The sequence below is a fragment of the Uloborus diversus genome, chromosome 1, assembly GCF_026930045.1.
Source record: "Uloborus diversus isolate 005 chromosome 1, Udiv.v.3.1, whole genome shotgun sequence".
NCBI classification, from domain to species: Eukaryota; Metazoa; Arthropoda; class Arachnida; order Araneae; family Uloboridae; genus Uloborus; species Uloborus diversus.
The window spans coordinates 204,500,562-204,644,740 of record NC_072731.1 but is presented as its reverse complement, the minus strand read 5'-3'; the positions used below and the strand labels follow the sequence as shown (position 1 = coordinate 204,644,740).

At 32.0% G+C, this 144,179-nt stretch overlaps 3 protein-coding genes across 4 annotated transcripts; 2 read left to right on the top strand and 1 right to left on the bottom strand.

Annotated features, from left to right (window-relative positions):
* Positions 1-24,212: 24,212 nt before the first annotated feature.
* Positions 24,213-34,143, top strand: LOC129224467 (heparan-sulfate 6-O-sulfotransferase 2-like). The gene is made up of 2 exons (XM_054858923.1): positions 24,213-24,953; positions 33,234-34,143. Exons 1-2 carry the CDS (start codon positions 24,352-24,354, stop codon positions 33,871-33,873), a joined length of 1,242 nt encoding a protein of 413 aa, XP_054714898.1. The 5' UTR covers positions 24,213-24,351; the 3' UTR covers positions 33,874-34,143.
* A 3,552-nt stretch (positions 34,144-37,695) lies between these two features.
* Positions 37,696-59,182, bottom strand: LOC129224455 (S-formylglutathione hydrolase-like). The gene is made up of 8 exons (XM_054858912.1): positions 59,144-59,182; positions 56,131-56,298; positions 53,989-54,087; positions 51,189-51,313; positions 50,408-50,469; positions 44,433-44,652; positions 42,620-42,718; positions 37,696-37,887 (listed from the first exon to the last, which is right to left on the bottom strand). Exons 1-8 carry the CDS (start codon positions 59,154-59,156, stop codon positions 37,810-37,812), a joined length of 864 nt encoding a protein of 287 aa, XP_054714887.1. The 5' UTR covers positions 59,157-59,182; the 3' UTR covers positions 37,696-37,809.
* Positions 59,183-59,555: 373 nt separating this feature from the next.
* Positions 59,556-137,601, top strand: LOC129234141 (E3 ubiquitin-protein ligase BRE1A-like). 2 transcript variants are annotated; one of them, XM_054868035.1, is made up of 19 exons: positions 59,556-59,736; positions 71,647-71,754; positions 74,378-74,545; positions 74,646-74,715; positions 75,622-75,813; positions 76,309-76,430; positions 77,602-77,814; positions 82,931-83,056; positions 90,825-90,998; positions 94,681-94,816; positions 95,213-95,340; positions 97,109-97,332; positions 101,775-101,859; positions 109,108-109,290; positions 118,178-118,306; positions 124,027-124,199; positions 129,286-129,463; positions 134,244-134,345; positions 136,930-137,601. In XM_054868035.1, the coding sequence occupies exons 2-19, from the start codon at positions 71,656-71,658 to the stop codon at positions 137,104-137,106; spliced, it is 2,679 nt and encodes an 892-aa protein (XP_054724010.1). In that variant the 5' UTR covers positions 59,556-59,736; positions 71,647-71,655; the 3' UTR covers positions 137,107-137,601. The 2 variants fall into 2 exon arrangements, with proteins under 2 accessions (XP_054724010.1, XP_054724009.1); XM_054868034.1 differs by having other exon boundaries at positions 118,154-118,306.
* The last annotated feature ends 6,578 nt before the right edge of the window (positions 137,602-144,179 follow it).

Genomic DNA, 144,179 nt, shown 5'->3' with positions numbered 1-144,179 from the left:
AAGCTTTAACTCTGAACTAAAGCTCTCCTACCCTCAGGGTGCGAAAAGTAGAGTTTCCAAATATTTAAATGACTTTAAACTCATGTTTGCTCCAGAGAAGCCTTGATTCAAAATTTTCATTATGATTACTTATAATATTGCTGTTGTTAGGCAACGAATTTTTGTAACTATGACTTTTATGTTTAATCACATAGAGTAAAGAAAATAAATAGAGAGGCCCTGCTATACTAAGAAATTGAAGCCGGAAGTTGCACCGCTGTATCCAAAGATCCTTAGCTTCTTGCTAAGTATTTTATGATACATCTTGATTCAAAACATTCCATTACTGAATCTCAATTGGTTGTTAATTTAAACTTAGATATTGTTGCAAGTTTATGGAGCACATTTTTGAAATTGCATTAATACATGAATTAAAATGCAAACCAATCCGCCAGCTACTTTATACGGTCTCTTTGTGAGATTGGTGAAAACTATATTCGCGAAGCGATCACGTTATCATAATCCCGCTAATCATTGCACCGCTGTACCCCACAATTCCGGCTTCAATTTCATCTCCTTTTTACCATAGACGGGGCCTCTCTATGTATATTTCTTTACTCTACATATGGTGATGTAACTATCTATGGTGAAAAAATGGTTAAAATCCCTAGAGTAGTTTCACGTTTACCCTGGACATCCGGACAGAGATTAGACCTTTATGTATAAAGATAAGGATGCAACTCCTAAGAAAGCTATAATTGTCATGCTTGCTCCAGAGAGGACTTGATTAGAAATTTACATAGATAGCTACATGACCAGTCTAGCTGGGCCCAGAGCCTGTTGCTGGTCGTCACTTTTGTATTTGTATTTTGTATTTGTATTATGATTAGTTTTAATATTGCTGTTGTTAGGCAACGAATTTTCCTAACAATGGATTTTATATTTAATCATTCAATGGGGAAATTACAGAAATTTGCTGTTTTCCACCATAACTTTTGAAAACTAAGTTTTTAAGGAACAAATTATAGCCTAAGTTGTTTCCCGATTATGTAGCTATCTATGGTGAAAAAATGGCTAAAATCCCTAGAGTAGTTTTGACGTTTACCCCGGACATCCGGACAGAGATTAGACCTTTATGTATAAAGATATATATATATATATATATATATTTACCATTTTTAGTGTTACTTCTTATGGAAAACACGCACTATACTTCGAAGGGGGAAAATATACTTTTTGTGCAAAAAAAGTCTTGTAGGAAATAATGTGCATAAAATCTAAAAACATATTACTTTTACTTGTTCGGAGATGTTTTTTAAAAAATTTCTGCAAAGGGGGGCTATGATTGGCCACATTAACATTTAAATGCTGAACGTTGGTAAAAATTGGCTATTTTTCATAATGTGTTCAAAGAAAATAGAAAATTCATTTGTAAGTCAAGTATTTTTTCTGCAGATTGGGTTTTCATTTTAAAAAATTTATGAATAATCCATTTTACATTAGTACTCAGACAAAGTTTTTTTTTTTTTTTTTTTGCATTATAATGTGGGGAAATCATTTCTTAAATATCTTAATGCTACTCTTAAATCTTCAGTTTTTTTTTTGCAGGTTTTCTTCAGATTACTATCCCTCTAGTTTTTTTTTTTTTTTTTTTTTATTTTGAAATAGCTAGAAGCTAATTTCAAATTTATTTAATGTAATTTTTCAGATCCAATGGATCTCATCTTCAATTTCAGGGAAGAAGTTTCAAAAAAAGTATAAAAAATCTTAATTATTAAAAGCAGGGCCCTTCAGTAAGCCCTATACATCTGCAGGGTTCCCATCAAGGACGTAGCCAAGGGGGGGGGGGTCCATGGGGTCCGGACCCCCCCCCCCCCCCCTTCCCGAAAGACCACTGTCTGCTTTTTCTCGGTTGTTGCACCTCAGGACAACAAAAATTTTCCAAAGAGAGAAATTTTATGAAACCCGGTATTTTCCCCTTAAATATTCCCATTTATCGACAATTTTCCCGCGTCCGAGTCAATTCAGAACACGAGAACCTCGTGAAATAACTGCGGGTTCCCAGTTGTCGCCGGTCTCTTCCTGTGTCGCGAAGAATCCGTCCGAAAACGACGAATTTCCAATTCAACCCAACTGGGTTGTGACCTTGAAATTCGGCCCCTCTCCCTCAGCCCACCAAATTGCTATCGGCAAACTAATTGAAAACAAACATTCCCCAGTCTCATTGGGGTGGTTTTCTTTCTTTCTTCTTTTCGTTTTGACTCTTTTCCCGTTTGGACTCGATTTCCTAGACACATGCTGCACGAAGGACAGCCAGAGTGAGGTGCATCCCTGGTGAATTAGTAATTGAAATTCCTATTATTTTCTGTTTTAACACACAGTTTTTTTCTACCAGGCGCTTATAGGAAACATATCTTGAACAAAATTGTAATCAGAAGAAAATTAAGTGTACATAGGTAAGTTGTAGTGTTTCCTTTTAAAGTTTTCTTAACAATACGAGCAATTTATGTGTTAATATGTTTTCCCATTTAAAAACTAAGTTCCCACAGCAACGAAAAAAAAATTCTACACATTTCGTGTGATTGAGGATGAGAAAAAATAAATATTAATTATTAATTTATTTTTGAACTTTATATTTTTGGTATGATTTATTTCAGATTCATTTTATATTTTGATTAATAATCTTATTTAAACTTTTAGTTTATTTTTAACAATAATAGATTACTTATCTCCCCGGAAGCTTACAACTTTTAAACTGTAATCCTGAAAAGTTAGGTTTTTTTTTTTTTTTTTTTTGAACATAAGTGAATAAATAAATTTGAAGTTGATGCAACGAAATTACTTTTCGCTGTATCAAAATTTTATGAAGCGAAGAATAAAATTGAAAATTACTTGAATATTTTACTGTAATCAGTTTATGAAATTGCAAGTTCGGCCATATTAACACATGTAATTTAAAAGTAATTATTAGAAATTCGTACTTTTAAATCTTACTGAAATGTGAGTCTATGGTCCCAAGAGAAGAGCAGCTAGTCATTTTTAACTGAAGAAAAAAATCTTTCTTCGATGTTGTTCCGTTTTTCAAGAAAAGCATATTTGTATTTCTTTCATTGGAATAAATTTTCTGATTAGTATTTACCGCCTTTTTACTGAGGAATTATTTAATAAGCGTCTATGCATCCATCATTAGTAAATTGCGGAGGTAGTATTAAACGTAACAAAAAACCGATAGGTGCATTTAACTATAAAATTACTAGGTGAAAGTTTCTGCTATTTACTGCGCATATAATTAAAAAAAGGTCAATGCGAGGTACATTTTCTTGTGTTTTTCACGTCTATATTAGATTTTTTTTTAACTCTTAATTTCTTCAAGTTAAAATTATTTGCTATTTCTTGCAATTGAATATCTTTTACTAACATCACATAAAAGAAAGAAAAAAAAAAGTCAATACCTACGTTATAAAATATGATATGCTTTCGAGAATACATGATGATTACAAAATCGCTCCTAGAATGGAAGTTATACCAATTTGAAAATGAAAGAATCAGAAGTGTTATTATTGTTAGATGAATTTTGGAAGGTAGATTTAAATCATTACTGGATTTTTAACCACAATCATTTTAAGATTTTTTTACAAAAGATTGTCTTTAGGCTTTTGAACATCAGATGACTGTTGAGCAAAAAATTTATAAACTGAGGCTATAAGAAACCTATAAGTTTTGATTTCAAAAATTGGCTAGCTTTATGCATATTACATATTGTTGAAAATGTATCTAATTTAATGCTACTGTATTATCGCAATCGCAAACGGGACGAAGATTACCTTAATGATCAAAATTTGACGTTTGACTCCAAATCATGAAATTTTCGAGTCGAACACTTGCTTACTGCTAATAAAGACAGTAAAGTAACCAGGTTATAATCAAATATTGACACGATAATTCGTAATAGAGTATATTGCCATTTTCCCTGTAGTTGTTTACAATTATATTTTTAATTTGAAAAAGACTGATTTGTACAGAAGTTTTTTTTTGTATTGGCAGAATAAACTGAACTCGTGTTTGGTGGTGAGATAGGTGGGTGCGATGCCTTCTCTTGATCTTTTAAATGAAACATCAAATTGAAAACATCAGAGGAAAATCGCCAATAATATTTAAATCATTCATGACCTTATAAAAAACATTTATAAAAAGCAATCATTTGCATTTTTTCCAAAATGTTGTTAAAATAAAAATACGTAGATGCTTAATTTCATTCACCATACATTCCATTACTCGACAGGTAAAAGCAGGTATTCGTTTGGCTTGACAAAATTAAACCCCTAGTGCAGTTTCGAACCGAAGAGAGCTCAAATGTCTCCATCTGGCGGAAACTCGGCATCGAAATTTCCTGTGCAGTCACATCTGCGCCTTAATGGTAGCATTTGAAAGACTAGATGCCATATCGGTGGTTCGCACTAGATCCGAAAAGGCTAAAGCCTCTAACGAAGCCCCATTAGAAAGAAAAAAAAATACCATAATGGATCCTAAGATAGCTTATTTTACCAATTCGTTTTGCAAAAAAATAATAATAACGATTTTAAAAAAAAACGGCAATACGCATTTTTTTTTTTTTTTTATGATTGCAACAAGGAAGTCTCCATCCATCAAAGAGTTAATAGTTTGTTCAAGTTTTTAAATGATGGTTTGAAATGATAATTAGAAAACGGATAAAATTAGAAACTTCATTCAATTTCGTATAATCAAAAGAATGTTGTAAAGTAGATAAATAAAGAACTAGTTCAAGCTTTTTAAATGAAACCTTGCTAATATTTTCGTCGAGAGGGTGGTTGAATTTTGCCAGAAATCTTGTTCAAATCGGACAGGGTGGCGGAATTACGTTATATTGCACTCATAGTTATACATTCGACTCGATAGATATAGATTTCTTTATTTTTTTCAAATAAAATGACTTGTACATATTTTGTTGAAATATATTACAAAGCTTTAATATTTTATTAAACTATTACCTGCGTTTTCCAAGTAATCCATAAAACAGTTTTCGTTTTCCGATTTTCTTTTATTGTGAACTTTTTATTAATAGGAATTATATCACTCATTTTCAAAGCATCAGAAGAGAGGAAGCTTATGTGATGGAATTTTTCTATCCATGTATGAAAACTTAGTATGGGAAAACTTTTAGTTTAATGTTAATTTTATAAACTGACAATAATTTTTTTGCCACTTAATGTAAAATTTTTGTTAAATAATTTTTTAATAAATGCTCTATCAATTTCAATTATTTAATTAATTTTAGTTAATTATCATATTTTAATAATTAGTTTTAATTGGATTTATTTTTTAACGTAAATATGAGCTACTAATTTTGCTTTAGCATGCCTCCTCTTTTGAAGTTCGTGAAACCTTGGACCCCCCCCCCCCCTTAACAAAGTTCTAGCTACGTGCCTGTTCCCATTGAATAGTACAATGGACGAAAGTGCTGAAAATTTAACTATACACTTTCCTCATATGCTACAGTTTAGGGTACACTAAGGGTGTAAACTACTTAAACAAAATGCTAGATCGCAAAAAATCGCTGTTCTGAAGTTAAAAGCAGCATTGCTACGTACACTTAATGTATCGTTCTTGATTTTAAACACCATAACATTCAAATTAAAATCAGATTTTGGTACAATTTTTTATTTTGTCTAATTTTTAGCGCTTCTGAGCTAGGGGGGCCCCTAAGCCAGGCTTCCTGGGGCTAATCATAAATCGGGATCTGATTAAAAGTCGTCCTTTATTGGTTAGGAGCCATGGAGATCTTTTAAGTGACAACACATCAGTCCCGCCAAAAGAATATTCGACCCCAAGGTTTATCTTGGTTTTTAAGCTATCAACCAATGTCCACAGCCCAAACCATGCTGATTTTGACTCACTTGTGGACCACGGCCTCTGGGTCCAGAACCACTGGGTCTAAGTAGTTCATGTATTAAATCAGTGTACCATAAAATATTTTCAGACTTCTCATTTTATTTATTTTCTGTGTTTGTGTAAATGCAAAAATAAAAAAATCTTATCAATGTCTGAAAATACAGCAACAGTCAAACTCACATGCTAATGATAATTATTAAGGAAACTGTAAGAAAGGGGGGGGGGGGGTATCATAGTGTTTGCAGCTTTTTATTCTGCAATAAGTGGAACATCTATAAACTTTTGTACAATAAAAATGGTGGGTCATAAATAGTGATGTAAAATACCCGGGTATTTATTTTTAGGGGTAAATACCCAGGGTATATACCTGGGTAAATACCCAAAATGGGTATTTACCCGGGTATTTATTTCAAAAATTTATATTCAACTAAAATACTTTTCTGTATGTATTCCACTATGTATATATACAGAGTGTTTTGTTTTAACCTTCAAGACCTCTATTTTTGCAACTGTTAGTCCTAGATGCATACTTAAATTGCAAAAATGTTCAAAATCAGATGCAGACTTAAGATATTGAAAATTTGAAGTAAAAATAAAAATGAGTAAAAAAATACAAATTTTAACTTTTTACACGGGTTCCAGACCTTCTGACTTATTGATAGTTAGGGAAATAATCTCCACTGAAAAACAATTACAAAAAAAGTTTGACATTAGTACGACCAATATTCACTGAGATATGAAACGCAGCGTTTTGTAACTTACACCATTTTACACTCGCCGTCAGTAACATCTTTTGGGGGAAAATATAGCAGTTAATGAGTTTTTATATAAAATTATACGTGTGCAGAGTGATTTTTCAAATTGTTCAAGGTTTTGCAGCGTGTTTTGCGTACAGTAAAACCTGTAAAGTTGACCACCCTTGTAAGTTGACCACCTGTCTATGTTGACCACTTTTGTCAGGAACGGAATTTGTCCTATATCATATAATGAAGGAATACCTCTGTAACTTGACCACCTCTCTATCTTGACCACCTGTCTATCTTGACCACTAATGTACGCCGAATTTGGTTTGAAGTATTGTAAAAAACCCTTTGTAAGTTGACCACTTGGTTTATTTTTTTAAACTTTCTTCAGCAAATTATTTTATTTTATTATTTATTAATTACTATTATTATTATTATTTGATAGCTTTCGAAGAATGTTTTTAATGATTTGATGACAGACTAGCATTTTACTAACTAAACAGCAGCATAAAGCTTATGCTGCTCTTTAATCTCTAAACTTGTTTTTCATTTGTTGTTCTATTTGAGATAGCTTTTTGTTCTCTGTTTAATAAAAATAGGTGTCAGTAGAAAAGTTCAAAATCTTTTCTTTCAGTTGCGATATGTTATGGCAACAGAGGAATTGTGCAAAAAGAACTGGCCTGGATCTAGATATTTTGGGCCTCCCTGCAACAAAATATGTTGGGCACCTCCCTAGTGGCCAGCAGTCTCTATTTGTAAAGTGCATAAGTCTTACTGCTAGTTTTTTTCTATTTTATCTTCAATTTCTAAACTCAGTAGCCAATTTAAGGACGCGGGCCCCTCGCACTGCGGGTACACAGATCTGGGCTGCTAATGAGTAAAGTTACATGTTTCTGGTGCAAGGGATTAAGAGATAGGACATTTTAAATTTGCCTTTATGAACTGGGAGAGTCGAGCTGGTTACTCTTTGTGTATACATAAAAAGGCTTCAAAAAGAAAGTTAGTTGAACTTGAGATTAATAAAATGTATGAAATATTAAAATTATTGAAAATGGAGAAATCCAGAGGAAATTAGCTGGCATATATGGAATTTCTAAACCTACAGCGTCTAATATAGTTAAAAACAAGGAAAAAATAACAAAATTATTTTTTGTTTATTATTAAAAATACTAATAGGTGTTTTTAATTATTGTTTCACTTTCAATAATGTTTACACTGAAAGTGAGTTTAACAGAAAGAGCAAGAGTGAACTCCTCAAAAAATGAATACATGATGCAAGAAATGACAAAAAAAAAAAAAAACATTACCGCCCTTTATAAGTTGACCACCTGTCTAAGTTGACCGCCAAAGTGCTGAACCGCAAGTGGTCAACTTACACAGGTTTCACTGTATCACGGCATAACATTTGCATGAATTTTTGAGTAGAAATGAAAAATGTAATACCTTGTGTTTTTTACTTTGCCAACCTGTCATTATTCTGAAAGGGTAATAAGTTCTAATCTCATCTTCTGCATGGTCCCTTAAAACTTTCAAATGGAATATCTCCTTGAGTTTTCATTGCACAAATGTTAAGTTTTTTTGTGTCAGTAAGTTTTAAATTCAGATCATTTCTCTAAATATAAGTTAGGGGACCTAGAGCCGTATAAAAAGTTAAATTTTGTAGTTTTTGACTCATTTTTATTTTTGCTTCAAACTTCCAATATCTTTACTCTGCATCTGAATATTTTTGCAATTGGAAGTAAGCATCTAGGACTAACGGTTGCAAAAATAAAGGTCTTGCAGGTTAAAACAAAACACCTTGTATAACTAACTATATACAAAACAATAAATTTTTCCCTAAAATTTGTATTTTGATCACATATTTAAAGAATTATTGTGTGAAAGCAAATCTAATATGATATTCACATTAAATGTGTTGGATATGCCTAATCAATGCTGATAGCCAAATTTCACATATAAAAAGCAATTCTACAAAAAGTAAAAAGCTTAACTGGTTACAGAAAAAAAAAAAAAAAAGGAAACATCTTTTTCAATTATGGCATTGAAAAGAAAGATTCTTTGGTTCGTGATATGTTTCTTTCATAATTTCATTAAGTCTTTCGATAAAAAATATTAAAAACTGTGTAATACATATGTATGTATCAGTTTTACCAATTATTTCATATTTAGATTTAAAAAAAAAATTCTCATTCACTTTTTGCATTTTTTTGTAAAATACCCAGTTTTTGGGTATTTACCCAGGCCTTGGGTAAATACCCGGGTAAATACCCAAAAAATATTTACCTACCCACTGGGTATTTACCCGATCCACATCACTAGTCATAAATCATAACTCATGAACCTGTAAGACATTCAAAGATAGCCTAAAACTGCTTTAAGCTCTTCAATTTCCTGAAAAGGAAATTAGGGAAAGGGGAAATTGGTTTATACCCAGTTTTGCCAACATTTAAAATTTTCTCTCCCCCTCCCCCTTAAATGTATCAAGAAGTATGATTGAAAGTGAAAAATGGGGGAAGGAAATTTCAGGTTGGCAAAACTGGGGGGGGGGGGGGGATCTCCTCCTATTTATGCCCGAATGTGACATTCATGACCCCTCTCTCCTCCTTCTGAGTTGTGTGCTCAAATTTTAATAATGACCCCTACATATCTAAAAACGGGATTCATGGGCGTCCCAAACTTAAATTTGTTGGAGTGGAAATTATCAATTTGCAAAATGAAACGTTAAATTTTATCGAGTTATAAAATACGAATGTGCTCATATACTTCCATTTAATGTGAAGAGACATTAGGTATTTAAAAAAAAAAAAGTTTCCAAATTTGCCAAACCGTCAGACAAAATTTGCCATATAAAATTTTTTTGGAGGTCACCGTGACTTCCCATTGAGGCACCCTTGTGTAGGACTACATAGAGTTCATGTTTGATGGATGATAAGACACTTACAGGGAAAACATAAAGGCTCGTCTGCCGGTGACATCACACTTTGAGGAGGAAAGGGGGGCTCGTGTAATTTACGAGTTTTGTGATAGGGGAGGGAAGGGATAATAAGTTACATCAAACGTTTTTATAAACATATTTATGAAAACTGATATATGGCAAAGAGAGAGGGTAAAGAAAAGTGTCACACTTAGGGGCAAAGGGGAGGAGTTGGGTCAAATTCTTTGGAGAAATGACATCATTTATGGACAGTCCCTAACATTTATATTTTGGTAGCATACAATTTAATACCCCTTAGTCTTGATTCTTCGTTACACCAGAGATTCAAAGTTAAATATAGCGATATAATACAGTCAAGCGATATAATACAGAAATAAGGGAACTCTAATACTCCAAAACAGTAGAGCCCAACATATGGCCCACAAAACTGAACCATGCGGCCTACTGCTACTTTCAATGTCAGGAATCAAACACTATGTTCTAGAATTTCTGAACCTATTAATTTATGTGCATTTGAAAATGTGCAAATAAGTAAACAAGTACATTTGAATCGGAAGATTTATGCACTTTTTTTTAAATATCTGGTGTAAAAACATGAATTTACTGAAGAATGTGGCTTTACTTTAAGGAATCAAATTATGCTGTCGAGTTATGTGGATGATTAAGTGTACTGTTGACACTAAACGGAAACTTTTAAAGTAAATTTATTGAAACTTAGTAACAATCAATCTTTGTCCCATTCATTATCATTCTGCCTGTAATATATAAATATATATAAAAAAAGACATTTAATCAGCATTATGTTCCATTCATTCACTGCATTTTTACTTTATTTAAATTTATATGATGAATACAAATAAGAGAATTGTATGTGTGCAATATACCAGACAGCATGCGGCCTAGTTATCACATCCAGAAATATTGCGTGTATGTTGGTATATATTGCATGTAGTTCTGCCTTAGCCCTGGCTTAGGGGTGGTAACTTTTTGCTAAGAATAGTTTACTTTTTTTAGGTGTACAATAATATTTTTCAATCACAATTAATTGCTTCGATGAGGTAGTGGCATTCACATAAAAGTTTTGCTAATGTTCCATTTCCAAAAAAATTGGCAAGTTTGATATTAAATAGCACTATTCTCTTCGTGCAACAAGATCACGAAAATTTTTATGAAGTCATGAAAAATCATGGAATTTTTTTATCCAAATAGAGTATGAACCCTGAAAGTAGTATGTGCATTTTTTTATCAAAATTGAGTTACTGTCACAAAGTAGTTCTTTTACCTATATACAAGTTTTTTTTTTTTTGGTCATTTGGGAATGGGAAATATTTTTTAAAAAATTACAAAATACCGGAATTTGAATGAAATATATGGAGGTATAAAATTTTTAAAAGCAGTTTCTCAAACTCAGCTGCAAATACGGATTTTGTACTTAGCACAGCAGTATATGAGGGGACAGCATTCAAAGTAATATTAGCCTTCTATTGTTTTTAGGGGAAAAAGTTTTCCGCAGTTGAATAATGCTTTAGACTCATAGACAGCTAGTGCACTAAGAAAAGGGGGGGGGGGGTCCAAAGAAGTGAAGGGGTTTTGGGCAGTTTCGCCTGAGTGGTTCTTATATTAATTTATTTTCTTTCCAAAATTGGACGTTAGATTTTGATATTATTGACTAAAAGGTCTCTGAAAATATGGAACATGATCTCAAAAAATAGGGTGGACGACCACCTCCCCATTCCAATTGAAATGACATGAGAAAAGTCTATTTGTTGTTTTTGTTTCTTATTTCGAGACATAAATCAATCCACACTGCAAAAAATCACTTTAAAGTTGAACAGTAATTTTTCTTTTTAAAAAAAGAGGGAGAAAAAGATCAAATGACGGAAAACAGCGGCGGTTCGCTGATAAATGTAACCATGGCAACTAAAGCAAAGAAAGTTACAGTTAAAACTTCTGTGAAGTAAATGAAAAGGAAGTGTCTGCTACTCCTCGATTTTTCTAGCAACCTTTGTAGTAACTTGGCGTGGTTTCAGACGTCCTCGATATTTGGCGATCACGTTCGCGTTGTTTTTTCCAGCGAACAACAACTGCGCCTCGTGTTTGCTCAGCATACTTTCCTAAATGGATAGTATTTTAATGATCTAATTATTGTAATTATGGGAGGAATGACTTTTGAAGTAGGGGCGAAGTTTTCCTCATTTGAAAGCTTACAAGACAAATTACGGAAAAAGAGAATTTTGTGCATTTTGATGTGCAAGATTCTGCTAAATTGACGAGTGATGTTCATATTCGACACGTTAAAAACATGGAAATGTCGAATTGGTGTATTACAAATTAAAATACACCAATGTTTTTGGCGGACGAGAGTGCCAAAAAAAGGAAAGAAAGCAAAAATGAAAGGAAATCTATAAGTGAGTATAAGTTTTGTGTGTTGACCAGTACACCGAACTTACATATAAGAAATATAATCTAATTTTCTTACAAGTTGCTTCCTCTTTAAAAAATAATACTACGTTGCATGTATTAGCTGTTTTATAAGGTTATAAATAAATACACTGCTCAAAATGTGCCGCAATTCATTAATGACTCTTAAGTTTGCCGATGATTGGTTTTATGAACGTATTTAGTCACCAAAGAAGATATCTATTGTTTTTGAGACCTCGATTTGGTGTATTTTTAATCAACATTAATGTAGCTTTCTGTTTGATAATACATTTATTGACTGACTGACATTTTTTATACTAAGAACTCCTACAGCTCAACAGGCAATTAAAATAGCAATAGGTAATTATTTTATACTTAATGCCAAATTGCTTCGTGTAATATCTTTTCAATAGTGTTTTACAGCTCTTTTACTGTGTGTTATTCTTGTTGCACTGTAATGTTTGTATTATATTCCTGGCTTCTTTTTTCTTTTAATGGCAATGCATTACTGGGCCAGTTTTTGTGAGGCTACTTTTATCTAAATATGGACAGCATCTTGTCGAGTAGATGTAAATAACAGCTAAATCGTTAGTGATTTTGACCTGGAGTTTATGGCAACTATGACGTTAGGCGACTGCAATGGTTTGATGCGCATGAACGAACGAAAAGTACCCAAGGATAATTTGGTAAGGCGAATTTTAATAATTAAGTTTAATTTATGTTTCACAAAAGAACTAGATAAGTGCCCAAAAAAACAGTATTGAAAACTTCAATTCTTAAAGAATAAAAATATTTATTTAAAAATTGATGCACCTAGTTAATCTATTACAAAATTGTTTCGCTCGACCTTGCATGTCGATAATATGATTTGATACGGGTAAAATGTTACAATGTATTTAATATTTCGCTATTGAGGTGTAAATGATGTTTAATGCACTTTTGAATCCATTGGGAGACCTGGAATCCTATTTTCTCAAATATTAACCTTGAAGTGGCTACTGCTGAAGCACTGATCACAACTGGTGTGTTTATCTTATATGTCTGAGCACTCCAGGTTAAAATGCATCGTGTGCAAAGCATTTCCCCGCTTGACATTTGGTATTCTTGATTTTTTTTCTATGCACAGAAGGCAGAAATTCATATTAATTTATTATAATTGTTCTCCTTTTGGATGCTATTCTATATTGTTCATCTGAGTAAGTAGAAACGTGGTGTAATAGACAACAGAAATATAATAATTTGTTTATGAAAACAGTGAAAACTCATGCATTGCGTACTATTCCATTGTGATGCATTGTAAAATTGTTGCATTTAAGATTTAAATTGAGTTGTTTTTTCCCCCCATAGTTAAAAAAGTATTTTGGGCGTGCAGCTTCAGAAACTGAATTCCTTACTGAATGGTACATGGTAGAGAGATTTGGCTTCATTTACTGTCAGTCATTTCCTCTGCTTGTACTTTTCAGTTTAGCCTGAACCTGAAGAGTAACAACTGAATCAACAGAAGTATGGATCTGTATGATGTTTCAAGGATTTTCATCTGTAAGAGGTAATCGAGTAGAAAATCATACAACTTAAGTTGTATGTAGTATTTTTAAAGTAGATAAAGTAGTATTTTTACTTATTATCTTAGTAATATTTTTAAAAGTTGATAAATGACACAAGTCTACATGAACTTTTTCCCATGTATTTTAACTTGTGATTGTTTATTGATTTGTGTTCAAAAAAAGTTAAGCAGAGTAAGCTATTAAAAACAGCTTGTTAACCTATTAAAACTATTAAATAAATGATTTGATTAGAAATAGATGAGAAATATAATACAGTTGACTCTATCTAACGAATTTCAGGGGACCACAAAAAAATCATACTTAAATAGAATGCTTCTAAAATTGCAGTGGAGTATCTGGGACTATGAAAAGTCATTCAATAGAATGTCGTTAAACAGAACCAACTGCAATTTGATATTTGAAAAAGGAGAAAAAACAATGCATTGTGTATTATTCCAGTATGATTATGATGCATGGCAATATTTGCATTTAAGTTTTAAATTAAGTTGTTTTCCCCCTCAGTCCAAGAAGTATTTCGCATGTGCAGATGCAAAAACTGAAAATTCCTGACTAAATGGCACATAGTAGAGAGATTTGGCTTCATTTGCTGTCATTTCCTCTGCTTATGCTTTTCAATTTAGTCGGAGCCTGAAGAGTAATAACTGATTCAACAGAAGTATGAATGTGTGTGATATTTCATGAGTTTTAATCTGTAATAAGTAATCAAGGAGGAAATTATTCAACTTTAAAATCATCAAATAACAAGTGTACATGAATTTTTTTCTTATGTTCTAACTTTTTATTATTCATTGATTTGTGTTATGCAGTTGACTCTAATTCTAATATTTTTTTATCTCATAGATTTCATTGGGTCCCTAACTCTTGAGAAGGGCTGTGGTTGCTTCCCGTAGCTCAAAGGTTACAGCCGGTTTTTTCAGGACTTTGAGTACAATGATTGAGAGTTAACTGTACTATGTAGTATTTTGTCTACACATCTGAGGAGCAAAAGCTAACTGTGTTAGCTTTTGCTAACTGAGCTGTTAGCGAAAGATAACAGCTCAGGCTCATTGATCTCTTGAATTTACAGTGATTGGCATAGCTAACCTAAATTAATTTTTACTGTGTAATTTTTATACCTTCTGACTCCTCTTTACACACCCCTGATGAAAAAGTGTTACGCAATTTTACTCCATATAGAGATGTTTGAAGCTTCTTTAGATCACCTGTTTCTTTCATGTCTTAATATCTCTTACCGCATCTTTGTTAATAGCACCCATAATTTTTGTAAAATAGTTTAAATGAAAATTCAGAAAGTAAATTTTTAAGCTCAATGGAAGACTAAGTAGGAGCATATTCTTGAAGATTTAAAGCTTGGATCCTCCTTTTTCTAGATATTTGCCTAGAAGCATGTTAAGACATCTTTAAAGACATCCTACGTAGAACATTGAAGGAACAGTGTGAAGCAGGGTAATGGTAGAACTAACGAGACATTGGGGCAAAATATTGAAATTATTCTGTGTAATTTGTCTGCTTGTCATCAAAAAAGGGTGGAAGTATCTGAAGACATAACATGCCTCATAACAATTCATTTAAGAGGAATTGGTTAATTTTAAAAGGTTTTTACCATATTGTTTGGAGGCTTGCTCCATTTCCCTTGATCAAATCCAATTTGTTAAACAGATATATTTCTGTTTCATTCATGAAGAAATAAAGATTTGATCATTTGAATTGGTACCTACTATGCGTATATTTTTGGAAGCTATAAATAAAGTTCTTGTATCAAATCTCTGTGTCTGTATATTTAATGTTTTCTACCAGATTGTTATAAATTTTCTGCAACCTCTCAAATTAGCTACGATATTTTTTAACAGTTACATCTAGCCATTTCATATAAATCTTAGAAGTGTGGTGGAAAAAAAAAAAACATTTTAATCATTTGAAGTTTGGTTGCTAATATTGCAAATAAGTGTTGGTTCAGTTATGTTAGGACAAATGATGAGTAAAAGAAATTGTCTCAGACATGCACTGCTCATGGATCCTTTAAGCTGGGGCGTAGCTAAGGGGGGGTTTCGGGGACACCCCCCCCCCCCCCGAAAAGTTAGTCTCAAAAAAAAAAAGAGAGAAGAGAAAGGAAAAAATTCCAAGCGATTACACACACACACATATATATATATATATATATAGATATATATAAAAGAAGTAACCCCCCCCCCACCGAAAGTCGGGTCTAGCTACACCACTGCCTTCAAGTGTGCATATTAGAGAGGATATGCCTTTCTTTTTCAAATTAATACATGATTTATAATTATTTATCTGTTTTTAGCTGATAGCCCTCACACATTTTCACTTGTTTTAGTTTTAGCCATGATTTCTTAGATTTCAAAATTTTGTTTCTTTCCTCTCTTTTTAAAGATTCTGTCATTTTTTTTTCAAGCATTTGCAGCGTAGCACATTCTAGTCAAGAGACCCCACATTAATACAAAGACCACACACAAACTTTGATTTCACAATTTTACTTCAAAACGTATAAATTGTTGTAACTTGAAAAAAAAAAAAAAAGGCCCTGGCATTCATTTGAATTTTGACGTCTTGATTTCAAATTATGTTTTTCGAAATCACAAATTGCGATAGGACCCTACTCGTTGAGTTTCTTGTTTCTATGTATAGAATCAGTGGCGGCGCGAGAGCAAAAGTAAACGTCGGCGATGCAGTTTTGCGAGGCCCTTTTAATCATAAAATATTGTGAGACAAATAATTGAATTCATCGAATTAGTTTTTGAACTAACTATTGGCACTTAGGATTCCCAATTCACTTAATTGCTGGGACAAAAACATTTCGTGATTAGTAGCACAGTCAAAAAGAAGTTTTTTTCGTGGTGGGGGGAGGAGACGGCACTTTGACGGCGGAAAAAATTACCTGATAGAAAGGGGGGTCTGGGAGTTCTCCCCCGGAAAGATTTCGAAATTTGTAGTTTAAAAACGCCATTTTGGGCTTTCTTTGCTGATTTTAAGGTAAAAAAGGTACAGGGGGTCTCGGTGGAAATTTCTAGAAATTGAAGCCTTAAAAATGCAATTATAGGCCATATTTATTGACTTTAGGGTCAGAGACTGTCCCAGATCGATTCTTTAAAAAAAAAAAAAAAGTCAAAATCAATTTCCTGCAAATTCTCGAAATTAAAGTTTCAAAAACGGAATTTTAGACAAACTTTGAAGATTTTACCGGAAGGAAGGGAGATCCCTTGAAAATTTTTGAAAATTATGGTCCTACAAACTTAGGAATATTTTATATTCAGGAGCCATTCCACTTGAACTTTCTGTTAATGAAGTTTAAAAAGCCTAATTGCTTATGATATAAAAGAAAGGCGATATGGGGACCCTTGCCCGAATATTTTCTGAAATTCAATCCTTAAAAATGCGATTGTATTGCCATATTTTGTAATATTACGCTCGGTAATTTTTGAAATTCAAGCTAAAAAAACGCAATTTTAATCGATTTTCGACGTTGTTGAGCATTTGGGAGCTTTAAGCTGGAAATATCGCGAAGTTTAAGATCTGGAAACAAAATTTCAGTTGCTCCATAATGCTTTCGGTGTGTGTGTGTGTGTGTGTGTGGAGGGGGAAGAGTTCGGATATAGTGCCTAGAAAGAATAGTGTGCCGATCGGCGATTTTTCCCCTTCGATTCTTGAAGACAAAATGTATGAAAACCGCTAGAGGGCAGTGCGGTCGAGGTGTACGTTCAATTTCGCGATGTTTACATTAGTAGACGCGGAATTTTGTTACAATTTAGTTCCGCGTTTCTCTTTTTTACCTTTATTTCGTGAATATTTCATGAAACAGCGTTTAAGGCTTTTAATAGAGGCATCAAAGTTTAATATTAGAAGAAGTAAAGCTTTATCTTGTTTCGTACCAGGGTGCAAAAGTGGATACAAAACATGCAAAGAAAAAGTTTCGCTTTTTAAAGCTCCAGCAGATGAAGAAAAACTAAAGAAGTGGAACTCGTTAGTTCCCAGGTTAAAGTTTTTGATAAATATTGCTCAATTTGTGCTCTGTATTTCGAAAAACATTTTATTGAAACGCATAATGAGCATATTATAAATGGTGAGGAAGTTTTGATTCCCCGGGGAAAACTTTTTTTAAAAGACGAGGCAATTACGACAATTTTCCCAAATCTGCCAACATACTTCACTAAAAAAATACCAAAGCAAAGGTCCATCAGGAATTATGCAGTTAAGAAAAATGTTCCCTGTTTGAAAAAAATAAAACTTGATCTTTCCGCAGATGAAACTGAAATAACCACGTATAAATCTATTATAGATGAAATTGTTCATATTAATTTGCCTAACGAATATTGGGTTTGTATGAAATTTAAAAAATCTCCAAATATTGTAGCTTTTGTATATAATGAAAATTATGTGGAAAATAATATTGACGATAAAAAGATCATTATTGAAGTAGAAGAAAATTTACAAATCAATGCTACTATTTTGGTCAAAGGTGTAAAAGTAGATTATCCTGTTCTTCGACTCAGACTGAGAAGCCCTGATAATTTTAATTAGCTTCAAGAATTTAGAAGCAGTTTTATTTTGTAACTAGCGGTACCCGCACGACTTTGTCCGAAGGAGAAAATTAAAAGGTCATTTGATTAGCCTGTATATTTACAAATAATGGATGATGAATTTCTCGCCAATTGGCTATGTTCATTCGCTCTTCCCATGTTACGATTCCACGTCAGGATAATTTCGTAATGTACTCGTCCATCTTATGATAATTCTGCTTCGGAAACTGTTTTTAAAATTTAAAAATAAAAAAAGAACAAGATCGAATTTTTGAAAATTCGCTTCGAGGTGCACACCCTCATGCTACAAACTAACTTTGTACTAAATTTCATGAAAATCGGTCGAACGGTATAGGCGCTGTGCGCGTCACAGGGATCCAGACAGAATTCCGGACAGAAATCCAGACAGAGAGACTCGGCTTTATTATTAGTAGAGAAATAAGAGACGCGCTGTTATTGAATACTTAGGGGCCATTCATTAATTACGTAAGGATGATTTTGGCAATTTTTGACCCTCCCTCCCCCATGTAAGGGTGCGTAAGAATTTTCACCCCCCCCCATTCTTATGTAAGATTCCATTTCGTTTTTCAAAATGATAAAATAACAAATCTTGAACCGTTACATCACTGGAATCGTTATTAAATTCACATTTTTAAATTAAACCTTTTGCGTAAAGAAATAGTTACTGAAAAGAATCTAAACTGAATGTTTTTTCGACTTTTTTTTTTTTGATGTAATATTAATTACAAATAAAACATGCCGTACGCAATGCGACTCCTTTATTATATTTTACACTATAAATTCTTTGTAAAACAAATAAAAAAACATCTTATCCTAACACGTTTCTTACCTTCCAGACGCAAATGGAACATAATCTCTGCCAAATTATTTGACCGCGCAATGTCTAATGTGAAATATCGACTTGGAAAATATTATGTAAGAATGAGTTTGACCCTCCCCCCCAAGTAAGGGTGCGTAGAGGCTTTTCCAACCCCCCTCCCCCTTGGGACCCTTACGTATTTAATGAATGGGCCCTTATAGTCTACTATTTTCATTGAAGTAAGGTAGTTTTATAATAAGGTAATAAGGTAATTTTATATGCGTAAAAAAATAAACGAACACCCATGTAACAATTAGCACTTATTACAGAATTTGTCTTTTGCGCAGAAATAAGTTTAATCCGAAAAACGGGGTTTTTAAACTGCGAAATCAGCATGCAATCGCTGATTTAAAACGAGTCTGATTGAGGAGCATAACGTACTACTCGAGTGCAGCGCCACCTGGATTTTCCTCAGATCTGACCTCACTTTTTCCCCGCCGATCGGCACACTACTCTTTCTAGGCACTATAGTTCGGAGGAGCAGCATTTTGGATATTTTCTTTACCTTTAGATAAACTTAGGAAACAAAAGAAAAAAGGAAAGAACTGAAAAGAAGAGAAAAAGGAAGGGGGAGGGGATAGAGTTAGCTGATCAATTAGCTGTTGCCAATGAATATTTTTAATTCAGGCCCCGACAGAATTGGGCCAAACATTTGCTAAGGCTGACTCTGTGCAATCTCGCCTGCACGCACTATTTTGATTACTTTTGCGTCTGTTATATTTAATGAGAGCTTCAATCGAAAACATGGAAATATCTTAAAACTTCTGAGAATTTACTTCTGAGAATTTTGCGAGGCCCTATCTGCGCGAGGCCGTCGGCAGTTGCCGACGTCGCCGACGCCTAGCGCCGCCACTGTATAGAATGGAAGTAGAAGACAAATTCACACTCATCATATCATGACCAGTGATTTTCTAGGTTAGGTAAAAGGAGGCATATTCTCAAAAAAAACTAGTAATTAGGATTAAGTAATAAAGATATGACTGAATTGCACTCGTGCACTTTTCATAAAGATTAAACTTACAACGTATAATGTTATACTTTTATCCTTACCAGAATTAAGTATTTTTAGATGTTTTTCCTGAAAATATTTGATTTTAGACAAAAAAAAACCTTTGTGCAGAAACTATTTGAGATAAGCCTTGAATGCTGACGATTTGTAACCATGACGACGAAAATAAGTCTCGCTAAATAAATATTTAAAACATAAAATTTTTATTCGTTTATAAATATTTTTTTAATTCCCTCATTATTTGGGGTTTGGGTATACATATTTAATGTTTGTTTCCTCCTATTATGGGAAGAAAAAAGGAAAATAAATTTTTTGATTAATTTTGTATTTAATGACTCAAGAATCTCAACGGAATATCAATTTTCCTTGATGTGGAGTTGAGATACGTCCATTAATTAGCATATCGATCACTTAAATTTATTTTACCGATTAATCCGTGAAAAGATTATTCTTGGCGCTTCCCCCCCCCCTACCCTAACCTAAACTCCAAATTCAACCTACAGAATCTGCTTTTCCCACTTCTGTAATGCGCTAAGGCAGTTGTTCCTAACTATGACATGAACGGAAAAATCGCACTTTTTTTTTCTTTCTAGGAATAAATGGTTTTGAGTTTTTTTTTTTTTTTTTTTGGACCAACGTTTCGGGAGAGGTTTTGTCACCAACCTTAATCTATGCTAGACTGGCTGGGAGTTGCGCCCCCCCCTAAAGGATGAATTAATTTCACTATTTTAGTTATTACTTTTTAATTGACTTTTCTTTTGCATTTTTTACGTAGTTAATTAAAAAGAACACATAACACACACACAGCATATTTGCTTGCTAAAGAAGTATTACTGGAGTCAGAGGCTCAGAGTTGCAGAATACATTTAACTCACTAGTTTCGAATTCAAGGGACCGTATTATCGCGATTCGTCCACTAATTCTTCTTTGATGGAATCAATAATTATTTTGATTTTTTTTTTAATTTTATTTATTTATTTTTTAAAATTTGTAGGCGCACCTAAAAGAGTCATTTTGATCCAGGAACCTATTTGCGATTCTTTTTCAGCTTATAAAAAATGCAAAATGAAAGAAATCATATGGTAGTTTCTTGGAAAAACCATGATTTTTAATGGAAACGGCATGTAGTATCAATATATTATCTCAACTGTATCATGGTTTCAAGAACAAATCAGGAATTGTTTTGAAATTCACACAAAAATAGTTTCTGAATTCTTCAGTAAAACTTGTATGTTATGATTTTCTTTATAAATTAATTTAAAAAACTTCAAGTGAGGTATGGGTTTATTTAATAACTTTGCCCTTTTGTTATAACCTTAACGGCAATGTTCCTGAGTAAAACTGCTCATTGTCTAGCATCTCGGTGACATTATATTGGGTTTAGTATTTAAATGGCTTGAAACGTTAAAGATGTTTTCGGTTCATGTATTTCACATGTTTTCGGTCTACATTAAAAGTATATTAGTGCATAATATTCATGTACTTCGAAGTAGATTCCTCGATCTAAAGGAGAAATAAAAAACATGCACTTTTAAAAATAAAGTCATTAAAGCTTTGTTACGAAACATCAAAGGTGATGCGGGGGGGGGGGGGGGCTATTCAATTTTCCGTACCCCCCTCCAAATGATTTTTTTGTATCCGCCCCTACTGGCTGGTCGTCGTATTCGTATTAGTTAATCAGCATAAAGTATTTTTTTTTTTATCAGGGTCAATTGCCACAATAAGCCATATGGTCGTGGGGAGGGAGGTTATCAGGGTCAATTGCCACAATAAGCCATATGGTCGTGGGGAGGGAGGTTCAGGCTCGTTATTTGGATAGTTTGGTCTTAAAAAAAGGTAGTCTCCGATTGAAAAAAACTATAAGATCCTGAAGGAAAACTCAAGCTCTGGCGGCCCTGTATTGGTAGGCCCAATTTTTTTCTTGAAGGGGCTCTGTTTTTTATTTTACTTTAAACTGAGCAGGACCAGATCTATAAATTTTGTGCCCCGAAATCTGTAGGGCCATTCCCCTAGTAGTATGTTTGTGACGTAATTAAGTCTGTACAGTTTTTTATTTATTTATTTTTTTAAATTTTTTCCCCAATTTCTTGGGACATTGGGCCTCCCGCAACGCGGGGTCTGCAGGTACGCAGATCCAGCCCTGGAACCGAGGACACTCATGCTCCCCTCTCCCATTGTGCATATATACAGTAGGGGATTCATAACTATGTCGTCCAATTAAGTTGTGCTGACTGTGTGTAGATCAGAAACACGGTTACAAAGCAAGATTCATGCTTAGGAACATATGACGTTAACGTAATGCTGACGCGCGATATGCATACAAAGTCAGAAACTGAAACAGAGGCAGTGTCGGATTTCTCTCCTGAAGAAATACTAAAAATGATGCTGAACAAAAAAAGTCAACAGTTTCGGAATAGCATCGACCTTGCCAATGTTCATTAAGGTAAAGTATAGTTGACATTAGTCCAAAAAATTTTTTATAACGGGGGGGGGGGGGGGGGGCAGTCGACACCTCCCAATCTCCAAAAGTGACTATCTTGGAATGAAGAAACAATTTAATAGTATCAAAAGAGTGCCTAAATCTTTCTCATGAGCGATGTCCTGACTCCATTTAACCCCTTGATATATCATATTGATCCCGGAAAATGGGCGCCCATATGCAACATTTTGAGAAGAGGGGGACCAGATATTTTCCCCATGGTGTAGCAGGATATATTTTCCCCGTGGAAACCGATTTCTGTACAGATTAGAGTTATTAAAATTTGACATTTTTAATAACTTATTCATTAGTAGCTAGAGAAATGTTAATACATTTTTGCGAAGAAAAAATACTAAAATCAAGGAAGTTCTGATTTCCGAGGGTGCTCACCTGGGATGGGGGGGGGGGGGTCATGGCGCATACTGTGCCATTAAAATATTTATAGGGATAGGGGTATTTTTCTCATTTGGGGGAAGGAGCTCAATATTGAGACGGGTGCGCCCTTGCCCTTAGGGTGACGCCTCTGTGATTTCTAAGGGGGGAGGGCTTGAGCCCTCACTTGCCACCCATATGAGCGTCTATGACCGGAGTACTCCCCCCCCCCACAAAGAGAGTCCCTCTAAAATGAGGATAAACATATCACTTAAAAACTACCCCCTTAAAAACCTAATTAAAGCAGCCTGTGCACCATAAACTCTCTCTCTCTCCGCGTATATTTCTTCCTAATAAATAACGTCAACGGTCCTGTTCAAGCGACGCATCAAATTAAGGACAGTAGTCCCTGAAAAGCTTCATTTGAATGACAGGGGTGCTCATCCGCGATGGGCAAGGGCGCATCTCCTCTCAATATCGCAAAAAACACCCGAGCAAGAGTCCCCCCGAATGAAAAAAATACCCTTAAAAGAATCCCCCTAAAAACGCCATGATTCTCCCCCTAGGTGGGTACCCCTGTGAAGGAGGACATTTAATACTCAAGAACTCAAGCTATATTATAAAAAGAAAAACATTCCCCAAAAGTCTCCATTAGAGTATTAAGAGATCTCCTTTCCAATACATTCCTCTTAACCATTTCCGCCCTCTAAAAATCTCCGTAGGGACTCTATAATACTAGTTCGAAAACCCATGAGAACTCTAGTACTAGTGCATTCTCCCCCCCCCCCCCCCACACACAAAAAAAAGGAAAAAAGCAAATTCAAGGGAAGTCCTCATCGCAATAAGGATCCCACAAAATTCTCATACACATCAGCATTTCTTAAAGAATAATCAAAAAGGAAACATTTAAATTGCTTTCGCTTACGACAAAGCCTCAAAGCTTTTGTAACATTGATTCCGAGCGTATTTCTCTGCACGCAAGAAAAAAATGGCAACCGACAATATTACTCAACTGTATAATTCGTCATGTAATTTATTTCCTGTAGAATTAGAAGTTTTTCGCCAAAATGAGCGATTATTTTGCCAATAAGTAGTCCCTACTGGAGTAGACTACGTTAGCCAATCATAGCTGCTTATTTTCGAGGAGTAGTAGCAACGTCCAAATGAAAATATGTTTTCAAAAACAGCTTAGAATGTCATTCAATTTTCAGTTCTTTTCATATTTAGTTTAATTAAACTTATAATAGTCAATTTAAGCAGGGGGGAAGGGTATCTTTTAAGATTGTATTGGATGATATGTATCGAATTAGTAACGATTATAAAACAATCGATATTTTCCTGTCTGTTTGTTATTGTTATTAAATGCGATCATTGGTCTGCTGCGTGAGTAACTTCCTTAATAGTTTGCACAAAAAAACAATCGAAATTGTCAAAAAATTTTAGGTTGCAAATCAAAATTTGTCTATGAAACTATTTCTAAGCAACGTCAGGGATTTTATTGAACATGTGGATGTATATATCACATGTGCCATGTAAACATGGATATTTTAAATAGTTACTGCCGGTACAAATATATTTTGTTATCTTGCATATTTGTTACTCTGATTGTCATCGTGACACTAGGATATGTTTGTACTGACCAACTATGTGCATTTAACAGCTGGACTTATTCTCAAACAAAATATAATAACTGGAATACTTTAAATTTGAAACATGTGGTTGACAACATGGGCAAGCCCGTTTCTTTCTTGTCACACCCATTCGCCGCAGATTCCGACTCCAGTCGGAGTAAAAGCAAGTTTTCTTTCGAAGATATGCTGAAGGATCGAGGTTTTCGGTTCGATATCAAAGGATCCGACGTAATTGTGTTTCTTCACATTCAAAAAACGGGTGGAACTGCTTTCGGCAGGCATCTGGTAAGTGACTTAGCGTTGGAGAAGCCCTGTTCCTGCAAACACGGTAGGAAGAAATGTAAATGTGCCAGACCAGACTCTGAAGGCAGATCGTGGCTGTTTAGTAGATACTCTACGGGATGGAAGTGTGGATTGCATGCCGATTGGACTGAGTTGACAAATTGTGTTGATAGTGCAATGGATCAGACAGAAAAAGAATCATCCAAGCGAAGGTATGTTTATGTAACTTATTTTAGCATCCAGGACTACAAAATTATCACATATAAAGCCTGGTGGCAGAATATTAGATACTTTCCCTTTAAAGTTATGTACGCCAGATGGTTTGGCAATTTGTTACTTTTCTACCTTGGCGATAATAGAAATATTGCTTAAGTGATTGGTTAATCTACAAGCATATTACAACCCTAGAGTTTAGAAATTGAAGTTGTTGAATGAATGTCACCAACAATGAATGTTTTTAGTTTGCAATAGTGATAAATAAATTAAAATCACTAAAAAAATTAAACTACACCAAAAAAGTACCAAAAATTATAATATTTTTGCGATAAACTACATTAGTACCAAAATCTCTCTGCAAGAATGTTCCGTACAGTAGGAAAGGGCCGAACTGGGCAATCAGTTCATCTCTGAGTTGGTTGCGGAAAAACTTGGCTCTTTTTTTCACTTAAAATACTCTGTTAATAAATAAAATGAAGGACGGCCAAATCAGGTGGGACCAGCTCCAGTCCTGTGTAATTGAAACTTGGGCGGTAATCAAGCACTGAAAAGTAATATCAGGAGTGCCCATGAGGCATGTTTTGTATGTACTTCAAAGGACGTGAAGGGGCAGGGCCAACTAAAAAAGTTTTTTTAGTTTTGCCACCCCAAGCAATGTTGACAAGTGTCGTGCTGCTCCCTGGTCTTCATTATATATATATGTGTGTGTGTGTGTATTTAAATCATTGAGCATACTCTCATGTACAGTGAAACCTCCGAATAGCGGACAGTCAAGGGACCAGAAGTTTTGTCCGTTATTGGGAGGTGTCCGCTATTAGGACGAACTCCTTAATTTACCTTTTTCAAAATGGGCTGTTGTTCCCTTTGTAGAACACAATCGAAACAATTGCGAAAGGTTTACTACATTTTACGTCAAGAGTAATTAATCTGTTTTTTCTTAATAAAGGTATACTACTGACAGCACACACTTGTCTTAAAAAGCATTTAATCAATTAAAGTAATCAGTCAAAACAGTTTGACATCTCTTTTTTGCATTACCGACGCCGGCGATTCGGCGGAGCAACCCCCCTCCCCCCCACACACTTTTTATGGTTAATTTATTTATTTTATCTCGAGTATCACTATTGCATGATTGACAGTTGGTAATATGACCTTGAATATGGGCAAATCTTTTTCATGTCTAAAAATTAAACAACGTAACGAAACCACGGCGCCATAAAGCCGTCTACTACCGGCGCCAGTCTGCTCAATTGCATCTCCTGAGAGCCCTAGTTAGAAAAAGCGCCCAGTTTCCTCTTTTTTATTTTAACTTTTGAATAGTTATTGTGTACAAAATTCATTAAAATCTTAAGAAAAACATACGTTAATTGTTAGACTGACATCAGTTTTCACTTATCAGCTTCAATACTCTCAAAGCTAGCCGTTACAAAATTATGACTTTTATTTTCTTTTTCATTTTTTGCTGCCCGCAAAATGCCTTTTAGTTTTTTTTTCTGCCCCCAACTTTTAAGCCCCAATCGCTGCCTCTACCCATTACCACCCTTTTAATTCCAAGAAACAGTGATAATTAAATGACGAGGGGGGGGGGGAATATCAGTTGTAGAGGATGAAAAGCTTTGTAAGGCAAGCAGTTACTAAGATATTCTGTGAAAAAAAAAAAAAAAACCTGAAGTGCTATGATCGCAAGGGAAATTTTTTGTGAAATAAGTGTCCGTTATTCGGAGTGTCCGTTATTCAGAGTGAATTATATGGAATGGCCTATATTGAGGGACTGGGACTTTCAAAAATGTCTGTTAATTAGAGGTGTCCGTTATTCGGGAGTGTCCGTTAAGGGAGGTTTCACTGTATTACTACCAAGGGTGGACTGGGACCCTCGAGAGGGCAAAGGGAAGAAGGTGCAAGAAAAAAACTTATCCCCCCCCCCCTCAAAAAAATGATGGTTCTCAGGTTTGCAAGTTTAAAGATAAGGGGGAAAAGAGCAAAATCGCACAGGTTTGTGAACTGAAAGAAATAAAATAGGAGGCACAAAAAAAGAGAAGGCACACAGATTCAAGGGTTCACTGGCAGGAAGAGGAGGGCATTAACTCCGGCTTAAGATCAGTGCAAAAAACAAAAAAAAATTCAGGCTTGAGGGTGTGATAGCACATAGGCGGGAGGGTGCATCGACCCGTGGGTCGGCGGGGCCGTCCATCCCTGATTGCTACAAAGAAAAAAAAACTTAAGAACAAATTGATTTTTTTCAATTTTTGCCATCATAAAATCAGCCTCCCTAGGCAGTGGCACAGGTCTGGAGGCACAGGAGTCCGGCCTGGGTAGAGGGTGCTACCACTATGAATGCCCATACATGTATGGGCTAGGCATAGGGAAGGCATGCCCTCCCTCTTCATCTGCCTAGCTCTTGGAAAGAAAAAATATTGTGTAGTGTTAAATAGTCGAACTCGCTTATAACGAGCAGCGAAAAGGGCCCATGATGTTTGCTCGTTATGACCCCAAGTGCTTGTAACAAATGAGTTCGTGAAAAAAATCATAAAAATTCATCATAATTGCCTCTTTTCTTCTTCTTTTTAATGACTTTATAGTTCCAAAGAAGTTGGTTAATTTGCTTTGAACTGTCTGATTGTCTCTTTCTTTTGTCTTTGTTTTTGAGAAATACACAAAACAACACATACATAATTTTTAAATGCTTCTTTACTCCACAAATTTAAAAAAATTCTATCATTCCTTGTTCTCAGGATTTATTATTCATTACACTAACCTCTGGTTGACCTTGGAATTAAAAAAAAATAACCATAAAAGGATAAGCTGAGTTGGAAATCAACAGAAATTTTATAAATCACCAGGTATTGCTCGTTAAAAGCGAGTTATGCTCCCATAGACTTAACATTACACCAACCAAGTATTTCTGATTTCCCTGCTAAATCCTGGTTCTCAATTAATCAGGGCTCGTTATAACCGAGTTCGACTGTAGTGTTAAACAGTAATGAAAAACGTTTTAACGCACAAAATTAGCAGATTACTTTTGCAGTTATCAGCTAATTTTGTATGTTAAAACGTTGTTGATTACTATTTACTTCTCTGCACAAAGGTATTTATTTATTTCTTATAGTGTAGTGTTTTTTCTCATAAATTATATAAAAATTGGTTTGAAGAAAATTAGTTTTAAAATGGTTTGGGTGGGGGGAGATTTTGTAAAACTCCATCTCTTTCCTTCAACATCACTTAACATTACATTTTTAGACCCTCATTGTCACAAATTTGATAACCCCCACACCGTCTTTCTTGCCTAACGTAACCTAAAAGTGCATTATCAGGTCTTATAACTTTTCCTTAACACCTTTGATTTGATTTCTATCAGGGTTGGGTTTTTACCAGAAAAAACTGGTTTTTACTAAGACATGAGAAAAACTAGGTTTTTACCAGTAAAAAACCTACGAGATTAGCCGCTATACTGAGCCAAGCTATGCTATAAACAGGGGCGGCATTTCAGCATTTCATTTGGGGGGTCAAGTTTCTTGATTATGTATTACCACAATGCCGTACCAAACAACATTAGCAAACAGGAAGTGGTCATAAAATCGGTTTAATATGAATAAAAATTTGTGCTTAGAAACAATTTAAATTTTGATTCACTTTCTAATAAGTTATCATACAAAACATCTCAATACTTAAGTTTTTATACCTTTTGGGAAAAGTTTTAACGCATGATTTTTGAAATTCGGAATCGTGTTACTAGTCTATCAGTGCCCAGTATGGTGCTGTTTTGCCAGTATAGCTTAATAGATTTTTTTTTCTTTTGCCCATTGTGCTTCGAAAATATTTCTCTAAACTCCTGAGACATAAAAAAAAAAAATCTTTCTCTACCAGCTGAGCTGATTGGAATAGTTAAAAAATAATTGAAGTAACAAAGTTATGTAAGGAAGCATTTTTTATACCTTTCTCTTCAAAATCACCCAGGCAACTTCAAAAATTGTGCAGGGCTCAATTTTTCATCATTGAATAATCTAGTCTGGTCGGCGCTCTCAGCTTCAATGAGATGTCATCTACCTCCAGCTCTGTTATTCACTACTCCAGCCCGATAAGTCCATAACAAGGACGAAACTGCAGTCTCTGGATGTGATAAACGGTCTGTGGGTATATTGCTTGTAATTTTTCTTGACTCTTGCTAAAAATTTTACTCATAATTGAAACATTTTATTTTTCATTTTAAAAATCCAATCCAGATAATATAGAACCAACCATACAGAAAAATAATTATCATCAAATCTTGTGTTAATTTCATTCGAAACTGAATCTATTACTTCATACAAAATATTAAAAAAATCAATGCTTGACTTCACATCATCATGTGGATTTTTATCCCTTTTTTTTCGCCTTTTTAAAATTGGGTTGGAGAAAGAATTTTTTTTTTTTAAAGTTTCACACTTGATTGAAATATAGATCTATGTAAAATCTATTTCCAGTTTCAATTGTAGATTGAACTATGGTAGTATGGTGCACAGATCAGTTGTAGATTGAACTGTGGCTTGAACAGTCCGAAAATTAAGGGTAGTTGATTGAAGATGTTTTGACAGAGTAAAGCATTTTTCAAAAACTTTCCTCAGTACAAACAAATAGAATAAACATTCAAACGAAGTCAAACATGCTAAAAGGCATGAGCTTTATCACCATTGCAAAAATCGTTTCGCAATAATTCTTCCGGTCGCCAAATCACTGCTTTGAAGTTATAGATAAATGTTTTTATGGTTTTAACTCTTGAAGACCATTTTGTGTCACTCCGAGATTGCATAATTATAGAGCCTCATAACAGGTATTTGTTGATATATATATATATATTTAAATTCAACAACCACGTGCATTTTTAAGAAGTTTCTATGAAAGCATATAAATGCATTGAGCAGCTGAAACGTGTTTCTAGTAGAAGAAAACGATGAACACTTATTAAATGTACACTTGAAAAATGAGCGTAAAAGTGAATGTAAAATGTCGGGCAATTTTCTTGTGAAAACCATGCAGCCACACCACTTTGCACGAGCCTCTCATATTGGACACTCCATCGTTGTTACACTGAGCACACAAGTATGAAATATTTAGCCTATATCAGGAAATGTCTTCTTTATTTAAAATTAAACATGGTTCTCTATCAGTTTTCAATGTTCTGAAAAGGCCGGAAAATGCTTCATGAATTTCTAAATAATCATCCAAATAACGAAAAACACTTCTTATAGTCTGGGAATGTGTCGAGTTTCATCAAATAGTTACTGAGAACCAGCGAGATTTTTTTTAATGAACATTGATTTCCGACCTTACATAAATTGAATTCATCCATTTTCTATCATTCTACGCAAAAACTTTGGGAGTGCGGCTGCCCCCTCTTGACCCCCCTATTTGCCGCCCCTGGCTATAAGCATTAGCCCTTGTTTATTTTTTGACAAGCAGTGATTTACTATTTTTACTAATAAGTCTCTACAATTATTGTTTACTATTATGTATTATTTTGTATGAATATATTATTACATGTTCGCAAATAACCATTAGACCATTTGATAAGTAATAAGATGACAGCTATTGCTAAATGCAAAATATAGGGAAAGGGGTGGGGACACGTTTTGTGCTACAAAAAACTTAAAGTGTTATTTTCATTGCACAAAACTTGTATTTTGCAGCGGACTGTAGAGGACACTAAGATTTGAACTGTTAAAAAACCATGTTTTGTCTTTTAATTGAATTGGTGAATGCATTTTCATTCTGCATCCCCCCCCCCCATCGAGTTCAAAACTTATTTTAAGATAGGATCTAAAGTTAGATTGCTGTTGTAAATTAGGTAATGAGCTGAAATAAACAAGTACTACTTATGAAAATTGATTTTAATATAAATAAAAATGGGAACTGTTCATGTTAACAGCCTTTAACATGAACAGTTTTAGTCTTAATTTACTTTAAAAAAACAAAAGCATGTGCACAGAAATGGCAGAAACAATAAAAAAAAATAAAATGGATTTTTTTCCCCTATAAGGTGGTAAAAACCATGGAGAAAACAGGTTTTTCTACAAGCAGTAAAATCCATGCCAACCCTGACTTCCATGACACCTAGCATAGCTTTTTAGCATTGAACACATAGTAAATATATATAATCTAGAAATTCTTAATGTCACACAACATTTTTAGTTATGGTCTCTTCTTTTAAATAATTTCACTGATTAAAATTATTTTCATCATTTTTATTTTGATCTAGTAGCACCAGAAAAACGTAGCTCCAATTATTTTTTGTTGCTTATGAGTAATATGAACCATTATTTAGAATATTAAAACCATGTTCTGCAGTTAAAGTCGATGTTTATAATAACCAACTGATATGATCAAATATTAAATCACAAAATACTTTAACAGGAAATCAGCTACAATTTTTATTATATCCAACTACCTATAATAAATATCTAAACAGGCAATTCATTTCAAAATATTAAAAAGGCCTTTCATTTAAAAACACATAAGCATCCATGGCTACAACCACTCTTTCCAGTCTTTCAGAATTCCTTTCTAATTTCATTTTAGTGATGTATAAAAAGAAGAAAATAAAAAGAGAAAAATTTTCATAGTTTTCAAAAATCAAAATGAACAAATTCAATGAAAATGACAAAAAGTATTTTTTCTGTAAAGTTTTTAAAAGAAAATGTAATCTTAAAATATCATTTAGAAATGCCCACTTTTCTGTATTATTAAAATTACCTAATAAAAAGTAGCTGAAAGGTCAATACATTGTACATGCCAAACTTCAATTTAGAAAAAAAGATATAAGAGCTTCATAGGGGCCATTGACATAGTTGCTTGTCCAATTCTATAATATCATCTTGAAAATCACAGGTGAATAGAGAAAGAAACCTGAGACACCAAAGTGTGTTAAATTTTTAAAAAGTTGAAATACAATAAAGGAGATTGAAAATATTGTAATTAATAGTCATTATTCACAAGAACAAGAATAGTCAATATTCTACAAGACTTTTACTCTTTGTCAAAAAATCTTCTGAGAATAGTCCCTGAGTCCTGAGAGTCCCCGGCCCCTCGCTTTTAAGGCTTCAATTTCAAGATTCTTTAAAGATTTTATTTTGGATTTGATTCTGGGGGAGAAAATCCAAATCTCGCCTTCCAACATCATTAAAGATCATCTGAAACTGTTTTTAGAACTACAATTTTTTAAATTTTTCTGGGGGAGACAAAAGTTCTTTCTTCCCTAACGTAACCGAAAAAAAAAACTGCACTGTTATTTTTGGAGCTTCAATTTCAAAACAAAAAAAAAGTTGGAGAAAGATCCTGAAACCTCTCCTTCTCAACACTAATTGTCTTAAACGGCATTTTTACAATTACAATTTCAAAGAATTTCTAGGGGAGAACCCCTCGATTTCTGAGCAAATATTACACTTTCGTTTAGGTTTATATTGCTAACACCTCAATCTAGTAATGACAACCTCGTAAACATTAAACTCTCTCTAAAATCACTTTCTCTCTCTCTGTCCATGGGTGAAACTATGAGACCATTGGCATGCACAGAAACTTTGGGGCCCCTAACAAATGACTTTTCTGCCCCCTTCATATTGTTTACCCCTATATTTCACGCTTAATTTTTAAAATATAGGGTTCCCTTCACGCTCGAGGCAACAGGTGTCCCGTCCCCCTGTGCATACTTTTGTATGGGACCACAAAACTTGCAGCCCCTAGAAGTGTGCAAATACAGGCCTGTATCCAGTGGCGTAGCTAGACCCGACTTTCGGGGGGGGGGGGGGGTTACTTCTTATATATATATATATATATGTATAATCACTTGGAATTTTTTCCTTTTCTTCTTTTTTTTTCTTTTCTCTCTTCTTTTTCTCTTTTTTTTTTGAGACTAACTTTTCGGGGGGGGGGTTTGTCCCCAAAAACCCCCCCCCCCTTAGCTACGCCCCTGCCTGTATCAGCGGGATTGGAGTAAATTCCCTCTAACTCCTTTTGCATGTGCATGTTCTGAGCATTAGTAAAAGAGTGATAAACTTCTGCAGTTTAATAGCCTTGAATGACATTGTTTTGTTTTTGAAGCCACAGCTTTCATCTTTACGAGGACTATAGTGATTGGAAATTTAGGTTGATAGCAGCTAAAAATTTCCTGCATTTTCCAGGACTTAAAAGAAAATTTCAAAATTCCAAGAAGTTTCTCTATCAGAAACATCTTAGTCCTATTGATATATATTAATTGCTGATCATTTTTACTAGTGTTCATATTTTTGCTTTGAATATTCCTTTAGGTATTTCTACATCACTTTGTTGCGAGACCCAGTAGCTCGCTTTCTGAGTGAATACAGACATGTTCAAAGAGGTGCCACATGGAAGACAGCTCGTCATTTATGCGGGGGACGAACACCAACTAATGAAGAGTTGCCTCCTTGCTTCGATGGGAAAGATTGGAGTGATGTCACTCTGCAACAGTTCATCAATTGTAAATCAAATCTTGCAATGAATCGGCAGACAAGAATGCTGGCTGATTTGACACTTGTGGGTTGTTATAATCAATCAATCATGCCAAGAAGGCAAAGAGAAGTGATGATGTTAGCGAGTGCGAAACAGAATTTGCAGAGAATGGCCTTTTTTGGTCTGTGTGAGTTTCAGAAGCTGTCTCAGTATTTATTTGAAAATACTTTTCATTTAAAGTTTCGTCAGCCATTTCAACAACTTAATGAAACTAGAAGTAGCCTAACTTTAAATGAAATAACAGAGAAGGAACTGCAGCAAATACAAAACTTAAACAAATTAGATTTGGAGTTATATGATTTTGCTAAAAAGCTGCTCATGGAAAGGTATGTAAAATTAAAATTTTTAAAAATTGACTTTGAATCCCAGCCCCAAGAAAATCAAATTATTGACCAAATTTTCGGAATGGAAGATTAAATATTTTTATGAAATTTTATATTGATATTTTTACAAGATTTTTTTAAAATAAGTCCTCAGTCCTTAGAATAAATATCAATCAAAATCAGGTCTTGTGTAAAATATAAATTATTCTACTTAAATGATTTCTAAAATGTTGTGAAAAATGGAAATTGTCTGTATTATTTATCTGTTGTATTTATTTCATGGCTTGTCATTGTATATGTCATTTCACAGATTTTATTAAATGTACTGAGTAATTTATAATACAGTCAAACATTTTTACTTAGAATAAAAATATTTTCTGCATATTAGCTGTCATACTTTCTATCATACTTTTTCTTCCTAAAACTTGCTTGAAAATTTAATCTTCAGAAATCGTTTTGATTTGTATCAATATACTTTCACTTCACTTTTTTCAACAAATTTGCCCCCCCCCCCCCCGTTTTGTAAGAAAAATCAAACTTTACCTTACCCTTTGCCCTATCTTTATAGCGCCATATTATGCAGAACACCATTATAAAATATGCTTTTATTTCAACTAAAATGTGTCATGTTACACTTCTTATTTCACCCTGCTTTTCACACTTACAACCATAGGGCTGCAGAGTAGGGTGGGCCGAAAAACAACTTTTTTCTATTTCTATGATGGGTAGCGCTGAAAAGGTGCCATTAGTGGAGCAAAGTGCACACAAAAAATTAATTTTTTTTTGGCACAATTTCTTGATTTGCCGCAATTCGATTTAAGTTTTGAAAAAATGCTGTTTTTAGCCAAAATTAGTAAAAATAGTAAATGTTTCTATTTTCGATGATGAATTGCTTGGAAAAGGTGCCACTGGTGTCATTAAATTCTCATAAAAATTTTGAGGTTCCATGTAATTAACAGTTATTCAATAGTCACATTATACCTGATTTCTTGATTAATTAAAGAAATAAAAACAAAATCTTGTAACTAAATTAATTAATTAAAATAGCTTTCTGTGGGGAAATATTGATTGAAATGTTTGACTTGATTAACATATTAGTATGCATGTATATATAGACCCTTTATGATACGAAATACTTCAAGAAGTGGTTGTGATGTGGGTTAATATAAAATATAATGAAGATCCAAGAAAAAAACTTTATAAAACCAACATAATATGAATAATTATCGAATAAAGGTAAAAGTTATATTTTTAAGCATAATCTTTTCAAAAGAACAATTTTCATATTTTTTCTTTCTGATCTTACATAACGCTGATTTTTATATACACAATGTCGCAAATATTGAAGTACAGCAAAATGTACAACAGTACATGATTGAACAGTCAAAAAATCGATTGCTGTTGTACTGACAAAGTTTTTAAAAAAAGTGCTGCTCTATATTCGACTCTGTTCTTATTTTGGAAAAACTTGGAAAAGATATCGACTATCGCTAAAACAAAGAACCAAATCAAAAATACAAAAATTGGTGTAACATGGCTTAAATTACAGCTTACTTACTGGCATACATGTTGCATCCAGCATTGAAATTTAAAAAATATTAAATGCAAACTCTTTAGAACAAATAAATGTGTAGCAAATTCTATTTCAAGAAATTTTTTTTGCCAAAAACGTTATATCTTCTGCAACAGTGACTGAGTGGTGGAAAAGCCAGGAAAAGAATTTGAAAAATGCAATGAACCGTCTTTAAAAGTCTTCAACATTACTAAAACCAGCTTCAGAAAAGTGCAGTGCATATATTTTCGTCATTTAGATATCATTCATAACTCAAAAATTGATTAGGCACTGGAAAAGCTTCAAAACTTGCTTTTTGTTCAAAGTACTAAATAACATAAAAATAATATTATTAATTTATAACGTAAAAGTTCCTATGTATTTATGCATATGTTATTGTGGTGTAAAGTTGATTTTATGTAATTGTAAAAAGATTTATACACTTATTTCTGAAATCAGTTCAATACATTACATATACAGGGTGTCCGAAAAGTCCTCGACACATAACAATGGTATTTTAGGTTAAATGTGTCAAGGACTTTTCGGACACCCTGTATATTTATTTATAAATGTAATTTTACAGTTTTTGTTTGTAACAGATTAAAAATATTTTGCTTTAAACCAAAAGAACCGTTGTTTTTCCAACAGTCTTTAGAAAAAATTCATTTAGTTAAAAGCCTTGAACAAAAAGACTAGCTTTGAAGCTTTTTCCAATCCTAATTTGTTTCTTATTCAATATGTGTGGGGAAATCAATGTAAACCTGTAAAATGGATTTTTTTTTTTGGCTTTAAAAAAAAAAAAAACATTTTTTAAAAAAACCAATTGGTTTAAACCAACGTGGTTGAAACCAAACAACCCTGCTCCTTTTTTTTCTATAATTTTCACTAACTCCTTAATTTTTTTAAAAAACTGACAACCATTTAGTTTGATTATGTAAAAATAAGAAAATAACCGTCTTTGGCAACCAGATGACCGAAAGTAGACCTGAACCTGAAGCAAAAGTAGGTTGAAGATGACGTACGTCACAGATTATTTCCCCCTCTGCAGACAATTTTTTAATAATGGCAGTAAGAGCTCAAGGGAAAAAAAGTTGTTTTTCATGCAACAGAGTCAGTCAGTCTGCACCGATCGTACAGGTCAATGGTCTAGAGCTCACATCATAGATATGAATAGGGTTACTAGATAGCTAATAGCTTCCAATCTGAATGGGGAACAGTGTAAGATGGAAATTATACATTATAATATATTTCATATATATCATATATAAATGTTCATTAAAATATTTATATGAAATATTTTATTAATTAACGTTTATGAAATAAAACTAGTAAATGCTATCACATGTGAAATGATTTTTTGTGTTCAAAATTTTATATCTCGCAGCATGTCTTTTAAATATTTATTAACTGGCTAGATAATACTGCTTAGGGTGCAAATAATTAGTTTATACTTCAATATATATATAGATAACAAAAACATACATTTTAGCTGATTTCACTCTATTTAAATACTTTTAATTTTTACGCATTTATATATGTTATTGATTATATGTGTATATATATATACACACACACACAGGTATGGCACGTGTAATATGGATTAAAGTGGCCATATTTGCTGCAGACAAATTTTGTGCGATAAAAGTTTTGTCGCAGATCAATGAGGAATCTTCTGCTACAGGGCAGCTATCTTGCTTTGAATACTTATCAATTCAATTGAAAATGTTGTGCAAATTTCTTTTTCAAGTAGTAGTCTGTTTTCTTCAGGAAACGTTTTGAGAATAGAAGGGGAAAACACAATTAAAATTAAAAGACTTTACTGAACTAACTTTGAGTGTCTTTGCAATGAAGCATAGTAGAAATGTAAAAAATTACAATCTGAGTCTTTTATGGCTGTCAATAATCTAACTATTCTCTGCTCTGGGCTTATAGAATAAGTCAATAATTAATATAACTAAGACATGTTAAGCAAAACATCCTAGATGAACCACAGCTTGCTAAAGTAGTTATCTTGTAAAACATATTAATATCCATACTCAATAAGCGAAACACAATTGAGTGAAAAACAGTCTGTTAATTCTCTCATCATGCAATTTTTGCTACATAACATTCTTTCTGTGCCATCTTTATTGTTCCTCAAAAATGTAATCTTAAACAGTTGAAAGCAAATATAACTTATTTCATCAATTATTAAGCAAGTTATATTTGTTTACACAGAAAGCTCTGTTTGATTTTACAGTTCAAAATAAAATCTTAAGTGCATCTATACATAGTTATTTTCTCATTCTTTTATAATGAACTAAAAATTATAGTTAAAATAATAGAACAAAAATGATAATTGACAAAAGAATTAAATTCAAAATGTATGTAAAAAGGTTCATTTTATTTGAAGTACAAAAGGTAAGTTTTTTATGATTCATTTTCTGTAACAAAAATGGCACTTGCATAGTGTTTTTGCAAAGTTTTTCTTAGCTTGCTTCAGCATAGTTTTTTAGCATGATACTCAAAATGTTCTCTTAGGTATGTTGAAATGAAGTAAAAGCTATGATCATACCCCTAAAAACAAACACAAACGATTAAAACTTGGCAATTTTATTCATAAAAACACTTTATAACTAAGAACAAAATTCGCTACAATTTTTCATTGTAGAACATAATGGGACATTTGCTCAGAAATGCTTAATCTGTAACTTAATTGTGTATCAATGGAAGAAATTTTAAACTAATTCAATGCTTTAAAACTAATTAAAAGTTATAAAAGTCCATTAAAACAAAGTTCATTACAACAAACTAAACAGTTTGAAAATAAATAACAATAAATATCTTATACTTAGGGAAAATGTAAAGATAAAGGTAATGTTTGTAAAAATCAACTTAAGAATAATGATGATGTCTAGACATCATCATAATTCTTCTGCAGATAATTATAAATATTAAACATTCCACATGACTATTTTTTGATTAAGTTTTGTTAGCTTCACTCAGAGACCAATAGAACTTTTAGAATGTAATCACAAAAGCTACAAGTTTCTAAATTTATTTTTCTCCATTGACACGTTTTGCTTCTAGGATTTAAAAAAAAAAAAAAATCCAGGAGCAGAGAGTGGTTTAGAGTCCAATATTTTCTCACCTACCAGAATCCTAAATATTGTTTGTGATATTCTAGCTTAAAATTGTGAATCAGAATAAAAATCAACTATTTCCACTCATAAATTAGCAGTAATATTTTTGTTTATCATAACTGCAATTTCTTGCAATATTTCAGAAATATTATTAACAAATAGACTTTAAACTGATTGGCTGAGCTTGATGAAAATGAAAAAATCCAATTTTGAACTTGCTTTTAAGTTCAGTGTTGATATTCAGAATATTTACTTTGATTTTATTGTATATTTTAATATAAATACTTTAAATTTGTGAAGTAAATTTGTAGAGTAAAGAATCTTTAGACATTTCATGATTCAGTTGATAAAGTGAGTCACGTCAAAAAAAAAAAGCAAAAATTTTTGAGTTTTAACCCCCCACCACCACCCCCACTACGTAGAATATTTTCCTGGCTGCATCACTGCCTGCGCTAATACTTTCCTTCACACCATATTTTATGGAGTAGCTCTATCTCAAGATCAACTTTTTGATTTTGTTAAATAATTCCTTATTCGTTAATCATCCTGGATAAAGTGGCTGCGAATAACCAAAAATAAAGTGGCTTAAAATTGCCTTACAACACAAACTAAAAGTTTAAATTTTCTGGTCGATTGTCTGCTGTTAGGTACACTCACATCACTGAAAAATCTACAGGAGAGACGTGACATCACATGCAGTTCTTGACACCCAAGTAATTTCTACCCCCTACTAATGATGTGGATCGGGTAAATACCCAGCGGGTAGGTAAATATTTTTTGGGTATTTACCCAAGGCCTGGGTAAATACCCCAAAACTGAGTATTTTACAAAAAAAAAAAATGCAAAAAGTGAATGGGGTTTTTAAAAAAAAAATCTAAATATGAAATATTTGGTAAAACTGATACATACATATGTATTACACAGTTTATGATATTTTTTATTGAAAGACTTGATGAAATTATGAAAGAAACACACCGTGAACCAAAGAATCTTTCTTTACAATGCCATAATTGGAGAAGTATAAGCAATTCAATGATGAACTTCAGGATTTCAAAGTCACAATCTAGGTTAGTCATATCCAAAATGAAAAAAAAAAAAAGCATGAGGGATGTTTGGAAGAATAAACTGAGAAGTTATTAAGACTATGATGTTATTTATTTAATTGCTGTTTAAGTGATAATGTGGCAATTGTAAAACAGTTTTCACATTATAAGCAAAAAAAAAAAAAAAAAAAAAAATTTCCAGTGTAAATCACTTTTTCTGTTGCATACAATTGAAATTGTGAAAACGATAAAACAAAGCTGTGTATTACAAGCAATGTTCGTCAAAATTCAAAACCAAGAGGTGGCGAAATCTGCTACTTTTTTTAAACTTCCAGTGAAAATCTAGATAGGGCAGTTATTTGTACTGTTTCCAAAGCTTAAAAGCTAACAAGTTTGTACTTCAAACTCTAACAGTCAGTGAATCACAGTTGTCCAGTGAATTTAAGAAAAGGCTCCTAGATGATGAAGTTTTTTGGCTTCATGTTGATAAAATGGTTCATATTTTAGAACCAATGGTGAAGTTGATTTTATCTCTTGAGTTAAATGATCTGCAAATACATTTGGTCTATAGGCAGTTCAACAAATTACAGATTACATTACTGGAACAGCTTCCCATGTCCCCTTTTCAAAAAAATGAAGAAAGAGAAATTTTGAATAAGTTTAAAGAAAGGAAAGAATTTGGCATTGGTTCAATTCATCTTGCTGCAGATATTTTGGATCCAATGATGCAAGGCGGGGATCTGAAACCACCTGATCTGCCCAATGGTTTAACGTTTATCTATCAAGTTGTGAAGCATATGAAATTAGATAGTGTTCAACTGAAGACTGAACTTGTTCATTATAGGAAAAAGACTGGGATATGGGGAAGGAAAATATTGTGGGAAGGATTAGACAGTATGAATATTTTGTTATGGTGGAGAAATTTACTTGGAACCAGTGTAATAGTAGAAGTGGCTTTGTGAATTTTAAGTGCTCATGCCATGCAGGGACATATTACTGGGTTGTAAAGACTAGAACCTTAAAAAAATTGATGTTTGCTTTTTTTTTTGTAACCAGTTAAGCTTTTTACTTTTTGTAGAATGGCTTTTTATATCTGAAATTTGGCTATCAACATTGATTAGGTATATCCAACACTTTTAATGTGAATACAGTGAAACCTGTGTAAGTTGACCACTTGCGGTGCAGTACTTTGGTGGTCAACTTATAAAGGGTGGTAATGATTTTTTTTTTTTTGTCATTTCCTTGCACCATGGACCATGTATTCATTTCTGGAATCATTGCCACTTACTCTTTCTGTTTAAGTCACTTTTATTGTTTAACATTACTTTGAAACAATAATTAAAAAAGTTATTCAAATATTTTTGCTTTTTTTCCTCGTTTTTTACTAAATTAGACATTGTAGTTTTAGAAATTCCGCATGTGTCAGCTAATTTTCGCCAACTTTCTTCCTTTTCATATAATTTTAATATTCATACTTTTTATCAATCTCAAGTTCAACTAACTTTCTTTTCGAAACCATTTTATGTAAAACTTTTACACAAAGAGCAACAAGTTGGACTCTCCTAGTTCATAAAGGCAGTTGAAAATGAAAATATCCTATCTCTTAATCCCTTGCACCAGAAATAAGTAACTTTTCTCTTTAGCACAATTCTAGTGTTGCCTCAAAATATTCCTACTGGAAGAAAAGACTTCGTACTTTTTCTACTGACACCAGTTTTTTATTTTCATTGAACAGAGAGTACAAAAAGCAATCTCAAATAGAACAACCAAAGAAAAACAAGTTCGGAGAATTAGGAGCAGCATAAGCTTTATGCTGTTGTTTTATTTAGTTGGTAAAATGCTGGTCTAAAGCATCAAAATTATTCTTGGAAAGCTATAAAAAATAATAATAATAAAAGAAAATAATTTGCTTGATTAAGTTTAAAAAAAAAACCCTAGTGGTCAACTTACAAAGGGTTTTTTACTCCGAACCAAATTTGGTGTACATTAGTGGTCAAGATAGACAGGTGGTCAAGATAGAGAGGTGGTCAAGTTACAGAGGTTTTCCTTCATTATATAAGATAGGTCCAATTCTGTTCCCGACAAAAGCGGTCAACATAGACAGGTGGTCAACTTTACAGGTTTTACTGTATCATATTAGATTGCTAAGTTGTTTCACACAATAATTCTTTAAATATATGATAAAAGTACAATTTTTGGGCAAAAATTTATTGTTTTGTATATGGTTGGTTATATATATACATAGTGGAATAGACAGAAAAGTATTTTAGTCGAATATAAATTTCTGAAATAAATACCCGGGTAAATACCCATTTTGGGTATTTACCCGGGTATATACCCTGGGTATTTACCCCTAAAAATAAATACCCAGGTATTTTACATCACTACCCCCTACACATGTTAACAATATATGAACAAGACTCAGGATAAAAACTTAAATCAATTTTTAGGAAACTTTCTTTTTTTCTGAAAAAATGTAGAGTTTAATAAAATTTTAGGATATATGGTTAAAGTACAAAATACTAAAACATTTTTGAACAGTTAAAAAATAAGAATTTTTGAAAAATTAAAACTCCAACTTTTCACTGTTATGTACTTGATGGGTGTTCGCCGTGTGGGACTCTGATCAGAACTCCAGACCTTCTGGTTTTGATTTGGATACCTTATCTATTAGATTACCCATGGTCCAGCTTCTTTGTGAGGGTTTCCGAGTATCTGAGATGCAAAACTTATTCTGCAGCGAAGAAAGGACACTCCCAAAGAAAGTTATACAAATTTTTGCAATTTTGTACTTTAATAATGGTGATTTTATTATTTATATAATTGCATGATGATACTCAGAAAAGTTGCAAAATGTGAAATTCATGTTTTTTTTTTTGTTTTTTAAATTGTAAAACAGGTTTCCAAAATATTGTTAATGATTGTTAATGTCCATAACTACAGTAAAAATATGAATGATTGGTGTAGCATAAAATATCCCTTTTTTTTTTTTGTAACTTTAAGCATCATAATAGAAATACTGCAGCATTGGTTGTATTTTACCTGTGACAAATAATCATTTTGTATCAAAATGGTCTTCTGTTATTTAAACTTTTGTAATTGAAAAAAATAATAGCAACTTACGTGACGCATTTTTAAGTCTGGCTTTATCTTTGTTCCTTTGCAAGCAGCAGTAAAATGTTCAGGCTTCAACTGTTTCTCTAAAAACTGATCTTCAGTACCCTATGAAAAGTACAATTTAGGAGATGATTATGAAAACAGTACACAAAAAGAAACAGCAAACTGTTTCTCTCTTTACCTCTTAAACACTTTTTTCATTCATTTTTTTAATATGATAAATACTAGCTTTTGCATATTGTTTTTTAAACTATATATTTTTTCTGTGAATGAGGATTTTGCTGTGAATTTGGCTATTAAATGGTTTAAGATATCTATAAAATTTACACTACGCATTTTTTCTTATAGCTAAGGCAATTTGTGTATAGTTAAATAAACTGCAATAACAAAAAGTTTTCCAAAATTTTATTGAAACATAATTTTTAATTAAAACAGGGTTCATACTCATTTTTAAAAGTGAAAATTAAGGACTTTTTAAGGACTCGCAAAAAATGTAAGGACTCATCGGAAATAATTAGACAAGTTTATGTACACCATTTCAAAGTTTACCAGGTTGGCAAAGCATTTGATACATATTATGTTACACATGCATAAATGTTCCCAAAATGCAGAGAGGCACAATTAACTGCAATGCCCCATTATCTGTGAATTATATTTTTAAATTTCATACATCACAGGGATGAGAGTGGTCAGAGAGAGCAAAATGGAAGAAATACAAAAAAAAAAAAAAAAAAAAACTAAACTCATGCAGAAAAGGCATGAAATCAAAATAGCCCCTGGAGTCCATGAGATTCTAAAACTCAACAAAAAATATGTCTAATTTACCAGTTTCAAAGATAACATGAAATGTTTTCCCTATTAATAATGTTTGAAATAATTGGGTAGTAATTAATACAATAAATGGCACATGTTGTTCTTCATCATTGTTGTTGTTCATCATCTTCTCTTTCATTGTATTTATTTAAAAAAAAAAGATCAGGAAAAAAGGGATAACTGTAGAAAAACAACTAACATCCATTTTGTATAAAGTTGCTGAATTGCACCATTTTTGCAAGTTTGTTTATTTCTATATAAATTTAAATTTTGAAAGAGAGGCAGCAATGTCTAACCCCAGAGTCCTCAAATTAAGGGTTGAGGGAGCCAGAGTTTAATCTTGGCTGCATCACTCAAATAATATCAATATGTCATATTTTTTAGAGAAAAGTAATTAAAAACATTTGAATTTAAAGTATTAAAAATGAGAAAGTAAATTTTGCAATTAGGTTTGTTAGTAAAGTAAAAATTTACAACAGAGTGAAAAATCTAAGTTTTCCATTCGTGGTACAAAATACTTTTCACAGTTTGAATTGAATAAAAATATAAATAATTGGTTATTCTATTTGGAACTCAAAATTTGGTTTTAAAAACTTCATAATACTATTTCAGGATCAAAAGAACAACATGAAGTTGCTTCATTTAATCATGAAATTCCATAAAATTTTACAGACTGTAATGACTAAACCATTAGAGATTCACCATAAATATTTTGAACTCTTTCTTAAATACACCAGTCTAAAGTCATATCAATTGAGTTCAATCATTCATCAGACAAAAAAAAAATGACATTACACACCAATTGGTGTGTAAATGTGTTACTATAAGAAATAAAATCAGAACAATTATAAAGCACATTGATTATTAACTCGATTTTATTTACAACTAAAAATTTCTACATAAAAAGATTTTTAAATTAAAAAAGTAAAATTTGCTAAGAGTTGTACATAATCAAATGCATAATCTGTATTTCATAAATCTTATTTTTTTAGTTGAGATATTTTACCTGATCTATGAGGATATCCAATGATGGTCCAGCATATTCCTTGGCTAGCTCGGTGGCATCATAATCCTTCCATAAATTCTGATTTGAACCTAGGTAACCAGTGAATGCCTTTTGCCCCCATGGACTGTCAATAGGATTACTAATAGGAGCAAATGCAGATACACTCAGGAACATGCCAGGATTTTTTATAGCACATATTAAGGCACCGTGACCTCCCATACTGGAAATATAAAAATGTACATATTTATAGTAAATATTTGTTTAATGGCAAAATTTTATAAGTTGTTATTTTTTCATTAAAACTTTTACTACAAAGAAAAATACTCAGGTAATAATTGTAGAAATCTCCAAAGTGTCATTAAGAATTCGATAGAACATTTCAAACTAGAACAAATACTTAAAATGTATTCATTACATCAGATAACTAGTTAAGGCTGGTAATTCTATATTCTAATACTTAATTCGCAGCTATTTCCTTGGAAAAGGCAATAAACTCCATTTAAAAGATTCATGTGGTATGAGGCAGTAATAACCAAAGGGATGTAAGTGAAACAATTAAAAATTTGCAGATAACCAGGACAAGTAATAGAAGAACCTCTCCTCTGCTTTGGGGCAAGAAATAGAACTAGTTGTCCTGGTAGGTGCAGCTATGCAGCATGATTTAGAAAAAAATTTCAATGAAAACCTACCTAGGATTTCAACTTCAAACGTATTTTATTCAAAATTTGAAAGCATCCACTACATCCCTTTGCTTCTCACTGCCGCATATGCAAGCTACAAAAAGGTTTTTACTGTATTATTAAATCCAAAGACATATTTAACATCTCTACAAGAGTATTTCACTCACTGAAAATCGGAAGTGCGCCTTGAAAATTTAGCCAAGTGTATTTTCACCCTATGTATTTTAATAAAATTTATCTTTGGAAAAAATAAGGGGGGGGGGGGGGGGGGGGAACAGCAATTACATATTTAAAAATATTACTCATGAATGTTTTGCTATATATTTAAATAAATGTTGAAAATCAAAATAATACTTATCTCTTCTTTCCCTGCCATATTCCATTTCATCCTACATCCCAAAAATGTTAATTTTCCCAAGGAATTAATTAATATCATTATGGACTTAACTGTTTTCATATTTTCACTGCTCCAAATTGGATTTTACTCCTCTAAAACATATCAAGGAGTATTTTCATGCCTTGAAAAACCCTAGAAATGTGTCTGATTAAGGTCTGATTTACTAAAAAAATCTCGGATTTTTTGTTTGATGAAAAATTGAAATAGTATTCATCTCTTTTCCCCCTGCCATGTTCCATTTCATCCTACATCCTTAGAAAGTTAGTTTTCCAAAGGAATTAAATATTATTTTGGACTTAACTGTTTTCATATTTTCACTACCCCAAAATGAATTTTACTCCTTTAAAAAATATCAATGAGTAGTTTCATGCCTGGAAAAAAACCCTAGCAATGTCTCTGATTAAGCTGATAATGAAAATTACAAAACAATAATTTTGATTATTTTCATTAAGAGCTTGTCCTGAACAGTGGTGTTTCCATAGGGTTATACTCCATATATGCTGTATACTCTCAAACATTTTTTAGATACATAGCGTATACCCTCAAGCTCCAAAAATTTTCATATTACAGTAAAAAACGTCTACAATGATGCTGTTGGGACCTAATAAAAATATCGTAATAGACAGGTTATCGTTATATAGACAGTTTGATATGCTGACATTTTGCTGGGGGCCAAAAAAAAAAAAAAAATTGTTATAGACAGGTTATCGTTATAGACAGTATCGTTGTACACAGGTTTCACTGTATGACATTTTATGTATATGATTGCATACGCATATTGTGCATGGTGGAGTACTGGGAGTAAACCCTCAGAAAAATTGATGGGAACATCACTGGTCCTGAAATACAATTAAACTAATTTTTTAGAAGCATTAACTTGTACATAATCATTTTCTTTTTTGAGGATCATGATCATATTGCACCTTTTGTTACCTGTAAACAACAGGACACTGTTTCAGTGGTTGCGTTTACACATATCAAACAACTAGACTTACTTTTTAAATACATTTTGGGTTGAATTTTAGAAAATACATATAATATATTATACATAAGTTAGAAATTTTATACTTCACGAGAAAAAAGAGGGAGGGGAACATCTTTTTCAAAATCCTGTCCAGAATTTTCTTAAGGTTTCTCTCGGTGAATTTTTAACTTTTTGCAAATGGGATTAATTTTTCAAAAAAGGGAATTTTTTTAGCATTTTTTTTTCTATGAAAAAGCCGATATAAGTCAGAAATCTCAAAGATAAATTGATCCAAGAAACAATATAGAGAGAATATATTAGTCATTTAATGTGATTGAGAACTACTAGATGAAGGTCATTTTTTGCTATTATGAAAGATGTGAAGGGCTCATTTTAACAATATGTATTTTATGAGGAATCCATTTATGACCTAAAACCCAATTTACAGAGAACTATTTTTGTTACAATCAGCTTGTAGGGTCTGGTGGGGTAAAGTGGTCATAAAATCGTAGGTTTCCAACTTAGGTGGATAATAAATGCAACAAATTCTTTAAACACTTCAACTTTTTTTGTTGTTATTTTACATTGCATTATTAAAGAACACGGTACATTGAATTTTAGGAAGAAAAGTATTGATTTTAGTAGTTTTATAGAACTTTCTTTTTCCTATGTTTTTATGACCACTTTACCCCATGGGGTGGGGGAAAGTGGTCATAGCATGGGGTAAAGTGGTCATAGTTAAAAATAGATGCAAAACCTTTATAAAGAACCCCAATACTTGTATATTTCAGTTGTTTTTATAGTTACAAGTATATTCACGAGTACATGCGTGTATACACGAATATATACGTGTCGTGTTATACACGAGTAAACACATTCCTATATGAGTAGATACATGTATACATCGGATACATGCATGCACGTGCCTACTCAAGTATATACGTGTATATACGAGTATATAAGCATGTATACATGATTACCTACAGGAGTGTATACGTGTCTACATGAGTACATACGTGTCACATGTATATATGTGTTACGTATATGTACGTGTCATGTGTTTATACGAGTATATACGCGTATAAACGAACATCATATGCGCGTCTGCACTTGTATCTCGAGAAAATACGTGCATACTTGAGTATATATGTGTATAGTAGACGTACATACGCATATATAAGTGGACAAACGTACATATACGAGTATACACGAGTTAATTCGTGGATACATCCAGTTCGTCTTTGTACGTGTCTACTCACGTATATATAATATGGAAGCACGAGTACATACGCACGTATACGTGTAAACACGATTATATACCTGTATAGACGTATAGACGTACATTTACGTGTATACACCAGTACATGTATGTATACACGAGAATATACGCTTATATACATGTTGGCCTACAGAGTGAATCTAAGCTCTTGGGCAAAATCAAAGGGCTGTGAGAGGGGAGGATAAGAAGCAAAGAATCATTAGGACGTTATAATCACTGACGCGCTACATGCACACGAAGCCAGAAACTGATGGATGCAAAGCAGGGCACAAATTTGTTGCACAAAGATGATTTCACCTAACATTTTAGTTTTTAAGAAATATTTAAAGCAGTTGTTGAAAGTTACGGTCTGTAGTAGCTTTAATACACGTATCGCAACAAAGGCGCAGCGGCTGATGAAAGTTTTTCAAAAGTCTCGTTATTGCAACAGAGAGGGATCTGTGAATGCGACGCTTGTATTACAGCCGAAGGCCGCAAATTTCATCAATCGCTTTAAAACTTTCTTAAGTAATAAAATGTTGTGTAAAATTGTATTTGTGTTATATATATATATATATATATATATATATATATATATATATATATATATATATATATATATATTTGTGACTTTTTTTGCATCCATCAATTTCTCACTTTGCGTGCATGTAGCGTGTCAGCATTGTGTTTGTGACCATATTTCCTTATTGATTCTTGCTTTTTATTCTCTCCTCTAACACCTTTTAATAATTTGCTCAAGAATATAAACTCACCCTGTATATCTTTATATTATATTGTATGTGTCTACTCGAGTACGTACGCGTATATTACGTACGTACGCGTATATGCGTGTCTACCTGAGTATATAAGTGTTCTTATATATACGAGTATAAGCGAGCATATACGTGTATAGTAGAATGTATAGCTGTATGGATTAAAAATACTTACAGATACCTAAATACGTATTTATTGGCGCATTTATGTGAATACGTCTATGTACATGTCTACACGAGTATATATGCGTATATATACGCATATACTCGTATATTTAACCCCGTTTACTGTAAAAAAATACATATTAAGTAAAATTAATATGTATCTTCCTTATACCTAAAGATTAAGTGACATTAGAAGAACAATATTCGTTAAGCCTAATATTATGACCACTTTACCCCATCTTACTTAAATTGTTCTAAAAAATTATGTAAAATAGATTCAGCTAACTGCTAATGAGTAAGAGTTCTTGAGACATGTAGGAAGCTTCCTGTATAGTTAATCTGTTCCAAATTCTAACAAACAAAATTTCCCAAGAATGTTAAAATAGGTGTTTAGATTTTAAAATTTTTCATATTCACGCAAAATATTTTTTTTTACCGAATTAAATTTTGCCAGTTGTAAAATTTCGTATTCAAAATGTAGTTTCTAACTGCCTTACTCTAAAGTAAAATTTTTACATTCATTCGAACATTTCTTTCCAAGCTATAGCCATTTATTTGACGTATGACCACTTTACCCCATTGACCACTTTCCCCCACCAGACCCTAGTTTCTCTAAAATATGAGTCCCAATTAAGTATTTCTTGCCAAACTATGATGAAGGGTAATAAAAGCTAAATTTTTGGCAGAAAAAAGGTACTTCACTTTTAAAAACATATTAGCTTAAAACATTTAGGGACTTATGACTACATACTCAGCCTGTTTTGCACTCATAGTGTTCTGTTTCATGGCTATCTGGAACTACGATCATATTTCAAACATTCATACTTCTTTAGAATTTTTTACATATAAATGGTGGACTATCACATTTTTCAAATCTAACAAGAAACTAAACAACATTTCTTTTAATGCAGGATAACCAATACAGTCAACCCTCGTTTATCGCGGTTAATTCGTTCCAGGCTTGACCGCGATAACTGAATTTCTGAGAAGTAGGATTCTGTATTTATAAACCGAAAATTTTCCTAACTAAAGCGCATAAACTTATTTAGGACAATTTAAATAGGTTTTTAACATAGTTTGAGCCCTCTAGACATGAAACAGCACCCTTACCCACCATTTCATTTGCATTACTTATTATATTACACAAAATATGAGAAAATGAGATATATTAGACGTAATAGATATCACATAGTTATTATTGGGAAATAAAACTCTATACACACATGCATTTCTTACACACTACTTTAATCTATAAAAATAGCTTAACTTGTTCGATGAAGATTTAATTGCCAGTTAGTGACCGTATGTGCCCCAGTTCTTCTACATTTATCCTCATTAAAAGTATTGCGCATACAACTTAAAATGCTAGTACACTGTTCAACACCATTTACAGATTTATTTATCCTCTAGTGATTTATACTTTCCAGTTATAGTGTTTAACGGTTAGAATAAAATAGTGCTTCTCTACACTTTCTTCAGCGATTTTATACCTCCACTCCCTCAACCAGTACAACTACAGCCCCTCAGAAGAGCTCTTGAAAGACATATCTTGTTATTGTTTTGTAGGAAAAAGTTTATACGAGTGCATAAAAAAGGCTTGAAAAAAAGAAAAAAACGCGATGTAGTAAAGCCGCGAAAGTCGAAGCGCGAAGTAGCGAGGGACGACTGTAATGATTTAAATTAAATTGTGTTGCAAACAGTAGAAGTACATGAAATTGAAAATCAATTACAATATTACCTGTGCCCCATGATGGACACTTTCCCATTAGTAGGAAATGATTTTTCAATTACAGCAGGAAGCTAGAATCAGAGAGTAAATCATATTCAAATACTATTTCTAGCAATAAACAATGAAATTAATCTTTCTTTTTCAAGAAAAAAAAATGGAGAGAAAGAGAAAATTTTTAATGTATAAGAATCAACTAAGAACAGATTCTCTGCCAAACAATTTGAAACACTCAGTGCCAGATCTTCAAATTTTCTGAGTCGGGACAAGAACTTGAAACTGCCACAGTTACCCAGTTTCTTTCAAGTTTCTTTAAAGCAAATTTCAACGAAAGAAACACAGAAATAGGTTGAATATACTGCAAAGGAACCGTTGAAATAAAGCACTTTTCTGCTTGTCAAACGTTGCCAAAAACTATGATTAAACTATAAGTAAAATTATTGAATTTTAAGTGCTCTAACAATCAAATAATTCCCTCTCACCTGAAATGGGGAGAATTTCATTGTTGGTGACCTCAGAGCATTACCTGATCACAGATTTTTGGCGATTATGTTGTATAATTTATGACTATGTATAAAATCTTATGTCATATTTATTTGGCTTTAAATATGTTTATTGCAAATAAAATTCAATCTACAAATTATTTTTAATTTATTCTTTAATTATTTTGAAATGTTGCACTTTATCAAATATTCAAATTGCATTTTTTTTTTCGAAATCACTGGCTTCAATTACTGCTTAAATATTGCAAAGCGATAAAGACTGCTAGATTAAAACATAAAGATATACTCACTTCTTTTGTGACATATGAATACATTCTGTAGTTATTTTTCCACTTAGGTTCAGTGGCATCCACATAGAATCCAGCTCCAGTTCCAAAATCATAGTCTTCATCTTCTCCTTCAATTTTACACCCACCTATAAAAAATAAAAAGTTTAAACTCCAGTGTGGTTTTTGAAAAATAACATTTATCAGTTTCCAAACAAAAACTTCTCTTAATATTTAATGGAAAAATAAATTTCAACTAATTTGCACACAAAAAAACATTATAATTGCATGAAAACAGCTTTTGTCTCTGCTCAACTGAACTAATAGTCTCCACCCAGTGCCGGATCTTCAATTTTTCCCGAATCGAGACAAAAAGTTGAAACTGCCCCTTGCTGATATTCCTTCAAGTTTTTATAAAGAATTTTAAGGGAGGAAAACAAAATTCAGGTAAATCTGCTGCTTCCCCCCCCCCAGGGTTACTAGTTAGGGCAAGGGCTTTAGATTGCTCTCCTTAGCTCTGGCACTTTCCTCACCCGATTATCTCCAACCTTCACACTGCACTTCTCGCATGTATAAAACTAAGTTTGATAAACTAATAGATCTCAAATGTTAAAACTGAAGTAATTTGGGCTCAAAAATGTTTATGACTGCAGTGCAAATCCTGTAGTTATGTTTGGATATTCCTGGAGAGCCAGATAATAGATGATCAAGTTGATATTTGCCCTGTCAAGACAGCATTTTGGACTTAGAATAAATACAAAACTTGAGGGATGACAAACTTCAACTTTTTGTAGCCAGAGTTGACACAAAACTAAATCCTGAAAATAAAACCTGAAATTAGAGGTGCTGTTTGGTAACAATATGAAATAAATGTCGAACTCTTCTTCTTTTAATCGAGTTTCAGATTGACAATTTGTTGTCAAACTAAAGTTTTGGAACTTGATCCACATATGAAACCATAGTGAATCAATAGAAGAGCAAAGTGTTTTAGAAAATGTATGGAAATTAGTTACCTATTTTTTATAACATTCACATTTTAGAGATAAATGAATCAATGCTATCATGATCAATAATGCACTAAAACTAAGTCTAGTAATCCAAATCTATAATTACTTTAAAAATTTTATCAGGTTCTGAGTCCTTTGCCTTCACTTTCATGTTAATTATTCATCATATCTTGATGTTGACTTTGACCTTGAACTTTTATCTAGCATGACTTGAAATTTGGTTGCCAAAGGAACAGAAAAAACTTCCCTTACAAGAAACAAAGCAAAAAAAAAATCTTTTAATTTCTCTACCAATTACTGCACAATAGACTCCCAAAGCCACAAGAACACTTGTTGAGGCAGTGTGCAATTGAAGAGTAACACAATTGAAAATGAGTAGCTTGTTTTCTTTTGTTACATCGTTTGCACTTACATTGGGGCTGGACCCTAAACCGTTAAGAGAATTCATAACAGTCTACTTTCAGTGGATTTAGTTGAAGCAGTTTTTAACATTATTGTCCTCCTGTATTCGAATAAAATGAGCCATTCAATTTCTTTTATTAATTTTGATGAATTTAATGATTTCAGGTTTATACATTTTGTACAGTTTAAAATTTTATCTGTTTTTCCAAATATTAATTTCATTTAAGCCAAAAAGAATAATTTGCAGTTGTTTCCTTCAATAAGTTGCAGCTAGATTTCCTTTCAGTTTAGGTATTGTCCAACTACAACTTAGTCAATACTTTAAACCATTGAAAATTTTAAGTACTTTTCAAGAACCAATTTTTAAGTACTTTTAAGGGCCTCTAGTTGGAAAAAAGAAATTCAAGGACTTTTCAAAAACTAGAAATCTTCAGTATTGAAACAGTACATAATTTTTTGAAGACCAATAAAATGTGTAAGATGCTACAAACATAATTAAGGGGAAACTGTACATGCATTATTTTCCCCTGACTTAACATCATAAATAAGAGATTGTGACAAATGTTTATTAGCATTAGAGAATGCTGTTTTATGAAAACACAGTTTCCCATAATTTATCTACTGTTCTCAGCAGAATAATCAACAGATGAACCATTCAGCTTTATCACTCACGGTATTATGCCATTTAGAGAAAACAAATGCTCTTAAGAGAATCTTTTATAATTAGATCTATCTGGCTAAAATCTTTTTCACTTTCATATACTTTGCGACGAAACCATTGGAAATCCCAAAGTTTCTGGTAATGTATTCAAATAGAAAGAAGATTCAGCTTCCTGAATCAAATGCTATAACTTAAAAATTATTTAAAAAAAATAAAAAAATAAAAATAAAAATAAAACATGAACTAAACAGCAAAAATAATTGGTCATATTTATATAGGATTTCCAACCCAAATCTATAGATCAAATTTATTTTACAATTCCAGTAAAAAAAACAACTAAACTAAACACCAAATTATAAAATAAATGCTGGTTTTAACTACTACACAATAAACTGTTTTAATACTTAACTAATTATGTACAGTTTATTAATTTTTAATCCCCCTTTGAAGTCGGTGATTCTTATTAACTACTACCTAACCTGACTACTCGCTGAATCCTGAATTACACACTCATTTAACTAAACATGAAATCAGTCTTCAAAATCAAACCTAGTGAGTTAGATGACTAGTTTGTGCTCAAAATGATAGTTTGGTGACTAGTTGCATGTACCCCTCACAAATATTTTATGCCACCCTAGGGAGGCATCCCCACAGACTGGAAACCGCTACTTGAAAATAATAAAATTGCATAAGTTATACACTTAAGCTTTATTCTTTATTTTTATATTATATTTATTTATTTATTGTCACTCACGTGGACTGGTATCTGGACCCACAACAATTATTTCATGTTTTGAAGCATACTGTTGGAAGCCTGATTTTATGATGAAGTTTTCTTCTGTGCAAGTAAGACCTATATAACAAAAGCAAATTGTTCAAAATACGCAATTAACACAACTAAATATGTTACTCTTAAATAGGAACTTTGAAAGTATAAATTTAGTGATGCATTCAAAAATTGAGAAATTTCAGCCCATTTAATCATTAAGAGTTTTAGAAGGTATATGTTGCCTCCTTTTTTAGTTTTCATGCATAAAGGTCATTGAAACAATATTTTAAAGAACAGTGAGCAAACCGAACACAGACCAAGCCCTCTAACCATACTTTTAATTGAAATAACAGGATAAATTGCATTAGTTTAATTTAATAAAAATGATATTTATTTGTACCCTCATTTAAAAAAAAGTAAAATAAAATTAATAAATACAGCTGAACCTCGTTATCAGGTCAGCTTCGAGACTCTTCTAAATATCGTCATAGCCAGCACGTCATCTTAACCAGAATCGGTTAAAATTCATGGTTTAATGTTATTTGTATATATTCGACTAATGTAGTTTACAATTATTGGTCAATAATGCTAAAATCATTTACAAAAGTACTTTACTTATTTTTCTTAATTTCATTCAAAAGTGCTTTCCAATCAAGATTTATTGAATTTCTGAGTAAAATTTTTAATACTTGTACATACTTCAGTACTTCTCCTGAAGTACGAAAAAGTGTGTTTCCTCTAATTAAAACAATTAAATCAAAACAGTTAAAAGATTCTTCACTTTTAGCTCCAATCCGAAAGATTCTTTCAAAAATGAAGAAATGCTCTTATTCTTTTCTATACTTTAACACTAGAATTACGGAAGGGGTCATTTTAACCCCAATCAAACTTTTTTTGCTAACTACTCCTCTGTATTTTCATAAAAAGCTTAATCCTTCCTTGACTTTTCCTAAATAATAGTGCTGTGTAATACTAAAAAGTTTTCAAGAAAATTGTAATTCTTTTCAACCTAAACTAACGGGTTACAACTAAAAGTGCGGGCAGATGTCATTTTGATCCTTTTTGGAAAAAAAAAGAACTACAAATACATTTACTGATTTTAAAACAGAGTAGAAACTAAAAAATGTCTCTTAGAACATATCATTTTAAGAACTTGAAGTATTTATAATGTTTCTGTGCACAAAAGGAAACATTAGCCGCTAGCTTCTGAAATGCAACTGAAACAACGCTGGGTTTTTGAACTGCATTTTAACTTTTTTTAAACATTTCATTGTGAACCATGAAATCTTTTTAATTCTTTAAATCAACTGCCTTTATTAAAATAAGTTTATTTTCAACTAATTTTCACAAATATTTAACATTATGTAGGGAACTGTGCAGATTTTTCTCAAGGGTTAAAATGACCCCCCGCCATATTTCTAGGTATAAAAAGATCGCCGTAATTCTAGTGTTAAGGTTATGTGTCCCTTGTTAGTCTAATGACAGGAAGCTATCTCTTTATCTTGTGGGAGAAGCTTGCAATGACAAAACTGCAGCGAATGACCAACACAACAGCTACTGTGGTTGTTCTCTTCTCCTACTGCTTCTCTAGTTCAGTTTTGAAACCCTGCTGATTTGAATTCCATTTGACTGTCACTCATGTCAAAGGTTAAAATCTATCGCTTTCAAAACCTATGTAGGTACATGCCTTGTCATTCTTGAGGTAGCATGCATGAACTAGAATAACACAGGTTTGTTATCACTTCTCAGCAACTTCTTCTAAATGTTTTCATTATTTTGGTGGAAATATTTCAATTTTAAAGAAAATTTTGATCCTGTCTGAGCAGCCATGGTACCTAGTGTTTCATCCCAAAACAATTGTAGAATCCGAAGCCACTTAAAGTTAACATTATATGACAAAAGTTCAAGACTTCGAAAAAGTGCTGTGAGACTCGAAGTGTCGTGAAAGCTGGGTATTCACAACAAGAGGTTTGACTGTGGTAAATATTAAAAAGTAACTTGCAAGTTACATCATGTCTGCACATTCAATTTTCAGAATTTGCTTTCAAAGGTGCCTCAAACTTATGGGTAAGGGAAGTTCTCTATTTACTAAATGAAACACAGAATTTTATGAAGTGATAAACTCACCAGATAACCAATATAAAACTGGATATGTTTTGCCTGATTGGGTACCATTTGGCAAATAGACAGAAAACTTCATGTCACACTTTAATTCACTGCTGGAGTGTCTGAACACTTTCTGGTATCCATCAAAACACTTAGATGATGAAACCTCTGTTACTTCAGACATTGTGCCTAAAAGATCAAAAAAATTTTGTCTGTTAAGCAGCATTGGTGTACACATTTCCTCTGGTATTTTTCATATTGAATAATGATAAATGGGACTTGGTAGTTTTTAATTTTTTGATGAAATAATGAATCATGCTGTTCCTTTAACTATTTTAAAAACCAATTTTGAACTCTTAGCCAAAAATTTGGTTATTGTAAACAACTTTGTTTTTTATCAAAATAACGATAAGAAGCACTCGGTTTTCAACGTTTGCGCCTAGTGCCTCGAAAATTGTCCTAAAGTTTAGAAAATACCCCCTCAAACTCCAGATTTTAACTTAATGTAATGTATTTAGAGATATCTGGAGGCTAGATTATGAAAATAGGGCTTTAAAACGAAAATAGAGCTAGAAACAGTAAGACTCGAAGTGTGGTAGAACACTTACTCAGAAATTACGCAAAAAAAAGAAAGAAAAAGAATGAAATCTATTCCCAGACGTTTAAAAGGTGTTATGAATACTGTATGATATTCTACTAATTAATAACTTAATCAAAAGTTAAATTATTCAATAATATATAGATATTTTATAAAGTGTACGAAGACTTTTGTGAGATAAAATTTCCGGCACTTTTTGGTTTTTGATTTTTAAAAATTTAAGTTTTAATATTTTTTTTAAAAATTTCATGTAGTTTTGTTAAAAATTGATCACAGATCTTATAATAAATACCCATTCCGAAATATTAATTCTAACCAATGGATTGGGGCCTATTTCGTTGGAAGTCGTAGGTGTACGTAGACTTTTGGGAGCCACTGTAGGTCTTTAACCACCCCAAAACTTGTGAATAGGACAGAGAAGAGTCCTCGTTAGCCTCACGAATCATTTTGTTAGTCTCCTCAAGAGATTTTGTTGGTTAAGCAACAAAACTTAATTGCGTACCATTTTTCTCGTGACACGTTTGATGCGCAGAGGTTAACATTAACTTACTTCTGGCCACTTCCACAGCTCGGAGAACCCTGAGACTGGTTTTCCGGAAAACCTTAGGATCCCCCTCACCTAAACCAAGTAGTTCAATTATACTCCGACCAATAAAAGCGGCTTGGAAAAAACCATTGCATTACTTTCAGAATACACCTTGTATAACCAACCATATACAAAACAATAAATTTTTGCGCAAAAATTGTATTTTGATCTCATATTTAAAGAATTATTGTACGAAACAACTTAGCAATCTAATATGATATTCACATTAAATGTGTTGGGTATGCCTAATCAATGTTGATAGCCAAATTTCATTTATAAAAAGCCATTCTATTAAAAGTAAAAAGCTTACTGGTTACAAAAAAAAAGCAAATATCTTCTCCAATTATGACATTGAAAAGAAGGATTCTTTGGTTCAGGATATGTTTCTTTCAAAAATTCATCAAGTCTTTCAATAAAAAAATTATAAACTGTTTAATACATATGAATGTATCAGTTTTTCCAATTATTTCATATTAAGATTTAAAAAAAAAATCTCATTCACTTTTTGCATTTTTTTGCAAAATACCCAGTTTTTTGGTATTTACTCAGGCCTTGGGTAAATACGCCGGTAAATTCCCAAAAAATATTTACCTACCCACTGGGTATTTACCCAATCCACATCAGTACTCATAATAAAAATGAATCTATTACAGTCAGACCCCGATTTAACGAACCTCTATTTAACAAATTCTTTTTTCCCCCCCGACTAAAATAATGGCAAAAACCCATATTTACCAAATAATAAATCCCGAATTAAGGAATTATTTTAACGAACATTTTTTTTTAAATTATAAATTGGATTGTTTTCTAAATATTTTATCTATATTGCCTGAAATAGAAAAAGACTTTTCTTGAAATTAATTTTAAACGGGCGAGGGGGCAACTAACAAATATTCATTTTGATGCAGAAAGCAGTGATGAAACTCCTATTAAAAATTTATTTTTTCAAATGCTTTACATGGCCTGGAAACTGTAAAAACATATCTCATGCAGCAGACTGTAAATGACACAGTATTTTCTTCTCTCCATAAAGTCGGAAAAGAACTATTTTGAGTCAAGTATCAAGGAAATTGTCAGACATCTATTACTTAGTAGTAGTTTAAAATTTCAAATCAACTTGTGTGTAATAAGTCCTGAAATGCTGAATCAAAAGTGTATGTATTCAAATTGTGGATATTTTTGCACAGTTGCTGATTAGGGGTTTTAAACAAGGTAACTGCAGTTTCTTTAATTTTTTTTCTCACCCTGATATTACAGGATGAAATTGTTAAATCGGGGTCCGACTGTACTTGTTAATGATTTCATTTCAGTTCTTTAATACATACAGAACATTTCAGTGGCAAAAAATTGATTCCATCATGTTACGGGAACATTTTGACCGCCCTTTAACTAATAGTATTTTGCATCATATTTCGAGGAATAATTCAGCCTTCATTGTCCTAAGAACATCACTGTGTAAGGTTTGTGAACATTTCAAACAAACCTCAACCTCATGTAGAATATTTTACATCTATTCCTCATAACGCGGAAAAGATAAATGAACCTAAATCAGCGGTTCTAACGTTAAGAGCCATGTCTACTGCTGACGAAAATTGTAACACTGAAGTGGAGGTACGGTCTCACAGACAGCTTCTGAAGAATGCAATGAAATTTAAACCATATGCCTAAAGATACTGATTAGCAAGGGGGGTGTTCAAGGTCACAAAGGAAAAAGCTATTGGGGAAAAACCATTTAATCGGACTGAAAATGGAAAAGGGGTAATCGGATGAACTTTTCAGCGGTACGGTTTGGGAGACCGCACCTCCCCTGTTAAGGGAAAAAACTTTCAAAATCCACAAAAATGTCAAACTTGCAAATCTCATTTTTGGCGTAAATAATTTTATTTCGGTATCCCTGTTGATAAACTATTAAACCTCGGTTTAAGTTTCGAGCTTACCAAGACAAAAAATAAACAAACAGACTGATTGAAGTTCCAAGTCACATGATAGGAGATTAGCTGTATTTTTCCACTCTCTCCGTTTTTATTCACCTGTGTCTATTTTGAGCTGCGCATGTCTACATAAATGTTTAATGTCCAATATAATGCTCATAAGCTTTAAATAAAGGTAAATATTTTAGTATTACCTTTCAGAAAATCACACAGAGCTTTGATTAGCTTAAGTCTATCTTTCTTATTTTTCCTTCTCTATCGTTTTCTAATCATAACCGAAACTATTCTCTTTGGCATTTTCGTAATGGCAAATTGGCATCAAAATGTAATTTCTGATGTGTATTTAATCTTCTGTTGTGAAGACGAAATGTATTTTAAAAACAATTCAGATCATTTTTTTACTTAAAATTATGAGCTAAGTGCTCTTTAATGATATCGTTAAAAGTAAACTTATTCAATTTCACCTTGCATTCGTAAACAAATTGGAACCCTGCGTCCAAGCCAGCATCCAAGTATGTGATAACTATTTGGAATTTTACTTATAAAAAGGGAAAAAATGCTTGAAGCACGCAATAATAATCAATGTAAACCAACAACCGCATCAAATTATTCATTAAATACAATATCTGAACTAAATATGTTTGAGCACCTTAAGGGGGATGCTAGATTGATCAGATGTTATGAAACGATTTCGTTTCTGTTTGAAATTGTATGATTTACCAAATAAAGTTGAAGGTAATCAAACAAAGTTAAGATTGCATAAAATTGACCTAAACTAAGTGTTATCTGCTTGTTTGACAGACCTGTCATTTAAGGCGATCAGGATGCGTGATTCCCCCCCCCCCCCGAGCCCTGACTTATTAGTTGATTTATTTTCATATGGACTTTTTTATTATTATTATTGTTTGTAATTGGATTTACTGGACCTAAAGAATACCATCCACAAGTGAAACATCAAATTATGCCTTGCAACTGATCATCAATGCCCAGAAACATTGGTTATTGATGTTTGTAAAGCATAAATTTTTTGAACCACCAACAAGGTGCTATCTTGTATAGTTAAAGTGACTAGAAGTACCACATTAGACTCAGTGGTGAAGTCAATGGGGCACACAGGAACTTTGTCCCTTTACTCTCTTTACACTTAGGTATCACTCTACTTTAAAATTTTAGTGCGAGTGTCGTCCTTTTTTTTTTTTAAATTTTATTCTGATGCTTGTGTCTGTAAGTGACCCTGCACTTTTTTTTTCTAGACTACACTACTGATTGGGTGGGACATTTTCACTTTATGCTGGCAACAACTTTAATTTCCTGGAGCCTGTTGCAAAAAAGATTGGAGATCCTCCCCCCCCCCCTCCCCCTTATGACATTTACAACCTCCTACCACCACCAGAACATTTTACTAGTTAAAAAAAAAGAAATGTGTGTGAGAAATAAGTTTTCATGTTCAAGCCAAGTATACTTGAAGTAGGTAAACACTTAAAGGATTTTAGCTCCTTTTAAGAATTATTTTTATGCACCCGCAAAAGTGTTAGAAATAAGAATTTTAAATCTAGGCGTCATGATGACACTTAGTGTATATTTCTAGATGCCAAAATGAACAACCAATGAGCCATTTTCAATGAACCAAATACATACATGTTCGAATATAAAATTTATATGAAAAAAAGAGCTACACATTGCTAATAGTGAACAAAAATTATCCCTAAAACATACAACAGGAAATTATTTTCAAAGACAAAATTGGTTGCATTGTAAAATTATATTAATAAATTAGAGACGTGCCGAGTACCGAGTACTCGGCCTTTCATAACTCGGCCGAGTACCGAGTTACCGAGTACTCGGCCTTTCACTACTCGGCTAAGTTACCAAGTACTAATTACGTTTTAAGAAGGACCACCGACACACGTGATGAATTTTGAACTTATTGGAATAGTTGTATAGACCTCCTTGTATATATAATAGTTTTTAAAACTAATTTCCTGCTGAAATTTAATTACGCATTATTTAAAAAATTTTGTTTATGTCAAAAATTTTACAAAAAAATTATATTTAAAATTAAAAATACATAAATAAAAGGTATGAATCAAGTTGGAATTAAAACAAATTATACCAATTATAGTTATAGTCTGCCAAACATAAATAATTTTTAAAAGCAAATAAAACAAATGTGCAGGAACACTGCAGACACGTGTTTCTGCAATATAAGGAACGTCTTTTTCAGTGCATAAAATGTGAGCTAAAGAATGTAAAGACATTTGACAAAAGAATCCGACTTTTGTCGGATGCCTTTAAAGCCACAAGCTCACACTTTGTGCATTGAAAAAGGAATTCCTTGTAATGCTATAACACATGTCTGTAATGTGCTTTTAAAATTGTTTTATTTCCTTTTATTTTTTAAGCAAAGGTATTTTTATAATTCTTATAACTAATTTTTGTTTGTAGCAAAAATCCATTTGTAATATAAAAATTCCATATTTTCTATACTTACTTTTTTTGCACAATTTTTAATAAATAGGTTTTATTTACTTTGGGGACATTAAAATAGAGATTTATTCCATTGAAGCATTACAAACTTCATTATTCTCAAAATTTAAATTTGACTTCTATAAATGATTGCAGAATATTATATATGTTTGCACTTTTTTATAAATTTTAATATCTGTCTTGGACAATATTCAATTTTTTGTAACTACTCGGTATTGGCCGAGTATCGGATCAAAATTTGGCCGAGTACCGAGTACTCGGCAAATTGGCCGAGTAGGCCTAGTACCGAGTAGTTACCAAGTACTCGGTACGTCTCTATAATAAATTTATCTTTCTGGTATAAACACAAATCTCTTAACCACAAGGAGTCGAGGGGAAAAGTTTCACTGAGATCAAATTTGACTTCTCGGGTTGGAATCCAGGTGTGAAATCAAAAATTTTTGTCATTTTATACGCTTTTTCTGTTATGGCTTGAGATAACAAAAAGTACGTAGATGTCATCTATATTGACTTTCAAAAAGGTTTTGATAAAGTATACCGTGTGTTGCTCTGCTACGCAAACTGGCTTGTATTGGACCAGGAAGGAAAACATTAAAATGTATAAACACAAAGAGGAGTCATAGATAATTTTTTTTCAATGGAGGCAGTGAGAAGCAAAGGGATGTAAATGGCAAAATTAAAAATTTGGAGATAACCAGTACAAATTTGGTAGGTAAACCACTCCTCTGTCTTGTGGCAATAGATACTAGCAGCCCTGGTAAGTGCCGTTATACAGCATGATTTAGAGAAGCTTTTCAATGGAACCTTCCTAGGACCTTTAAACGCATTTTACTCAAAAATTGAAAATGTCCACTTTCATCCCTTTGCTTCTCACTGCCTCAATTGACTAAAATATTTTAAGTAGGGTTCCACAAGGTTCAGTTTTTGGGCTGTTGTTGTTTGTTGTTTTCATTAATGATATTAGTGAAAGGTTTTCTGGTAACAATCTAAAAGCTTTTAAAAAAATTTAATCAACTTTTTAAGTGGACAGTTAAATAGAGTGTGTTGTTCAATGTTGGTTAGTAAATGTCAAGTGATTCATCTGTGTCATGGAAATAAGCATGCAAGCTATTATTTACAAGTGTCTGTCTTAAGCAAACAAGAAACAGTTGCTGATCAAGGTCTCTTAATCAGTCAGGACTTTAAATGTGCCGGTGAGCAGTGTTGCAAGTAGCAAAACCAACAGAATGTTGGGTTTCATCAAAGATCTATTTCATAAAATTCTAAGAAAATTCTTCTACTTTTAATACCAAAGTTTGAGAAGACCTTATTTGGTGTACGCTGCTCAGATATAGTTTCTTCGTCTTAAAAAAGACATCAGCTTATTGGAACGGATTCAAAGAAGGACTGCGAAGGTTAATAAATGAGCCAATTTAGATTGTGATTCCAAACTTATAATGCTCACTAAGTAAAGTCTTGAGCAAGTGAGAGAAAGAAGGGATATGATCCAGTTATTTAAGTTGTAAAATGGAGGCTGTGTATGGGCTAAATTTTTGTACAGATGACAAAACTAGGGTGTCATTGTTTTATTTCCAAATCCCAAGCTAATCTGGAAATCAGGAAAAATTACTACTTCAAACAGGGTTGTAGGCATGGGTCATTCCCTGTCAAATCAACACACCCATCTTACCTCACCATCTCATTTAAATGAAATTTGGCACATACGTAGCATCCATGTAGACTAAGAAAAATGCCAAATTTCATTAAATTATATCAACCATTTTGGAAATATGGCAACCCAAAGTTACCAAAAATTGACCAAAAAAGCAGTACCTTGCTCTCTTGAAATATAAATTACTCCTCTCCTAATTGAACTAGAGAAATGAAATTAGTATCATTTTGTTGCAATTGTTATGCAGTTTCTTGTGATATACAACAATGCACATGTTGTAATTGAAAAATATTTTGAAAATTTCAATCTTAAATTTTGAATTTAAATTTAAAAAAAAACGCATCTTCAAAAATTCTGAAAAAAATCCAGAAAACACAATAGCTTATTGTTAAATGTTACAAAAAGTTTCAAAATGGGAGGACAATGAGTTGATGGTTAAAAAAATTTAAAACTAAAGTGGTTTTTATCAAAATTCTGATATAAATGACTATTAAATTTTGAGTAGTCTTTAAAAAAAATAATGAAGATACACTGTAAAATCCATCAGTAGATACTTAAAAAGCAAAATTTTATTCAAGAGCTAGCAACCAAAATTGTAATGGATAACATTTCAAAATCAACTTGGCTGATGCAATAGCTCCAAAACATTACATTTTACCATTTTAGCATAGTCTTGAAAAGATGATGCAAGACCTGAGAGATATTTCTGTTTGGCCAGATGCCAAATTTGAGAGTATTTTTTTTCATTGGAACAATTCTGAACAATGTTGCATCAGCTAAGTTGATTTTGAAATATTGTCCATTATAATTCTGGTTACTATCTCGTGATTAAATTTTTGATTTTTAAGAATCTACTAAAGGATTTTACAATGCATCTTCATTATATTGTTTTTCTTAAGAATACTCAAAATTTAATTATTGCATATATTTAATGTCAGAGAAGTACTTAGTTTTTTTAAGGTGTGTATATCTTGTTTGTTTACCAAGACAAAAGTTTTAAAGGAGTAAAATTTAAAATCATGGCAAGCAGTGGCCACTTTGTAACTGCACAGTGTTTCAATTCCCTGAAGAAAAATAGTCATAGCATAAGGGATAAAAGAAGATTAAGAAATAATTACTCCTTGGATGTGCAATTTGTATCCGAAAGTTTCCAAAAATGCCAAAATTTGTGATAATTGCAGGAAAGAAATAGCCCATTTAAAAAAAGAAAATGCATCATCTTCCAGTTATTCTGAACTGCAAGAAGCAAGGTATGATTCTGAGAAGGAAGACCCAACTTTTGAAACAGACTGTTCTCTATAGAGACATTAAATGCATCACTACAAGAACTAGGTGAATCCCCTATTAATAAGGAAAAAAAAAAAATCAAAAACTTATGCTACCAGGAAAGTGAAACAGTTACACTCAGCTATGAAAAAAAAAAGTTATTTGTGGAAGATTCTTTGCCAGAAAGTGATGAGAGTGAGGATTTAAACAAATCTCTTTTACAAAACCTTAAAGAAAACTTTAAAATTTTGACTAGTCGAACTAAGAAATTAATGATTTTGACTTGCCTCCCTCAAACGTGGGGGATAAGAAAAATTATGCGTGAATTTAATGCTCCTGGTTATATGGTTCGTCAATCAAAAAGGCTACTTAAGGAAAAGGGAATTTCGGAAAGCCCGAATGCAAAACCAGGAAAAAAATTGTCAAAAGAAGTCATTGAAACTAAAATTGTTCCATGAAAATGACGATGTTACTAGAGCTATGCCAGGAATGAAAGACTGTGTTACTATTACTGATGCAAGGGGAAACAAAACAAAAGTATCTAAAAGACTCATTTTATGTAACTTGAAAGAGGCATATACATTATTGAAAGAAAAATTTTCAAATATAGACATAAGCTTTTCCAAGTTTGCTGAGCTTCAACCAAAACACTGCATTTTGGCAGGACCAAATGGTACGCATGCAGTGTGTGTGTGTATGTGTGTGTGTACAGTACATCAAAATGTGATGTTAATGATTGAAAATGCCAAATTGGGAGCCATTAGTGATGGCGAATTAAAAACCTATAAACACTGTATAGCAAAAATATTATGCAATCCACCATCAATAAATTTCATAATGAATGACTGCACATTTTGTCCAGGAGATGCGGCAATTAGGAGAATGCTAAGGAAGTCATTTGAGGAAAACATGATTGAAAAAATTACATTTCGTCAATTGTTGTATGTTGATTGTTGTAATTTAGAGACATTGCAGAAAACATCATCCGAATTCATTAACCTTCTCTGTGATAAGCTGTTAGCTCTAGTAAAACATGATTTCATAGTTAAACAGCAGACAGCATTCATGAACCAAATAAAAGAAAACTTAAGTGAATCTGAGTATGCTGTCACGTTAGATTTTTCAGAAAATTACAATATGGTAGTTCAGGATGAAGCTCAAAGTTACCATTGGGCTAGTAATTATGCCATAGTTCATCCTTTTACAGTATACTACAAAAATGGAAATGAAATGAAGCATCTGAATTATGTTGTTATTTCAGATTGCCTTGAACATAATACAATAGCTGTGTATACTTTTCAAAAAAAAATTTATCAATTTTTTAACAAAAAATTTGGAAATACTCCAAAAAAGATCTTTTACTTTTCCGATGGGTCAGCTGCCCAGTACAAAAATAAAAAGAATTTTTCTAACTTGTGCCATCATAAACAAGATTTTAAAATTGAAGCAGAATGGCACTTTTTCGCCACTGCTCACGGTAAAGGGCCTTGTGATGGCATTGGTGGTACAGTGAAAAGACTGGCTGCAAAGCCAGCTTACAGTGACCATATGAGAATCAAATCTTGACTCCTCTCAAACTGTATGAATGGGCAGATAAAAATATTTGTGGAATAAATTTTATGTTTAGTACACAAGAAGACTACATTTTATCAGAAACATTCCTAAAAGAAAGTTTTAAAGAAGCAGTAACAATAAAAGGCACACAGCAACTTCATGCATTCATTCCTGTTGCATCAAGTCAAATTAAATTGTCAGTGAAAATATTTTCATATGATACAACCTCTTCTGAAGTATATGTCTCAAGATCCCAAGATAAACTGAAATTATCAGATTGTAACGGTTACATTACAATAGCTTACGACAACAAATGGTGGTTAGGCTATGTAATGCAGAAAAAGGAAGATGACGAGGTTAAAGTTACATGCCTTCATTCACATGGGCCATCCCCATCATTTAGTTATCCAAGTAAACCAGATGTATTGTGGGTACATGTGACTGATGTCCTATGTGTAGTAAGTCCTGCGACTCCTACTGGAAGAATGTATGTTCTTCCTGAACATGATATTTCACAAAGCAATGAAGCCCTATCCAATAACACATAATGAACTTCCTTAGACTCAAGCGACAGTTATTTCTTAATTCTTTTCCCGTCTTCATAAAGAAATAACTTTTATTTTAAATTATTTCAATAATGATTTTAACTATGCAAAGTATATGACATTCTATATATCACTTGGAATAAATTTCAACTTTCTTCATCTCATTGTCCGAAAGTTGTGTTTTCTATAGCAAAGTAAGTTGACTTTCACTATAGTTGAAATTTTGATAAAACCACTTTAGTTTTAAATTTTTTTAACCAGGGTTGGCAAGTTTTTGCTGGGGGCGGAAAAAACCACAGTTTTTGCCACCCGGCAAAAATAGGTTTTTGCCGAAGTGGCAAAAATAGATTTTGTGTTAACAACTTACGGACAGTTTTTTTTCCTCTTTTATAAAAGTAAAACCATGAAAAGATTTTGGTAAAAGGCTTTGCCATTTTCTGTTGAGTGAGCTAGTATTACTAAAAAGTAGAGTGAATATAGAATGCACATATTGATCAGCTTTTTTTTTCTTTTTAAATTCTTCTCTTGGCTATCCATTTTCCCAGTAAGTGAGAAAAAATGCATTATTTCTTTAGTGAGGAAAAGTTAATATTTTTCTATATTCAAGTAAATATTCCTTTATTAATTAAATATATATATATATATATATATATATATATATATATATATATATATATATATATATATATTAGAATTCAATCTTTTTATTAATTTACTAAGATTAAGTAAACATTCTTTATTTTAGCATTGAAGGAATTGGCTCATTCTGAAAAAATTGTTTTAGCAAACATTTAAAATCTTAAATTTTGCAATCCCAACATTTGTTTTTTATTTATTTTTCACCTTATAAATTAGAAGTAACATGGAGAGACATAACTAAAATATTAAAGAACATTATTTATATTATATTCAGGGGTCTGGCCAGAGGATATTTGGGTCCGTTAACGGACCCTTCACAAAAATCCGATCAACCAAAACGGACCTTTCACAAAATCCCGATCAAACAAAACGGACCCTTCACAAAATTATGATAAACAAGATCGGATCTTTCACAAATTGTTTATTGAAAGAGCAAAAGCAAAATAACGCATATTTCAGTGTATAAACCATAGTTCTGTGTATAAACCAATTATTTTTGGAGCCTTTTTTGAAGTCAAATTAGAGGGATCAGCTTATACTAAACCGGCTAATTTTGAAAAAAAAAAAAAAAAAATCGGCACTCTTGCGATGCTCCTGCAAGTGATAAGTAATTTCTACTGCCAAATAAATATAATGGTTGTTTGTTTTATCACAGCTAATTAGCAGCGGTGTTGTAATAAACTTTTCTGAAAAGGCATTGGTAAGCACTTTTCTCCCTGCTCATGATTTAATAAACAATAATAATATATATCTGCGAAATGAGCTTAGAACTGCAAAGGGATAGATAGTAATAAGGGTGGGGAAAAAATATCTCTTAAGATAGGGTTACCAACTTCAAAATTATCACCACTTAGCGTCTGGCGTTGAACCTTTATAATGACTTGATTAGAAAATATTCTTATTTTGCCAGCTTGTCAATATTTGCGTTTTTGCGGTGCGGTGCGATGTTTAATTGTTATTTTGGGAGAAAATTATATGAGTTTTGATTTTTCGATGCTAACAAGGATGATTAATTTTAAATAAACGCTTTTAATTACCGTTTTTTTTTCTTTAAGTGTCTACATTTTGAAAAATGCAATCTTTTAACATCCGATATGAGAATCATATTTTGTTCTTTTTCCAAGTTAACTTCGCTTTATTAGGATGCAAATAAATGAAAAGTCTCTTTATTTCTGTTGGAACTCTCATTTCAAGTTTTTAAAGCAAAATTCAATTTTCTGTTATGAGTCAAAAATTAAAATGCTGAATAGATGGTTTATTTTATTTTATTTATTTATTTATTTATTTATTTTTTTTTTTTTTTTTTTTTTTTTTTTTTTTTTTTTTTTGCGTCAACTGTGTCCACAGATATTAATGAAATGTTTATCATAGGACTCTAAAATGCAATTTTAAAATAATTTTATCAAAAATATTTCTTTTACAAGCCGTTTTTATACTTTTGATGCCTTCACTTTGAGAATTGCGATCTCTTTGCATCCGCTATGGGAATCCGATTTTTCGAATTTTTGATGTTTATTACGCTTTGTTAAGAGATAAACAATTAAAATATCTTTTTATTTTTGTTAAAATCACGGAATTTATAAGTTTTAAACGAAATTCTGTGCTTTTTAAGAGTGTCTTGGGTCAAAAAGTTAAATGCTGAACCCTATTCTGAATTTTATTTTATTTATTTATTTTTTTTTTTTTGTTACAGTTATTTTAAATACTGTACAGAAATATTTCTAGTATAATTTAACATAATGTAGAATGGTAGATAAATATTGATACTTGAGAGAGCGATGCCCCCCCCCCCCCGGCCAAATATCAGATAAACACTCCAGAATGATTTTTTCGACATAGAAGAGTAAAAGACTCAACTTTAAGTTTAATTGATGCAGTTTGTGCCATCTCTAAATTGTAAAATTTCGTTTTAACAAATTTTTTTTTTTTTTTTTTTTTTTTTTTTTTTTTTGCGAAATTATTTGATTTTTCACAAAAAACGGACCCTGTGAAAAATCCTGGACAGACCCCTGATATTGTCACTATTTCTTGATTAACACTGTAATGCTACTTTATTTGCAATTAGGTTTTTGCCTTTTTTTCCATTTTTGCCATGGTTTTTTCCACTGCAAAAATATCTTTTTGCTGGCAAAAAACCCAACTCTGTTTTTAACCATCAGCTCATTGTCCTCCCATTTTGAAACGTTTTGTAACATTTAACAATAAGCTATTGTATCTTTTGGAATTTTTTCAGAATTTTTAGAGATGCATTTTTTGTAAATTGAAATTTAAAATTGAAATTTAAAAAAAAATTTCTTGTTGTATATCACAGGAAAGAGCATAACAATTGCTACAAAATGACACATATTTCATATCTCTAGTTCAATTAGGAGAGGAGTAATTCATATTTCAAGAGAGCAAGGTAATGCTTTTTTGGTCGATTTTTGGTAACTTTGGTTGCCATATGTTGATATAATTTAATGAAATTTGGTATTTTTCTTAGTCTACATAGATGCTACCTATGTGCCAAATTTCCTTAAAATCTGAGGTGGTGAGGTCAAATTTTTGCAAAAAGTGTGTTGATTTGACACGGAATGACCCGCATTTGGAATAGATTACAGGAAGCAGCTGTTACTTGCAATGAGGTCATGGACGTATCCAGAGGGGGACAGCGAAGGGCAGCTGCCCTTTCAAAATATAAAATGTTTCAAATAAAGCCAAATTAAAAATTAAAAAAAAAGATTAAGAGAAAGTTGTTTCAATTATTTCATTGACGCGTTTTGCTCTGGTAACTTGGCTATTGATTTTCAAAGTGTATAATTATTTGCAATCTCATTGAAAAAAGAATGTAATTGGTGCTGGGTTCAGATCTAAAACTTTACCCCCCCCCCTCCGCAACAAAATGGGTGGAGAGCCGACAGTATATATTTGCAACGTTAATTAGCTTTAGTGCTAGTTTTTTTTCTGTTAGTCCGCAGATCCGTGTCTGGTTAGATCACTGTCTGAATATCTCTATGCAGATGACTTAACACAAGGTGAAACTCCCCACAAAAAAGTTTTTTTTTTGCAAGAGTTAACCTTTTATGCTACGTGAAAAGGGTTAAATTTTGAAAACGTTAAATTTGCCTCCCTCTAGACCCTTCATTTCTTAATTTTATGGGGAGAGGGGTGAACAAAATGGCTTTTATGCAAAGAAAAAAAAATATGCAAAGGCATTATTATATTGTTTTCAAAATCTGAAGGGCAGGACAATTAAGCCTCCTGTTCAAAAAAAAATTTTTTGGACATAGGGCTTATAGGGGTGAGTCTTGTACTCTGATTTTATCCCAAAAAATAAGGGAAACAGTTGTAAAACCAAACCCGTAGAAAAAAAATTGGTTTTGATGATTTTTAAAATTTTTTAGGGGAGACTATCCTTGTGAATCTTCTAACTTCTTCTAAATGTTCAAATTTTTGATCTTCGCACCTCTCTAGTTCCTGAGAAGAAGGTTAATGGCTAACATAATGTTCCTTTTCCCTCCAAATAGAAATAACGGCTATGAAACTGTAAAAAACTGGAAAAAATCAGAGATCATTCCGTTATTTCTAAAAAGTGGGACAGGATGGGGTAGTCGTATTTGGATTCAGGGGTTCAATTTACATAAGACTCAGCAAGAATTATGTCAGAAGCATTTTGATATTTTGAAGATATTTTTTTTTTTGTCTCACAGTGTAATCAGATTTAGTAAAATAATTTGCAAAATCTCTAAACTATCACAAAATGCCAAGCCTGCTTGGTGAGCAGTGAAAGCAAAGCAGCCACCTATTAAACTGTTTCAATATGAATAAAAATCATATATAAATTCAAAAAGATGAACATATTAATTTTATTTATCACATTTTTCTTGTCCCATGTAATAATGATTAAAATGTTTTAAAACTTTTTTGTCTAGTAATCTTATTGAAAGCTTAGATTTTTTATTTTCTCTTCATCTAGTACAGAGGCCCACAAACTCTTTTGATTCACAGTGCCCTTTTAAGAATTGAAATTTTCTTACGCCACCCTAGTCTGTCGCTGACATAATTTCTATATCGATACGAACAAAATTTGTTCTGATTTAAAACTTTATAAAAAAGTGTATTAATTTTGTTGATTTTTAAAATGTAATTTTACTTTTTAACTGTCAGAAATTACATTGTTTCCGTATTGTGTTTCTTCTGAAATAAAGCAATCTTTTCTGCTTTCGCTTGTTATAAATTTTCTTGCATATTGTGTCTTCTGTTTTAATTTTGAAATTCAATACCTTAACATTTTCTTGCAGGCTTTGAGCATGTCGACTAAACGACCTGCTCCACAGGATGGTTCATCTCAGAATTCTTCTAAACGAGTTCATTTTGAACCTTGCCGCATAGGTCCTGTATCAACGCAGGTAAAGTGCCAGCTTTTCTTCTTTTTTTTAAAATTCTTTTTCTTTTTTTTTTCCGTAACCACTGATGATAATATTAGGATTTTTTTTTAATACTTCTATTATTTATAATCAAGAAGTGACCACATTTAAGGTGGGATCATACATCCTGAAATTCCCAGAGTAGTCTGAAATATTCAATTTCTGTCGAGATTTTTTACAGCTTAATTTTTGGACCCAAATTTTCGACTATGTCCCAATAAACAGTTGTGCTACTAACTAGTGATACTAATAATGCTGCAGCTGAACAAATGCTTCACATTATGAAGTTTTTGGACTAGTAATAGGACACAGAATAAAGTGGGCACTTAGAATTAAATTGCATGCTAAGCACCAAAATCAATTTTCTTGAAAAGAAAAACTAGAATAGCACAAGAAATTAAAAATGAATGTTAAGTCATATTTGATATAATTGTCCCTTGAAGACAAATTATGGTATTCAATTAAGATATAAGGGAAATAGTGCCAATACTTCTAAATAGTCCCATCCAGAAAAATAAAAATTAGAAAATTTTCCACCTTAATTTTGTCTTTCATTCTGTTAGAACCTGAAATTCGATCACAGACATTCTAATCATTTTTACGTATTTATGATGGTTGCCAAAAATGATTGTCATCACAATAACTATTGTTTTAGCTTAGTGGTTTAGTTTAGTCCAACAATTTTGGGCTGATCGACTTCCTCTGGAGGTTGACTGACACCTATCGCCCCCTCTCCACTTTACTTCCATGAAAATGTCATCAGTTTGTGCTGGGGAACACCGATACTATTGAAATTATAAATCAGTTTTAATTCAAAGTAAAGTGTACAATAAAGCTATTTTATCCAATCACTCTTTAATTTCATAAAAAAGGTACTTTTAGTTAACGTTTTAATTTGAGAATATTAAAAGCACCAACTCCTTAAAATTAAAAAAAAAAAGAAAATTTGAAAATTCATAAACTTTTGGATGAGTGATGAAATAATTTCTCAAAGTTCAACAAACTTCGATGTGGTGAGGAGGCTCCTGAACTTTATTTTGTTTATTTTTTAGCTTGTGATTCCTTATCTGAACTCTGAGTTTCACATATGCTTTTAATTCTTACTAATTTTACAGCCACTTAATCTCATGTAAACTAGACAGTAAGAATATTTTGTTTTTACATATTTTATGCATTTTATTGTTTAATTACATTTATTATCATCAAGAAATTCATGTGTAATGATTATGCTTTTGCTCAGCAGTGGAGATTGATTGGTATTTGCAAGCACAATTTAATTGCAATATCATTCAAAATCAAATATTACTTTATTTGCACTTTGCAGCTGCCTCTAAGAAAAGGTAGATTTAAACTATAAATGGTTTCTTAACTTAATGTGCATAGAGGAGATATTTTAGATACTCTCACAACAGAACTAGATGGCACTGCCGTTAAGGAACAAGCAAGATTCAGGAAACTTTCATCAATTGTTTTTAAACTGGTCTACCATGCAGTAACTGGGGTAATTTTAAAAACTTGACTGGTAAAAAAAAGTTTTGGGAAATGTGGTCAATTTGTTTTGCAAAGCTGTGATATTTGGTACAAAATCTAGGTTAATATTGACATTAAAATTCTGGCATTTTCTTTATGAGCACATGATAATTTCAATCCCAAGCATTTTAGATGAAGCATATAAGCTAGCAAATGACAATCAGTAACTGCCCCCAGTTAAATCTGTATATCACTTCTTTTTTCTAAGCGCCCTTAAGATTCTCGTTATTTGTTACATTAATCGAAATGTTACAAGCATCTGCAATTGAACAGTCTTCTTTCTGAACTAAATCAAGGGCAATGGGTTTTATTTTTAAAATTGACGAAATTGAATTACATTTCTTAGTTTATTTAAACAAATATCATGTAGAAATTATGTTAATTGGATGCCTTACTTGCCAAATCGATTAATTCCATAAAACAAAAAGTCGAGAAAAGTGAAGAAGAAGATTGTGTTTTACATAAGAGTAAATAGGACCTCATGTTTCATTGTTTCATTTTCTGCCGTCACATCATCAGAAATGTACTGAACCAAAACTTTAACATAAATTGACGTGCTAAGCATTGATTAAGCACTATTAAAGCAGAAATGATGATTTTTTTAAAAAGTGGAGTTAATCGATTAGTCAGCTGAAGCATCCAATTATTAAAGATGTTTTTTTAGTTTTTGCGAGTTTCTGCCGGTTTGTACTGATTATAACCAGTTTCTGTCACTAGCGGAGCAAAAACCAGTTTTTGCCAACAGAAAGCCAACCCTGGTCAGAAAACATATTCATTTTTTGTTGTCAAGCAGTTTAGGAAAGGTGTAGAAACTTACGTCATGGAAGACTTCTCATTTTTTATTTAGTAAAGTTGGCAATCTGTTCTTAGCAGAGCCATAAAAAAGTCTTTTATTTGCTGTTATTAGCTTACAGAGCACTAAGGAAAGTGTAGCTGAAGCTAATTCTAAATAATTTGTATGATAAAAATTTGTGTGGTCAAATGTTTTTGCATTGTTAATAGATGATACAGAAATGGCTTTTCTTTTCATCTTGAACCTGTTAAGGTAATTGTTTTGAAACATTTTTATTAACAGGAGGAAATGGACATGAAAGTACTACAATTCCAAAATCGTAAACTCACCGAACGATTGGAGCAACGACAGCGCCAAGAAGGAGATTTACGCCAGAGAATCGAGCAGTTAGAAAAGCGACAGACAAGTGATGAAGCAGTTTTATGTGTAGTCAATCGTTATTGGAATCAGGTATATTTTGTTTTTCCCTTCTTCAGTTTATTCAACCATTTTATTCCTTTGAAGCATTCAGTTTGTGCTTGCTCTATCTAACTAGTTGGTTATTTTTTAGCTTAATGAGGATCTTCGAATTCTTTTGCAAAGATTTGATGCCGAAACATCTGATGAATATGAAAACAGAAGTAAGCTCTTAAACCAATTGTTTTTTCCTCTCACAACTATATGTCTTTGATTAAGTACTCATGCAAATGTAATGCAAAAACAAAATTTACCACCCACACAAGACATAAATTTAAAAGAATTGAAACTTTGTAACATAAGACGCAAAATTATAAAATATTCAAATGAAAACTATAGCACAAAATTATCATCTTAGAGTGAGACCATCATGCACCAAAATAACAAAGATATCTACAATACATGATGTGGTTAAATGTAAAAATTAGTGTAGATTGGTGAACAATTTTTCCCTTCCTTCATATGTCCACTTTGCAGATATGAGAAATAATTAATATTTTCGAATTCTCACAAATAAAGTAGAAAGTCTAGGATTCATATTTGTAACTATAACGCAGCTCGATGATTGGACAATATAATTAAAAGTAACTAAAATATTGCATGCAAAAAACACTATTGGTAACAGTAAAATATGTAATGGATTTTAAGGAATCCTTTTCTCTGCTTAAGGCTTTTATGAATCCTTATTTATTTGATATCTGTCCTTCAAATGTCTAAGTTTCATTCACTTTTTTATGGTGAAATGAGTATAAACTGTATTGCATTATAGTCATGCACTAGGTCAACCAGAATTTTCGTCTGTGGGTAGGATATTTATAACAGTCCTTACGTGTACATACTGTTGACAGGGATTGGCAAATTGGCTCATAACCACAACCTCCCTTCCCTTCATTTACGGTAGCTACTTTAGTGAAATCATCTTCCAATTTGTGCAAATCGGTTTTAGCAAGTCTTTACTTTTTAGGATTTAATTTTTTAAAGTGTTTAAATGCCCCTAGTTTTATAAATCAAATCCTAATAAGTAATTTGTAAAGAACTTAATCAATACATGCCGATATTTTCTATTTCAGATGAAAATGAAGCTACCACCTCCTTTCTTGCCCTTTTGGGCCAGTGGGATCGGGAGGAACTGGAGGAGAAGTTGGCCCAACGAGTCCAAGTATCAACGAGAGCAGTGGCTAAAGTGCTACAGGCTTTTGACAGGATCGTGCAAAGAAACCATAAAATCATGCTTGCTCTAAAAGGCGATCCAACTTCTGATGGTAAATACATTTTCAATTACAAGGCTTTCATATAAGGCCCCAAAATAATCTCTTTCCTTTTTGATTCCTTAAAGTCCTTTTTTTCATCGAATTGGTCCCTAAGTCTGTTTCCTCTATACTGAAAAATCACTTAACTTTCTAGAAATTTTTATTTATTTTGCATTTAGTTGTGAACAAATCATAATTTAAGTGAGAAGTTTTTGTGCTTGTGTTAATTTAGTGACTTAGTTTAATAAAGAAATCTTGTGATGTTATGAAGTACAAATGGAAAGTTTTTAAACTCTATATCAAAAATACATTTTAGCAAAACATTAATATAAGTGAGTTATTGTATTTTATTTTCTTTATCTCAGAATCCAAAACACAATCTTTGCAGTAACTTTTTATTTTTCTTCAACTTTCATACTTATTTATTTTAATAGTAATGTTGATAATTAAGTTGATGATCTATTCTTTATAACTGTAAGTTTATAAAAAGTTGGTTTTGTGATATAGAGGAAATTCCCAGTTTGGACGATGCTGTTCGTCAAGCTAATGTGGAACTACAAAATGAAAATAAAAATTTACACTTGTTGGTGACAGGACTTCACGAGAAACATCATCAGATGAATTTAAAGGTAAAACATCTGTTATATTTCTTTATGTCGTATGTACAAGAATGCTTAATGCAAAAACAGAGCTGTGACATTGAAATTTATTGAGCAAAACAAAACAGATCATCTCTTCCTGTTACTTTTAATAACATTTCTTTCAGATTGTACAGTTTTTTTACATAGACTTCATAATGTAAGAATGAAGTTAGTAATGTAAGAATGAAGACTTCATATTGGTTTGCTGTGATTGAAAGGAAATTAGATGAACTTTTTTGCAAACGTTGAGATCTGCATGATTTTAAATAATGTCTCAGTAAATTAATTTTAACCTGCCTGTACTTGTCAAATAGATGATTGAGGTCTCTATTGTTATCAAATGTCAGCATTTAACTAATGCTAATATGATCTTTAGACTCATACCACAAGAAATTACATAATTCTTGTGAACCTAATAGAAACCCCTTAAAAGCTCTTTAATTTTTACATAAGTGTGCCATATCATATTGTTGTATGTTTGACATTAGACATTAATGATTCACAAACCTTTTTTGTTTAAGAGTTCGTATTAATATTTTTCAGCCAAAAATACCTTTTATGTTTTGAATTTTAATAGAAACATTTCTTGTTAAAAATTTTTACAATATCTTACTGATTTTCATAGATTTTGCTCATCTCTTATTGAATGTATTGTTTCACTTTAAAATTTGTAATTATTTTACAATTATTTCCCATATACAGCACTTCCCCCCCCCTCCCATTTTTCTTAATGTAAGATATTTTTGCTGGTTTATCTGTTTCTATAATGATTTCGAAAGTTGTTCAAAACATGAAAGATCTATAGAATTTATTCAGTTATGTCTTATGAGTCCTTCATTAAAAAATATTAAGCTACCTTTTAAAAGTTCCTAAAAAAAACTTCTTAGTTTTATGAAAGAGAACTGAATGATGTGCCACTAGCAAAAAGGGGGGGGGGGATCAAAATTTTAAGTATTCACTGCATACTAATAATTTGGTGCTTTTCATTAATTATGCTACAAAATTATTGCTTTTAGCTTTAAAAAAAATGCAACTCTAATATGTTCAGTATCAATCTAGAAATTATTTCTTCTGGTTTTAAGATACATAATACACTGATGAATTATTAGGTTACAGTGTTCTAGTGGCTAATGTTTATTATTATGACTTTTCTATGAAGTTTGCCGAAATGAATGATAAACTGGCTGCTCAGGAGATCGCTAATGCCGAATTGAAGAATCACATTGAGGATCTTGAGTATGATTTATCCAAAACAAAACTGCGAGAGGAGAAATTGGACATGCATTTGTCTGAGTGTCTGACCAAACTGAAGTCTTACAACCTTACAGACAGCGATGGGAGACCACCCATAAGCACAGTCACTCAAGCAAAGGTGAGTAATCCTGTAGTTTCCTGTGGCTGATTTTTTACTTCAGAGGATTGGAAACTTGTTAAAAGAGAAAAAATGGCATAGTAAAATTTGGGCTTTGCACAATGAGAATGGTAATGTGCTATTAAAAAATAAGTTTGTATCCTCTTAAGTACTATCCCGACTTCTGTATACCCTTATGCCATATTAAGGGTCTAACTTTGGTTTGAAGAAGATTATTTTCTTACGAATTTCACTGCACTTTCGCAGGTATGATAGTGAAAACATCTGAAACTGATCTCATAAAAACATTTCAGAGTCTGCTAGGGTCTATCAAAAAAACCTTTATTTGGAAACTCAAAATTTTGAGTTGGCAAAAAGTTGTTCGTACAGATTCAAATAGCACAAAAAATTTATTTAAGTCCAAAAAATAGTTTTCAATGCAGGAGACATAAAATTTATAATTTTCTATAAAAAAAATATTTTTTTCTGTATATTTTTTTGAATTAAATTAATTTTGTTCCCAAACATTTTCAACTTAACTGATCTAAGCAATGAAGTTGAATAAAATTGTTAGAAAAAAAGTTTTGCTCTTATGCAGTATTTAGGTCTTACATAGTATGCAAAAATGAGGATTTTTTTAAGGTTGAAGTTAAAGTTTTTAGTGTGCACAAATTTATTATGCTGTGCTGCACAAAAACTGCTTTTGACACTATTCCAGCTTTTTCTTATGTTTAAAGATCTCGTGAATGACCATCGTTTTCTCCCATTACCCAACCTTTTTTAAGATAGTGCTCCCCCCCCCCCTCCCCCACCATTTCTTAAGTTATCGATAGTTTCAGCCAATTATTGAATTTGGACGAGAAGGGAGAATAACCACTAAAGGCAGAGGTCAATCCAGACTCATTTACACCGAAGCAGAATTTACCACTAATTTTTCATCTGGTTTATTTTGCTTTAATGACCAAATGTTTCTAAATGAAATGTATATTTTACAGGGTGTCCTCATACCTGGAAGGTCATGAGAAATCATGGATTTCAATTGATTGAATTTAGTAATGGAAATTTAGGATTTTCAGAAAAAATTGCTCAAAAATCATGGGAATTGATGATCAATTGATCATGGTTTTTGAGTTCTAAAACATACATCTTTCACAAAATTTTATGGATTAGGTTAAAAATTTACACATTTTAGCTGTTTTTTACTCATTAGTCCCGATTTATAACGCATATCTAGAATCTGTTTGCATCTGTGATTCTATTGCAGAGACATTAATTATACTGTGACAAAATTTTACTTTTTTTCTATAGCATTGAGAAAAATAGTTGATTTATGTCAAGTTGGGCCTGCTAAACATAAATACATAAACTAACTTCTTGTAACACGTACCATTTTAAAGTTATAACAAATTTAAATTTCCAGAAAAGGACTTGGGGGGGGGGGGACTTGACATTTTTGAATCTAATTTAGACATGTTTATCTACTTATATTTTGAATCTTAATGCAAATAGTTTTAATTTGCACTTATACATACATTTTTAGGAGAAATAGCACAGGTTTTATCACTGAGTAGAAAAATAAGGCACATATTATGAAAGAAAATGAAGAAACAATAACTTTTTCTCTTAATTACAAACCAACAGTAATCTCCCAGCATTTTTTGCATTCCGTTTTCCTTGGTAACGTTCTTCTATACATTTAATATCTTAATGGAAGTGTTCACCATGCTCATCACTCACTATTGCAAGATTAAGAGGAAAAAAAATCAAAGTGAGGATGCAGGAAATGCATCTATCTTCAATGACATTTAGCACTCCATCATCTCAAAGTTTTGCAAGAAGTTTTTCAAAAAAAACTGGCATTTGTAATTTTAATTTTGACTGACTAAAAATCCTCGAGCAACCTCCTTGAGAGACAACCTAACCGCTAATTCTTTTTAGGTGAGATTTTCATCAAGGTCATTATTCTCCATAAGCATTCTTATTTGTCGGCCGACAAAAATACCTTTTTTTACTTTAGTATCACTCAATTCAGGAAAAATACTTTTCAAATACAAAAATCCTTTCGGAGATTCTCGAAAAATGTCCTGTGAGTAACACTAAGTTTTTCATTTTATTCAAGTAACTATTAATTAAATATGGGATTAACTGTTATGCTTTGATAGTATTTTAAAGCATATATTATTCCCTAACAACATTATTTTTTGAAGGCTTTGGTTAGCTGGAAAAAATAAAAAACTTAAGAGTTACGCACGGGACATTTTTTCGAGAATCACCCCTTTGTCACTTTTATCCATAGGTTAGACAAAATTGTTCGTCAAACCGAGTTTTTTTAAGGGTGGAAGAATCATTTTCTTGCGGAATAAGAGGTAAATTAAAAAAATAATTAATAATGTTGTAAGATTTCGGGCTGTTGTGCCTTGATCTGAGTGTTGTTACACCAAGCGTTTTGGCCGCATCTGCAGCGGCCATCTTCAGTGTTAGCGTCGTCGAAGTTTCCAGGGAAGCGACTTCCTAGCAACTGATGCAGATATCAATGTGTTGTCACTTTTTATATGGGAAGAGCTAGCTCTCCCTTCATTCTGGGGGGATTGGCTGATGAATGTTCATCCTTGTTTCTGGTTGGCTGAAACTTGATCTCTCTTCATTCTGGTTGGGGTTTGACTGCTGTGCGTCCGTCGTTGTTTCTGGTTGGCTAGAAGTATCTCTTTGGATAATCCATCTAAGTGTAGCATGCCAGAGTTTGTTGATCTTTATTCCTTCTCCACAAATTTGAAGATTCTTTTACTCTTAAATTCCATTTTTAAGTTTTTTTTTTTTCAATATTTTTAGTGATTGAAAACAAATTATTGTGTATCATATCAGAGATTTTTCTGGGGAAAAAATACATAGTACAGTAAAACCTGGGTAAGTCAGCCACTTCCAATGCATTACTTTTGCAGTCAACTTAACAGATTTTACTGAATGCAGTCAAATTTTTAACTGTTGCATACATTAGCATTTTTGATATAACTTTTTTCTAGGAAAAAAAAAGGAAAGTCTATAAAAGAAAATTTCTTTTTCCCTAAATAAAGAAAATTCACAAGAAATATTTTGCTTTTTCACAAAATATGGTCACAAATGAAACATGAATCGACACCTGAAAGGGCTAGAGATGGGAAAAATTTAAAAATGAAAAAATTGTAACAAGGAGGAAGGGATACTTATGAGTATATTTCTCCAAAACTGCTTCTAAAGTTCCAAAAAAGGTCTAGTTTTCTGGTTTTGTTTTTCACATTTTTTTTTTTTTCCACTTATTTTTTGGTGTAAAACCAGAGTATTGGATCTTTTTTGTATAAACCCAGTTTCAGAAAATATGTTCACACTGTAAAAAATTTTGGAAGAGTTGCTATGTTACATGCAAATTGCATAGCAGGTCTTCAGTAAAAAACATGATTGTTTTTGATTTTTTTATCAAAAAATCTGATTTTAAAAAATTTAAATCAGATTTTTTGATTTAAATCAAATTTTTTTAAAGTTTTTATAAATCTTCAAAAGATTTTAATTATTAAATACTTTACATTTATAAGCATATTTCATACATTATATGAATCCATTCAGCTTACTTTTAAAACTAAGATAAGTTCTCTTTCTATTCAATACATTTTTAACATACATAAATATGTTATAATACTTTGATAGTAAGTGATTTTGTTTTTTGCTTTGCTTAAAATAAGGTTCCCATCATCACGTATATTTTAGTATAAAGAAAATGTTGAGCAATTACTTTTCTTAACTATATTAGTAATAAAGTATAAGCATAAGAAAAACTAAATTTTTATTTGGTTCTGTACCAAATTGAACTGTTATTTTGGTGTAAAAGCAATATTGCAAGAGTGAAAATCTGTTTCACACACAGAAAGTTGGATCTATGTAGTTTTGCCTATTGAAGTTAAGATTGTATAATGCAATGTAGTTAAATTTAGAGCAATAGATTCTAAGAATGCAAAATTAATTCATAAAAATCAAATGTACTGATTTTAATTAATGATTTTGTTAAAAAAATTACTTGATTCAATTAAATCAAGCTGATTTAAATCAACGAACCCTGGTAAAGAAACTTACATTCACAGATGTAATTAAGATTGGAAATGAAATTTCATATGTATATAATATAGAAATAATATATATTTATATTTATGGCTTTTGAGTTGTTTTCATAATCAGTTTTTGTAATAATACAGTAGAATACATTTATAATGCCGCCCTATATAACGCAGTTCTCTATAAACGGTACAACTTTTCTAAAGTAAACAATAGGTTTTGAAGTTTAGAAAATACCTCTGTTTTTCTTTGCCAACATAAAAATTACTAGGCGAATTATATTTTGAAACAGTTTTTCATCTTAATTCATATCTTTAAATAAAAATTAGTGCTCACAGTAAACAGAAAATACCAGATGGCTCTTGAAAATGCAGCTGTTTTTCAAACCATGAAGCTAACAGAAGTGCAGGATAGTTCACTTTCTTTTTATTGTAAGACATATTGACTGTTTAATCACACTTTCTCTGTTCAGGGGTGTGCACAGAAATTTTGGGACCCGTTAAAAATGACTCCCCCCCCCCATGTAGTTTTCCTTTATATTTCACGCCCAGTTTTTAAAATACTGGGCCCCTTCAGGCTCAGGCCCTGGCCAACAGGTGTCCCTTCTCCCCCCTGTGTACACCCCTGGCTCTGTTTAATGGCTCCATATATTTAAAGACTTTTCATGGTTCCACTCTCTACTGGTTTTTAAAATGGTCTGTTTAGGAGGCATTCTTTTTAAGAACTATTTTTTGTGTCCCCTTCAAAGTTGTTTGGGAAACCTTGTGTTGGTAATAAAATTAATTATTTTGTATCTTTTTTCCTTTCATTTTTTTAAACAGAATAATCAAAAAAGTAATCCGAATAATTTTTACTTATAAAAGGACGTAAAAGTTACATTAAAAATAGTTGATTAGGGAACATATTTTTCAACTAACATTTGCTAAAAGATAAAAATGATTTTTTTTTAAATTTATTATTTATTTTTTTCAATGTGTATGCTCCTAATATATTCCTAATAAAATCTCAAGGAAACTTTTAAATTCGAAGTTGAATAATGGCATACCTCTTGTATTAGATGGAAGATTTGCAAAAGGAACTTGAAGAGCAGAAGGAATTGGCTAGCAATCGCTTAATGGAGCTTGAAACATTGAATACCCAGCATAAAGAAGCTTTAAAACTAGTTGAAAAGCTAAAAATGGATGTAAGTATGAACTGATATTGATAGATTAAAAGTATTTCTGCGTAAAATATTTATTGCTGATTTATATTGCTGGAATGAAAATCCTCTCCTTTTCTCCAAATTTCCACTTTAAATGATTTCTGATTGAATCTCACATTTAGTATAATTTTTGCCAAATTTATTTGAAATTTTAACCTTTTGACTACTCAATGCATGGACCAAAATGACTTCATAAATTGTGGTTGTGTGTGTGTGTGTGTGTGTTTTTTTTTTTTTTTTTGCATATTTAAATCTATGTATATTTTTATTGCAGAATTGAACTATGCCTTTTTTCTTTCTAGAAACATTTTTTTATGGAAATTTTTATCACGAGAAACTAAGCTGTCAGAAAAACCAATTTCAGATGTTATCACCAAAAAAATGTATATATTTTTAATTTTCAATTGAATTATAGATAATATCTTTTTATTCATAATATAAAAAAGTAAAATGTATTAAATGTAAGGAAATATAAAGCACTGAGGGAAAAAAAAACCCTTATAAATGCTGTTTAGTATGATAGCATTCGAAACAGGGTCCAAGGCAAAGTCAAACTTCACAGGCTTTGCACCAGATTGGTGTTTCTTTCCAAATTTCTTTTCCATTTGCACATTTTCTTGAACAGAAAACAGCACACTATCTTCGATGCTCTCTTTTTGTTTGGTTAGGTGGTACATGGCTTGCAAAGTGACAAACTGTCAATCTCAAAGAGTTCAGAGTGGAACTTGAGCGGGTAATACTACGTGTCTTCAAATATAGCAATTTAGTGGACAACTAACGACATTTGTTAGCCAAAACATAGATTAAACATCTAATACTGAATTTAATTTATTTCAGTGCAAAAGTGGCATAAGCTGCTCAATAAAGGAAGAAAAACACATGCCCTCAGGATGAGCAGATTTTGCTACATTTGAGTTGCCTGTGGTAATCGCGGGATAAGCAATCAGAGGGTTAATCCAATTTCCACAATTTTGTGATTAAAAAGAGGATGTGCCATGAAAGCAAAATCTCATGTTGTTTTGAACAATAGCAGTTCCGAGATTGTACAAATAAAGCCACGCAATACAAAATAAGACTTTTTTTTTTAATTTAACTTTACTTTATTATTTCAGATTACAGTATGCATACATACCAAGTTTTACACATGGGACTTAAAACTTCCATATTTATGCTCTTGTCCGAATTTTTCACTTATTTCAAAATCCAATTGTATCTCATAACCATTGCACATTTTTATCTGTTATTTGATATCCTATGCTTAGACATGAATAAACTTCCTGTATTTTGGCTTTGTTGGGGATTTACCAGGGTTGTAAGAGTTTCAACCAGTGGTGGTTTTAACCATGGATAAAATCAGTTATCCAGTTTTGGCCACTTAGGTAATTATCAAATTTTAAGTGAAAACCACATAAGTTATTAAAAAGAAATGTAAAACAAACTATAATCAATCATCTTGTATTATTTATCTAAATAGTATGTTGTACAGTTTGTAGAAATTACAGCATGTTTAGAAGATAAGGTTTGCATGAAAAATATGCAGTAACATTAAAAAAAATAATAATAATAGAGTGAAACATTTTAAGACTGAATAAATCGATTTTAATTCTCACACACAAATGTACTAAGTATTTCAAGTAATTTTGAAGAATAAATGAGAGAAAAGAAAGAATTTCTTTTAGAAATATATAGGCCTTTTTTTAAAAACAAAGGGAAAGGTACAGGGGGAAAACACTTTTGAAAATTAAAAGACAAACACTACTGAAAAGTTACTGTGTTTATGTTACAGGCTGTTTTGTATTCCTTATGTCTTTTGTTTTAGTTGTGAGCAATTTCAGTTATTAATTTTGAAGAAAGTTAAAATTTGTTCACTACTATTGTTATAATAATGTAAATTACTTTCCTAACGTTAAATTTAATTAACTAAAATTGCTATGCTTAAACAACTTCCAACTAACAGATTTATTAGTTGCAAAACACACATCTCTCACATACATACAAATTAGAAGTGTATTTTCACATAATTTAGTTTTGGCCAGTTCTATAGTGGTTGAATCCAGTTTTGGCCAGTTGTAACCGGTTTTAGCCAGTGGCTTGGATAAAATCCGTTTTGTCCGGCCAAAACTACAACCCTGGGATTTACTGTCTCATTCTTTGCCATACACATTCGAAAATTTCTATAAATTTCATCCAAGTTAGTTCAAGCCCACAGACAGGGTTTGAAAATATCCGATATTTTGATATATGAGCCGCTCAGAAGCCAATGCGGTTAAGTCCAAAACACAAAAATCAAGAAAATTAATGTTTTTTGATACATTAGTTTTTAAAATTCTTGGTTTATTAATTTAATTAGAAAAGTGTATAAAATATTTTTTCGAGGTGTAAACTCTGCAAAAAGACAAGATATGTACAGGATGTGTAAATGAAAACATAAGTATGTATTGAAATCATGACAGCAGCTTAAAATTTTTAGGACTTATACCTTTTGGCAGCTGAAAAAGATAAGAAATTCATGTAAAAATAATAAAATAACAATTATTTTCATAAGTTTTATGTTTATTCATCATAACAAACACCATCTTCTTCCGAGTTATTTAAATGTAAATCTTGATCTCCACGTGTTGTCCTTAACCCCTTGAGGACCAGCGCATGGAAAACGAAGCGCAGCTACGGGACCGAACGTTCCGAAATGGAACGCCGCCATCGGCCCGAGCATTTACAGCAGTTAAGCCTAACTGAACAAAAATATTCATATAAAATCAGCATATCAAAATAATGACTTGAAATTTTAAATTTGCTGTAACAATGTACTACTGATTACTAATTATTAATATAAAGACTATTACATTATTAGAAGGGAGTGAAATAAGTAGAATACTAAAACTTTAACTATGTGCACAAAGTTAAATAATATGTGCACAAAAACAAAGTTAGAGTTAGACATCTTGAGTGTGCAATCAAAGAAAAAGAAATGTAGCAAAAAAATATGTAAATTTAATTAAAACAACTTAGGTCAACGAATTTAAAATAGTTCAATTCCCACGCAACAAGTCTCAAAATTGCTTCATAATTCTCTCGAAAACATTCCCTTTCACTCACTTCGCTAACCATTTTTATTGCAATGTTCCAGTCTCCAAATGAAAAAGAATAAATAAAGAAGAACAATATCAGAAAGGATTCAAAAATAATCATAAACTTCAGTGCCGCTTGAAATCATTCCTGTACTCTCATCGAACAGGGAATCCCAAAAGTCTGGAACACATACGCAAAAATATTTTAACCATCCTCCCCTCCCCCATAATTTATTCAGCTAGATGTATATCTCTTTCAATTACTCGTAACAAAAAAAGAGAAGCAAAGATATAAACAAGAGCAATTGAGACCTCATAAATCATTCGCGCAGAGCAGTGATTCACTGTTGTTTACATTAAAAAAAATCTATCCCATTGAGAGGCCCAAATAAAAAACTAAAGCCTATACATGAAGGTCAAATACCATGTGACTCGAATAAGATCAAAGTTATAGCCATTTAGCGCCATCTATTATCGTTTAAATATTCAATTCAATCGTTCCATTTCGAGAAAGCGTATATGTGACGCTGGGACGTCAGCGTCGATCAGAGCGCGTAGCGGTTACGTGCCGCTGGGCTGATAAGAGAGGAATTGTTGGGTAGCATCCGCGTGACGCTGGGTGCGAACGGGTTAATGTCCTGTAATAGTCGTGTTTAGTTGGAGGTATATACTTTAATAAACATACATCTTTTTTTTGTTTTCTCTTGAAATTGTTCTGCCATTAGGATATAATATAGGTTGAGTTATATTTTTTAAATTTACTGGCCTACTTATTTTTATTTTATTTTTTTAATATCAACTACATGAAAGGTATCATCCTCGTCAAAATTATGTTTGAACTTAATGCTGCTTGGGTTTGACCTTTCCAATTTTATCCATCTCATATTAAGCCAATTGACTGTTAGTCCACTTGTTGATTTTTTTCTGTTGGTAACAGCTTCTTCTAATGGTTTTGTGGGAAGAAATTCTTGTGGATTCATTTCGACAACTCTGAAAGGGTTCTCTCTTTTACTATTTTGTATTATATGATATCAGTTACTAGGGTTATAAATATATGGATTTTTTTTTTTTTTTTTTTTTTTTTGCATAAGCTTCTATAACTGCAAAATCAACATCATTGGGCAAATAACTGTACCCACTTAATAAAAATTTAAGCTCAATTGATTCAGCTTCTATATCTTCACTCTGAACCAATTTCAGTAAACTTTACACAGTTTTTATATTTCGATTCTGTCCTGGACATGAATCTGAATACATTATAATTTTTTGAAAATCCTTTGCGTACAATTTAATGTGTTTAGTTAAACACGATGACACTTCTTGTGAACCCCGCGATGCTTGGGTTATAGGCCAAACATATATGTAGCCCTCATAAGGCTTTAAAATTATGGCAACCAAGATTATACACATATAAGTTTCTCTTGTAATAAGCCACTGATGTGGATAGTTTCAGAAATGGTAATGTTTTTTCTAAATCAAAACTAAACACGTACATTTCGTCTGAAGCTCTTAGTAGATCATTAGCCATACTATTACGGGCAATTTCTGCATTTCGCAAGTGTTCGACATGTTCAACTTCAGCTGCATTTTTTTCTTCATCTATTGTAGATTGTTTTTTTGTTACCAAATAATCAGATTTTGCTCAAGTATTTTTTGAAGGTTGCTTAAAATGTAAGTTAAATTTTGACGAAAATATATGGTAGTAAAACTTTTCCTTTACTGGTACAATTTGCTCTTCATTACATTGTTCGACATACAGGTTATACATTTTTGCAATAGAAAGATCTGAATTTAAGTATCTGCGTCTGGGATTATGACTTCTTGTACTATGAATTTCTTGTTTTTCAGTGTTGCCAACAAATATCGAAAGAAGAAGAAGAATTTAATTTTTATTTCAAAGTTTATGTAAAAAAATATTGATAAAAGTTGGACTTATTCACAATGGCTTCTGAAGTTATTATACAATATATTCAGAAGCTATTAAAATAAGGGTTGTCTAACCTAGAAAAAAGTAACCAACGAGTAAATCCTTTAATAGTTAAGAAGATTATTATTTATTTTATCAAAATTTCCAAAAATCAGAAAATATCAAAAAATGGACTTAACCGCATTGGCTTCTGAGCGGCTCATATATATCTGATATTTTTATATGAAGGGCTATGAGGAAGAACGATCAAAGTCCATTTTTCTAAAAAAAACTCTGGTTAACCTATGGGAACATGTAGATTATTACAGACAGTATTCAAGAGAAATATTATTCAGGCAAGAATCATCATAGTGAGTTTTAACGAGGAAGAATGAGGCTAACTTGGAAAAGATTCAAGATTTCAAGCTCAAAAACTTAATGAGGAAAATTTGAGCATGGTGAACTAAGATCATTCTTCCCCGTGGCCCTTCATATATATTGAATAGCTCAAGCCCAACTCAAGTCTTCAAAATAGTAAATGCATCTTTCAAACACTCTTTATTTTCTTATATTCTTATTATAATGTGTAGACTTAAAATTAAGGTTTCTTTTATTATTTATATCTAAAATTTCATTTCACATTTTAATCAATTTTAATAGAATTAATTTAGCATTAGCTGTTTTACTCATTTTTCTTCTGTTGGCTAGTTTTACACAGTTATAATATGACTGAGAAATAAAAAAAAACTAAGCACTTTTAATCAGAATCAAAATTATTACATTACTAATAATTTTATAAATATAAAATAAAAAAGGAATACTATATTACTTTGTTATATTAATGATGTATTAATACATCTTAAAAATATAGTACATAACTTTGGTTATTTTCAAAAATAGATGAACAATATTACTATGAATAATATATAATTTTTAAATTGAAAATACTGTGGTTGAAAAAATAAATATAGAAAATATCACGATATTTTAAAAATAAATATTGGATATATATCATGATATATATTGACTGATATATATCAGCAAACCCTGCCAACACCTTTTTCAAAACGTAGCTTTATTCAACTCTTGTTAGACTTACTAAAGATGTATTTTGTGAAGATTTAAGAAAAATTATTTGTGGAGTATCAAAGATGTTTAGAGTGGCAACAGATATTCAATGGATGGAATAATTTTGGGATTTTATGATATCAAAATGTAACCATTAAAGGGAAGGTTGGCAACCATCAAACTCCAACTTGCCAGACAACTGCATGTTTGAAAACTTGCCTAAAACATGCTTTTTCATGATGAATTATATGAGCTTTAGGCTAGAAAATCCAAGTGTGAAATAGTACAAAATAAAACTATTATAACATAACAAAATGCTGTAAATACGTATGACAAACAACTTTGGCTAATGTTTTCTGTAACTTCATATGGTGATATTGCTTAGGTACAGTAAAATCTCATTACAGCAGATACCAATACAATAAAACATCCATTTCAGCAAAATAACTGTTCAGTTCTGTTTTAGTTGTCCTTAAATAGTTTGAATTTCTGTGCAACAAAAGTTATCTCACAACAAACTTAAATAGCAGTCCCTGAATTTTGTTGTAATGGGATTTAGCTGTTTAGTACAAAATTAAAATTGGCTTTTATTAAAGCTATTTATACAAATATAAATGTGACGACCAGCAGCAGGCTCTGGGCCTAGCTAGGCTGGTTCTAGTCAATTAATTAGTCCTCAATAAAGATCAATGGCCCTCTTAAAGCTGTCCACCCCTTGCTCATTACCGCCTCTTCTGGTAAGCTATTCCAAGTGCCCACGACCCTGCTAAAGTAGTAGTTTTTCCTAATTTCCAAGTTAGCCTGAGATTTAAATAGCTTAAAACAATGACCCCTTGTCTTGCTTTCCCCGCAAAAATTTAATCCATTTACATCTTTCATTTTGATAAATTTAAATAACTGAATCATGTCCCCTCTGACTCTCCTTTGCTCCAGGCTATACATGTTAAGCCTCTTAAGTCTGGTATAATAATCTAAATCTGAAAGTCCCCTTTTTAATCTAGTTACCCTTCTTTGAACCTTTTCCAATACAAAAATATCTTTCTTCAGATAAGGCGACAAAAACTGAACAGCGTACTCCAAATGAGGTTTTACTAAACCCCTATATAATGCAGAAGAACCTTATTAGATTTGTTTGAAATAGATCTATTGATAAACCCAAGCATATGTTACTAGCAATGATGCATTGTTGACTAAACTGCGGTACCTGGTCAAAAACATTTTGAAAATCAATATAAACAACATCCATACATTTTTTGTTTTCTAAAGCTGAGGTAACCTTGTCGTAGAAATACATACTTTTTTTTTCTTTTCATTTTACTAATCACTCTTATCTTAATTTACTGTATATATATCATGCAATCTGACAAATTTTCCGAACATTCTCGGGGAAATCAGAGAAGCAAAGGAACTTTGCCTTAAATTGTCTAGACATTCTTGTATGTGTGTTTAAGAAATTTTATTGTCAGTCTCTGGTTTTGAGTATTCATTGCTTTTGCTTTGAAATTTCTTAACAGATCACACAATTAGTGATTTATTTATTTAATTTTATTGAGCTTTGAGGATTAAAAATTTCTTTGTAGCACTAATCTATAAATATTTGTAAAAAAGCTATTGCTTTGAAAAATTTTTTAATTAATTTTGCTTAATTGGTTTGTGTTTCACTCGTATTTTGACATCTTACTAATGTTATCACAATCTTTTGCTTTAGCTTCAGTGTTTGCCAGAGAGTGTTGTTGTAGAAACAACTGAATACAAATGCCTACAGTCGCAGTTTTCTGTGCTTTATAATGAGAGCATGCAGTTGAAAACTCTGCTGGAGGACACAAGGAATTTGATGGCCAATAGCAAGAATACCCATTTGCGTCAAATTGAACAAATGGAGGTATTTTCTTCTTTTTTGTATTTGTTTTATGCTTCTGGTAGGGCTCAAAATTGAGGGTTCCTAATCATATTTTGCACTTGAAAATTTCATTTGACAACTGTGATTTAACCAGGGCTGTGCAGTTGGAGGGGGAAATGATTCACTTCTAGAATTTTTGAGCATTCGACTCTGATGCCGGCTCCTGACTCTCCAACGAGAGCACAAGACAAGACAAGGGGTTGAGTGTGGATGGGGAACTCGGCGCCTCTTGGTGTCTCTCGCGAATGTCTCGCGTTGCCTCCGGTAAATGTCGGTAAATTGTTCCGGAGTCAAAGGAGCGCGAGAGGCTACTGCAGCGCCATCTGTCCGCCGCGCGGAATTTGCTTTGTTTTGGTTTTCAGAAAGCAAATCGCAGTTCGCCATGTCTAATAATTAGGTTTGGAACAACTCTTTGGAGTTGAAATTTTTGGAAATTTTTCAAACAGAGCCTATAATTTGGAACGCAAAGCACACGGATCATAAAAATAAGCAAAAGGTTTGATGCATGGAATCGCATTTCTTTTGGCTGCTTCTTATGTAAAATGACTCCTTGTTTCCAAATACGACCACCTTTCCCCCATCTCGCCCCCCTTTTAGATTTTCCCCCACCCCTTCTTTAAATCAGAGCCATTTTTTTAAAACTTGGAGTGGGAAAAGAGCATTACAATAACCGTAAACATTACCCTGAATGACTAGAGATGTGCAAAGCTCAAAATTTTGTGCATATGTAGCAACAAATAAAACTTGCCCCCCCCCCCCCCAAATTCAAAAAGGGGGGATTTTCTACAAAAATCGGTACGTGTAGGAGGAAAACGGTGATCATATTTGGATTCAGGGGGTCAATTAGCAGAAGAATCAGGCGGAATAGCCTCAAAATCATTTGAAAGTTTTTTTCGCTGTGCAGTGTGTTTGGGGGGGGGAGTGCCCCCATGTTTTCCTTTTTGCCACATATGCACAAGCTTTTGAGCTTTGCACATCTCTTACGGTTAATGTTTACAGTTAATATAATGCTCTTTTCCCCTTCCAAATTAAAAAAAAAAAGGCTCTGAATCAGAGGAGGGGTATGGGAAGTTCTAAAAAGGGGGGCGAGATGGGAGGAAAGTGGTCGTATTTGGAAACAAGGGGTCATTTTACCTTAGAATCAGCCAGAAGAATGTCTTTTCGAATGAAAACCTGCGATTCAACTCGTATGCAACGTGCCACATGCACAAGACACTTTTTTTTTTAAATTTGTTTTACATCGCGAAAATCTTTTTTGGATATAGGAGTCATTCATAGAAGAGAGTCTTATACTCTCATTCTGCACCGAAATGTTTTTTACAAACATCTTTTTTAAAAAAGCAGAATAAAAAGATCGTTTTTCGTTATTTTTCTAATATTGGTGGGGGGGGGGGGTATACACCCCAAGTCCCCCTTTTTGCGATCGGTGTCCATAATCTTGAACTTTGAACTTCTCTTGCCCATCAAAACTATTATTAGCAGTTAATATAAAGCTCCTTTCACCTCCAAAAAAAAAAAAAAATACTTGCTCAAAAACTAAGGAAATTTTTTTAAAATTTGGGGGGAAGGGGGACTTTAATAAAATTAGGACGTATAGGAGGAAAACGGAGGTCATATTCGGATTCAGGGGGTCATTTTACATAAGAATCAGCCGACAAAATGTCAGAAGCATTTCGAAGGGGTTTTTTTTTTTTTTTTTTTGACGCACAGTGTAATTCAATGCTATGAAAATCATGAGTACAGATCTTTATATTTTATTTTTATAACTAAATTGCACAATATTGTGGCCATTTTTGGTTGTAATCTTAATTTTTAAATTCACATTTGTTGTCATAAAACAGTTTCATAAAAATAGCGGATAAACATATTTGTCAACCCCCATCTCTTCTTCCTCGACTTCTTTTTTGCCTTCTTAGTGTTGTAAATGTGTAGGTAGTTGTATGTAAAAAGAATACAGGCACATCGCAAAATCTGCATCTACTTCGTGGTCCATTTTGTAAACAAACAAGCGAATTGACAGTTGAAACGCGCGCGAATGCTCGTGACATCACCGGCTTCTGCGTGCGCAAACACCTCGCCCGAGAGTGTGAACGGCTCTCTCGTTCAACGCTTCCCTCGCCATGACGTCACAGATCTCTCGGCAAAAAAAAACCTCTCGTGCTTTTCAGGGAGAGTGTGGAGCCGGCACAACTCCTTTACTCCAAAATCACTCCGACTCTGCCAACACTGGTACAGTTGCAGACTTAGAGAGAAAATGACAGGCTCCAGACCCAAACCTGAGGGGGTCCGAAATTTTTTAAATGAGGAGTGAAGTTTTGAAGGGACTTAGGGGTAGCAAATAGGGAGGCAGTCCCGTAAAAGTCATTTGTGACGGATGTCAAAATTTCTGTGCACGCTCCTACACCCCCCCCCTTTTTTTTTTTTTGCAAATTAGTGTTTTGGAAAGAAAAGTTGTTAGAAAACTGCATTAGTAGAGCATCAAAGGAAAATTTATTTCATTGATATAATAGCTGTATTTTGTTCCTTTATTGAATCTATTCTGTTTTAGAATAGAACAAGACTAAAGACTTTTTTAAAAATAAAGTTTGAATCTGTGAAATCAGAGAATACAATGGTTTAAAGGGTCTAAGGACCTATACCCTTCAAAATTTTCGACTTTCTGGAAAAAAATATATGTTATACATAGTTTAATTCTGAACAATTTGATACCTTATTCATTATCATACACCAAAAACTTTTGAAGTTATCGCAAAAATGCATAAACATTCCCCATTGCGATATATGTTAACAGCAGCTGTTTAAGCCTCTTTTTCTCAGGTGCCGGTTTCTTGTTTTGTGTGCGTGATATCTCAGGAAGTTTCTTATATATTTCCGTAAAACTTTTCGTGCATGTTTGTCTTGTTTATTTTTATGATCTGAACCTAAATTTTAACTAAAAATAAAAGTTAATATTTAAGAAAAATATATTTTTGTCCAAAATTTTGAAAATTTTTCAAATTAACTTATAAAATTTCAAAAAAATAAATGATTTAAAAAAAATAAACAAATTGAGGTTCAGTTCATAAAAATAAACCAGACAAACATACATTAAAAGTTTTACAGAAATATATAAGAAACTTTCTGAGATATATAATGCACACAAAATGAGAAATCGGTGAAACCGGCACCTGATAAAAAGAGGCTTAAACTGCTACTGTTCACATAAATCTCTATGGGGAAAGGTTACTCATTTTTACAATGACTTGAAAAGTTTTTTGCGTATGGTAATAAATAAGGTATCAAATTGTTCAGAATTAAATTCTGCATGACATATATATATATATATATATATATATATATATATATATATATTTTCAGAAAATCCAAAATTTTGAATGTCAAAAGTCCTTAGACCCCTTAAATGCTCCTGAGACTATAAAAATGTTAAAAACATGCTGTTAGGGCATGTGATGTGAAACAAAGGAAACAGCTTTCATTGTCAGTTTTTTCATAATATTTTAATTTTTAAGAGGTATTTTATTCTTTAAAATTTTACTGATAAAAAGATTGCAATAATCAGCATTTTTTATTCAATCTGATGTCAAATTTCAGTGCAAATTTATGCCTCAGTATTTTGTTTCATTTATCACTCATTAGTACTAATGCTAAGTTCTCGTTATTTTAGAGTGAAGAATTGGTGATGCAAAAGAAATTGAGAACTGAAGTCATACAGTTAGAAGATGCCTTGGCTCAAGTTCGCAAAGAATATGAAATGTTGCGAGTTGAGTTTGAGCAGAATTTGGCTGCTAATGAACAAACCGGTAATTCTTAATTGTATTTTCAATGTTTCATTCATGAATTAGCTTGCTTGAAAGTGGTTTATTAGTTTCTTCTAGTATTTTGGCTGAACTTTTTATTCTTATCTATCACCCACATTTGTTTATAAAGCTTTTAACACTGTCTCCAAACATGAAATTGCAATCCACTTGCAGTATGTGATGGTAAACTTTAAAGATCATGTTGTGCAAGCATTTTTAGTGTATTGGTTTCAGAAATAAAATTTGTCAATCAAATAGATTTCTTTGTCTTTTATGTTTTTAGAGTGCATGTGATGCCCCCCATGTGATGCCCCCCCCCCCTCCCTCCGCCCCTTAAATGAGATTGTGCACATTTAAATAGTTGATAAATGTTTAGATTCTCTAATTTGCAATTTGTAGGTCCAATCAATCGAGAAATGCGTCATCTGATTACTAGCTTACAAAATCACAATCATCAGCTGAAAGGAGAAGTCATGAGGTATAAAAGAAAACTGAAAGAAGTTACGGCAGAATTAATCAAGTTACAGGTATAGTTTTGCTTTAAACTTGCTTCTTTGCTTGCCATACCTTTCTATTATGGTTGTGGTACTATAAGAGCTTCTGAAGTGAACTGGTAAAATATATTTCTGAAAAACACTTGAATTTGTTTTGCATAAAAAATTTCTAAATCAATGATACTTCTCTGCATGAAAACCAGAAACCTTAACCAGCAAAAACCAGTTGTACCTTAACTTTTTGAGGCCAGTGTATTAGAAAATATGAAGTCAAAAATTCAAGAGAAAAACAAATTTATTGGAAATAATCTGGGACCTAGGTGTGGCTGGTTTGTAGTACAAATCGCTCACAAAATTTCAGATAAACAAAGAAATAACTTTCAACACTCATGTTTGCATATTCATTCACTGGCCCATTTGTATGTTTGCTTGAAAATCTTTATTGATGACCTGTTCTTGAACGTAATTAATAAGTGTCTTCAAGATGATTTAAAAAGCATTAATTGTCAACTTAAACTCGCAGTTCTGGGAACTAATGTCTGGAAACTAGTTGGTAATTTCATTTTTCAAAGCCTTCAAGTGCCCTGATAGAAACTCTCGCAATCAATTTATCCGTGTGATGCGCAAGTGGAGATTTTTTCATGTGATCTAGGAGGTCATTCAGTCTTGGAAAGGATGAAAACATTTGCTTTTTGAAAAATGTACAAAAAAAAGTAGTAATGTCAAGATAATTTACGTGTGACCCAAGGAGGGTAATATAGTTAGTTTTTCTTTTATTTATTTTTATTTACACTCACCCCCTCCTCTCATTGAAATTCTTCTATTCTCTAGGGGCTGCCAACCTCTCCCCACCCTTTCCCCCAGGTTGAAAACCACTGAACTAAATGACAAGTCATCCTCTCTTCCTAAATATATTGCCAACTTTTCTCAGCACTCTCCTTGCTATAAAAATAGGCATTTTACATTACTTAATTTTATGTGTTAAAAAAAAATCTTCATAAATGTTTTCCTGCGATGAAAATTGTATTGAGAGTATATTTTATCCTAGAATATTTTACAATTAACTTATAAACATATTAAAACATTCAAAAATTATACCAATCTCCTTTACCTAGCATGTCATTACTTAATAGATTCTCTTATTTAACAATTTTTCCTGTTTCTGTGGTAATAATTTCTCACTTTGGGTAAAATGTTTGGAAAAAAAACCTTTTAATTTTTTCCTTCAGATGCAGTAATTTTTCACAATAAGTTTATGCTAACCCCACACAGTTGATGCATTATTTTTTTTCTCTCTCTTTCAAAATAGATCCAGATTGGATCGGTATTCTGTTCGCTTGATATTGGTGATAACTAAAAAGAGTTAATCGTCAAATCTTTAATAATAATCCAATTGCTTCTGCTCTCTTAACGTAAATGAAAAACTTTTCATCATTTTCCACTCAAAACATCTACATTTTTATGAAGGTTTTTAAATTCAATCTTAATTTTTTAACATTGGTTTAAAGAGTAATAAAGTTATTTTAATTCCAAAATTGACTGAAATAAAAAAAAAACCTGCTTGGATTATATCACTGAGCACTTTAATAACTAGTATCATTTATACATTCATGGATAAGTGAATCAATTGGTGGTTGAAAGTTGGTCATGTATTATAAGCTTTTGGTCAACATCAGGTCTAATCAGCAAAGTTTGATAATTGATTAATTTATCATCTGTATTGCCTTTCAATTTTCTTCTCAGAACCTTAAAACCTGATGACCCATATATTATTTTTTTTTTTTTTTGGAAATCCGAACAGCCTCTTGTTAATTCTAATGAAACTACCACAAATGCCAAAGAGGAACCTCCTAGTGTATCTTCCGGGTCCACCAACTGTCCTTCTTCAAATGCAACCCCTAAGGAGGACATGACTCCCAAGAAAGAAAAAGATGATGACCACTACCGGGAAGATGAAGGTTCAGACATCCGAGAGAAAGGGAAATCAGATGCTGAGATAATTAGAGACCTCAAAGCACAGTTAAAGTGAGAAAGTTTATTTTGTGATCATGTTTTCATCTGTTAAAGCTAAAAATCTTGTACTTTGATGATGGCAACAGTTTATTCAAGTTGTCACTCTATTCTGTAGTGAGAATAAATTTGTTTCCCTAATGTGCTTTTCAACGAAAATATTGGCAGTTTTTCAAACTTTTTCAAATTTTTCACTTTATTCCCCATTCAATTATTTTCAATCCCTGCTGCAAAGAAATATTCTTTTTGAAATAATCACTGGAAGGACTATTCACAGACACTGTCATAGTTTGATGTAGTGCTGAAAGAATGTTCTTCAGGTTGTTTGCAAATGATTTCTTGTCTTATTCACAGACCTAGATAAAATGTAAATCTGTCTGCAAACCCAAATACTTTTTGAGCCAATTTTCTGCAAAAGAAGTGCTTTGTGCTCCTCCTGAGTTCCATACCGCAGCCAACAACATAAATGTAAGTTACATGCAATTAGAATGCCACTATGTGACCACCAATAGTTGCTAGTGGCAAATTTACCATGTCTCAATTACACAGGGCTTCATGACACCATGGCCCCAAAGGGGATACAAAAATACATTGATAAATGTTTTACAAATCTCTGTTACAGACCCAAGAAATGCATTGCAACAACCCCCAAGTCTATGAAATGTGTGAGTGTTGCATGTAAAAAAGGTATTTTTATTGTTTGATAAATATTTTTTTTTCTTTTTTGCCTTTCACAAATTTAATAATAAAGGAATATAAACATTTTTGAAACTGTCTGCAAACATACTCTACGAATGGGGTTTGCACATTCCTGTATATTATCTGTGTCTGCTCCTTTCAGGGTTCGTACGGGTCATGGAAATCCTGGAAAGTCATGGAAAAAAAATAAGCTAATTTCAGACCTGGAAAAGTCATGGAAAATTGAAATTTTCATTGAAAGTCATGGAAATTAATTTCAAGTCATGGAAAAATGTCCTGAACACAGAGAAAGTAACAGTAACTGAGGGAGCATTAGAAATCTTGAGTGATTTAACAATATAGCTCATAAAAGCTATTAAAAGTGGAAAATTGAACGATCCCAAAATCAAATCTGAAATTTGAAATCTCATTGCATCCACTTCTGTAGCAGCCGCTTGCCTTTTTATGCAATGTGATTTTACTGCTTGGAGATCACTTATTTTGAATTTGCTGTTATTTTCAGCATTTCTTATGTTTCATATTCTGTAGTAGCAAAATTTAAGTTTTTAGTTTTGCCCCGCCCACTCAAAAAAAATGCAATTCAATTGCATCCGAGTTCGATTCCATCACTCATAGGAACTTTATTATTAAATTTATCAGAGTTTATCTTAATTTGTTGAAGGTTTGAGAAAATAAAGATATTTAGTCAGGCGATAGAATACAGAAAAAGAGGAATTATAATTCTCTAAAACAGTAGTGCCCAACATACGGGCTGCAAAACTAATCCATGCCACCCACTGCTATGTTCAATGTCAGGAATCAAACATGTTCTGGAATTTCGGAACCTAATAATTTATATGCATTTGAAAATGTGCAAAGAAGTAAACAAAACAAGTATACTTTCGAAACAAAAGATTGATTCATAGCTGAATGTTTTTTTCAAAAAATATGTGGTTTAGAAACATAAAAAACAAAACTATGTGGCTCAGGCCCGTGTCCAGGATTTCATAAAGGGAGGGGTTGAAACTTTTTACCTTTGTAACTTACGTTGTCAAAGGAAAACTAACTACGCGTGTTGAATAGTTCATTTTAGTTCGATAACTAGGCCTTTTTTTTTATACGTTTTGTGTGTTTTTTTAATGAAATCTTATTTGTACAGTTGAACATTTTGTAAAAGCACACATTTCTTTTATGCCAACTAATGCTAGTTTCTTTCTTTCTTTCTTTTTTCTTTTGTTTTTCCATCAAATAACATTGAACAGGAATTTAATGAAAATAAAAATTTTATTTAAAAGAAATTACTGTTTCGCATAGAAACACTTTTCTAATGTGTGAAACGACTAATTCATCCAACACTAAAGGCGTACCATAAAAAAAAACCTAACAGTAAGCAAAGTAATCATTTTCCCTGCCCCTATGTTTTTTCTTTTTTTGGGGGGGGGCTACGTCATTGTCTAATATTCTTTTAAATAATTTTCCCCTGCATTCTTACAGCATTGCCGGACTCTTCAGCCATTCCCCCGTCGTTAATTTTTTTCAAGTACTTAGAAGCGAAGGGGCTTGGGAATCCTACAATTGAGGAAAATTCTAATTGTTAAACATGGAGAATTATTAAAGAGGGTGAATACTGTATCAGAGTTTAACTCTAAAATTAATTATAACTTAAAATACATTTTGGAAAATCGTTTAATGATTCATTGATTTTTTTCTTTCAATGGGAGGGGTTTAACCCCTAAAACCCTCCTCTTGGACACGGCTCTGATGTGGCTTTACTTTAAAGAACCAAAATACTGTCATGTGGATGATTAAATGCACTGTTGACACTAAAAGGCAACTTTAGAAGCAAATTTGTTGAATGAGTGATGACTCATTCAACCTTTGCCCCATTCAATATCATTCTGCCTGTTCATAAAAAAAAAAATATCAGAAATTTAAGCATCACCATATTTGTTCCACTGCATTTTAACTTTACTTAAATTTATGATGAAGACAAATAAGAATAGTTTAGTTTTTTAAGTGTACACTTACATTTTTTTCATTATGAGTAAGTGCTTCAGTGAGACTGGCATTCCTGTAAACGTTTTGATAATGCTCATTTCCAAAAATTAGCAAGTTTGAGATTAAATAGTGCTATTCTCTTTGTGTAATGAGGTCATGAAAATTTTCATTGAAGTCATGAAAAAGTCTTGGAAAAGTCATGGAATTTTTTCATCCAAATCGAGTATGAACCCTGTCCTTTGTTTTAGCTTTTAGAATTTTGAATATTCCCCATTTGTTGGTTCAAGTTACTCTAACTTTTACTCCCCACTTAAGTTAAAATGTATCTCAATATTTTCTATAGGTATTTTTCCCTCTGAGAGTCATTTACTAGACTTACTTAGACTTTATTTATAAAAGTAACTTTAATTATAAATATATTAGATTTTGTTACATATGATTAAATTGTAAAGATATCAAATGCTTATAGTAAAAGAGTAATTTCTGAAGACTTTTTTCATCTAGAGTCGAAAAAAATATTTAGAGTTTATCTCAATAGTTAAACTTCTGAGCTGTGCTTTTGGTACTTGAGTAGTAAAAGCAATTTCTTCAAAGTTCCCCTATTTTAATTGCTATTTGTTTGCCATATATTTATAAAAATATATTAAAAACATCTTTTAAAGTTTACTTATAGCAGGGGTCGAAGTAGTCCTATATATCCTATATTTCTTATAGTTTCAAGAAAAGCATCAAAATCATCCTATATTTCCTATATTTTTGAAAAATGTCTTATATTTCCTATATTCCCTTTTTTTGTTGTTGTTGAACCAGGAGGACATTAATTCTACAAATTTTGGTGCATGGTGCACTAAAGGAAAAGATGATTTTACCGCTTTTTGCCATTTTTGCAATTGTTCAGTGCCCATAAGCAATGGTGGATTTTCGCAATTGTGGCAGCATGCTAAAACATTCAAACATAAAGAAGACTCTGAAAAACGTCAAGAGGATTCTTCTCAAGCTCTGTTTGTTCTTAACACAAGTGTTAAAGGGTTCAGTTTAGATATAAAATCAAATAACAGTGGAATTAGTGCTTGGATCATGAGTGAGGAAGAAAAAATAAAAAATTTCTTTGTTCAAATTTTGTTTAATTATTTCGTCTATAAAGAACACTGTTTTTTTCATAAATTATTTTTTCAACTATAGGAAAGTCATTTCAGATGTAAGGAATAATTTTATTTGAGGTTTTTTTTAAAACAAAATCATTGATAAGAATAAATAAATAATATATGATATGTATTATTTCTTTTTTCATAGCAAAAATATTCATATAATGTGTCCTATATTTGTCCTATATTTTTTGTGGAAAATGTCCTATGTGTGATAAGTTGGTCACTTCTACCCCTGTTATAGCTATTGTATTTATTATATGTTTAAATCCTCATAAATTACAATCTTTTTTTTTCTCACACTCAGGAATACCTTTTGCATCCCTGGTTGTAAAATACCAGTCAAAAATCCATGTTTGAATTTAAATTTTTATTTGCTTGTAAATGTACCCATGTAGTCTTATTAACTTTGATAAAAGTATTATTTTCACATTGGCATTGTTTCTTGTTGAAAATTGTTTTTCGTGAAACTGAAATGTATTTGCAAGTATTAAGTTCATTGATATTTGAAGTAAAGGTGTATGAATAAGAATTATTAAATACTTACGGGATTTAGAAAAAAGTTATTTTGCTTTAAATATCTTTGTAAGCTTTCAAATAAATGCTGTTATGTATTTTTTTTTCTCTTATGTTTAGAAAATCACAAGAAGCTCAGAAAGAATTGAAGTTACTTTTAGATATGTATAAAGGTGCTCCCAAAGAACAAAGAGACAAAGCTCAGGTGAAATATATTTAATCTTTTATATCATTAACTACAGTGAAGGCTAAGAGCTAAAAAGAACTTTTCGGAGGAAAAAACATTCTAGGAGAGAGCAAGCAGCAATGAAACTAAATATTTGTATTAAACAAACAGATTTACAATGCTGAATCATAACTCAATTTTAGTTAAATAATTTATTTATTTGATAAACTTCCTACTTAGTGTACTTGGTCATTGTTTCTTAAAAGATGAAGGAGTAGTAAAGCATTTTAATCAGGGTTGATTGTGTTTCGGTATTTTACCGAATTTCCGGTATTTTCGGACGTATTTCCAGTATTTTTATGTCCAAAATACCGGAATTATGTTTTTTTTTTTGTTATGCTTTTATCTCCCTACCTCCGCAATTTTTTTAATTACATAATACTCATCAAATATACCTACCTGCAAGAGCCTTAAGATGGACGCCTATCCCTTAAGATGACAAATGTCAAAATAATTTGCATAATACCAGCTCAAAAGTAACTTTGTAACCCGTTAAAAATTTAATCAAATTTACGCACAATATTTTGACTCGGAACTATTTAATACTATGGCAATGGTGTGCTTAAGTAATAGGGGCCAAAGATTCCCCCCCCCCCCCCGTTCTCGCTTTGAAACTTTCAGGTATTTTTTGATGAACTCACAATCACCCCTGTTTAATGTAATATAGTAAATAAATCCAAATTATATTAGTTTCCACCAGGGTTGGCATTTCTACATTTCATTTGGGGGGTCAAGTTTTTTAAATATGAGTTACCTCAGTTTAGATTAAAATACATATTGGTTGAACGGGATGGGATCATAAAATGGATTAAATATTTATTAAAAAATAAGGCTATTAAAAGAGTTTAGATATTAATTAATATAATTTTATTTGATCATAAATTATTCCACAAAATATTTTGATATTTACAGTTTTTACCTTTCAGAGAGTTTTAAATGTACGATTTTTAAAATCTGGAAATCTTGTTACTTTATTCCATCAATATGCAATATAGTACTTTTTTGCCAGTATAACTAAAGATGAAAGTCTTTTTTGTCCCATTGTGCTTCAAAGATAATTCTCTAACCTCCTAACGCACAAAATTATCTTTCACAACTAGCTGAGCCAATTGGAATTGTTGAAAAACAGTTGGAAGCAACAAAATTTAGTTAGAAAACACATCTCTTAGATTTTTCTCTTTAAAATAACCCAGGTAACTTTGAAAATTGTGCTATTCTTCGTTTTTCATCATTGAATAGTAGAGTTGCTATTTGCAAAACAATTCTTCTTGCTCAGTGCTATGAATTTTACTTATAATTGGAACATTTTATTTATCCTTTTCACTAACCTATCAATATAAAATTAAGCTTAAAGCCAACAATACAGATAATCTTGGTTTAATTTCATTAGAAACTGAATCTGTTATCTTATACAAATTATTAATTCAATTTTATGACTTTATATCATCATGTTGGTTTCTGTCACCTTCTAAACTCATTTGGATTTTTTTTCCGCCTTATTAAAATTGGTGCGAATTAATATTTTTTTAAAGTTTTGCTTTTGGTTAAAATATACATCCAAGCAAAATTTATAAACTGTTTTGACTGTAGATTTAGCTGAAGCTTGGACAGTCCGAAAATTAAAGTTAGCAGATTGAAGATATTTTGATAGAGTACAGAATTTCTTTAAAAACTCTCCACAATACAAACAAAGCGAATAAACATTCAACAAAATCATACATATAAAAGAGCATTGGCTTTTCGGCCATTGAAAGAGTCGCTTTTAAACTGTCCAAAATTAACAATGAGAACTTTTATAAGTTGTAACTCTGGAATAATATCTTGTGTAACACAGAAATGACAAAGTTAAAGAGCAACCAGAAAAGGCATTTGTTGATGCTTGACATTTTTCAAAAATAGCGTGTCTTTTGTAAGAGTTTTCTATGAATGTATATAAAGCATTGGGTTGCTGAAATGTCTTTCTACTAAAAGGAATCACACAAACACACTGAGCACACAAGTAGGAAATATTTAGTCCACACGTGGAGGCTACTTCTTTAGTTGAAAAAAAACTGATTCTCCATCACTTTTTTCTGTTCTAAAAAGGGCTGCAAATGATTCACAATTTTCTAAGTTACATCCAAATAGCGAAAGCCGCTTGTGTATAGAAATGTCTCAAGATTCATTGACTATTATCGAGAATCAGTGGCTGTATCTCTGTATAGTAAATAAAAGTAAGGTTTCTAAAAAATTCTGGAAGGAAGTCTGTGGCGGACCTGCGTCCAGGAGACCCCATAGCACCTACAGCCTTGAAGTTTTGTACAAAATTACTTCAAGCCTCCTCGGATGTGTGCACCTGGTGTTTTATTTTTCAAAATTTGAATTAGCTCTCTTGTAATTAATTTTTTAAGCTCATAAATTGCATAAATTGACTATTATTGCCTATTAAAGGGATGAAAAATTACTTGCACATTACATATCTTTGGAAAGGGTAGAATTTTCCGCTTTCTATGCAATTTATTTCAATTCTCTAACTTAAATATGCTGAAAGTTATTTGTGTTTGTAGCTCAAACTGTTTTAGACTTAGCTAAAATTTAGGCACTACTTTCTTTATTAAATCTATCAGTAAAAAGTGAAGGAATTGTCCCATAGTTTTCTTTTTGACACCACTGAAAAGAGCGACTTTTTTTGCTCTAGCTCTAACTCGACCTATGGTGGAAAAACTAAGATTCTATCTCCAAAGGGAAAAAAAATTAAAAGCCGTTAAAAATAAAGTTTGAATGATCTCACATCCACTAAAATTATTGATGTTTTATTTGACGTTGCTATAGTTATGTATTTTTGATTCGCATGTTTCTTTTTCTTATTCACAAACTTTAAGGGTTTTGATATTTAAACGGAAAATCTTAGGCTCAACTCAATTCAAGCATCGAGCTAAAGAGCAAAATATATTACTAGAGACCCCGAATATGAAAGCGACTTTTCAAAAGTACAAAACTGCAGTTTTCCATTGCTCAGGAGCCCCTTAGCCCTTACGGCTCTGCAAGTTGGTACAAGTTATTTTGAAACCCGGGAAAGGGGTGCTCTTTGTTCCAAAGGGAGCTCATAATGTGTTTTCAATCTGTTTCTTTTTAATTGACGATTCATATCTTTAGGAATCAAATAAGATTGCGAAGCAATCTTCGGGGGTTGGTGAGCATTAGCGAACAGGGGGCAGAGCCCCCTAGTTTTGTAAAAAAAAAAACCTTTTGCCTATGGTCGCTGATTAGCAATTTACATAAATTGAATTTGCCCACTCTTATCATTCTGTGCAAAAATTTGGGGGCGCAACCGCCCCTTCTCGCTTCCCTTATTTGACCCCCCCCCCCCCCCCCCGGTTCCCACATAGCCCGATAGTAATAAATTGTCAAATAATCTCGTAATTTTTTATTTAAAGAATTGCTATTAACTTAGAAAAAAAAAAAACAAAATGCAATCCTCCCTAATAGCTCCTCCCAATAGCAGACAAAACTTCCAATCCCTTCACTGTCCGTTATTCGGAGATACTACGGTATTTCAGTTTTTGAAGTATTTAGCATACCTATTTCAATTTTCTTCAATGCTGCCTAATTTCATGTGAAACTTAAGTTAGTTTATATTTTTCAGCATTATTAAATTTTGTGCAGCCTTTTCACAACAAAATAAGCATTTCAACATACTAAATTTTCAGTTCCAATTTAATTTCCATTACATTACTTGAATTTTATTACAAGGAAATTCCCTGTACAATTTTTTTTAAAAAATGCATTCCCTTGAATTTCATTGTAACTATTTATTTATGTGTATTAAAAATTTATTAAAATTATATAACTCTTAGTATAATTTGGATAAAATTAAAAAAGTTTAAACTAAAAAAAAATTAACATTCAAAATATTTTGAAATTGAAAAACATAACGTTAATACTTAGTTTGATATTTAATGTAATTATAGTCAGCAAGTATTTGAAAGTTGATACTAGAGATGAAAACAGTCGGGAGGGGGGGGAAACTAGAAAAATTTCGGAAAAAAAAAAACTGAAAAAAAAACTTTTTTCCCCCGAAAAGAGTTCATTTCCACTCCAGAAAAATTGAAAAAAAGTTATTTTTTAGCTTTCCAGGAAGTTGAAATTTTCAGCAAAAAGTGATTAGAAATTTCTCATACTTAAATTCAGATGCAATTTTCTCCCCCCCCCCCCTCACCTCCCTTGTATGTTAGAACATTGTCTAACTTTGATAATGCAAGTTGTATGATTATATAATTTGCATATAGATAGAAAAACATTAATTACTTTTTGCAAATAAATAAATAAATAAAATAAACCAATATCCTTAGTGAAGAATTTATTTTTCCTTCTTCATAAAACAAACAAACATAATTTTAATCACAGAACTATGTTTCTGCAGACTGTGTGAACAGATGTACAGGGTGCGGCAAAAAAAAAAAAAAAAAAAAACTGGGCAAGCAATTTTCCATGTAACTTTATTAAAAATAAATTAATGAAACACAAAAAATAATATGAAAAGACCGTTAGCAATCAATAAATTAATTGGTTTCAAACTGGCTGCCTTTTGAAGCTATAAAGAGGTGTAACTGCTTATTGAAATTTTCATTCAAAGGCCGCAAGTCCTTTAATCGATCCTATATTTCCTATAAAGCAATTGATTTAGAGAGTCCAAACTTATGTGTAGTTTAAAGTAGACCTTTGACTCTAAAATAGGCCATGCAGTGTTATAAATGGGATTGAGGTCTAGCGAGTATAATGCTCACTCGAAAGATATCATGTCAAAAACAATGCGCCTTGCACCACTCTTGTCTTTTTGGCCTTATGAACTGGTATGGAGTTGAATTGAAATGTTCAGTCTACATTGCTGTGCTGAATGCTCTTAAGTCCCTAGAGGTACAATAGGTTCTAAAATGTCCTTCTGGTACACTTTTTGATTCATTTTATGGCCCTCATCTACAAAAAGCAGAGATTTTTTGTTACTCATGCTGATTCCATCACAGATAAAGCCTGACTTTGGATTTTGGCGATATTTAGCATTTTCTAAGGTGCTTGGAGTGTTTAGAGACAAAATCGTATTGTTCTGGGGGTTATGGGCTGGTTGAAGGGTAAATCAGTGAACGTTATCTCGTCCAGCGTGTTGCTTGTGACCCGTCTCCAACGTTTCTGGTGTCTTTGGAGTCGTGCAAATGCCTGAACTTTTTGGAACTCGTAAAACTTCTGTTTGAGTTTTTTTTGCCCTTAGTCGCACTTAATTGGTCCCAAAAAATCACTTACAGCTATATTTTTATGACTTTAATTCCGAAAATTTTCCAGGGGATAGTCCTTCAATCCCCTTTCTCCAATGTCATCAAAGATCGCCTAAATTTCGAGTTTTTAGAGCTTCAATTTCTAAAATATCGGCAGAATCGGGAACCTTTTCAAAAATGTCGTTAATGAGGGACTTTAATTACGTTTTTAGAACTTCAATGCTGAAAAATTTCCAGGGGAGAACCCCCTATCCCGAGCCCTTTCTCTAACATCAACTAACATTATGTTTTTAAAGCTTCAATATCGAAAATTTGAGGGATAGCTCCTAACCCCATCCTTTTTAATGATACCAAAGATGGCCAATGGCCAACCATCGAATTTCAAGGCTACAATTTCAGACAATTTCGGGTGGAAAGTTCCAAACCCTGTTCCTTTTTCTTACGTCATAAAAGATGGCTTACGACTGCATTTTCAGAACTTCAATTTCGAAAAATTTCCGGAGAAGAGCCCCCATGTCCTTCTTTCCCTATCTTTCAAAATTATTCAAAGATCGTCTAAAACAGCGTTTTTGGATCTAATACATCCAAAAGTTTTTGGGGAAAAGTTCAGAACCCCATGTCTTCTGCTATGTCATTAAAGGTGGCCTAGAATTGCGTTTTCGGGCTTCAATTCTGAAATTTTTTCCGGGAGAAAGCCCCCAAACCCCCTGGTTTTCAGCATCACTGAAGATATCTAAAATTGTGTTTTTGAAGCTGTAAGATGAAAAAACAACTGTGGGGAAATTCCTGAATCTCTTCCTTTCCCTTCACGAAACCAAAGATAGCAAGCAATTCATGTTTTTGAAAAAATATACCCTTAAATTTAAAAAAATTTCCGGAGGGGAACTCCCTGCCTCCCTTTTTCTTATTAACCACCAAATAGTCTAAATCCTCTTCGAATGGAAAATCAGATCTGGGATTTTGGGCAGTCCCTTTATCTTGTTGTCCAATAGTTAGAGAAAGGTTATTAAACTAATATCTGGATACTGCAACATTTCTTTTGTAAGGAAAAAAGTACAATTGAGGACCTAAATGGCTACTGAAAATAGTATTGTATAATTGTATTAATAGTAGTAATTGTATTACTCAATCGCGCCTCCCAACAGGAGCGTCTGGATTCGCCACTGAGTTTAAGTTTTGGTTCAGCTTTAGAAACCATTATGCAGTTTTGATTTGAGTTTTCTGTTGGAAAGAAAAGGAAAAACCAATTTAGTTTTGATTTGGACTTAGACTGGATTGAAAAAAATCAGAACCTCAATAGCTTTCATTTTCAGACAGTAAAGTTGTATTGTAAGGAAGAGAAATCATACTTATTTTTCTTTCAAACAATATCAATCATGTTTGAAATTCAAAATTGCAATTATTATTTCAAGTTTCAAAGGCAATCTAAAATAGAAAATGTAAGTGCTATGATTAGACACACCTTATCCAATATTATTTGGTTGAACAACGACTTGACTTATTTCTGGTGTTTAACCAAGAAGGCTCTCAGTTATAAAACAAAAAGGTTTTTTTTCTAATTAAACTTACCTTTATGTGTGTTTCTGTCAAACAGAAAAAAAATGTGTGAATTGCATATACTTTTTTCCCAGAAAAAAACCGTTTTTTTTCCACCATTTCAAAATTTTACATCTTTATTCGATACAAAAGAAAATTCTGTTTCTCATGAATGAATAATTTGAACTGAGTTTGCCTCAAACTAAAATCCTTTAGTGATCAATTTGTTATGCTCACCTTGTGTACTTTCACTTCTTCAAAAATATAAAGCTGGACATGTGGAATTCTTTTTTGACAAACCATATATTTGTCGATTTTAACCATGGGAAAAAAATAAGTGCTGACTGTTTATTAGTGTATTGCTGAATGAATGAGCTATCTTACAGTGTAATAACTCATGTTTTATTACATTTATTTAATGATCTTTTTAAAAAATATTTAGTTGATGGCTGCAGAAAAAAAAGCTCGTTCAGAAGTGGAAGAATTACGAAGTCAGATCAAAAGAAACCTGGACAATGAGAGAAAAGAGAGGCGGAAACTAGCAGATGAAGAGGCACTAAAAAAAATAAAGAGCCTGGAAGATCAATTGCAAGCACTTCAAAAGAGTTTAACAACTCAGAAGCAGGTAAGAAATCAATATTTTTCGCTTTAAAGTTCTTTTGTAACCTCTAATTAGTGCGTTTTGAATTAAAAGAATTTTTGATTTGCTGCATATCAGAATACAATAATAATGTAAGATTAATCTTTTTCTTTTACTCATCAAAAATATTAGAGTTTTTGAAGTTTAAAAGAAAATTACTAATAAAAGTATTTGCAAAATTTTGTAAAATACAGTGTGTGCGCACATATGGAAAGTCATGGATTTCAACTATGATCGAGAATGGTCATGGAAAATCATGATTTTCAGCAAAAAAAAAAAAGTTCAAAAGTCATGGAAACTGACATCTGGTCATGGATTTTGGGTCAAAGAACATGCATATTTCGAATTTTACAAATTAGGTGCAAAATTTATGCATCTTAGCGGTTTCTTATGTTATATTACTCCTGAGTCCCGATTCTTCACACATTTCAAAATCTGATTGCATGCGCTACTACAATACTCGCTCATTTTTTTTTAACAATGTTATTCTTCTGTTTGGACATATTTTTGTGTATTATTTATGTTTATGTATTATGCCTATCTTATTATTTGTGTATTATGTATGTTATTATATTATATTTATTAGTATTGTGTGTATATATTTTTGGGTTTAGTATTATTTTTAACCTCATTATGTGTCTAATTGTGTAGTTATGGACTTGTATATTTCTAATTTTACCGCTCTCATTCAATTCAAAATTTTTTAAAGTCATTTGCATCCAAGTTGATTCAAGAAACTCATAAAAATTGGCATTAATTGTCAGCATTGTCTTAAGTTAATGAATATTTTAGGAAATAAAATTGGTCTAAATGATTAATTAAGGACGTTTAGGACATTGATAAAATACAGAAATGAGGGAATTTTCAATCAGGATTTATTTTAAATATTGTACCCTATCCTAAAATTTTGGCAGTAGTATATCTGGTAATGCCTGGTAGGTTAATTATTAAATACTTTAATTTAATATTTTATTTTTTCCTGATTATTTGTTTATTTTTTTTATTGTAAACAAAATTTTAGTGTTTTCTAAATTATTGCTAGTCTCAGATTTTTTTTAAATAAGTTTTAGATTCATTATTTGTTTATAAAATAAAATATTTATTTTAAAAAATGCAAGAGAAAAAAAATCAAGCTTAAATGTTTTGCTGTTTACCAGCAGTTTTACATCAATATTGCTGCATGTTTGAGCTTCTTTTATTTTGAAAAATCATTTTGCAATTAAAACTTTTTTTTTTTATTTTTAGTGATTGAAAAATTATTGTGTATAACATCAGATTTTTCTGAAAAAAATAATAAATTTGCTATGTAAATTCTTTTCTGTATAAAAAATTTTGTATGATTTTATTGGAATCCAGAAATTTTAGATTTACAAATGTATGTCCTTGGCAGCAAAATAATTAAGTTGAAACTCTAATTATTTCATATGTATCACTAGTAATTGTTGCATAAATTGTTTTTTAGTTATAATAGTAGCTGAGCTAGTTACACTTTACTTTAATTTGAATTTTTATAAACGTATGTCCAAAGCGTTGATTATATGGTTGCAATTTAACTTCCACTAAACACATATTTAGATATTATTGTGAAGAATTAATGTTTTTTCTTTAAAAATTGCATCCCTTGAGTCATGGAAAGTTACTAGCAAAAGTCATGGATTTCAAAAATTGATATGTAGCAGATATCAGGAAAATATTTATAAAAGTACAGTGAAACCTCAATAAGTAGTCGACCGGTTAAGTGGTCACTCCGTTTAAGTGGTCGTTTTTCTTTGGTCCCGACAAGGTCTCATTCACAGTAATGTAAAATGACCCTCCTTTACTGGTCACCAAATTTTATTTTACCCTCTTAACTAGTCACTCAAAAGTTGTTTTCTAAAATTCCTTTTCCTTATCGGATCTCAGAAAATAGTGTCGGGCTTAGTTGAAAGGCTGTTTGATATTCATTTTTCCTTGAAATCTTGATCCTCGGTTCTGGTCATTCAAAGCATACTTCTTGCTGTGACTCTGCCAAGTGCCAAGAATATGAATCTAACTCCTTCCAGCAAGACAGACAAAATCTAATACCTGGAGAAAGTTAGTCAGTATTTAACATCCGTTCAGAAGGAACAACAAAGACAAAATTTAAAGCTTGATGTATGTTAGAAGAGATGGTTCTTTTCCGTAAGCAACAACTTCATCAGTCAACATTGAAGGATTGTATTAATGTACCATAACTACATTAAAATAAGTTGTTGTTATTAAGTAATGTATAAGTAAGAGAAAACAAAACAAAGTAACTATCATTAGTATTTTCCCCCCTTTTTAAAATTTCCACTAATTTATAGACATTTATTACATGAGCTATTGTTTTTCTCACAGAATTCTACTGCTATTCATGAATATTTGTAAGGCTTTTTTTTTCTTCCTTAATTTCCACTCCACATAAGTAGTCACTCCGCATAAGTGGTCAAAAATTTTTGATCACCTGAGTGACGACTTAACGAGGTTTTACTGTATTTGTAAAATTTCGCAATTTTTCAAAACCTGAATTAGCTTTTTAGCATTTAATTCCTTTCCTACGTCATAGTTACTTTTTCTCTTTGTTTATTTATAGCATCTTATTTCTATTTTTTTAACTTATTTTTTCCTTACTTATATATATATATATATATATATATATATATATATATATATATATATATATATATATATATATATATATATATATATATATATATATATATATATATATATTTATTTATTTATTTTTTTTTGTTAACTAGTAAAGTATAATTTTCAAACTATTTTGAAAATAAAAGGTACATTTTTACATCTCAGCATCTTTGTGGTTTTAAGGTCAGTAATTATTGGGATTTATCTTGGGAAATTATTGTGCAGTTTTGCACAATAATTTCCCGAGATAAATAACTACTTTTAAGTTTTTTTTTTTTTTTTTTCATTGCTGAGATTGCTAAAGATATGTAAAATGATAAAGTGAGTAAATACAAATTTCTAAGTATAATCTCATACAAACCAATGGCTTTGCAACAGAGTTAAAACAATTTCCTAACTTTTCATCCACATTTTGCTTTGTTTTCCTTCGTTATCACTTTCTGAATTTAAACTCTGCCAAATTTAAATGTTCGGGAAATTTGATACTTTTACCATCTTTAAAGTAAGTTTTTGAAAAATTAATGCAATCTCAGTTTTTGAAGCCGACATCAAATAAAAGTATCTTGAAAAAACTGCGTAACAAAAGATTCATCAAAAATTTCAAACTCACTTGTACAATCAGTTCAGAGAAATAACGAACCTTAACTTGTTTGAAATGTGCCATGTAGAAAGTTAATCTAAATTGTTCACAATCAGGGACAAGTTTCAATGTTTAGCTGAAGCACAACTAAGAAGTTTTAACTCTTTAACCACATACGTTGAAATTTTAACTTTTTTTTTAAATTAAGTAATCAAACACGATTCCAACAACAATCAAAATTTAGTGCTCTAAAAATTGAGGAATGTTGATAAAAAAAGGAGAAAAAAGTATATTTTAGTATTTTTTTAACCAATTTTTAGTGCATCTACAGTTGGCTGTGGTTATTGTGATTATTCAATTTCTGACTTTACTACAATAAGTGGATTTCCATGAATTAGGATTCTTTATATTTAAATTGAATATTTCTAAAGTGAAGGTATAGAACACTTGTCCACACCTATTTAAATGCATTTTTCACACTATGAAATCCCTCTAATAGTTAAATAACGCCCTTTAGTCATCCTTACCCTCATATTATCAAATGTATTCGATTTGATAAAGTATAGAAAATAATTCATTCTATGCATTACATATATCTTGTTATTATTGTGCATTGATTATAATACATGCATTTATTACACCCTTCCACTAACTTATAAAAATAGTGCTGTTTGCTTAGTTATGAAGTAAGCAAAAATGAGTTGGCAGTATCTTCTTTGCCTCTACATTCTTTCCCTGTATGGAAGTAATGCTTACTTTTTGAAAAGCAGTGAAATGCTTTGAAATTGCAATGAAGTAATGCTTTTAAAAGTTCTTTTTTTTTTTTTTTTTTTGGTACATTTGATATTGGACAGTCAAGGGAAGGGGGATATCTATCATGCAGTCACACAGTAGAGTCTTCTACTCAAAGATAAAATTAATCCAAGACTAAAAGACTATGTACTGAAAATTTATTGAATTGAAAAAAAGATCATGCTCATTATGCTTTTGAGTGTGAGCTTTCATTACTTAGAATGAACACTCACTGAGGAGATTAAAGTAGATACTTCAGGAATAGAAATGAGTGAACTTAATCATTGAAAATATATGAAATAATGAAGTAGTAATATATTTTAAAATTTAGACACAAGATGAAAGCTTGTTATGCACGAAAAAGAAGAAACGACACTTTGTGAAAGGTGAACAACATTATAGAAATAGGAAAACATTTAGAATAAAAGACCAAAGAAAAACTTAACAAGAATATTGCAGGAGTGCCCACCCCCTAAGAGCAAGGGTACACCCCCCAATCAAGAGCCCCCTCCCTAAAAGGGAAAAATACCCCCCCCCTGCCATAAAAATTTCAATGGCGCAGTCTGTGCTATGACCCCCTCTAGGAGGGCTCCCCTGAATATTAAAACATCTTTGGAGAGTTTCACTGTATGTTAAGTGGGTGGCCAAATTATTAGGGATGCTGCTCAAATTCTCGTATTTTCTTTGCACTTTTTGAAAGAATAAACCATGAAGCGTAAACTTTTTTTATTCTGTATTGCTCCTGGTATCATTATTTTATTTTTTAGGAATGGCAACACTGCCAGCTTGGGTTTTTTTTTCTTCAAAGAAGTAGGGTTATTGCTGTTTTAGTTGCCATTGAGTAATAACAGTTTTTCCTCTAAGGTTATATTAGTATTTTAGAAACATTTCTATGAACATTTTGGTGTCTGCTATAGTTAATGTGTAAGTAACACTTATTAATAAAGGACTTTTGCTAGTTTGTGGTTGAAGTTAAATGTTAGATTAATGTTATAACGTGATATTGTCAAAACAGGAATTTTTCCCTCCACACATACCCAGAAAATTATTGCAATTGTAACAAGTGTTTTTTAAGTCAGTAGTTGAACGTATAAAAGTTAAAAATGACCGAAACAAGTCACTGGAGACAGATCACTTAGAAAATGTAGCACAAAACGCACCACCAATCTCAGAATCGATGATACGTGCCTCAAAAATCAGCAAAACAATGTAGCCCGTCTCACTACAATGATAAATGAACAGGGTACTGAAGTTCCCACTTGGACATTCCGGAGGTGATTGGTCAGAGACACAAATGGGTCGCCGGCCCATCAATAACCTCACCGAATCTTTGAAGGAAGGCTACTACAGTGCGCAAAAGAACCCAAAAAAGGATTGGAATCATGTAAGTACTATTTGTAAGTAGTGCTACTAACAAATAATGCCATTATTTTGATTAGTTTAATGTTTCATAGGTATGCTTCTCAGCCGTCTCCACTTTTTGCATTTTGGTCAACAAAAATTCATTTATGCGGTGATGCCTGGAGAAGTATTTTCATCAAAAATATTTTGTAGACATGGTTAAACATCCAGGAAACACCTCTTCCTGATTCTGCGACTGGTTCAAGGAATGTTGATGCCTTTTCTGCCACATTTACCAACACGATCTGCTTCTAGTGACTTGTTTTGTTCATTCGTGCAATTACTGACTTGAAATACTTGTTAAATTTACAATAGCTCTCTAGAAACGTGTGGCAGGGAGTAGCAATGCTTTTATTTCCCTACATTTTCTAGGGGAATGTGTCTGAAGCCTTGCCCATTTTTTAAAAAAAAGTTTTGCCAATATCTAGTAATAATATGAAATAAATATTGAAATTTAATTCCAAACTGTAGCAAATTTGCTTTGTTAATACAAGGTTACTTAATTATTGACTATAGCAGACACCAAAACTTTCGGAGAAATATATCCTCTCAAGTTGTTCTTATACATTGGTGACTAAAACAGGAACAACCTCACTTTTTTCTAAAATTACGCAGACTGGTAGTGTTTCAGTTCTAAAAAAGTATAATAATAATACCAGCAGCAATGCAGAAAAAAAAAAGATGTTTTGTGGTTTATTTCTTCAAAACATGTGCCTAAATTAGAAAATTCCAGAATTTGAGTAATGTTCCTAATAATTTGGCCTCCCATAAGAAAAACTTTAATAAAATATATTGGTTGATTTTACATTATCAAAATCAGCTTCAGTAAATAACCTAAACCTAGTAAATTGTGCAAAACAACTTCTAAATGTGTAAAAACTTATTTTATCTTCAAGCATGCTCCTGCTTTTAATTTTTTTTTTTTTCCTTTTAAAAACTGCTTTTTCAAAGCTAAAGAAAAATCTTGACTTGTCTTTTCATGTTCCAAGTTGGGACTTTACATTTTCGTCTGATAATTTATTCTTCCTATTTGTTCTTCATTATGTGTATCAGTGGTTTGGTGCACAATCTAAATGGAAGTAATGGTAAAATTTTCATATTTTACCCTTGAATTCCTTGGAACCCGAAATTTTTTTTTCTCTTAAATTTTCATTAAAAGAACCTTTTAACTTGAAAATACAAACCCTGTAGGGGGAGACTAGGGATACTTGATTCCTAGTGATACATGATCCCATAGCCAAAAATGTACCAAAATCATTAAGTAGAAATTTGAAAACTGACGATTATATTAAAGTTATACTTGTACGTAAAAACTGGCAACATTTTTTTTTTTTTTAGCATTTTGTTTTAGCTTAAGAAATGATCGTCTGAATGTGAAAGGGAAACTTTTTTTTTCAGGAAAGCATTCCGAAGTTTACATTATCCGTTAAGTACAACTTTAAAAAAATTCCAAAGTGTAATGTTAAAGTATAGACAGTCTTTAATAATTGAGACAGATTTTTAATAAATTGCCACTGATTGTTAATAATAGAACAAGTATGTTTGCAAAAAATCACAAATTATGGATACTTAATCCCTTGGTTTAGAGGGATACATGATCCCAGGGATCAAGTATCCATATGACAATATAAATGCAATGAAAACAATATAAATGTTGTTTACTTAGTTGACATTAACTTTAAACATTCAAAACCATGTTAACGTAATAAAATTAATCATAGTTTGGGTGAAAGATTTAAACAATCACTACTGTAAATATGCTAAACAATTGAAATATCAGTTCGCACTTGTAACTCACATAACACCTCAAACATCTAAACATAAACTAATTCTACTGATAAATTATGTTCTGATCAGCCAAATGAGCTTGAACAAGTTGAAATAGATGTCAAATCTTTGTTTGAAAGAAAAAATAAATGATTTTACAATAGTTAGATTTACAACAAAAAAGTGAGTTGTACCAAACATCTAAACATAAACTAACTCTACTGATAAATTATGTTCTGATCAGCCAAATGAGCTTGAACAAGTTGAAATAGATGTCAAATCTTTGTTTGAAAGAAAAAATAACTGATTTTACAATAGTTAGATTTACAACAAAAAAGTGAGTTGTACCAAACATCTAAACAAAAACTAACTCTACTGATAAATTATGTTCTGATCAGCCAAATGAGCTTGAACAAGTTGAAATAGATGTCAAATCTTTGTTTGAAAGAAAAAATAAATGATTTTACAATAGTTAGATTTACAACAAAAAGTGAATTGCCCATTAAGTTGACCCATTAGCGGATAGAATGCAAAGTTGGATTTCTAGAGTTTGAAATAAGTTTTCTGAAGTGAAAAGGTAATATGTTTAATCAATCAATTTTTCCTGAAAAATTGGCAAAATGTGTTAAGCTGCACACATACAGTTGGGTTGAGTGGAACTGAAAGAACTACAACAAACAAATTGTTTGCATTTGACTTTTCAGGTTTTGAAAACATATAAGCTAGGCTTTCTTTTTTATGAGTACACTGATACTTACATTTTTCTTCCCTCTTTTTAAAAATTAATTCAAATGACGAAACCCTTACTTTTATTATTGCAAGACAAGAAGCAAATAAATGATTTTCGTGCTTGTCATCTATTTTTTTTAAATTTGTTGTAATTTCAGCTTCATTATGCTACTTTTAAAAAATTTTTAGTTTTATTTATAAAATATAGTATTGTTCACAACTGTATTGGAAAATAAGTAACTGATCAAAAGCATCATAAGTTCATGAAAGTTGTGTGCATTTTTTTTACCAATGTCTAGTGAAATTTGAAACTGTGTTATTTTGTATTCACATTATTATAATAAACATTATGTAGAAAATTAAAATCCATAAATAAATTGCCGATCTAATGAGAAGTCTATGTATTTTCTCAGTAGGATCAAGTATTTCTCATGAAGGGATCATGTATCCCTAGATGTGGGGATACATGATTCCTTTATAAAATTTTTGAAAAAAAAAATATTTTACCAAAACTATCTGTTTCATTATAACTAAAAGAAATACTGTCAGATAGAGGAAAAAATTATTCTTCACGTACTTATTTTTAAAAAAACGGATAATTTGCAGCAGAGAAAAAGATTGAAAACTAAAGTGGGGATCAAGTATCCCCAGTCTCCCCTAAACAGATGACTAATTCTTTAACAATTGTTGCTGTATTAACTTTCCTGACATGAACCTATTAATACTAAAACTAATCTACTAAATGCCACTCATTGACTGTTTGATGCTTTATGTATTTTGTCCTCCCACCACTTTGGGGAAATTCACACACATGGCCTCAATAGGACATGATGATTGAAAATTTTAATGAATGCTCTCTGTACATTTAACTGCATGGGGTCTGTGGAATTGCTTAACTCACAGTGAATCTTTGTCTCTTTCTTGAAGGATCAGTGTTTTCTCTCTTTGAAGGAAGAAGAGACGCTTCTGAACGAGATGGATATCACTGGGCAGGCATTTGAAGACATGCAGGAACAGAACCTACGCCTCATCCAGCAGTTGCGGGAGAAAGACGATGCCAACTTCAAACTTATGTCGGAAGTGAGTCAAATCAATTGGTTATCCATATGTTGAAATTCATAGAAATATCTTTAAACCGAAATGTATATTTAAATCCTTAAGATTAGTTTGTAGAGCTATAAAATACTGTGAGTGGCAGTTGCACATAATTTAATTAATAGACCCCTTCTTAAATTTATTTAAAAAAAACAAGGTCTGTCCAGAATGAAACAAGCCTACCTTCCTGTATACCAGCGATTCCCAGCCTTTTTTTCTGTTGTGAACCCCTTCCAATATTTTAAAGAAATTCGCGAACCCCTTGTAGTTAGTAACAAGTGCATAAGAAGTAACTAAAACCTCCCCCCTCCTTTTTTTTTTTTTTTTGCAAAGTAATTTTGTAAAAGGTTTTCATCAACACTAATTATTGCACAAATAGTAACAACACTAACAAAAATTGTTTTAATTTGCTCTTGCTACAAGAGTATTTTGCTGCACAAATTATATAGATTCATGGGTGCAACACCTTCCATCTTAGGACAGATTACTGTTTTGGACAAAATCTCCGAGACGGAAAGAAATTCGATGACTTTCCTTCAGTTTTTACTTAAAAAAGAAAAATTGAGTGTTTGAAAAATATGCTTTAATTGCAGGACCGTTCCATAATCTCGAATTTACATTGGCATTCTCTCGAATTTCCACCATGGTCTTGTTTTGTTTGCATGCTTTTGGAGGAGTGGCTTTTAGACTCATGCCATTTGACTTTTTTTAAGTTGCTCTGTTATTTCCAACTGCAGACCGTGGAGTTGCTCGCTATTCTCCCTGATTTTTCGAATTAATCTTCTCTTATTTGAAAATTTAGCCTTTTCTCTTGTATTTTTGATTATCCTTTCGTTTTTTTCTTTATTTGCGGGGGATTTTTTTGGCAAACTTTGTACGCATAAATGAAAATTATGTACGCTCTTAAAATTGAATCTGAATCACCGATTGAGAGTGATTGCTGACAGGATGAAATGTTTACGCCACAGCAAAGGACGTCCACATCCCAGGTAAAACAGAAACTATCAGGGAGTTTGAAGATTTTAGTCAATGGGAGTTTTTGGGGGAGGGGGGGATTTTTGAAAGAATCGGGGGAAATTTTCAAGCTGGTTTGAAACACCAATGGGCAAACTGTTCCTGCATTTTTGACATGTTTGTGGTAAAATATTCTAGAACTTGAGGAAGCACTAAATTCTACTGTCTTTCAATCTAACACTCGCTAGAATGGAAATATGGGGGGGGGGAGAGCGCAAAGGGAAACAAAGAAAATAACGGCAGCACGAGTTTGCGAAGAAACGCTGCTGTTGCAGTAAGTAAGGTAAGTCCGCAAATTAACCCACGATACTGTGGTCTTAAAACGTTTATATCGTGGACAATCTAAGAGGCGGAGGGGGGGGTAATCAAGGGCTCTAGAATAAAATATCGTTAAACTGAATTGAAAGCCTTTTTGAAGCTAGGAGCGGTTCGGGATTTCTCCTCTGCAAACTATTAAAAATTAAGTCAAAAATGATTAGGCTGTTTTAATGATGTAAAAGTGGGGAGGAGGAGGTTTTTAAAAAAAATCGGAAACTGGAGTCTCAAAAACACTAATTTATGCAATCATTGGTGAATTTATGAGATGTGGTCTTGGTGTTCTTATCTGAAAATGTTTCGCAGCTGATGTATTAAAAACTATTTGAGGCTATACTTAAATGGACTGAAGGAAGTTGAGTCTAGACTTAAATGACTTAATGGAGTTCGGGGGGTTGGGGCATGGAAATTTTTTCCATGCTGAAGTAGTGCAGTGCCATTTTGGCTATTTTTGAGTGAGTTAAGAGTTAGGGAATTCGGGGGTCTTTCTCGAAACATTTTCGAAATAGATGTCTTAAAACTTTGGGTTGTCTTTGGCGATGTGGGCAGGGGAGTTCCTTTTTTAATAGAAAAATTAATCTAAAACACAAACTTATGTTGCTTTCAGTAAATACAAGGGGAGGGGGGGGGGGTATTCCGCTGCCCAGCCCGAAATGTTTTGGTTTCTGAAATTTTAAGAGCTTTGTTTTGGGAAATCTTTGGGGGACGAAGGGAGTACGCAGCTTGTTTCAAAAAGTTTCAGAAATTACAGTTTTAAAACTTTTAGATGGTCATAAGTCATGTATATAGGTAAGGGGGGTACTGTTCCTAGAAAAAAAATTTAGAAACTGAAGTCTTAAAAGCTCAAATTTAGGATATTTGTGGTGAACTCAGAAGAAGGGGTGTGGGAGTTCTCTTCCAGAAATTTTTCGAAGCTGAAATTTATTTAAGTGTCTTAAGAGGGATGTGATTCGGGGGCCCTCCCTGGGGTGAGGATTCAGTTCCCCTATTGCTTTTTTTTAATTAATGAATATTGGAAAGTGTACCTCGTTTAAAAAATATATCTACTTCACTGAAGTGGTTTTTTTATTGCTAATTTCACCACCTGCTATCTTATAAAATAATTCTTTTTCAAATGAAGACTGTGTGAGGGAATGGTGCCAGTTCATTATCATTAGTCGCCCATACCCTTCCCCCACCTTTCCTTCTTTTCTGGCTTGTTGGCGCTACCTTGGGTAGACTTTCCGATCATAACTGATTTATGTTGCAAAAGTGAAATTCTTATTTCCCGAGCGATTATTTATTGCTGCAGTAAAAATGTTTACGATTGGCAAAAAACTAATGGCGGGGAGCCCCGAACGCTTATACCCCTAACATTATCCAACATCGTCTAAAATTGCGTTTTTGGAATTTTAATTTCGAAATATTGCCGAAGGAGAGTTTTTGAACTCCATTCTTTCGATAATGCATTCAACAAGCATATAAACGTTATGAAAGATGGAGTACAATTTCGTTTTTAAAACTTCAATTTCGGGGAGAGCACACAGAACCCCCCTTCCTCCCTCTTTCTCTAATATTTTTAAAGTTTGCCCAATATTGTGATTTTGGGACTATCAGTTTGAAAGAAATGATGTAAGCGTCACTGAACCTCTCCTTTCCCTGAACTTTACCAAAATGGCCTACTATTGTGTTTTTTGGACTTCAATTAAAAAACATTCCTGGGGGAGAGCCCCCAGACCCCCCTGTTATTGGCAACTGTTAGGTTTCTGGAATTACGATATTAAAACGCTTAAATATTACCATTTAAACTAAGTTCATGTTGTTAGAAAAGTTAAAATCTTAAAATACAAATCAAACCAAGATTCCAAAACTGGCATAGTTAAAATCTACAACATATATACATATTTTTTTTCCTTAAGCATGCATGCTTGGAGGAGTGAGGGCTGAAAATATTTTCCGTCTTGGAGACATCACCAAACTTGCACCCATGTATAGATTCTTTTTTCGGATGTAACGCAAATTACATTGGATTATTTTATTCCATGACATTTTATGCTGTGATAAATTTCGCCTTGGAAATTTTTCTTAAGAAAATATTTCTTTTATTGATACTCTTGTTTATTGATACACTGATGTTTTTGGTTACTAAACATCCCATCTCTATTGCATCAATAATGCTTGAAGTAGTTAAACTAATGCGAAAATTATGGTAGCAATCAGCGGCACGATCACATTTCTATGCATTTCTGGCACAACACAACATAGGCGGGATAGGGCATTGCCACACTCAAATTGTTAGAAAAATAATTTTCAAAAGTTGATAAAAAATGTTTTAAAAGTTTGCTTATGTTACTATGTGATTTTTTTAAAAATGTTTTAGTTAAGTTTTGATTGAATATTATCTGATAAAAAGCAATAAGGAGAAACTAATGTGAGCGTCTCAAAAATCCGCCATTAGAGCATTATTTTCGCGAACCCCTTGTGTATCCGGTTGGGAAACAATGCCGTATACCAATATCTACCTTATAGTACCTGATCAATATTCTCAAATTGCAAATTTTTTCATCATAGTATTTGAAGCTGATTTCTAAGAATGAAATATGCCTCACTCATCTAAAAATTATGTGTGTAAAAAAAAATAAATAAACAAATAAAATAGCAGCACCTTTTAAACAAAACAGCTAATAATTTTTCTATTAAAAAAGAAAAATCTTTAACCACTTTCAAAAAGAAAAAAAAAAGAATTAAAATTAATAACCTCATTACTCATTGAAATAAGTACATCGTATCAAAAAAAAATTGTTTGCTTTTCTCCACTTGCCGAATTTTTTTTTTTTTTTAATGAATTAATGTACTTTCAAAAATAAATAAAAACAATAAAATGTACATATTATAATTTTCATTGTCAAACAAAAAAATCGTCTGTGCATATTTTTATGTAGAAACATAAAGAACTCCGAATTTATCCACCAAATACTGAATACATAAATTAAAACTGTTGAGTGAAAATAAAAACAAATCATATTAGGAATAATTATTTCTCAGTAAAAACCATGGCTGTGGAATCGGAGTCATCTCAGTTTAGGTCAAGAGTCGGATTTGGAAGCCGAATTGTTTTTAATTCAAAGACTCGTTGTTGGAGTTGGTCATTTTCCCTTAAAGTCCGCAACTCTGTCAATGTTTGTGGAGTCAGAGTTGGATTTATTTTTAGATAAAGGAGTCTGAGTTGAATTTCCAAGAGTCAGTCTCATTTTATCCTCCGTGTATAAATTTTTGCCAAACCTACAAAGTTAGAGCCGAAGTCAGGGAGTTGGAATTATAGTCCGACTGTTTTTCGGGTAGAGGAGTCGGAATCAGGTATCCCAAAACTCTCAGAGTCAGAGTTAGGAGTTGTTCCTCAAGAGCTATTTCCAACAAAAGTTGATTTAAATCTATCTTTAAGTTTTTAATTTATATTGACTTCCAGTTTTCCCGTAGGCGTTAATGTTAATGGATATGAACTGATCAAAATTGAACGGAAAAGTGTTCAAATCAAAAAGATATTTTCTATACAATGTTCTTCATCAAAAACTTTTTCCTACAAAGTTTGTTTGAAGCAAATTCGCCTCTAAGTTCGGGATTGCTTTGAATTTCCACATAGGTGCTAATGTTAAGTTTTTTTTTTAACTATTAAAAATTGAACGAAAAATTGTTCACATCAAAAAGTGAAATTTCAGATTAAGGTGTTCTCGCTCGCCAAGATCTTTCGAATAAAAATTTTTTTTAACTAAAAACTATTCACTCATAAGTTATTGGGGGGGGGGGGACAGGTTACCAGACATTTTTCCCCATCTCAGCACCCTACTTTCCAATTTTTAATTTTTTGATATTTATTTATTTATTTTTATTTTTTATTTTTTTTGTGATATTTTTAAGATGCATTAGGCCTTCTTTCATGCTTTCTTTCTTTTTTCTCTAAATTTTTACTAGGAAAGTAGGCTAAAAAAGCATAATTCAAGAAATTGAAAAACAAATTAATTTCTTAAATGATGATTAATTAACATAGAAAAAAGTTATGTAGTGTCAACGTACAATTTAAATTTTTCTGTCAAAGTCTTGAAATTTCTAAAATGTAAATTATTCACTGGAATGAGAGCTTTAAATAAGTCCTGAAGAATGTCTTTCAGGTACTTTTGATTGTGTGCAATAACTTGGAGTGAAAAACAGCTTTTGCTGTCTTTCATGAAGAGGGCGACTTCGGTAAAAAATCTGATGACAATGTACTTCTCAATGAGGCAAAATGGTGCTGTAAATGAGGTTATTAAATTTATGGCAGCAGATCTGTCTTTTTTCTTCCACCTAATTAGTGATTAAATGATAAAATGGATGGTTTTTCCCCCATTTCATCTGTTTCTCAGCGTATCAAGTCAAACCAGATACATAAACTGCTGAGAGAAGAAAAGACTGTATTATCAGATCAGGTGACGACCCTCAAGAATCAAGTGGATGCTCAAAACCAGGTGGTCAGGAAGCTGGAAGAGAAGGAACGTCTTCTGCAAACTAATGTAGCTACTGTGGAAAAAGAACTAAGGTAAGCTATCCTGGTTAAGCACTTCTGGAACAGTATTTTTGCTCTTTAGAAGTAAAATTCTTTATTGCCAATTGTGTTCCTTTCATTTATTTTTTTCTTTTCAAAATAAAATTTTTTGATGACTTTCAAACGACTAGCTCTAGCATTTTGTGTCTTTTATTTAAATATGGTGGAAACTTTCTCCTTGATAATTCTTGGTCGATTGTGTGTGGGGGGAACAATATAAGAGTTTTTATTCTTTTTTGCTATGATGTTTATGCAAATTATTGGAATTTTCTCCTCCAGTTTTACATTTGCAAATATTTCATTACATTATCTATGGCAACTCCATGAAAATGACAATTTATATTTACAACTGGGACGTTAAGCAACAACACCCCTAAAAAAGAAAATAAAAATTATTCTTGTGAAGACTTGGAAAGGAACTTTCAATAACTCAAACTACCAATTACTCTTAGGTTTTAGCTGGTCCCTTTGGACTTTGAGTTACCTAGAGTTGACTGAATGGACTTTTAGGATGTAGGAAAAATACACACCACAGCTTGGAGTAATCAAATATTACTACTTCTTGATGACTAAAAATTTGGCATCTAATGAAACTTAGAAATACTTTTTCCCCATTAAAAATTTAGTTCCACCCCTTGAATAGTATGTTTACTCCATTAAAATATCTTAGAAAGAAGTTTAAATCTTTTTGTTTCTTGAATATTGACAACCTGGAATCTTTTCCTTTGTCCTGGTTATTTTGAACTATCACAGACTGTGTATACAGTGAAACACCGTTTATACCTTTTTATCATTTATACGTTTTGTTTCTCGGTCCCTGCAGAGTCTGATACATATTAATGATAAAAAATTTCTTTTATAAATTTTCCTGAAATCACAATTTCATTTGCACTTTTTTTTTCTAAGTCAAAAGGAGAGAGAATGCACATTTCAACCTCAGATCCTAAGCTGCTGATTGTCCAGTTTCTTAGAAATCGCATCTGACCTTGACCTATACTTGCCCAGTTGAACAAAAGCCCTATTCCAGGCGAAAATAAGCACCCCACCCCCTTTCACAGAAAAGGTGATAAGGATTCACGTGCAATATCTGGTCGGCAGGAGGGAAATCTCTTTCCTACCAGCTTTTTCAGTTTCTGGATTTTATCATTCACTTATTCACTAGCAGTCACAATGACTTCACATTGTACGAAATCAGTCTTTAAAAGAAAAAATGCGCATTTTGAAGGAAGTGGATGAAAATCTACTTTTAAAAAGAGTGGATCTTGCGAAAAAGTTAGGTTTACCCGTGTCAACTCTAAACACACTCATTTATAAGCGTAAGATAAGAGAGGAAAGCCATCATCAAAGTGGTGCGAATGCTTCGAAAAAACTTAAGAGTCCAAAGTGGAAAATTCGCTGATGTAGAGAAAGTGCTTTTACAACCAATGTTACAGTGCCAAAATTCCCATCAGTGGTCTTTTGCTTATTGAGAAGGCAAAAGAAGTTTCGGAGAAGTTAAATGTGGAATGCGATGCATCATTTTCTTTAGGTTGGCTTTACAAATTTAAACTAACCAGGAAACATCACGAGTTCAGTAATCATGAAAAAAGTTAAAAATGGTCGCATTCGAAAAAGTATCTTTATAAAAAAAATTTGACCCAAATATTGTGTGCCCTCGTCCTTTTGTTTTTGAGATATGGGGGGTCAAAGTCTGTCGAAATCTTACGAAAATTCGCCAAATTTAAAGACTTGGCAAGAAATGGAAAATAACACGTGATTTCATCGCCTGCGTCTAGCAAGGCTCTCATTTCCATTTCTGGTCATCTGCAAAGCGCGTAAACGATGTTTCGAATTAACCCTTTACTTGTGTGGGTAAAATTAAAAAGTAACTATGAAGCCTGTGAAATGGAAACTAGTGAGCTTTATCCAGAGGAGCTACAACTTTATAACGAAATTGAACGTAGGATTTAACTTTGTAATCGTGATAATAATGCATTTCAGAATTTAAGTGCATTTCAAGTGTGTTTTACTTAAATAATTTAAGTTTGTACTCTTGTAATGAAATGTGTTGTAAGTAATTAATAATTATGTACGAGAATTAATATGAATAAGTAAAAAAAACATGCTTATTAAAGCTTATATATTGAAAATAAAATGGATAGTTTTTGATGTTGAAAGAACGTGATCATGGATTGTAGTATCCCAGCTCTTATTTATTTTTTCAAAAGTTATTATCATTCATGAAGTTTTATTGTCTGACCACTGCTAGCGAAAATGTTTAATTTAAAATCGAAAAAAATAATAATTAAAAAAAAAAAAGAAAACAACGGATAGTAAATGTCAAAAATTTGCACAGCAAAACTAACGATGTCGGAAATTACTTCATAACAGATTCTTATCAAAAATTTTATAGTCGACGTTCATTACAACAACCCCTGTAGTTCGAAAAAGTCTGTCACTGCAACTGAAAGTCGCTATAACGTAAATGCACATCATATTGCATGTTATTTAGTCATTTTTAAAAATACTGAAGTCACTTTTACCAATTATGTTTCACGTTAAAAGGGAATTCAAATACGAGCAAAATAAAAATCAATACAGTTTTTTTTTTTTTATTTGACTTGTTAGAGGGTTTACACATAACTTGAAAACGATACACATAACGAAAAACACACTGGAAATAACTGACAGAAATCGTTTCTTTTTTGAGAACATGGTTTGAAATCTTTAAAAATGTCGTTTTCTTCGTATTTAGATACTGTTGAAGACTTCAGATGTACGACTTTTCAAAAAAAAAAAAAAGACTTTAAAGTGTGTTTACCGTTTCTCTACGGTTATCATATTTTTTTCAAAACAGTTTCATCATCGAATAAACTCTTTCAGTGGAAATATTTCACCCGCAGAAGCATAAAAGTTTTAAACATCAGTTTTTTAACAGACAGTCTTAAGAATAACAAAAAATTCCATTGTTTTTACAATAAAATAAAACAAATATTTCTGGCTGTGGCGTATTCCCCTATACAGTTGCACGTTAATATCTCGGAACACAAGCCCCTAAAAATTTCAATGCCGCAATCTGTGCCACGACACCCCGCGCCATGGTAGTCACCCCGAGTAAAGAATTAATGCAATATTTCTCATGCGCTTTGGTGGTGACCAAATATGGAAGCGAAATGTCTTGTCAGATGCAGATGTTGAATTCGCGCCGTACCTTCCATTTCTGAACAAAACTCGCTAAATTTGGCGACTTTACTAAAAATTTCGGCAATTTTTAAGACATCATATTTCGATAACGTGGTCACGAGGGCACGTAGTTTCAGTGCCATAAACATGTTTTCCAATGCTGTTTGGAATGCCACCAATTTGGAATTTTTTTTGAATTTCCTTGATCGTGATGTTTCCTGGTAAGGCACGGCATTACAGGTAAAATTGTAAGTGGAGAATCTGGAGATGATGATTGCGAAACAGTGGATGACTGGATTCAAAATCAAAAAATTCAATTGCCAGAATTGATAAAGGGTTATAAACTAAAGGACAATTTTAACGCAGATGAAACAGGTCTGTTTTATAATCTCCTACCATCTAAAACTCTTCAAATCAAATCAGATACGTGTCATGGTGGCAAAAAAAGCAAAGTGTGATTGACTGTGTTACTGTGTGCCAGTGTAGATGGGTTTGAAAAATTACCTTCTGTTGTTATTGGCAAATCAAAAAAGCTACGCTGCTTCAAAAATGTGAAAACATTGCCAACAAAGTACATGGCTAATAAAAAATCTTGGATGACTATGTCTTTTTTTACCAATTGGTTAAAAGAGTTAGATGATAAAATGCAAAAAGAGAAACGGCGAATCATTTTATTCATCGATCAATGTCCGGCTCATCCACATAATACGGACTTTCTAAGAAATGTAACTGTCAAGCTCTTCCCTGTGAATTGTGCGAGTAAATTGCAGCCCCTGATTTAGGAGTTATTAAATCCCTCAAACAACATTATCAGAAACTTTTAGTTCAAACAGCTATCACCAGTTTAGACCAAGGAGGTTTCGAAAAATTGAGCATTGACATCTTGCAAGCTATGAATTTCGTAATGTTGGCATGGGAGAATGTTTTATTTAAAACGATAAAGAACTGCTTTGCCATTGGCGGATTTTTGTCTTCAGTGGATGGTCCTATTAAAAACGATGTAGTTACTCATTTTGTTCCCCCTGAAAACTGGTCAAATGTAAGTGAAGTTTCTTCGCTTGATGAATTTGTTAAGTGTGATTCAGAACTGTTCACTTCTAACAATCAATGAAATGATGGTTAATGAAGAAACCAGCAGCGAACAAGAGGATAATTGTTTTGAAAAGCCACTGCTGAGTTTTCAGCAAGCTTTGGAGAGTTTCAACACCATGCAAGATTATCTTATTAGTAGTGATTTAAATGATAATGTTAAAATGGCACTTTTAACTTTTAACTGTAAGCAAAGAACTTTTTTCTGTACATTCCAAAAGAGCCCTACAACCTAAAATAACAAAATACTTTGCAAATCATACCACGTGAATATGAAAAGTAATATATTAATATTAACTCTGGCATTAAAAGGTTAGTACGTGCTTCATTTCATTGTATTACATTATTTCATTTTCCTTATCACACTTTAAGCTATGTTAGAATTACTAATGCTTGTATTACAAAAATACTTGTTTATTTATTTATTTTTCCCCATATTTTTTTGTAATTTTCATTCATACATTTTTCATTTATACGTTTTTTTTCACAGTCCCTTGAAAAACGTATAAACGGTGCTTCACTGTATTTTATTTGTTTTCCTTGTCTATATTTGTATTATATCTGCTGCAAGACAGCTACAGGAAGAAACTCACTTACCACTACATGAAGAAACTTACTGCTACAAGAAGAAAGTCAAGTTAATCAAAAGTGCTCCATATTTCAATTGTATGTTTAATAGTAGATTTAAAGACTTCTCAAAATGCAAAATGTGTTCAACCCTTTTTTTTTTTGTAATCTTGAATTTTTATCACATAGAATATTTTTCTTGTTGTAGATATTTTTCAAATGCGTAGAAAAAGTTATATTTAGTTCAATTTTTTTCATCTAGTTTACGGCAACAATCCTCAGAAATGCAGAAGCGCAAGTCAATTGAGAGTGCGCAGTCTGCAGCGGACTTGAGGCTCCATTTAGAGAAATATCTGTCCCACCTAAAGGAGGTTCAGAACACAGTAGCTGAGAAGACCAGTGCAGTTCAGCAAGAAGCTTTCAAAACGAAGCGACTTCAGGTGAACTTCTTTTTATATTCACATCATTTGAAACGTATTGCATTAAGAATTAGAATGTGCAAAGTTAATGGAGACCTCAAAAGCTATCTCTTTTTATTGTTCAATTTCCACATAATTGCCAGATTTGGCACCAAAAGCTCCCCTCCTCCATTTTTTAAAAACAAGAATAATTCGACAAGTACAGGGCTGCTACAGCAGACTAAAAAAGCAACTATTGCGACTATTTTGAAGAGTTGCAGGCTATGAAGACTATTTTAGCTTAAAATGAGACAAAAACGAAGAAAAAAACTGCTACTATTTCACTTGAAAAGCAACTAAAAATGTAAAAAATACTAAGAATGTAAAAAAATGGAAATGTAAAAAAAATGCAACTTCAAATATCATTGGCCAAACTTTTAACTCATTCTGGTCTGCAAAAATTTGCAAAAAGTTGTTTTGTTTATCGCTAAAAGAACTATAACAGCCCCCTCCCCCTTTTTTTTCTCTCCTAGCACCATTAGATACCTGATGCATATGAAGAGAAATATTACTTGTGGTTTTGACGGGGTTGACTCGCAATTACAACCTTGTACTTCCTGGTACGGAAGGAAGTAATTTAGATTGCACTAACAGCGGTTCCCGAACCCCTGGGGATTCATGAGAGGTTTTTAGTGGGTTTGCGAAAAAAATATTGTAATGGCAGAGTTTTAACATGCCTGCTTCTGATGAAGTCCCATGTTCAAGCAGTTTCAAGCAAATTTTGCCCCTTTTTTATTCATTTGTCTCTTGCACATTTGATACTCTTAGCATTAAAATATTTGCATACTTCCGGACATATTTTACATTTAAATAATTTAATCTGTCATTGCAAAGCACCGATTTTAGCGCTTCGATTGAGAATGGTAGCCCTGAAGCCATGCTGAAAAAGTTCTACTAATGAATGCAATGTCCTCAGATGAAAGAATTTGAAAGCGTTCGTTTCCTCAGAAGCTTTTGATCGAAAAGATTGATTAAACTTGATTACATAGAGCTTATGCGAGCGTCTAAAATATTTTGATGGTTTGTTTGTTTACCATTAATATGAGTCTGACGAAGAGCTATCGCTCTTCTCTTATGTTGAGTCAAAAATGCATAGCAGTGAGATCACGCTGTTGTTAGTTGCTATAATTTTCATACTATAGTTTACTTCGAGCTTTATTGTCGAAAAAGGGAAAAAGTGGCTAACAACCCAAAAAGCCGCAGGAAGTACGAAAAATTAATTACTATAGAAAATTTTTGTGGATAAAAGTTTTGCAGTGTGAGGTTTACGCAGTAAAAAAAAATTAACAGAATTTAACCATGCAACTTAATTTGTGCTACATGTAAATTAGGAATTTATGAAATTTGTGTATGAAATTTCTTTTGTGGTAAGTGAGCTTAAAAATATTTGTTTTGTTGAAAATTACATTTTATGTAAAAATTAGAGACTCTTCTATTATTTTTCAATACACGCATTTTACTCCACACTTATAGCATAGTTACAAGAAAATTCTTCAGCAGTCAAACGATTAATGTACAAAGTATATGTTTATCAAACAGCTAGGCTCATAGTCCTTTGCAAGAAGACTTAAACCTAGAGATCTTTCTCATTTTACTGTAAGAAAAAAGTTCATTTAGTTAATCTAAGACAGTTCCCTGAAAGGTATTTTAAAGATCACTTTTTAATTGATTTCTGATTCAGTGGTAATAGAGATAAATATACTATTGTGTCAAAAAAATTTCAGCCAAACATTGAGCCTCTTTGTTCCACAAATATCCCATTTTCAAAAAAAAAAAAAAATAAATAAATAAATAAGTTGATTGAAGTTCAACACAGAATAATCACTGTGTTTATTTTTTGTTGAATTTGGTTTGCATTAATTTTTTAGGGATAATTTTAATTTGTAGCAATATTTGTAATTCTATATTTTGCAATTTTGTTTTTACTCTTTCTATAAACTATGGAGCAGTATCAAACTATAAAAAATCTCCCAAATTTTATTGTCTATGTGGGTGTATGTGTTACTTATTACTTAGTACCCAAGGGGTTTGCCAACTTCTTTCAGAATTCGGAAGGGGTTCGCAAGGGGAAAAGATTGGGAACCGCTGCACTAAAAAATGCTGATTCAATAAGGAAGCAAAGTTGAAAGGGACCAAAAGCGACGTTTTTTAGTTACTGTGGACATTTTTACCTGTCATTTTTCTCTGCAGCTGCAATATTCGGACAATGTTATTCAATGAACATCGAGTATTCAGCTTTTATTGTTCATTATTATTATTTTCATTTTTCTGTAAAGGTAATAAAGATTTAAATGTGTAAATGTAAATAAAATGCTTTATTTGCGAAAGTGAAATGGAATTTAAGATCAGTATTAAGCATTTTGCTTTTGTGATTTAAAAGCCTCATGTACCATATAAAACATTTCAGTGTGTCTTCAACACTTACTTACTTATGTAATATTTAACTTGTTTCAGATTTGTAAGTACATTTAAACCCTATTAATAATGAAAAGTTTCGAGAGTGACTTGTTCAATTTTTTAAACCACATGCTTACTAATAATCATTACAATTATATAAGTGTTAATGTTCGCCTTTGAACACACACCATTTAGTCTTTCTTTTTTTTTCGTTTTATTGTAAATGTAAATACAACTTCAATGTTGATGCAGATAAAAGCTATTGATTACATTATATGTATAAGTGATTAATTTAATAACCGTATTTAGGGATTATTATTTTTTTTTTATTTAAAAGTCTGTTGCACAAAATAACTAATGTGAGTTAGCAATACTTTGAAACAGAAAAGTGCTTAACTGCAGTTGACATATGGTAAACATCAAACAATTTCTTGACAGACACTTGGGTTGTCCATCATATCAAATAAGTGAAAATAATAAAAATTTTTGGTTTGTTTAATGGGTATACAGAATAGAGGGGATGATAAGTTACTTCATTTAAGACAGAAAAGTGACTGATAAGTGCTTGAAGGAAAAACAAAAGTTTTTTTTAACTTTTTATGTTTTGAGATATTTAAAAAAAGAAAAAAATGCTGTCTGTAATGTTTTTATTGTTTTATAAATGTCTCTAATGTATGCACACCTTTCTCATTCTTATCATTGAAATAAGATTGGTACGAAAGTATGTCAGGAACACCATATGCGTAAATGGTTAGAACTCTGATTGTCCAGGTGATCCTGCTTATATACCATGCAGCTGAGGTATGTCTATTCATCAAAGAGTATGTAACATGATTTAATATTAATACTATTTAAAAAATAATGGGAGACTATTTTGGACACTATTTTTCTCATTTGGCGACTTTTGCACACTATTTTTCATTTAAGACGCTTCTAAAATGACTATTTTTAGGACCATAATTCAGTGGCAGCCCTGCAAGTAGTTTAAAATCCTGTTGCAGCTTACAAGGAGACCTTACTGTCTCGGAAATTCATATTGGGATGAAATTCAGCAGATTAGTAGTACCCCTTGAGAGTATCCACACAGTAAAGTAATAAAGCGCACTAGCGAGAACATTCTGAGAAGACAGCCTCTCAAGTTTTATGCTCAGCTTATACGTACTAGTAGAGATTTCTCTCCAGCAGCAGCTTGGTGGCTATGGTCAGGTTGGATTCCCATGCAATCAATCGTGGGTTCGATACCTCTCGTAGAATTTTTCTACATAACTAAATTTATTACGCGACTGTTACAGTTATTTGAAATTTGAATTGAAGAAAATACTTTATTTTTAAATACGTAATGTATATTTAATAAAGAAAATAGAGATAAATTCAATCGATTATAAATTATAATTTGACTTACCACAGCAACAAAACTAGGGTAGTACTTGTTAATTTATAAAATTTAACAATATAGTTTTTATTTATCAATTATATATTTATATACATATACCAGAATGATAATTATCATAAAAACATGGAAAATAAAAACTGTTTTGACATCTTGCATAATGTATAAAGGAAGATTGTTTACAGGAGCAACCTTTCTGTAAAAGATTCGTTGGAAAACATACTTCATTAATGTTCACGAAAATTTCTCCGTTTGTCCGAAAGTTTGGAAGCATACCAGGCATACCAAATGGTTTTATTAAAAATTGTCAATGACAATTGATGATGGACTATTGTTTGTATTTTATGCAGTCTTCACTGATATTTATTTTTCTATTATTTTCAACAAGATATGCACAATTTTGTATTGGCAATTTTAGATTCTTTACCTGTTGATAAAAATAGACGTCACAAGTTTGAACAAGTTAGGTACATTTTGGTGAAAAAAAGTATTTTTCAAGGGGTATCAAGCCCAGGATGTTTACAGGAATCCAGTTTGCTGACCACATAGCCACCGAGCTGCTGCTGGCGAAACATCTCTACTAGCATATAAACTGAGTGTAAAACTTTAGAGACTGTTTTCTCAGAATAGTCTGGCTAGTGCGCTTTATTACTTTACTGTGTAGACATTCTCCAGAAGTACTACTAATCTCCTGAATTTCATCCTGATTTGAATTTCCAGAACTGTAAGGTCTCCTTGTTAGTTAAGCTAAAAAAGAATTTTTTTCTCTCCATGCCTTGCTTAAATATTTACTCAAAATAACTTGTTATTAATGTATTGTATTAAGTTGGTTCAAGTACAAGAAAAAAAAAAGCCCTTAAATCCTCCTTGAAAAAAAATTCTAATTTATGTATGAACCATGGAAACTTATATAACTTAGCTACTTATTTTTTTCTGGGTGCAATTCGGTAAAACTATAACTGTTGTCCTTTTCAGGAAGAAATCATTAGCTTAAGAAGAAAAGTGGAAAGAGGAAAAAAATTCGAACTTGCTTCTACGGCCGATGAAGTCTTGATGGAAGAAGTCCGAGAATATAAAGTATGTGAATTTTATTTTAAGATAAATGAGTTCTTAACTCCTTTAAGCTAATACAAAAATCAGGTTTTATATTTGTGAGTCTTGGCAAATTGAAGAGGTATAAAATCCAATCAGGGTCTGTCACTAATTATAGCTCAAGCAGTTTTATGTACTGCTAGATCAGACTAGCTTTTCATGGTGGATTAGGAGTGATGAAATGAGAATTTCTTCCTAATCTATTTGTGGATAAGACCAAAATCGTAAAAAGACTTCATCCTTCACTTTTTTTTTCCAAATCTTGATCGGTGAAAAGTCAACCTGTCATGCACTAGTGTTGCGGTCTCTTTAAAAACCAAGAAACATTTTTTGTTTTAGAACATTTATTGTTTTGTGAACTGTTTTAATTAAGCTTAGAACTGTGTTTTAATTAAAATATGTGGTTTGAATGTTTGAATTTGTTGTACCTCAAAAAAATTGCTATTCTTTCACAGACCTGACCTACATGTTTTAAGCCATAATAGCGTTTTTTTTCCCCCAATGCACTAGAAAGCATTTCTTATTTCTCTAAGATTAAAACAGCAATAATAAGTGAAGCATATTAGCAAGAAATCGACTATTGCAGACACATGCACGTAAATGGAACAAGGATCCAATCCTATCTTTGAAGGAACTTGACGTTAAAGTGCTTAAATTTGTTTCTAATTAGATAAACAGGTAAAATTATTTTATCCACAAGTTTCCTATATCCTCTGTCAGAACATGTTTTTTATTGCATTTTCAATATATATATAATTGCTGGCAGATTGAGATGTTTGATCCCTCTGCTCTTGATGAAAATGCTGTTTTTAGTTCTACATGCAGTCTTATTTTGTTTCTGAAAAATTGAGCTTGCTAAATATATATAGTCAGATGAGGGTTCTGTTCTCTCATTAATTTTTTTTTCTTTAAAAGCCATAAAGAATTTTTTAGCAGTTAGCTTTGCTGAAGGACTATAGGTCTTCAGTTAATAATTAGTCTTATGTCTCCAAATGTTAAGGTTTTTGGATAGCAATTTTAAAAATGTTTTAACACTAGATTCCGCTAGTAACCTAGTGTGGTCTTGATTTCAAAAATAATTTCAGATTTTTTATAAGTATTATCACTATCATACCTAAATTAAATAAATTTGATGCATAATAGAACCTTGAAATTTGACTTCTACGCCATGTGCACAGTTTAGGTTATACAGGGTGCCCACAAATAACTAACGACAAAATTCATTTGTGCATAATTTGTATTCAAGATGTTCTTTAGTGATGGCAACAGTTTTAGTTTAATTCTACGAGCGGTAACGCAGACAATTTTTTGAATTAAAATCCGTTTTATTCTTTGAATTATCAAGATGGATGCTAAACGATGTTTAATTCTCAAATTGCATTTAAAAAGTTAGTGGAATTGTGAATTTTTTAAAAAAATTGAAGTATTTAAATGTGTCAAAGAGATTAATTGAAATAACTTTAAAACAATTTAAAGAAACAGGTAGTGCAGAAGGAAAGCATAGTGGTGGAAGAAAACGCAGCGTATGAACAAAAAAATAATAACATGTGTCTGCGAAAGAATTTGAAGAAATCCTGCACAATTTCACGAGACCTAAATTTATCAGAAAAAAAAAGACTGGAATCATTATGAAACAGGATTTAAAATTAAAAGCTTACGAAAAAAAATGACAGTCCATGGATTAACAGAGAAAAACAAAGTTGAAAGCCTATGAAAGTGTATAGAGCTGCTGAAACAACACGCTGCTAATGAGATTTTTTTGGATGAGAAATTATTTTTGCAACAAGTATCTCATAATGGGCAAAATAACTGGATTTATGTAACATCAATGCATAATATCAGTTCAACTAAAAGAATTGTTCATAGGTTCCAGAAACCATTTTCAGTAATGATTAGGGGTGCTACAAGCAAGAGAGGAAAATGACCCCTTCTTTTATTGAAAAAGTTTTGAAAATTGATATAAATTATTATTTGCAAAAAGTATTGAAATCTCACATGATTAAAGAAGCCCAAAAATTATTTAAAAAGGATTCATTAACATTTCAGCAAGATTCGGCACCGGCCCACAAAGCAAAGATTGTTCAACAATGGGACAAACAGAATTGTCGTCCATTCCTTATGTCCACAGAAGAATGGCCTGCATTCAGTCCTAATCTCAATCCACTGGACTATTGCATATGGGAATAGATGGAGAGCAAATTGAAAAACCTAAAACCAATGTCCACAATTAAAATAAAAAATTTACTACTAAAGATATAGAATGAAATTCTATTCTCTCTAGTGCATTCCGTTGCGGAAGCCTTTCCAAAAAGATTGTCATATGTGGTTACAGTTAAAGGTGCGCGAATAGAAACCATTACTTCACCATTAATCAGCAATTGATGTTAATTTTACTTAAAAATTTTATTTAATCATTATAGAAAAACTTGTATTACAGTAATAAAATTTTTTTGAACCATCATTTATTTGTGGGCACCCTGTATGCCTCAATGTGTGACAAAGTTACTCCAAAAATTGCATAGATTTTAGACTATCCGTTCTGATTTTTCCATGTTTGTTACCTTTCTAGGAACAATTGACCTGTCCATCATGCAAAGTGAAGAGAAAAGATGCGGTGCTCACAAAGTGCTTCCACGTATTCTGCTTCGATTGCCTGAAGACTCGCTATGAGACAAGGCAAAGGAAGTGCCCAAAATGTAACGCCAACTTTGGCGCCAACGATTTCCATCGCTTGTATCTGGCATAAAAAAGATTTCTACTTTGGAAATAATATTTTGTGGATCCATTGGTGAATAACTTATTGGGTTGAAATGTTTATTGTATCACAAATTTTCATGTGAGCGCCTTTACTTCATGTTGCATTTGCTTATGTTTCATGCTGCGTTGTACCATGTATAGCCTATATTTATTTGTTATAAATTTGTTTACATAGCATTTCCACATGCATGGTTTTGTAAAAAGGGAAGGGAAATGAAGGACAAAAATCATATGTATCTTTATTAATCATTTCATGTTTTTATGTGCAAAAATCATTAATCGTTCTTATTCTGCATCATTATTGTAATTTCATTAAACATTTAAAATTATTAGTTTTACAGCACATTTTGATACCATAGCATTTATTTTCACATATTCATTTTGATATGAATTAAGATGCTTGTTTGATCCTGTTTGTAAATAGATCAGTTTTGTATTTATTGAACCTGATTTGGAAAAGAATTTTAATAATTAAAAATTTTATAATTGCTGTAAAGTCTGCTTATTTTGAAGATTTTTTGTTTAGTCCCTTATACTGTTCATTAACTGTTGCTAATGTTTTCAAAAAGCTGGAAGGGCAGTAATATTGTATAGTTTTTGATAGATTCAATCTAATCATGTTAAATATGTTGCAATGAAAACACACTGCTGGGGGAGAGAGGGTAAACTGGCTCAGAATTTACATACTGTTTCTTTTATATTCTTGATGCTCTCTTTTTTTTTTTTTTTTTTTTTTTTTTTTTTTTTTTTTTTTTGTATCCATATTTAGGTATCCACATTTCTTTCACTACCTTTTTCACCAATCAAATCACATGTTTATTGAACGAAAATAATACTAGCCATGGGTTGGGAATTGCGTTGGCACACGATAAAGGGGGGACTTTCTGATTTGTTGAAGCTATGGAATTATAGTTGACTCTCTGCATTCTGCAATGTTGGGAAACCAAGCAGGTTATGGGTTATAGAGAAGTTTCTGTTTATATTTAATTTCAGTGATTTTTGTAAACAAAATTGACATGAGTTAACACATACCTTTCAGCATAAAAAGTAAAATAAGATATAACATCAAATAAGACAACTGCAGTCAATTTGTTCATAGTTTACTGAGAGGTGTCTATGTGTGAACTAATATTGTAAAACAAAATGCAATAATTTTGCCAAATGAAATGACAGATGGAAAGAAATCACCTGAATTAGGTCTCTAGGGGGAAAAAGTTTTACAGTTCAAATAAATTAACAAGACATGAGCGTATCTGATTAGCAGAAGTGAACCAAGCTTTTTTTTTCTTCCCTGAAATGTATAATACCCTTTATGTATCCATACTTAACATTTTAACATTGATACTGCTCTTCACTTAGAGCAGCAGTGGAGGCAAGAAACAGGTACAATCAAAAAGGGGGTGCATGACGCAGACTGCCTTTGAAATGTTTATGGGACGTAAAAGGTTTTTGATTTCCTTGTGAGGGTCCTTAGGGGCTCTGTAGCATTTGAGGGAGTGTGCCGTTGCCTTTAAGATCCTTCCATTTTAATCCTTCTCGATTAATTTTGGAGGGTTTTTTGTTGTAATTTTTATTTTTTTCTCTACTTTACTTTTCCTTTTTCTGCCCACTATTTTTGAAATGTATTTCACTAGGCAAATTATCTTCATTTTAGAATTTACAACTTATTAATTTTCTAGTTTAAAAACCTCTTAGTTGAGGAATCCTACAAATGGCAGTAGTGGTAGTTTGTACTATTGGGTACACTTTCTTTCTCCTCAGTTTGCACACCAACTACCTGTACTCATTTGAGTGCCAACTCTCCCTAAGTGCGGGTTATTTTGTTTAGAGTGCTGGAGGCAACCAGAATAAGGAATGTTCAATGAAATAGGTTTGAAATATACTCCAGTGAAATGATGTTCCAGATTCTTCAGGATTTACTTCCTGCATTGGACATATTTTATTTTATTTATTTTATTTATTTATTTATTTATTTTTTTGCACAAATCTGTCCAATTCCAAGAAAGAAAAATACAGTGGTTCACCTAAAATAGGACCTAATAAAAACAAAACCCTTTACAAAATTACACAACCTTCAACAATTTCTCCCTCTCTTGCTTACTAACCAGGGAACCATACAATAGTGTAATAATGAAAAACATTTAAATTATTTGCATTTGAAAGAGCATAGTAAAACATGCTTCCGGATGCTTAAATGATTGATCCTTGTGCCCCATTATCAAAAAATAAGATGTTAAAGATGCGAAAATTTTAATAAAATCGCCAAATTTAGCAAGTTTCGGTGAGTGATGGGTGACATTTTTCATGTGCTTTGCAGCTGGTGAAATCATCAACAAGGAATTGGTTTCTTCAAATTCTTGCCAAGTCTTTAAATTTGGCGCTTTTGTAAAATTTCGGCAGACTTTGAGACATACCTCGATAACCAGGGCACAGTCACATGTACTTCTTTATGTCAAAAAAATGTCGCAATATGCTCATTTGATAGCTATCCTTTTTTTTTTTTTTCAATTTTTTTCACTATTACCTTATTCATGTGTCCCTGGTAAGAACAGATTTATATGGGAAACGAGGCTGTCAGAAGTCCTGGTGTATCTTGCATGGTACTGCGGATCTGTTGAACAAGGACTAAAATAAAAAGTGCCTACCCTCTACTAAAGTTGAATTGTCTTTATCACCTGTAGAAAAAAGCATAAAATGTGCTTACCCAATTGTGACATTAAAAATTATTGAACGTAAATTATCTGAAATACAGACCAAAGTAACAAAATACTTATCCATATTCACAGACAAAAAATCATTTGTTTCACAAGTACGTTCATTATACTTGATTTCCACACATATTATCCCCTAGTAAAGGATTTCTAAAACATTAGCATCATAACAGAAGTGAACAAGGTTGATAAAGAAATAATTGACAGGTGGGGGGGGGGGCATATGATTGCGGGGGTTTCAAGGAAACCTTTTTCGATGCAGAAACAAATGTCAGGTTTTGGATGTAAAGTTATCCGAGGAAAGCAATAGGCTAGAACAAAGGAGAGTTTAAATAGTAAAAATTGGAGACTGACAAAACCATGTGGACAAAATAAAACACACATCCGAAATTTATTACATAATTAACTTTAAGAAAAAAATATATAAACGATGAATTTTCTAAAAAAAATCCTGCAAACAATAAATTTCCCAAAATATCCTACAAGTAATAAGTTTTGTCCTTATGAATGAAACTGTTTTGTTTTATGTCATTGCTTTTCTCAAATGATTTTATATCCAAAAACTTGCATTTTTTACATCGAAAAAAAAGGTTCCTTGAAACCACTAAACACGTGTCTGTAAAAATTATTTTAAAAATATTGTTGAAAACATTTGCATTTTGAAAGAGCTTGTGAAAGAATCTTCATATTTTCACTGGCATCTGAATTTGGCTTTTAAAACTAATAAACTGCCGACTTTAAAATGCAGAGACACGTTCACTTACAGGAAAGCTTTTACTCTATAAAAAGTTGCAACCTTTACAATTTGAATGCATCTATTTCACAAGTAGTCGAGGATCGAAATTCTGATTCATTTTGAATGCAATAAAATTGTAGCCATAATAAAACGTTTACTGATTTTCCCAGAATTGAAGAAAATTTTAATGTGAAAATTTACTTTTATAACGGTTTAATTCAGTAATTTTTAGCATAGCCTTTCTTATCTTCAAGCAAAACTATCAAAAGTTGTACAATATGTCCGACTAATTATTATCAAGGCCCAACTTTTCTTTTTTTCATTCACATAACTTTTCGTTCCTCGGGGCTTTAATGTTGATACATGCATAAATATAATTGATAAGAGGAATTTTGCAATTCATGTGCATTAAAATTTCATGAATAGTCACTATTCAGCAGTCGATTTAAACACCTCCATCAGACGCTCTTACCGCCTATCAACGCCTTCTAACTGGTTGAAGAAGACTTCAATTTGCGGTTCAGCTGTCACACAGAGATTCAAAATAGCTTGTGAACACAACCATACAAAAACCAGCCTTAAACCACCCTCACTCACTATATACACAACACATCAAATGTACATTACAAAAATTTTGAAAATGTCCAATGATGGATATTATATTTTACTTCAAGTCATGAACATTAATGGTAATGAAATGCTGCAGAAGGTGTTAAATTTCTCTATGTGCTTGAACCGATCATTTTCAAAAATATTAGAAGTTTTAGAAACTTCGAAATGTTGTTTATCATTTTCCCCCATTACCTAATATTGTCTCCTCTATCAAGTATGTTACAGCATTGTTGTATCTGCTCATGTAAAAAGGAGATAATCTTCTCCCTGCACTTGTAGATTTCTCTTCCCATTTTGATCATAATTACATTATTGGACCTCTTAAACAGTGCTAGAGAATATTTTAGTAAAATTTACCAAATAAAAATATTAGATTAAGCAAAATTGTAAGCATAACAATTAAACACTTTTCTTATTAATTAATGGTTTAAATCTACGCAGGGATGCCTGCATGTTGGGGACTGCACCATTGAAATTTTAGAGGGGTTTTGATCTGTCTTTGGAGGGAGATGCTCAGTAGAAATTAAGGGAAGGGGCCCCTTCACCTTTGGTGGGGCCCCTCTGGATTTTGGTGAGGGAGGATTTTTACTGGACAATTATGTTCTATGACTTATAATGCTGTCTTATAAATTAATGACTGAATGTTTCATAGTTTTTGTTTCCTTTTTTTTTTTTTAATTTTTTTTTTTAGTATTTTTCTTTGTCAGAAGTTTGACAGTACAAATTTAAAAAAAAAAAAAGTTCAAAGTCTTCAACATCTTTAAATGATGAGTATTTTTTATGTTTCGATAAATATTACAAATTTTCTTTGAGTTGTGAAACTTTTCAATATAATTCAATTGAATAATTTTGTTGAAGTGAAAATATGCTTTATCCACTGAACTCGAATAGCGAGGCACACCAGCCTATGCTTGATTGGTGTACTTTGCTCGCAAAGCACTGAGGCGTTCACATCTAATAATTCAAACGGTTTTGTGTATTGTCTAATTTTTTCCACCATGTAACATGGTAAGGTTTAGTTTCCTTTCCTTCCATCATTTCTCACCTTTCTACAGGCATTTCAAAACAGATTTCATTGAATTAATATTCTGTAAAAACATCTGTAAAAGAAAAAAAAAATGCTTCAACTTACTTTTTTTTTCTTTAATTTAAAAAATAATAATGAGTGTATGAAGTGTTTTTAAATGTGTGGGTTTTGTGTGTATCTGCATCCTCCTCTTCCAAAGTTTTTTGACAGAACTATCCTATTCCAAAAGAGCTTTTTCTGAAATAACTTTTTTAAGGTATCTCTCTCATGTTTCTTTTCCTTTAATTTTATTTCCTATTTGAACAGCTCAAAAAAAAAATCTTAAGTATAATTGAATCTTTGCCTTACTAGGCAAAAATGCTTTCGACAAACCCATTACACTTTGACGTATTATTTACATAGATTTTTTGTTTGATTATTTATTTATTTATTTATTTTGAAGGGAATAAAGATTTAGCATCTACATCTCAAACTCAAACTTTTTCAAACTAAAACATTAACAATAAAATTAGCTTTCCTTAAAACTTTTCAAATCATTTCTGAGAGTATGATCGTATTAAGTTTTACTTTCCATGAAATTAAAAAAAAGTTATGAGAAGAAAAGAAAAATTAACAATAATCAAATCTCTCTCTTTAGACTTCAACATTAGAAAGTTAGTTTCACCTTAATGGTTCTGAAATTCGATATGTTTTCTTTTTTGCACGAAAGAAAACACATAAATGATTTTATTTTTGATATAAGTGATTGATATACAGTAAAACCTGTGTATAACGATACTGTCTATAATGATAACCTGTCTATAACAATATTTTTTTTTGACCCCAGTTAAAAGGTCAGCATGAATAATCAAACTGTCTATAACGATAACCTGTCTATTACGACATTTTTTTAAAGTCCCAACAGTATCGTTGTAGACAGGTTTAACTGTATAAATATTTTAGTTATTAATTTTATTTATTTATTTGTATTTTAATGGTTGAAAAGTAAAACAATTCATTAGACAAATGATCTCAGTTTCAATGTATTCTCCTTTAAACCAAGTGCCTATAAAAGTATTGTATAAGAATTTCTTTTTTTTATTTTTATTATTAGGACATTTTTATAGTAATTTAGTTTTATATTTAATTTTTCCTGTAAGTTGTGCACTCACATACTAAATGCTATATTTAAATATAGAAATTATGTTTGCATGTTGCCAATATTATCCTTGTAAAAACTTTAATTGTTCTTAATTTACGTAAAATTAATGCCTAAGAATTTAAGAAAAATAACTTATATTAGTTCCTTATTCGCATTTACTGTAAACTTTTTCCTTTACTTTTCTATATTCAAAAATAAGATGCATTATTTTGAAATAATTGTGATAACTGATGTAAAAGAAAAATTCTGAGCCAAAACCTGTGAACTATTGTTAAAAATCAACAGTGGCGATGGTTCGGGGGGAGGGATACTCCCCCCCCCTTTTAAGTTTTTTTTTTTTTTTTTTTTTTTCAATTTAGAAACCAAAACTAGAAATTATAGAAAAAAGCAGAAATGTCAAAATTTTCAGAACATACTAATTATTGGTTTTACTTCGTATATCTGGTAATGAAGCATTATTTAGCACAAGCAGTAACTTTTAGTTTATGTATTGATTGTTTAAATATTAGTAAATCAATTGTTTTGTTTAAACAAGCCATACTTGTTCAATGAAATTATTACCAAGTGTTTGTGACACCTCAAAATACTTTGGGGTAAATAATGTAAGTCTAATTCATGTCTAAATGTCTCTTCGGGGAAAGTTACTGTGCACGAAATTCATCAAAATCTTAAGAAAAACGTGAGTTAAGTTGTTAGATTTACATCAATTTCTACTTATCTGCTTGAAAATTTTGTACTCCCCCCCCCTATTTTTTTAAATTTGTTTGCTGCCGCTAAAAGTCCTATGGGTTTTAGTGGCCTTTTCTCCCCCCCCCCCCACTTTTCAGTTCTAATC

Excerpts from the sequence above, each read along its gene's own strand:
- LOC129224467 (XM_054858923.1), top strand. The coding sequence starts at position 24,352 with ATGTGCCATGTAAACATGGATATTTTAAATAGTTACTGCCGGTACAAA. Across the intron at positions 24,954-33,233 it reads AAAGAATCATCCAAGCGAAG|GTATTTCTACATCACTTTGT; the intron begins GTATGTTTATGT and ends ATATTCCTTTAG.
- LOC129224455 (XM_054858912.1), bottom strand. Across the intron at positions 51,314-53,988 it reads GGGTCCAGATACCAGTCCAC|GTGGGTGTAAAATTGAAGGA; the intron begins GTGAGTGACAAT and ends TATTTTTTATAG. Across the intron at positions 42,719-44,432 it reads TGGATATCCTCATAGATCAG|GGTACTGAAGATCAGTTTTT; the intron begins GTAAAATATCTC and ends TACTTTTCATAG.
- LOC129234141 (XM_054868034.1), top strand. The coding sequence starts at position 71,656 with ATGTCGACTAAACGACCTGCTCCACAGGATGGTTCATCTCAGAATTCT. Across the intron at positions 83,057-90,824 it reads TTGAAAAGCTAAAAATGGAT|CTTCAGTGTTTGCCAGAGAG; the intron begins GTAAGTATGAAC and ends CTTTTGCTTTAG. Across the intron at positions 124,200-129,285 it reads ACTGTGGAAAAAGAACTAAG|TTTACGGCAACAATCCTCAG; the intron begins GTAAGCTATCCT and ends TTTTTCATCTAG.